The sequence below is a fragment of the Phasianus colchicus genome, chromosome 2, assembly GCF_987193195.1.
Source record: "Phasianus colchicus chromosome 2, bPhaCol1.hap1.1, whole genome shotgun sequence".
Taxonomy (NCBI): domain Eukaryota; kingdom Metazoa; phylum Chordata; class Aves; order Galliformes; family Phasianidae; genus Phasianus; species Phasianus colchicus.
This window is the reverse complement of record NC_143437.1, coordinates 63,057,747-63,201,925: the sequence shown is the minus strand read 5'-3', so window position 1 is coordinate 63,201,925 and position 144,179 is coordinate 63,057,747. Positions and strand designations below refer to the sequence as shown.

The following is a 144,179-nucleotide window of genomic DNA, read 5'->3' as shown; positions in this document are numbered from 1 at the left end:
CGTTGTGTAAGCAGGATTGAATTGAAAGGATTGTTAGAAAAAACACAACCCCCTCAAGTTCTTTTTTCCATAAATTCATATATTCTTCAGTTCTTTGTTTTGGTCCAGTTCAGAATCTCACAATTAAAGAGATTCATTTTGTTTACTTTGAGAGTTGTTTCTAGATTCCAAGAACAAAGTTAGATGTGTTCACCAAGACAGCTTGTTATGCAGGCTCTGCAGAAGAGGAAGCTAGCTGAGGACTCCCGAGCATTTCTTGCTATCATTTACAATTTTTTTAGAAATACATACTCTGTCTAAGCTATGTAAGCGAGAAACTTGGCTTGTTGGTCTATTTTCCATGCCAGCAGATTTCTCACTAGCTCTTTTGTAAAAAATAAACTCTTCCTTTGGATCTCTGTGACCACAAATTGAACTGGTACGTGGAATGCCCCAACTCTGTGTTAAACATTCTTTCTTTCCAATTGAACTGTCCAGATACATAAAAAGTTAAAAGTTGTTACACTATCTAGATTCCCAAAATTTCAGAATGAAGAGAACATAATCTCTAATTTATGCATTAGCAGCAAGAACTGCAGGTTATTTCAGTGAAATGTGCAGAAGCTAAGCTAGCAAGGAAGGCAAATGTCTCGTTTCACTAGCTAAAAGATATGTGGAGGAAGAGTGACACTCTGTGGCAAGAGGAATGCATTTATTTTTCCAAGTTGTACTTTTTTCATTTCTTCTATTTTCCTATTTGTTAGAAAGTACAGATTACTCCAAGCTTCTTTCATTTCATTACAGAATTGAGGGAAAGAGAGGGAATGTACACTGCTTCTGAGGTGTGAAATAGCATAGACACTTCAAGAGCCTCTAGTAGCATCTGATTACAATTTAAACTAGCAGTTACATTCATGAAATTGAGAACACAAGTGCTGGGACACAAACACATTCTAGTCACGGTTGGAAAATTTTCAACAAATTGTGAAAAGCTCTAAATGTTGATGAAAATATCTGTTAAACTGCTCAGGATTTGGGATTTCTTTTTCTCTTTTTTTTTTTTTTTTTCATTATTATCATTTATTTTCTATTTTCTATTTTCTTTTTCAGACTTCATTTGCTTTGGTCACAGTGTTTTGTTTTGCCCAACTGAAAAAGTTTGTTTTGAGTTTCATGTTTCACTTGACTTGAGCCTGAAAAATTCCATTTCAGTGGAGCAATCCAGTCTCTCATTTCATATTCAACATTCAAGTTCCTCCACGGAAAGGGTGTACATTGCTGCAGGTTGGCTCAGTTTACCACACAAAGAAGCAAGAGTGTGAATTCCTGCCACATCCCAATAGTATCCAATCTTACTCAATCAGCAAGTCGTATGAATTTTGCAGTACAGACACGGATTCCCATGCACAGAATTGAACTTGACTTCTTATAGGTCAGCTTTTCTTATCTTCTGCGACATACTCCTTAGGAATATGCTCAAAAAATACATAGATCTACATAGGACAAGAACCTATTTGCTCAGTGCTGCAGACAGTGAAAAATCTGTTTAAGTGGTAAAAAATACAGCAGGGCAGAGAGAACCCAAATAGAGGTAAAGAGAGAGAAAGGGAAACTTTTGGATTCTTGCTATGGTATGCACAGGTCTAACTGCATGTCACAAGAATATACCTGTAGTTGTGTAGTCTGTGCAGCTACATATCACCTATTACCAGCCCTGCTGTAGAAAGGTTAAGTGAGTGAATACTTAAGAATCAAGTGCTGCTGTGTCTCTCCACTTCATTCACTTGCCTTCTCTCAGAGCAGAACTGCTCCAACCCTGTGGGACAGGATCCAGGCAGGAAAAGTAGTGAAGGTAGGTCTACAGCATGTCTGTAACACAGTGAGTTCAGCAGCAAGCATCCCTAGGTACTCTCTCCCAATTCCTTCCAGTAAAATACAAATGGACTGCTATCCAGGCTTGGCTATAACTCTGCTTCTGTCACATGGACATTATCAGAGGTGTCTGATGGATCTTCAGGGGATGAGTTTTTGCGTGTTAAGTTGCCCCTGGGCAGTGACACCAAGCACAATAAATGGAGCAGAGCTGCAGAGCCAATCTGCCACAACAGAAGAGCAATTAAGTTGCACCACGGTAAGTTTAGGTTGGATATCAGGAAATACTTCTTTACAGGAAGGGTTGTTAAGCACTGGAGTAGGCTCCCCAGGGAGATGGTCGAGTCATCATCCCTGGATGTGTTTAAAAGCTGTTTGGATTTGGTGCTCAGGGACATGATTTAGCAGAGGGTTGTTAGAGTTAGGGTAGTATGGTTAGGTCATGGTTGGACTCGATGATCTTTAAGTTTTTTTCCAGCCTGAGTGATTCTATGACTCTATTCTATGATTCTATGATTCTAATAAAGTGCTATGCTTACTACAGAGAATGGATAGATCTTTGTTATTGTTTTCCCTGTTTTCATCAAATGAGGTCAGCAGTATCACTCCGGTAACAACAAAATTATCTGAAGAGCATTAAGAAGACAGCTCCTCATGAAGAAGGATGTGAGACAGACATCCACACACATACACACGCATGCAAAACAAGAAAACATTACTGAGCAAGGTACTTCCGTTGGGTCAGGCTGCAGCGTAAGACAACATATACAAAGGCATAGCATATATCTTCAGATGCTGCGCTTCTTTCTGGGACTTGAGTGTTTCAGAAAAACTGGGGACTGTACCTGTCCCACAGTGCAAATAGGGAGAGTGATACATGGAGTGGGCTGAAGCATTTTCCTAATTAATTGTCCTAACTAAGGACAAGACTATTTCAGACAAGTAGTGTTCTCAAAAAGTAAGGAAAGTACAAACTCTATTTCCCTATAAATCCCAGTTACCCTTTAGGCATTTGAGGAAAGCTTTTGGGTTGTTTTGATTTCAAGGCAGATGGGGCCAAGACTCCCAAATATATTAAAGTGCAGCAGAGTTGATTTTCCTCCCTATGGTATACCCCAAATTTCATCAGTTTCATGAGCAGTCAGTAAGGTAGTTAGGGTACTCAAGCACCAGATCTATGTTCAGCAACGGGATCTCCAGAATAAGGTGGAGAGGACAACTGTGAAGGTAAAGGGCAGAGGATAAATGGAAGAAAACAAGGAGAAGACAAAGTAAGATACATCCTAGTTGTGAGGCAAAATTTTCTCCTGTTACACACAGTTGAATAATTAGCATGTGCTCAGTAGTCATAGGTCCTCCATAATGTAATGTGGCCACAAGTCATCAGCAGAACTGTTACAGAAATTCCTCATTTCCTGTTCTAGAAAATGTGCCCCAAATAAAACAAGTGTATTTAATATGACCGAGTTATCTAAGAGAGCACTGAAGAGACAGATGATTTTTTTTCTTTACAATTTAACATCAGAAAGGAAAACCTGCAAAGCCACACACCCAAAACAGGAAGTAGAGATATTAACCCGGACACATTTCTTGAGCATCATCTGGTAATACAACACACACACACACACATACAGTGTGAGATGAATACTGGCTTTATAAATCAGTCTTGCTACAGAAGCACAGGCCCAGCTGTGAAATAACAAAGAATCATACTGAATAATAATAAGCTAAATCCTAATGAGTTATCTCTCTGCCTTAATTGATACAGTGAATGTTCAAGGCAAAAGCACTATTCCTGGCCTTCTTGTTCTAATATGGAAGGGACTGAGAAGGACATATCAAGATTATTAAAACAAACAGAAAATACGCTATTGGTACTCAAAGAGAAATAAAAATAAAGTACTGTCTCTTCAGCCAGATTCATAATAAATCATATCTATACTACCCTAAGAAACAGTAATTATGAGAACACTATCAGGTCAAGGGAAAAAAATGTTGCCTAAATCATACACATTTAAACATATATAATCACACATCCATGCTAACACAATTTATTTAAAATGTGGTCCAAGGCAAAAACTGCAACTGAGTCATTTTTATGCATAGTTTATCTTTCCTCAGGAAGCCAGTGAGTGAAAGCATTAAACATACATATTTCTTTTGACTCTTACAGATTCACCAGGTTTGGTCATTGGATTCTTGTGAACATCTACACAGGTTACAATTTGAGCAGAAAATTTCACTACTTCCTGACTTGCTACCCAAACATTTCTTTAACTGAGATGAGAATTATGTTCAAAACCAGAATAAAATGTGAAACAAACCTCCACATAGAGTTGTGCCAATTGTCTCCCCACCTAGAGCCAGATGGTTTTGATCTGAATAGTAGTTTTTCACCGCAACTTGTATGGCGTAGCTCGAAAATGGTTTTAGGTTGTTTATGACAGCAATAGGTTCCTGAATTTCCTGTAATTTTAAATCAGATAATAAACTTGTATTCTTGGAAAGTACTTACATGTAACACCAATCACCTGTCCATTAAATTAGTAATTAGGTGTACAATAATGTTTTGTTCAGTGACTGGTGCTTGAATAAGAAATGGCAAAGTTTAAAAAGAATTACAGAAAAAAAAAATTCCTAAGGCAAGCAGAGCTACCACAAAGTGCATAAAATCAAGATTTACTGTTGTTGAACATGCTGAAGATTTATTTAAACATTTTAAAATATATTTATTTAATAACAACTTTAACGTTGTTATTTTTTACGTCTCTTTTTTCAAGTAGAAACTGGAGATCCACTGCAACCGGATTTTAGCAAGGACAAGTTGAAACATAGATGAGTACTTGTGCAAGGAAAAGCTAAGGAATCCCCCACTTAGCAAAATACCAATCACAAACAAGAATTAGTATGGGATTTGCGGAAGTAGAAAAATTCCTTGACAGAAAGTTACAGAATGGTTTATAAAATAATTAGAAGTAATATCACATTCTGTTAGATGTGGTTGCACATGCCTTTTTTTTCCAAAATAGACATACCAAAGTTTTTTGCTGTAGAGTAGAGAAATGGTAGGTCAAGTTCTCGTGGTTGTTAGTCATTTCTCTGAAAAATACCAGATATGTTGGTGTAGGCTGGGATATTCTGGGGCATAGCTGCTGTGTTGTGACAGATGGTAAGCTTAACGTAAAACTAGTGTTTGTTGTATCAAGGATAGTAGGTTTCTCAGTGTCTAGTAATGGAGTCAGGCACCTCTTATCTAGGAAAGACATTAACAAATGAAAAAAAAAGCAGTTACTGTTGGACCAATCCAAATGTGCATGGGATTCTATCACTGTTCATCTGAGAAAATAATAATCACAAAACCTTTTCCACAAATAGAAACAGAATAGAATACCACTTGGATATAGTACATTTGTTAGTTGCATAGATTAAAATAATAGCAATTAAATGTTATCTCATTTTCTTCCAAACAGTTTTTTACTTGTAAAGTCCATGGTAACAACAGAGAATGGGGAGACAAGATTTGGAAGAGAAGTAGTAGTCTTTATGGAGAAAACAATAGAATACCTTGTAATAATATAAAAGAAGTAACAAAATAAAAACCCTTGTCACTTGATGAACTTTTAAAAAACAACTTAAAAATTTACTAAATGGACTTGCTACCAGGAAGGAAATGATGGTGCAAGAACAATTGTTTGCCCTTAGGCAAGAACAATTGACCTCATTGTCAAGACTTTTTCTCCCTGTCACTCCTACCAAAAGCAGGTTCATGCTCATAAGGGAAGGAGAATAAGAAAGACTATTTGGTAGAAATAAATGTAAGGTTCATTCTTTGACAGTGTATAGTTTCTTAGAGTAGTAAAACTCTCACGGGAAAAATCCAAGGTGGAATAAAGAACTGAGTCATTTTCATAACTGAAGATTCTGTCAGGCAATTCCATAGAAACATGCTTACACTGAGAAAAAAATTCCTTTGCTACATATTCAGTCCCCTTCCTCCTAACCCTGAAGAGAAATCATCCTCTCACAGAACCTGTGACAGGACAATAATTTTCACTGAGTGCTTCTGATGTGTTAAATGATCAACTGACATCGTGTCTCTAGATGGCAATTAAATAGGTTAGAATGAAAAGAAACTAGCTGTACTACCTGCACACATCAGTAAGGCAATAAAAAGCTTGTCAGTCAATCCAGATGGTCTTTGCAAACATCACTTTTTCAGTACCAAGTAGAAAATAAAATTGTTTTTTTCTTATTTTAAAATTTTAATTTTCTTTTCTCTTAAACTTGTGCAAATAATTCTGTCCAAAGTTTTTCTCTTATTTTGTTGCTTTGTTTGTTTGCTTTCTTCGTTAAATGCCAAATCTTTTTATTCCACTATAAATATAAATATAAATATAAATATAAATATAAATATAAATATAAATATAAATATATATATATATATATATATATTTTTTTTTTTTCAGAAGCCATCGTTAATGAGAATAACTCTGTGGAGATCTCTGGGTAGAAACAGTCCCATTGGACCAAATACCAGCTGTTCCCTTTCTGCATCAGCTAAGCCTGGATTTCTTTAAATAAGCTGTATCTCTGGTTCAGTCTGTACCAGGGCCAAGCCAGGATCCTGCATCCATGCCAAGCCCACACAGACTTCATGGGATTAAATTTGCCCAAAGTACTGATAAGAATAGCCTGGGCTCTGGTCAGAGCAGCTGTGGGCAGGAGAAACGTTGCTGGCTGCCCAGAAACAGCATGAAATGTTTCATTCTATAGAACTCCATCCCATTAAAATATCCTCTTGTATATTTGCTAATTTTTAATGTAAAAATAAATAAATTATTTTTTAATATATTAATTGCGCTAATAGCTGTTCTAAATCTTTGTACTTACAAATATAATCTCTATAGGTACCATGAATCCTGGAATTGCATTAAAAATAATTTTTCCTTCATTCATTACATTCTATCATTTTTTCTTTAAAACAAAGCAAAAAAGAAGTAGTAAGTGAAGCCTGAGTCTACTAGCATGTAAGCTGGAATTGCCTCTCAGGCATTATTTTATAAATCACTTTAATAAGCAGAGCTCTTATCCGTTCATCTTTGGAAGAACACATATTTTTTTCAGCTTTGCATACTTGTGAACAACAGCAGAATTCTGTATCGTGACAAAGATCATTACTAAACTCTTGCAGCACCTCGTGACAACTGATCATCTTCAGGACAGAATGGTTGCTCTTTTTCAGTGCTTCAGGGTTCACCACCTTTCTCAAATCTCCAGGCTCAACACAACTTTTAAAATAAGTATTTTCCTTTCATTTCTCTCCTGATCCATTAAACCACATACAATAATCACCATCATGTCCTTCCATGCAACACTTAGTTAATCCTTATTTCCATCTTTTTAAAAATACAAATACACATAGCATGATCTACATGTCAAATACATGCTCTGAAATAAACTTACTACATTTGCAGAATAACCCAAATTTTCACTACCTGGATATGATTGCATTGCTGAGCTGTAGGCTAAGATTTTCAGCTCATTATTTGCTTTCTTCTGAAGAGAGTGTCTTGTGCTTTCTTTATTTGCTAGAAAAATTTCTGTGTATTCCTTTGTTTCAATGGTCCAATATATAAATTGGTTATCTACAGTCAAGCTTCCAATTTTTGTACCTGTAGGAAAATATTGTAGTTAAGCTTCAGCATAATCCTGAGTGAATAATTTTATGAGGGCAAATGAGTACTTCTTCACAGTAAGTCAGTAAGGGTCAGTATCTCAGGCACATAGTGTCTACAAAGACTTTCCCTGGGGAGGAGATTTCTGACATCTCATTAGAATACATACTTGCATTGGTAAACACTCTCACACAGCTCTTTCTCCTGGTTTACATCAACAGGGTACACAACTGGAAGCACGAAAACACATTAGTTTTGTGTCCATCTTACCTAAAGATGAATCAATTTTATAAATAAAGTACTTCAAAAATGCTATTTTGCTGAAATGCACATTGTTGATAGTACAGATGGAACTAATCACAAACTACCTAGAAATGTAACATAGCAATCAGACCTTGAAAACTTGGTATCTTGGTAATCCTCCAGCAGTGACAACCATCCACATCTGAGGCCCATATTTCATCTCTTCCTCTGATAAACAGCAGTTGGGGCTTCTTTATGTCAGATACATCTATACTCATAGGTCTTCCTAGCTCTGCTTCTGCCACGTTACAGTTGCAGTAGTTCCTCATCTTTTCTTCTACTGATTCGTATCCCAAAATGTGGTACATGGTGTTATTCAGTATATCATAATAAAACATGCGGCTGCCACGATCAAGCTCCTCTATCCAGTACAAGCGGCTATCAAATAAAATGCATTGCTTACAACAGAAAAAAATTCAATCTGAACAGTGTCCTAAATACAGTTTTGAAAGTAACTTCAATCAGAAACCTCCCAGCCATTTAAAACAAGGTAAGTAAAGCAGCATATTTCCAGAGATAAATTTTCTGAATGGAAGGTCACAATGATGGAATACTCTGGATAAAATGGTTGCAATGATGGTATGGTAATGGTTATTCAGTGTTGACTTCCATTTGCATCATTTGAACAGAAGAGCCTATCAGGATTTAAATATCATTTGAAACTTTTACTCAAACATAGGCATCTTTTTAAGATTAGATATGTCCAAGTTCAAGTAGCACACAAGTAGAACAGCATCCAGAAATTTATGAGACATACACAGTGCAAAAACCTCGTATAAAAAGTCCTTTTGAGTCCTTATGAGTTAGTTCCTCATATAAATCTTGTTACAAGTATACTTCAAAGAAATTTTTAGGAATATGTGTCTTACCTTAAAAAAGGATATGACTGTAGAGATGATATAGTTGAATTATGTTTACTCAACTGTATGTTCAAGGCTTTTAAGGACTTCGTCCTGAGCTCCAGATCAATAAAAAATACTCGAGTTTCATTCCATGATGTTTTCAGGGCAACAAAGAGATGTCTTGCAATCCAATCTACTGTGATGGCTGTGACATTGTGAAGAAATACATCTTCGAAAAACTTAAGAAAAAATGAAATAGAATCTTAAGAGCAAAATTTTCTCACTCGATGCTAGGATACTACGAAATCAGATTGGCTTCCCAAGTCATTTCTACTTGGAAAGTAGAAGTCAAAACATAAACAGGTGGGATGAAGTTTCCAATATCTTTATACAAACAAAAACTGTTTTCTCACTAACATCAGTCATTGCTTCCACTTGAAATTAGAAAGAAATCAAATGAAATTAAACTTTGTTTGATACAAAAAAATGTATTTTATGCAACAGTGTGAATTCGAAATTAAATACTTGTTGAAATACCTTGTGAACAAAGCAGATGTTGGTAAAATCATACATGTTTAATAGGAAAAATTTACCACTGGCATACTCAGGACTCTTCCAATTGATACAGATGACAAAAAAATTGAAAGTTCCAATTTTATTTTATTATACATATTCGCATTGTATATTTAGAAATGGCCAGTTGTATCTCTTCCATAGGAGAATCTCATATGAACTGATAGTCATTAAGAAAGTTCTATCTTTACACTTCAGCCTTCCCCACTGCATTTGCAGCCCAGAAGGCCAACAGTGTCGTGGGCTGCATCGATAGTAGTGTGACCAGCAGGTCGAGGGAAGTGATTCTGCTCCGCTGCTCTCATGAGACCCCACCTGAAGTACTGCATTCAGTTCTGGGGCCTCCAACACAAGAAGGACATTGAGTTGTTGGAGCTTGTCTAGAGGAGGGCCATGAAGATGATCAGCAGGTTGGAACAAATCCCCTACAAGGACAGGCTGAGAGTTGGAGTCTTCATCCTGGAGAAAGCTCCAGGGACACCTCATAGCGGCCTTCCAGTACCTGATGGGGACCTACAGGAAAACTAAGGAGGGACTTCTTACAAGGGCATGTAGTGACAGGATGAGTGAAAGTGGCTTGAAACTGGAAGAGAGTAGATTTATACTAGATATTAGGAAGAAATTCTTTACTGTGAAGGTGGTGAGACACTGGAAGAGGTTGCCTGGCAAAGTTGTGGACACACCCTGGAGGCGTTCAAAGTCAGGCTGGATGGGGCTCTGAGCAACTTGGTCTAGAGGGAGGTGTCCCTGCCTATAACAGGGGGGTTGGAACTAGATTATCTTAAAAATCCATTCCAGCACAAACCATTCTATTCTATGATTCTAGAATTCTGCCAATAAATGTAATTTGCTATTGTGCTGCTTTTTCTTTCTGTTTTCAGCATCGTGTTTTGACTTCTTCAAAAACATGATTAGGCACAAAACAATGAAAATAATGACCACATTTTCCTAGATTATTTAAATCAACAGAAGGGACAAAGTAATACCTGAGACTCTGAAGTACTCTGTACATTCAGAAGAAAAAGAGAGTCTTCTAGGATGTAATATACTTTATCATCATTAGCGGTATAACAGATGTCCTTTATATTTGTATTTGTCAGAACTTCCCATATGGTATGATTATTGTCAATGTCAGTAAGAAACAACTTGTTGAAAGAAGAAGTTATAAGTGTTGGGACAGGGAAAAAATCTGGAAAGGAAAGGCACAGCAGAATTTACACCAAGTATTTTAGGCAACAGCAGTCATTCACAGCATATAACATAAAGCAAGTACAAAATAAAAATAGCCCTGTACAAGGTATATTTGATTATACGATGTAGTAAATAAATAAATAAATAAATAAGTGAACAAACAAATAAATAATCAGATGCACAGATTGATGTTGCATTTTTGTCATCGCATACAAACTTATAAATATTTTTCAGTGGCATTGTGGATGCTTAGCTAAGAACTTTAAGCCACATAAAAATATATTTGCTCTCTTAATTACCTTTCACAGCCCAATTAGAAATAATCTATGTTCCCTAATAGATCTCTTAACTTTCTTGGATACCTTTCACAGCCCACTTATAAACAACGTATATTACTGTAGTTTTATGCAGATAACAGATTGAAGACTACCATTCCATGCTATCCTGACACTGCTTAGAAAAATTAATCTAGCATACCTCTGAGAAAAGACTTGCAATTCCCAAAATTTAAGCTAGTGATAAGAAGTGTGTCATAATTTCCCATTAAAAGCTGCAACAACCTCCTCTGTAGTGTCTACCACAGTTTGGAACAAACGTCACCCGTGTTTAAGGGACTATTTATTATCAAATACCTGTATTGTTGAGTACACCAGCTATTACACAGAAACCATAAACCAACATCTAAGTCATCCATACCTGATGAATTCCTCTGTACTACATCAGACATACGTCCTGGGCCCACAGATGTAAAAGCTTGTACCTGTGAGACAGGAGATTGTTCTGTATGTTAAACAGAAGCATAAAATATTCCAGTATAGAATATCACAGTTGATGACAAAATGACAATCAGATCCCCTGACTGCTCAGCAAGGAGTGTATGGATGTGTTCTGCTTGACAAAGGCTGTGCTGGTCGGTTCAAAGTCTACACTGAGATTTTTACCATGACTATGTGGAAAATTTTAAGACGTGGCCTAGAGAGTGACAATTCATACTGCATTTATCAACTGGATACAAGGAAAGCCAGGCAGTCTTGTCTCCTTCCCCAGGATGAAGTGCTGTTGATATTGCAAACAACACAGCATTCTTCCCACTCAGAACCAGCTTATTACACACTTCCATGCTTCTAATTTGTCTTTCATTATGTTCTAAGCCTTTTATCATGACAGAAACATGACCTCCTAACAAGTTTTAATATGAAAATCTTTTATTATGGATATTAAGTCCTTGCATTTATAATGCAGTATTGCTTTCTAGCTTTGCAGTCTATTAAAACAAAAAAATACAATATAAGGAAAGGCTAAGCCAGCTGTTTGGGGGTGAGTCAGTGAAGCAGCAGCTTAAGCAAAAGCCACAAATTCTTGAACCAAGCCTTACACCATCTCCTAGACAGATACATCAAGATGCACTGATAACATCTGAAATAAGCTCAGTAATTTTTTCATACCTGAAACCTTACTGTAAGCCTAGGAAGCACATCTCTGATTGAAAAGAGCAATACAGTGGGTTTGACATCGCTCACATTCCACTCCGTGAGACTATCAGCAGCACCACTCTGATACAACAGTTGATAGTAAACTCTGAATTGTGTTAATACTCCATTGTCCGTTTCAGGTTTGTCCCATCTGAACTCCACAAGGACTTTCTCTTCACCTTCATGTATGTTATTATGCAACACATATATTCTAGGGTTTGCAGGGGCTGAAGGAACTGCATAAAAAATAAAAAACACAGTGAAGCACTTATATGAAAACAGAGCCTGTACATTGTAATTAACACTTCTAGTTTTGCACCTGAGCTTGACAGCCTTAATGTTGGCAGATACAGATAGTAAGTAGAGAGTTGTTAGCTAGAGTATCCAAAACTTCACAGTAATTCCTTTCTGTCTTTCATCAACAGTTATGTATCTGATAAAGATACATATAAATACAGTTCAAGATACAGGTAAATACACGCCTGCTCTCCGATTGGGAAATATCTATTTAGTAAAATCCTGTAGCATACTTTGGAGTGGCATGAATCACAATACAGAAATACAGAATGAGCCCTAATCCCTCTCTTATTCTCTTCAAAACGTACTGCACCTCATAAGGTTTCTCAGTGCACCAGTTATTCAGCATATGTTAGCTGTCTTAACTTTAACCTACATGAGAGCAAAACGCTATGCAATTAAGCAGTGCATTACATTTATTAAAAACTTAGTAAGTGGTTGATATATCACATGCAGGCTTTGCTGATCATTATAATAGATCTCAATTTCTCTGTATTACTCATAGTCATAGGGGCATATGGTGGGTATATGGCCACACTCTTGCTCTTCCAAATTCTCTTACTACAACAGATTGCATTTATGTGTGCAACAGATAATTGCCAAAGATCACAGAATCATGGAATGGCCTGGGTTATTTTAGTCCGAAGTATGTGATGGAAAACAGTTTGGCAAAATTTGCCTCTTTAAATCATAGACTGCTTTGAGATACTCAAAAATCCTGGGGTCTGGTTCAGATACTCATCTCCTCTGGACTAATCATAGAATCATAGAATGGCCTGGGCTGAAAAGGACCACAATGCTCATCTAGTTTCAACCCCCCTGCTATGTGCAGGGTCGCCAACCACCAGACCAGGCTGCCCAGAGCCACATCCAGCCTGGCCTTGAATTCGTTCAGGGATGGGGCATCCACAATCTCCCTGGACAACCTGTTCCAGTGTGTCACCACCCTCTGAGTGAAAAACTTCCCCCTAATCTAACTTAAATCTCCCCTGTCTCAGTTTAAAACCATTCCCCCTTATCCTATCACAATCCACCTATGTAAACAGCCATTCCCCCTTCTGATTTTATGCTCCCTACAAGTACTGGAAGGCCACAATGAGGTCTCCTGGAGCCTTGATTTCTCCAAGCAAAGATATTCAGGAATGTGTCCTTACAACTCTGCCTATGGCTGACTAACCCTGGGAGCTGCTCATTCCACTCTAGACATGGTTCCACATCCTGACACAAACCTTACACAGACCCACAGTTCCAGTACTCACTGTAGGTTATGGCTAGGATTTGAAATGCATATACCTCCTTCAGGGGCTCGAAGGTACACAGATGTTGTTGGTGCCTTGCCCCAGTATGTGTACGGAGTCACACTAAAATCAAAGAGTGCAAATGGTTCCAGCCAATCAACTTTGTAGGATGGAACTGTCAGGTCATGTGGATGGAGGCACCGTTCACTCTCCAAAGACTGTGAACAAGTAAAATAAAATAAAATAAAATAAAATAAAATAAAATAAAATAAAATAAAATAAAATAAAATAAAATAAAATAAAATAAAATAAATAGGATAGGATAGGATAGGATAGGATAGGATAGGATAGGATAGGATAGGATAGAATAGAATAGAATAGAATAGAATAGAATAGAATAGAATAGAATAGAATAGAATAGAATAGAATAAACAAAAAAGGTATTCTGTTTTCTAAATTCTCCTCTCCAAGTTGGTCAGCTCAACCAGGACGGAACTGCTCCTTCTGAGTGATCATTGTTTTATCAACTCTTGTCATAATGCACAGCAATCTGCTAGCAATCTGCCCTTTGAATTTAAAGTACAGCTTGCCAAATGTGCTGAAATGCAGCGTGGATGAAAGCTAGATCTCACATTCAGTCAAAGACTTTCCCACTAGCATCTTGGAGGACATTTCTGTCTTTAAGATACTGTGAAAGTTTTTCTCACACATCTTTGGGCCCGGTAACTCCTCGGCTGCCACTTCACACTCCAGCAGCTAGTCCAGAGCTACTGCTAAGCCCACGTTCCTCCAGTGCTGGCCTCAGTGGTGGAGGAACAGAACAGCTTGCTTTGTATTTGCTTTGTATTTAGTTTGGTTGCTTAATCAACTCCTAAATTCTGGAGAAAAAATAAACTGTGGACCTGTTTAAAAGTAGACAAAGCTAGAGCAAGTAATACATGTAGATAATAAGGAGGGATTGACTGAATACCCTCATTTGTAGAACATTTGATCCCACGCAGTAATAGACAGTTCCCCATTGCACATCTGTGGAGGCACTCCAAATGATGTGAAAACTTGAAGAATTTCCCTTTATCTTGAAAGAAGATTCTGGTACTGAACTTGGAATCACTTTTGGTGTAAAAGAGAAATTTCCTGCTCATGAAGAGAGGAAATAATGAAAGAAATGTAAAGAATATTATCAATAAGTAGAGTTTAAAACCAGACTTAAAACTTTAAGGTACTACAAATAAACCCATAATTTATCACCAAATAGAAAAAATAGTCTATGAATAATACCATTATGTATTCTTTTTAGCCATAGTCATAATCTTTTCTAATTGCACATTAGCCAGCTATAGCCTACTATATTTATTATCAAGTTGCTGTTGTTCTTATCTTTAGCTAAACGGATATATAATTTTAAGAGCAGGAAATGAGAGGGAATACTTTTATTGAGGGGTTTAGATTAAGAAAATGAAGTACCTGGCAGAGGTTTAAGTGATGTGTGAACAAGGGTAAAGGCTGTAAACTCAGCTGGTTCTGAAAAGTGAATACTAACACTCTGGTTGACTTCCTGAGTTGTAATGAATTTAAGCCTATTAATCCAGAACAGACGATGACTGTAGTACTGAAGTGCATTCTGAGATACTTCTGAAATACTCCATCCTGAGAATTCTGTCACTATGACATTACCACAACTGCAAAAACATATATGAAATCAGCAAACACACAGAGTAATGAGAACAGCATTTATGCAATGTTTGACAACTTAATAAATTTCTCATCATTCAATTTTTTACTACTTATGTAGGAGGCAAGAAAACAAATCAAAAACTTTTCAAGTTCTCTACAACACAACACTTTCTAGAATAGCACATTGCAGGATCACCCACAAAACAAATCTCTCATTCCTTTGATTTCATTAAAAAGCAATTCTAAAGTGGTTTAATATTCTGATACATGGATGTAGAAAATTGACTATTTCAAAAAATCAGCCCACCGTCTCTCAGCCATCCCACTTAAACCTCTTCACAGCCTGAGATTCATTCTATTGCATCAGAGCAGGTTCCCAGATGAACTTGGCCCTGTTAGTTTCCTTGATAACTTTTCATTTTTTTATTAGAGTCTATTAACATTTTCCTCCATTGATGTCACTGATAATTTAATTTTAGTTACTTTGTGCCAAAACTTACAGGTCCTTTTTGATCCCAATTTATCTTCTCAGTAAGAGATTAAATATATTGTAGGAGGTGTCATTTTACCATCTTAGAAATGTCTCTCGACTTAAACATATGCTATCCAAAGCAAATTTGGAAAATCTTTGACACACCATCAGGTCTATTAGGATGGGTTACTTCTAATCTCTCAGCTCTGGCATGCCAGAGATGATGATTCAAAACTGCCAATTTGTTCCTAGTGGAGATGCATGTTCTACTTAAAACTAATCAACACATTTTGATTCCTTCAATATTTACCATTAATGACAGTGAGTATAAAATCAGTCAGAAAATTCAGTTGATTTCACTCAAAGCCAGCTTGAAACATTACGAACATATTGTAAATGCAGCTACTATTCAATTAAATCTAAAAGGTACAATCTCCTGCTTGTTAAAAGGTAGCACTCTCCAAATGAAAAGGAGCAAAAATATGTTTTCATAAGCTACCACTAATCAACTCTGCTAAATAGTTTCTTTATGATGTGGGTGGCTCATATGTAAAAATACAATTTTTCTCAAGGTCTTATCGACACACACTTTAGTTCACATATAAACACAGTTTTTGTTCTATTTTGTCTTGTTTTTTAAACTGCCTTTCAGGAATAATGAAGTTGTTTCACATTCAGGATGATCAAGAGGAAAGCCTACTGCACACTGATTGCTCAGGAGAGAAAGTAGTGTCAATTCAAATCTTAAACTCCATGCAAGACGAACAACTGCAGCTCTAGTCACTTGCAAGCCATCAGGTGTTGTAAATGCCAAGGTAAATCTGACAATTAATACTGATTATTTCCAAAAGTTAAGTCTAAAGATCAGTGAGCAGGATCTCACTTTTGTTGAGCATCCCTATTGTGTTTCTCTTACTCTACAACTGTGTTAACAACTATCTCAACATATAGTTTTCTATTATCTGCGTGTGACCATCAGCTCTTGTTACAGTGTAATTAGAAACTAGAGCATTCAGCACTGAACAATTTTCTTTTAAAGAGAATGCTACAAAGAAAAAAAAAAGAGAGATAAAAATAAAAAATAGTTTCTCACCTGTACTATTCACTTACCTTTCTTTGCAAATAGAAATTCGGTATAGGTTTAGGCACAGACCATCTTGCACAAGCCAGTAAAGAAAACCAGAGGTGAGATCCAAAGCTAAACCAACCACCTAAGAAACAAAAAGTTCAAGGAGCAATTTGTACACACTTTCACTTCTGTGGTAGAAGCCTTTGATCATCAGTGTTGTGCTACATTCTCTGTAGCTCTTTGTTGGCAAAAATAACACTATTAGCATGAACATTTATTCTAATATGAAAAAGAGGTAACGCTAGAAAACAATCACCTCCTTTGTGGGCACTTATTTATAGCAGCTGATGATTTCTAGATTGCATTTTATGAGCATCTGTCACAGCATTCATTCCTAGAGCATTTGAGTGCTTCGGATTTATGGCAATAATGTATCAAGTGATTAGTGAAACAACCTATCAACATTTCCAAAACACCTCTGGTATTTTAATATTCTTTGTCCAAAACAGATGGTTGATATTCAGTCTGAAAATCAGAACCTCTTTTTGAAAGAAGTGTTTCAGATCTTCGTCTCTGTTTTCTGGCTTTGATTTTAGGCATAGAATATTTAATGTGTTGCACTTCTTCTGTAAAATACATGCATTTTTTAATGGCTGTATTCAGTTAAACAGGAAATTCAAATGTTTACGTTTTAGTAAATAATGTATTATTAAATAAGATTCAGGGCAAAAATTAAGCAATCCTACTATTCATTATTTCAATATTTCACCTTCATTTAAGTCAGGTGCAGGATTTTTTAAATCCATTTTAAATGGGATTTAATATTCAAAATAAAGCTTTCTAATTTTTGCAATAAAAAAAAAAAAATCAACACTATGTGCAAAATAATAGAAATCAGTCATTTAGTATTCTGTTCTGTAAGTGACAAAGAATTTGCTTCCACCAAGTCCATCTGCTACATGTTATCAAGTTCAGCCCATGCCACATCATTAGCGCAGCTTACAAGTGGTTAGAGGCCTTTCTGAGCTTGTTTTCCTGCACCCAAATTTTGCATCCAAGAACTAGTTGTAGCTCTTCTTTTATAAGGTTAGATTTTCATTATGAATGTAAATGGAGCACCTTTTTTTTTTAACTCTTCATTAATAAACCACAGAAGATGATGACAGGAAAGCAAATGCTATATCACTTCGTTGTCTGTTTGTCCTTATGTAATCACATTCTTGACACATTTCTGTTGACACTGTATGTCAAGAAATCAAGGTTTGAATGATTGCTCCTGTTGCTGTTAAAAATACCTCACAGTATGTATGTGCCCCAGTGCATATTTAACCAAGAGCGTTATATTTTATAACATATACCTATTCTTCCATCTGTGTCACTGAATTACATATTCCTGAATCTGCCACAGCTTTTGAAACATCTCAATCTTTTCTTTCTACAACTATTAGATTTTCCCACAGGCAAGACCATATTCTTTCTTCTGGTCCCAGTATCACCATTAATAAAAGGGAAATAAATATTTGTACATACTATTCATATTCAGGGGTTAGGTGGTAATTTAACACCACCTTTCCCTTCTGCTTCAAAAACAGACAGACTTTTTCCATTTCATGGGAGTTACTGGGCATGATATGTAGTTGTGACCATGCAAAGTAACTTCACAACACAAGGTGCAATATTAGTGTAGCTACTTGAAATTCCTCTTGACTAGCAACATTAAAAGGCAAGATCTAGAGGGTCCTGGCCCCTTGTGCATAAAGTGATCTTTGCTACTCCCTATGAATTTATTTTGACCCAGACATATTGTACAGTGTAAACTACTTAAGTGCTTTGAATATTCTGGGCCAGATCCTAAATAGTACCAAGCCAGAGTAGCTCTGCCAAGATCCATCAAACTATACCAATGCACACCAGATAAGCAGCAAAACTGGTTGCAAAATAAAATAATTGTCATAAAGAGATCTAGTTCTTGCCCAAGGACTTTCAAACTCTGCTTTCATACTTTTTCAGGACACCTATTCTCACCACAGTAGTGATCTTCTAGTCCCATTACTCACATTTCATGTTAAAAGAGGTGCAGCTATATTCTGCTGACAGTCCTGTACTGACCAGCTGAACAGCAATTCTTCATCAGAGAAGAAACGAGTAAATTCCAGAAACACTTATGTAGAAAGCATGCTCCAACTGTTGCATAATAGCAATTATCAGTACGCCTATGTTTTAATATTAAGAAGTTATTCTTTTGATGATAAAGGGCTCTACTGCTTCAGGAAGATACACGTTATTACTTGTAAAAACACATATTTGCATATTTATATAGGACAGTGACAACCAGCTCTGGTTGTAACTCCACCACTAAGCAATATTGTACTGCCTTTCTGATGAGCTTATTCCAGGTTTCATTTTAATAAATAATCATCCATCAGTTACAATTGGTCACTGCTCCCTTTAGATATTTTTACTTGGCATTTTTCCTGTGTGCATCACAGCAGGAGGCTGAGTTCAGGAAGTCAGTGCACAGAGTAGGGGCAGCACAGAAGCAGGAGATATTTGTTTGTAGGAGGTGTGAATAAGTGGAGGGTTGAAGGCTGGTATCACTGACACAGAGAAAGGTGCAGAAAAAAATGACAGCAACAGACAGGCAGTCTTACTGCTGCCAAGGGCTCTGAAGATGAGAACAAGAAATCTGAGGTTAGAATGAGGTGATTCAGAGAAACAGGCCATAAGTCAAAAGAGAAGGAGAGGAACATAACTTTTGTCACTTAGGCTAAAATGCAAGTTGTCACAATACATCAGCCAGAAGATACATGAGAAGTGTGCGTGTGCTATTGAGGTTGTACAACACACGTACACGAAGACAGTCCATACTAGCCAGTCTCTGTGGAGGCATCTCTCTCTACATGTGTGTTCAGATTCACACATTAATCATGTGCCACACTGGAACCATGTTTCCTCCCCCCAGCAAATGCCCTCTCACCTTGAATGCAGCAGAGACTCATGAGATCAGCTGGCCTTTCCAAGCATTAATCACCTTTCTGAGAGTAAATAAAACCTAGGTATAAGGTGTTGTGGTTTTTTGTTTTGTTTGTTTTGTTTTGTACCTGCATTGTTGTGGAGCTTTTTTTTTTTTTTTTAATTGTCTGGGGTTTTTTGTTTGTTTTTAAATCTAGGAAACACCAGTCTCTTCTCCTTTTAGACAAGGAGGTTGAAATGTTCTGGGGAATAAAACAAGGCTAGTCAGGAAACAGATCTCCAGAGTTTCAATTTCTGTTTAACAGAGAACCTGTCTTGAGGTAAAAACAGGAACAAAACGTGTTGGACAGATGAAATTTTTTTAAAAGGCTTTTTTAGCAAAAGATGTGCTTTAAAGCTTTTGCAACAATAATGGATCTGAGAAGATGTCTTCTGTAGCCCCAGTACCTTGGACAGAGTGAAAACCCCACACAGCGTGTGGTTGGAAGAGGGGATCATTCAGCTTTTCTTTGAGAGAGATTCCAAAGATTTAATGAACTGCAATAGAGAGCATGGTCACTCAGTCTGACTTCCTAGGAGATGCTCAAATGTTCAGCAAACTTTACGTGCTTCACCAATTTTGCAGTTACCATAATACTGACTCCCAGACTCCTCCTGTCCCCACTGTAGCAATAAAAGGACTTTCTGCCAGGAAACTGGGTCATCTATCACTTATATCTCAGCTACACATGGAAGAGAAGGGAAGGAATGAAAGGAAGGAAGTATATATATGCAACTGCAAAGACTCTGGCAGATCTATTCGGAAAGTAAACATTCAGTCTGAGTTTCTTGGCTGTACTGGCAGCTCTGAATCCCACCTTGCAAGAATGAGGACAAGTCCCTGGCATGGTAAATCCCACATGATGGCAGCATCAAGATGGGTCTAGAAGAAGCAAGGATGGTCTCTGAGGAACTAACAGTGAATTGAGCCCTTAAATGTCTTGATGTGACATCAGAGAAGGGTGGGTAGAGAAGAAAGATATGAAGAGCCCAGCAGGGAGACAGAAGCTGTCTGGGAAGAGCACAGAGCTCTCTCAGAGCACATCAGATGGGATCCAGTTAGGAAAGGGGGGTGTTAATAGACACCCACAATTTGCAAGGTCCTTTATGTGCTCTGAGTGTCTCTTCACTCCACCAGCTTATGCCTTCATCAAATGCATTATCCACCCTAATATAGCTAAACAACTCCCATCCTTTTCTTCACCCTTATACTAGCTTTTCTCGCTCTTATGAAAAGCCCCTTCCCTCCTCCCAGAAGAGTCACCCTCCTCTGCAATGGCCTCTTCTCAGCCACCAGGAACTTCTCAAGAGGATGCAGCAAAGGGAGGTGTGCCAGGCTGGGGCCAAGCCTGCAGCTGAGTGGGGCAAAAGGAGAAAGGGAAGACTGGGAAAAGAAAGAGAAAATGAAGATACGGGGTCTCCAAAACACAGATATTGTTCTTCTGGTCAGCAGGAGCAGTCAGGACGGGGATTGCCAGTGTGAGATTTGGCATCCTCACTGGCACAGCAGTAGTAGAATCAACAGAGTCATGACATGGGTATTACATGATGTAATTCTTACCCCACTCTCAAAATGACAAAACAATACTGCAAGAAAAACGTGATTTTCTTCTGATTTTAACATGGTGGTTGTAGCAATCGTGAACACTGACTATACTCAAGGGTAGTCACTAAAACACATTAAAAATAAAAATAAATAAATAAAGCCAGTAGTCACCTGTTTGCCAGAAAACTGTAGATGCTCTTGTAATATAAGGTACTCCTCTCCATTCAGTCTTGCACTCTCCACTGTGTATGTTGTGGCCCAATACAAATAGCCATTCACTGAATCCACCACTAGATCCTTCACTACATATACAACATGAGCCACAACATCCAAATGGCCTCCTAGCAGTGATTTTCTGTATATCTAAGGACAAAAGAATTGCTTTTAGCATCACACCTACATTATCACCCATGATCAATTCAGTGACTTTCCCAAAGCCATTTATTACAAGTTTATGCAAGCCTAAGGCTTCAAAGTCTAAGCTTTTGCGTTCAAAGTGCAAGAAGAGCAAGGTAAAATCATTAGTTAATGTTTGCCAGATATTAACAACAACAACAAAAAAAGCTGAAATATTTATACCCCTTGGCTTTCTGAGTTTCAGCAGCCTTCTGTCTGACAGAATTTCTCTCCCGCTTCTTATTCACTATTCGCGAGTGTAAATGAGGGTGCAACACAGTGTGAAATCTGGCCTTCTAGCTCCAGTATTTAAAACAGCTTCTGACTTTGCACTTAGAAGAAATGAAAGGCATAATTTGACAGCACTGCATAAATTAGCACTGCAATTTTGAAGTCAACTACCTTTTAAATAATTCACATGTCAATGTTCCTGATATGAGTGTACAAAGTGCAATTGTAATTATTTTTTAACTGCAATGTTCTGCAAAACATCACAGTACAGAAGCCTAACTTGAAAATTTTTGTGTAAACAAATCATGCCAAATTTGCTACATACATGAAGTTTAAAATAAAGTCCATTCCTCCTAGATGGGATGGACTTGGCAGCCTCCTTTTTCACTGTCTTCACTCATTTTTACAATGCTGAATCCTACAAAACTGTTGATAGCATATTTGATTTACTAATTTTGCACCAAAAATTCAGTATCCTTCATTAGTCAGTATTTTTGAACACTTTATCCCAAACTTTTTTATAACTCTGGCAAATTAACAAAGGCCTCTTTACAGTATATTACAATAGCAAATACAACTCTGATTGCAAGAGGTAAATATTGTTCTACCCAAATATTTTCCTACGATTTTAATATTGACTTCAATTTTTTATTTTTATTTTTTAAGTGCAACTCTACCCTACCGTATTTGCTTTGCCAGCCCAATACAAGCATTGTCCCAGCCAATCAAAGGCCAGCATTCTTGCATTTTTGATGTCAGGCACATAAATATTCTCAATGGTACCCTCTTTCTTATTCATCGACCAGGTCTGAACTTTCCCCATGGAATTACTCCAATATAGAGTGTCATTATACCAGTCGAGGTCTTGAAGGAAAAAGGGAAGATGTTTAGTATTTCACAAGCACATGAAATATATATATACACAGATAGGTAAAATGAAATCAGACACTCTACATTTTAAAAATGAATACAAATGAACAGTTAGGCTTAGTAAACATGAAGATAAGTACTTTCTTGTAGAAATCACAAATTTTTACATATATCATGGTGATGTTTATAGAAGCATGACATCTATCAGGATGCTGGAGGAACAACCCTTTGGTTCAGAGAGTTGATTTCAGCTCTGCTGTAACCAGGATGACATAAGTAGGGTTTCACTGAGGACTAATTTGACCCACCAAGCAGAAGAAAGAGGATGGACTCAACGGCTTGGCTCCAGTGAAGCTGTTTCACTGCACATTCATGTCTGAACTGCTGCAATGAAAACTCTTGCCTGTCAGTTCTATTGATGAAATTTATGAAGACCTTGTAACAGCAGTGTGCAGCAACACCCAGTTTGGATAGTATTTACCTGAAATATTTCTAATATCAGGATAGAGGAATTCTCCTGGCCCGTAGCTATCTAGCCGCTGCTTCCAGAGCCCTTCTGCCCCTACTGCCAATATGTATGGTTCTTCTTCAGCTTGTAAAGAAAGAAAACGGAGGTTGTACACACTAATAAACAATTATGTATACTTGTAATTTAATCATTTTAGATGGGGTTCCTATTTCTGGAAAGTTACAGAAATAAACAGTTAAAATTGTCTTGCCCTATGGAATAATGGACAAAGAAGGCAGGCATGAAAATGCAATAATTTGAGAAAGTCAGAAATTCAGGGCACTTTCAGACCCAGAACAGCAAGATATTCTGAAACCCTATTAGATACCTAACCACTACTGCAAGTTTGGATGCTTCTGACTGAAATCAAGCAATTATCATCCTAGATTTCAAATGCAGGCCCACTCCCTTAAGTTGAAATTTTTTCCACTCAGACACAGGTTTTTAGGGTGTGAACTAGATTTCAAAATACTTTCCAGAAATATACTAATCTCAGACATTATACACACATCCATTTCTCTCTGCATTAAACCCAAGAATTTTCAGCTTTTAGTGAGCCTATACTTTCCCATAAACTGTCACTAATACCTAAAAAACTGCTCAAACTACTTTACTAAGGAAAGTGTCTTACAGAGGACGGGGCACCCCTCACATAACTGTTTTTGTCTTTCCTCCATGTATCAAGAAGCATGTTCAACAGTATATTTGCATTAGTAAATATATACTTATATATAAATAAATATTACTGATAAATACATAATATGTAATCTTGTTGCAGTTTGAGAATCTTGCTATTTTAACTAAATGTGCATTTAATTATCCTATAATTTTTAATGTCTTTAAGATGGACCCTTTTTGTGCCCCTCATTTTTCAGTCTTTGCTCAAAGCCAGGGCCTCATCAGGTGAAAAGATGTACACATAGCTCATTCTTCATTCCTTCTGAATAACAATGAAATTCTCACCTTCTTCAAAGGTCATGCCTCTAAATGGCTCTGACCATGGTCCTTCACCAGCAGGAGACACAGCTCTGACTGACATCTCATACTCTGTGAAGTTGACCAGATCCTTCACGGTAAACCTGGTGTCAGTAATGTTTGAGACAACCCATTCCTCCTCAGAAGGACTTTGAGATGACACTTTCACATCATAGGTCCAGTTCTGCCAAGCAGACCAACCTGTGAGATGCAAACAGTTGTGTTTATATTTACAGAGAGAAGATACGCAGTCTCTGAGAAAACTGTACGTTGGAGACTCATTTAAAAAATGCCAGTGTCAGAGGAATTAGAAAACAAATACATTGAAAATTTATATTTTCCACTCTGTGACAAAAAATAGTGGCTCAGTTCCCCATGAAGGATGAAGTTGGAAGAACCAGAATTTTTCCAAACATGTAATTTTCTGGTGTTAACCAGGAACCAGGACAGCTCATCTACAGTAGTCAAAGGAATATTCCATAATACATTACATCACACGAAAAAAACCTGAAAAATCTGTGAGGAGTTGGCCAAGGGTGGCAGTTTCTGCCTGGTAGACTATCTGGGCATTTGTCAGTGAGTAGTGAGCAATTGCATTGTGCATCACTTGTTTTGTGTGTGCATATATATGTATTATTGTTACTATTTTTTTTTAATCTTCTTTTTCTGTCTTAATAAATAGTTTTTTATCTCAATGCATAAGTTCTACTTTGCTGTTTATTTCCCAGTTCTCTCCTCCATCCCACTGGGAGTGGGGGAGTGCGACAACAGCTGTGCAGTGCTGAGCTGCCTGCCAGATTAAACCACAGCACTGTTTAAATACACATGAACAGAGGATAGAGACCATAGCAGTGGTGAAAGCCAATGCATCACTGGCATGTGTTTCCTGTGTGATATCAACTAACATTACTGCCACTCCATATCATACTTAATATAGAACATTGCTTAAAATCCTTTGCAAGTGAAAGGACAATTATTCACCAATATAACATTTTATTAATTTATGCAGATAATTCCGTTATTTTATTGGCAAATGTTGTGTTAAATTCTTCAAATTGAGGTAAATCTACACTTCCCGGCTTTTGAAATCACTAAAGCCCAACATCAAGAACAGGAAAACCAGGAAGTTTTTTCCTCTAGAAAGAAAAGGATTGGACTTCCAGGAAATAACAGCTGAACTTACTGGTTCCAATAGCGTGTTCAGGTGGACTCCAGCTGATCACTGCTTGATCTAATCCAAATAGCACTGTGACAAGCCGAGGAAGAGTTGGTAAAGGAAAAGGCTGTGTTGATGCTGCATAGAAAAGCAAATTGCCAAAGCCAAAATACTCTGGATATTCCAAACTGCAGTCTACAACATACTCATTGAAGCTAGAACTTTCCACTTGCGAGATCTCCTCATGGAAGACTGCCCGGCCATCTGTAACAGTAAATATGTTATCCTCATAAACAAAGCTCTCCACGTCATCAAGTGGCACGTGTGATCGCAGAGTGTGAAATTCTGAACCATCAAGAAAACCCGACACAAAGGTCTGTTCTGTTTTGTTGAAGAAAATAAGTCTCTTAGACTGGAAGTTGATCATGAAGTCTCTCAAAGTGTGGGATCTCACAACTGGTGAAGCTGCTGAGGCAGTGTCAAGAAAGAGCGGAAGGTTTGCTCTGTATATACCATCCTCCAGAAGACAGAAAATATACCTGGCCGTGAAGCAAAACAGACCCAAATAACTACAGAGCAAGAGCTTTGAGATGAGCCACAAATACATTCACAGGTCAGAGATGTGTCTCTCTTTACACAGACAACAGCAAAATACTTTTGCTATATACATACATACATGCATTCTGGGAGAATTAAGCACATCATTTTTTACTTTCTGGGAATCTGGCTGGCAGACTGCTAGAGAATATTCTTTGTTAATACCTCAAGTATTAAGCATGAACATTTAAGACACAAAGAGCTTAGTATTTGTAAATGCATCAAACTTTATAAGCCTAATCTCTTTTAACAACCTAGTGAAGAAAATGCAGAAACAATACTGCATCGTGTCACTCTTGTTCCAAAAACACTCTTGTTCCAAAAAGTTTTCTAGTTTGCTATTTATTGTAATTGCACTTTTGTTTAGGTAATGGAAGAGTTTGAAACAGGAACCAAATGACTAATGAACTGAAGAAAATTAGAGGAGTTTTATAGTACTGTTGACACCAAAGGTCTCAAAGGAGGATGCTTACCCATTATAGGGATCAGCTACAATCTTCCTAGGAGATGTCACATAAAGAGGAGTGATGTCTTCAGCTGCTGTACAGTTCTCTAACTGACAAACGTGTATCTGGGGAATGAGAAGAGAAACTAGAGATGTGTAGGGCATTTGCTAATTGAGCAAACGAGCTGACTTGAGATTCTTTCAGTGACCCCAACAACAAAACACCACAAGCCTAGGTCCTTCTGAGCTTCTGTGTTGTCACCCACCAACTCACTGTTCAATGTAACAAGCTCAAAAGCACGCATGACAGCTTACCCTGAAAGCTGTCTGTCAGTCATCTTCCCAAAGGGAAAAGCCTGAATCTGGAGTACTAGAAAAACTATGCTTTAAAAATTATCTACTAGGGAAGGGAAAACAGGGAAGAAAGTGTTTTTCCAATTGTAGGAATAGGACTTCTGAAACAGGGACTTCTCTAAGCAACTTCAGAAAGCTCTGCTTTGAGTCTGCTTGTCTGCAGCTGCATTTGTGATGTTGTCCCACTATTACTCTTCCAGCTCCCCTCTCCATGAGCAGCAAGTGAAAGATTAGACAAACAAACAAACAAATAAATAAATAAAATATCCCACTGGCCACTTAGAGCAGCTTTCTAGTCCTTAGTGCAATAGAGAAACACAAAGGTACATGTAAAGTCTGGCCATTATGTAACTGATGCTTTACAAATGGGGAATCGGATGCAGGGCTGCCATCTACGCTTATCCTTCAGATTGAAGCAGTTATACCCTCAGCTATCATCAGTAATATGAAATACTTTCTCTCTTGAACTTTTTTTGCTATCTGTGAAGAGTATTATAATCTCTGAGCAGTTATCATATGCCGCCTTCCTGAGGAAGAGTGTGAACTGAACAAGGTAGATGGAGAAACAAATTACAGGAGCAAAGTCATTCATTTTGGGCACAGGCTGGGTATGAAGTCAGTCCCAAAAATAAAGCAGTTGAAATGAAAGCTTTTTCTGTCCTGAGGAGAAAGATTAGACAAGGAGTCAGAATTCTCTGCAGCTTGCTTGCTTTTAATATGACCTGATTCCTCCTTTTCTTTTCTTTTTTAAAATGTGGAATGTGTGGGTTGAAGTTTAGGATCTGTTTCTATAATTACATTTTGTGCATGATACTTATAAATCAGAATTTCTCATTTAAAATAAATTATAGGATTTGTTTCAATGAAATAAGAAATTAATAATGCCCCCAGAGCATTACCTTTTCATTCATGACAAAGTATATCTTCTGGTAAAGCCAATCTACTGAGATTGATGTAATGTTGCCCCAGCCAGTATAAAAGAGTGTTAGGTCAGATATATCAGACATATCCACTACTCCTTTCACCCAGATGGAATTCCCCGCAGAAAAATAGACAACTTGCTGATAAACATTCACAGAAATTCCTAAAAGTAAAAAGACACGCAGACACAAATAATATAAGAAATATGTTTCAATTTTTCAGTTATTTTTTCTTATCCATATTTAAAACATAAGTACTTTTCAATCTGCAGCCCAGCCATTGGAGAAAGGTTAGCTTTTTCTCTCCTCCACTCCTAGCCTTTGTTTAGACAAGAAAACTTTCTCCTCTGCTTTGTAATTCACATTATTGTGAGAAAATGACCTTCAGAAAGGTAATTCAGAATATACAGAATGCAAACTGTCTGCCTCCTCTATAAGGCAAAGAGATGCAGTTTGTATCTGCTCACAAAGCACCATACACTCTAATGTAAGTTAGACGTTATCTGTCCCGGCTCGGTACTATCAAAGAGTATTTAGTCTGGGGCAACATTCATGCTCTGGCATCTTTGTGATTCTGTGAACTGCAGAAAATAAACTCAAATTTCCTCACTGTCTCCAAGGACCACATACACACCAATGTAGATAAGAGACATTACAGTGGCAAGTAATTTGAGATAACATGGTAGTCTGGTGAATTAGGCTACTTAAATGCCTTGTTACAGAGCTCTGTGCCCCAGGATTATTGAAGCTCTAGGTTTAGCCAGTATCCTTTGCCAATTTATATTAATTCTTCAGTTTGAACCACTTTAGTTCCTCACATTGTTGACGAGAAAACACAGTCATTAATCATTGCAAAACACCTGCTTTGGTTTCATCTTCCTTCAATTTATATACCTACTGTAAAAGTCCAGCTCTGAACTAGTTGCCTAGATTCAATGGAGGAGTAACACTGGGGAAAACAATTTACTTCATCCTAAAGTGTGTCACTTTAAATAGATCAAATCACATCTTGACAGTTCCTATTTCTCACCACTGACTACAAAGGAAAGATAATGCTCTCTCAGACTGTGTTAGGTCCATTCTGCCCTCAGTGAACACAGGTATAAGTTACACTTGAGAGAGAAAGAGAGATCCTGATGATCTTTTACCTGTAATGTTGTGGTGTATTATACCATTTTGCAAACAGTGGGATGCTTCAAGGAAATGTTCCGTGTATCTTTTCCTTAAAGACTGGTTTCTGGATAGGAAGAGCCATTTTGCTTTTTCCTTAACTAACAAAGGAGAAATTTGGAATTGAGACAGAAAACTACAGCACGGAGTAATGTTAACCCAGACACATTATTAACAGACACGCATATGCATGTGCACATACATATATATACACACATATATATTCTTATGTTAGCAATGACTGACTCAAACTTTCAGTGTTGAAAGGGGATGAAGTTATTCACCATTACACCAACACTTTCTGACTGCTTGTGTAGGGTGTGAGTGCATCACCTGGATTTCACAACATTTGTTTCTTTAACAGTTGTATTCTTAGTGAAAGAACTCTGGGGCAAAGGAAGCTTTGACAATTCCCAAGAAAGTGTAGGTAGTAAGATATTCACACTGCCCTGAAATCCACTGGAAATGGGATAATTATATCACCACCACCACCAAACTTATTTGAAAACTATATACTATCATCTCACATGCTGGGAAAGAGCAAAGAAAATATGTTTATTTCATGTAATTTGTTAGGCTCACCAGTGATTTTCATCAAGGAAAAAATAATTTTCACAAGTAAAGAATGATAATGGGACAAAATTATGTTCTTCAAAGAAGATTACACACATAAATATATGATACATATACAATATTCCACATATATTATTTTCTGTATATGTATACATATATATGAAGGTAAAGAAAGAGAGTTTTGGTCACATAAACTGACTTCTTGCTTATACAGGCTGAAGTATCTAACTCTGGGGATAAAAATCTCTGCAGCAAACCTGTACCTTCTGGGTACAGGTATCTGGGCTACGTATAGCTCTGGAAAAGACTGCTTCTAAACCTTGCTTCTAAATCTCAGGTCCCTGAAAGTTAAACACATCCGCTGCTAAACTGATTTGCAAGGTAGTTGCATTCATTTTAAGAAGTAGTGTATAATTTCAAACCTGGATTTGGTTAATTTCAGTTTCCCAACAAACCTTTACTTATTTTATTACTTTCAGTTTCAAAAAAATTCCTGCTATCAGATACCATTTCCTCATAGGGTTAACACAACACTGTGATCAAATGCTGTCTTAATCCATTCCTGGATAATCCAAACAGATAGAGTTGCATGCATGTCTCACATGATGCAGATGCTATGAATCATTTTGGTGATAGTCTCACTAGCAGAATAACATAGTTCAGTTGAAAGGGAACTACAAAGACCATCAGCTTCAACTGCCTGATCCTTCCAGGGCTAACCAAAAGCTGAAGACTGTTACTGAGGGCATCGTCCAAATGCATTCTGAACTATAACAGACACAATGCTTGCTAGAGTTTGGTTAAGAATTTCCAAGCATTTGACAACTGGATTTTTTCGGAAAGTGTAGTCTTATGTTGTTGTTGGGTTTTTGTGGGTTTTTGTGTTTGTTTTTTTTCTGAAGATGCATTTTCATAGCACAGAATTTGTTCTTACTTGTGGTTTGTCTGAACACAAACTTTCCCCTGACAACTTTTTTTTTTCTTTGATTGATACCTACAGAGTATCATTACTTTTATTACTAATAAGTGAATATAGCAAAAATAAATACTGCAATACAACAATAAAAGCAACAAAAATATGTGCTTTCATATTTTTTGCATGGGGCAACTGCGAACATTTTGATAAGAGTATAATATGATATATTAAATGTTATTAAAATAAATGGTTTTTGACAAGCACTGAGATTTAATATAGAAAATAAAAATTTATCTTCTCAGACCACTTAGGTATTTTTCATCTATAATATAATTCAAGTTGAATTTGTATGGCCCTACCATCATCTCAGTTTATTACTGGGCTGTGTAGTACTGTAATGCCTACAGCCAAAGAACAGGGCTGTCTCTGATGTACTGTTGCTTCCTCTGTGTACAACTCCTTGTCATGCATTATTTACAGTCTGAGTATCCTTCTCTTCTACTGGGGACACAACAATCCAGGAAATGTGATTTTATCCCCAGGAACAAATGGTGATAAAGACTCTGCTACACCTGTACCTTTGGATTCCGGTGTTGTGATGTTGGCTTCTGCAGGGGGTCCAGCTCCAGCCTCATTAACAGCTACAATACTGAACCTTTAGTGAATCAAAGAGACAAGTTTTGATTTGGAGGTTTCTTTTGAGAGATTGCTTGAGAAACATTTTCTCAAGCAGAGCAGCTGTAACAGAAGTGCTTTCCTTTTGGAAAAGATCCACTTACATAAAATACTCTTGGAAATCTATAAGAAAAGTATAACCAATCAGAATTTTATTTCCCCAGATTTGAAAGGTGGCACAGCAAGAGAATTTTTTAAGTGTAAATTTCAAATGGGGTATTAGGCTCAGAAGATTAACTCAGTTTCTTTTCTAAAGGCCTGTATTCACTAGTGCAAGAAGAATGCAGGTTCTCGTATTTAACAAAAATGGAGGAAACTTTCTCAATGTTTAAAGAAATAGAGAGGCTGTTCTACCATTTCCTGAATACACTGAAAGCATGCTATGCAGACTAAAACAAACAAACAAACAAAACCGTAACAAAATAAACAACTAAGAAAATGCAGCCTATTGCCCTGTATCAAACTGTTTTTCCTTCCTCTCCACCTGGCTTCCATATAACTATAAGAAAGATAAGTAGCCTATCCATCAGGAATGAGTCCGTTATCAGAAGGAAAATACCAGTGTTTTTGGCAAGAGAGTAAGTAAAGAGCACTACTGCTCAGATATGGCATTTAGACACACCCCATTATACCTGAGCAAGACGTGATGTAGCACTCTTGGCTATGCTGATTATCTTTTCTTTTTGTACCTGTAAGTGCTGTTTGGGAAGGTAGAGTAGAACTGAAAGCTGTGCCCTCTTGATGCTCTCAACAGTTCATGATTCTCACTGGTCAGGACCAAGTTGTATCCAACAATCAATCCATTGGGAAAAAGTGGTGGAGACCAACTAACTTCAACAGTGTTTGGACTTGAACTCTGAATATCTTTAATGATGGGAGCTGTAGTAGGAACTGTAAAAGACAGAAATAATTTATTCTGGGATGGCATTTAAGACATGATTTTTTTTTTCATTTTTCACAAACTTTTTTAGATTTTATATCTGTTAATACTGTCTTTAGTCATATTTATTAGTATAAATTAATTAATAAATACTACATATGCTGGTGAGAAATCAGATTTTAAGACCAGGACTAAAGGATCACGAATAAAAGCTGGCCTCACTGCACACCACTGAAGATAAGTAATTTCTTATTTGTGTGTGTAACCTTCCATCTCTTCTTTCCTGTATCTCAATCTGCTCCACATGACAGTGGACATAAAAACAACAGTGTGCCCTGTGAGATGTTGTCCTCTAAATTGTTCCTCTTCAGTGTTGTATCCATATCACATTTTCACTGAAGGTCATTTGTCATCTATACAGTTCTCTTGTTGTAAAAAGAAAAAGAGGAAGCAGACCAAGCCTTACAAGGTGACTTTTAATATCTTGCATAGCTGTGATCTCCACCACAGTATACTTGGGAATCAGCTGAAAGCTAAATCTCAGTTTTCATAGACCTTTCCCTGTACTCTCTTCTCTGTTTAGATGAATTTTTCACAATCCATAAAATAGAAATCTTGAAGTTATACTTCCTTCTACTTTATATATTGAGAGTTCATTGGTTTTATTTTTCTAAACAAGAGATGCAAGATGAAAGTGAAGGAAAAAAATGTATGTCATACAGGGACATGAACAGGTACTTTAGAGTATTGTTTCAGCATTAAGCTCAGTGAAGCTGGAAAACAAAGTAATTTGATATCATGAAAACTTTTTTTTTCTGTGAGATTATATGCACTATATCATGGGATGCAAACTAAGAGTCGATGGCACCTTCCGTGATACTATATTCAAGGCTATATATAGCTTTCAGTATGAAAATCATACATCACAAAAGGAAAGGAACTGGTATTTATACAAGGATCCTGATAAAGATTTTTTATCTCAGTTCCATGAAACACTGATAACATACCATGACATCACATATTGTCTATAAGACAGTAATGTACCAGGAAGTTATATTCAAATATTACAATATTATCTGCCTTCTCATATGAATGATGTCTTAAGTTATTAAGTATTAATTATTTAAGTAATTAAAATGTACTTTCTATCTCAAAATAGTGGAGTGCAGCGAGATTCCATATATAGTGTCTGCAGATATATAGACTTTTTACATACAAGAATATAAACTGTAATGTTGTAATAAACATTTCAGCAAAAGTTTCTTTTTTAAGAAACAATAATGTCTGGGAAAATGTGTGTATTTCATTCAAAAAGTTCTCATGCATAAAATTATCCAGTGTGTCCTTACAATTTTGACTCTTCGCCTGTGCACGTTTTTAATACTGAAAGCAGGAAACAGCCTTGAATCTTGTAGCTCAAATAAAAAGATTCTGTATCATTTTTGTCCAGTCTTCTGCAGTTACCTAGCATAAAACATGAATACAATTCTTTAGGCTTAACAACCTTTTTTTTTTTTTTTTTTTTTTTCCTGTGAAAGAAGCAAAAACAAGGAAACCTAAGTGTTTATAATGCAGTCCTGAAAGACTGATAGTACAATACCTTACCTCCAGAAGCATGGGTCCGGTAACTGGGACTTGATGGAGAATGGAGCTGCAGCTGAGAGGTTATGATCCAAACTACTCGAAACTCATATTCTGTGAAGGCTTGAAGGTCCTTGACTGTATATGAAGTTTCAGATACTACCTATATCAATGCATAAACACAGTTTTCATTCTTCCTCCATCTTAAGTTACTAAATAGGTTGCTATCTGCTCAAAACATATTTCAAGATACTGGACTGCGGTATCCAAAAGTTTAAATGATAACAAACTCCAGAAGCATTTTTTGTGGCACAAAATTTGGTCTTTTTTCCTTTCAAAAATTTTTACCTCCTTTTTTATTCAGAACACACAACCAAATCTAAACAATGAATGAATGTGTGGAAGGATGGATGCAATAGTAAAATTGAAGATTAAAGTTTAAAAACTAGAATAGTAAGACATTATAGGCACTATATTTTAAAATTTTGATATAATATGCACTATAGATTTAAGATCCAGTGTCTCCTAGATACCCTAAAATATTTATGGTCTGACGTTATTGCTCCCTGTTATTCAACTTACTATTAATTCTAAAGGGCTTCCTGCTTAACAGATGGTCATCATGCCTTCTTGTACTAACTTGCCATGCTCTGTAAATTGTTTCAAGAGAGATGATGGCAAGATAACAAGTGTGCAGTTGACGCAAAATAACGTAATACAAAAATGGCCATACTGAATCAGTATGAAATCTATCTACGTAGCTAACTATTTTTTCCCCTCAGGGGAAAAAAAAATAGAAAGCTCTCAGTTATATTTCTCCAGAATAATCTCAGTCTTGACATTTTTAAAGCTATATCAGATTTATTTATTGGCAATATCAATATTTAGTAGAATTACTTTTTTTTTTTCATACAGTTTTTTTTCGACAGTTATTATTCCAATCATTTTTTTTTTAATTCTAGTGGTTTTAATATTCAGTAATTTAACATCCACATATGCAGATGAACATCTTAATTATACATGCAGTGATGAAATACCTTCATGTGCTTGTTTTGAACTTGCCTGCAATTTTCCATCAAGATTCCTTTGTTGGAGGAAAAGGAATCGTTCATTTCTCAGCTTCTCATGCTATTCATAATTCTGGAAACTTTTTTAATGTGCCTAATGTATTATCAAATGTTTTTTCTAAAACAAAGCAAAGGACAAATTATATACATAACCTGTGCCCTACAGGTTATGTATACAGTTCCCTACTAAGAATCTTTACATGCTTTACTGGTCTTAGCAAATTGCTAGAAAACAATAAAGCAATTAAAAGTAATTTACCTGTAAATTACAGCCTGTTCCAAAATCTGGCTATTACTTTCTTTCCTGACATGTTTTTTAGCTTCATTACACTCTATTAATAAACGACCTTCTTTTTTTATCCCAGAGAAGTAGGACTGGATTATAAATCCAAAGAAACGTTGCAAAGTAAAAGGAATTGCCTTTCCTTACCTCTGTGTATCTCCAATCTCCAGGGAGCTGATGGAACTTCCACTGGATAATATATTTAACCTCAGAGATATTAGCTGGCTTCCAACCCAATGTGATATGGTGGCTTCCAATGGTAGATGCAAATGGTGCCCCAGGCTTGTCCAAATAGTCTAAGGGGGAAATACAACCTAAGAGTGAGAAAAATCCCTTCGTGGCAATCTGTGGGCATATTACTTCAAACACCTGACAGCAGTGAAGCACAGAAAATAATTTATTTTAAATATTGATGAATAAATCACAAGACATTTTAAACATAGTTTGATAAGTAAGCCTGAACTGGGCCAAGCTGACTGAAAGCCAAGGTAGATACAATTCTGCACTTAGGTATATGCATTTGTAGTTACATGTACATGGTAAATGTCTGCTGAACAGAAACCTAGAGAAGGTATGGGAGACTTCCATAGAGAGGATTTTCAGGAGGTCTATTTCAACAGTGCTTACCCTAACTAGAGGATTAGCCTAACTGTAGCCATGTAAATCACAGGAGCATTTGGCAATGATTTCAACACAGAAGTCAAGTTAAGGATGAGCACTCTACAAAGTATCAACTTACATAGTTGAGATTGGATTCAAAAAGTCTCAGGTACATGAAAGGAAGGGGGAAAAGGTGTTATTTCATTTTTATAAGAAAAATAGAAGAAAATCGTTGTTTTCTGATGAAACAAAAACATAGGATCTCTCTCTTTTTTTTTTTTTTTCTTCCAAAGAAATTTAGACTGTGAAGCAAAGCAGTAATTGGAAAACTGCATTTATCAGAATGTGAATCAGACACAGGACTACATTCAGTCTTACTCTGTGCTTCAACACCATATGCATCCTCTGCACGACTACAGCCAAACTTGCAGGAAACTGTCTGTGTGGGAATACAGAACTTACTGGTTAGTTTTGTGGAAATACATACATCTCAAATACATACAAATCCTGTGGGCATTTTGAACACATAAAAATCTTGTGGAAATAATTACGTGGTTTAAAAAAAATAAAGTATCAGAACCACAATCTCATTCCGAAGAGTTTTCTGAAAGCCATTCCGTCAATTTCACTGAGTGCTGAACTGGGGCTTTCATCCTTACACACTGTCTCTTTGTGGAAAGCACAAATGTGGAGCTGTTTTAAAGCTGGAAACAGAATGCATTGATGTTAGGATATAAGGATTTTTTAACTTGCTAGTGATATATTTTACATTTTGTATTTCACTCTTTCCTGCTTCTTTTATTTTTCATCAATGAAGCACTTTCTTACAAGGAATTTTCAAAATGGTTGAAATCAATAATTTGTCAGAGCAGCCCCGGCTAATTCACACTTCCTTGATAGTATTTATGTCCTGGTTTTGACTGGGATCAAGTTAGTTTTCTTCCTTGTATCTGCTGTGGTGCTGTGTTTTGGTTTTCGTATGGAAATAATGTTAACACATGATGTTTTAGCTCTTTCTGAACAGTGTTTACACTAAGCTTCTGGTAGTGCCCTGCCAGTGAGGAGCTAGGGGTGCACAATGAGCTGGGAGGGGACAGAACCAGGACATCATATGGCATCATGCAGAACTACAAAACTGGGAGAGCTGGCTGTGGAGGCAATCCAGTTCTCAGGGTTCTTTTATCATCGTTATTAATACTATTTTCCCTCCTTGTTTTGTCCTATTAAACTATCTGTACCTCAAGTTTTATCCTTTTTCCAGTTCTCTCCCACATCCCATTGAGGATGTGAGTAAGCATACAGCTGCGTAGTGCTGAGCTGTATGACAAATTTAACCACAACCAGTTACTACTCCTCCTACAGTCATGTCCACAAACTAAAATCAAGGCATTACCCTGGAACAGTGAGTTCATCACACTCAGATCTTAAAAATAAAACTCCTAAGAGGTTTCAATTTAGGTAAGGAATCCAGTTGTAGCATTACTATGCTTTATAAGCAGAGAGCTTAAGAAGAGATAGAAACGTTTTCCAGATGCATCTCAGTAGATTAAAAATCGCTTATAAGGCAGAGTCTCTGGAAAATTCAGACCTTTTGAGAAGTGATGAGTTCAATTTTTCTAGACTGGCACTGTATTTGAATTCATTTGATTCTGCGACTTTATATAGCCCATAAATCTTGAAGTTTGTTTCATACAGCAGCCATTTTTCAAGTGATAATTAACCTTTAGATCATTCAGAAGCAATTTCTATGATTCCAGGATATTCATTTCTGGCACCTTACAGGCACTGATAAGGCATATTATTATAGACAACTCACAATTGCAGCTGAGATAGATATAAAAGCTTGTTCCGTAGTGCATCCCTACATACTATCTCACATCTAGGCAGTACGTGCCATATGCAAGCATTTAAAAAGTATTGCCAAAGTTTTCATGTTCAGAAAACAAAAAAATATTTCCAAGTGAATTATCTTGATTAATAGAGGCAAAGTTATGGATAATAGTAGACTTTAGTTATCAACTGTAAGTTGCAACTTTACAACCAAATACTGCCCAGTTTATAGGGGATCGTGCCATCAGTTTCACAAGTTGATTCATAGTGCTTTCAACTTCACTTGTCACAGACATTTTCAACCATTTGTATTTTGTATTTTTTTCCTTTCTTCTTCTGATCTTTGTCAGCACCCTAAATCCAATTTTTGCTTGATGTAAGAGGATTACTGAAGCTCCAGCTCTTAGAAATTTTGAGGGAAATTTGCCATCTGCTCTGTCTGAAAACAAGAATTTATTCTCTACCTATGGCAACTGCCCCTTCTTTGCATATTACCACTGAATTCAGTGTCATTTCTCTGTTCTTAGGTGAGAGGTAATATTCAACAGGAGTAATACTGCAATTAGTAATACCAATTGGACTTCGGTCTTGGGGTGTGATCACTTAACAGAGCTGAGTCTATGCCAAAGGAGAAGTCCCACTCTTATCCCTCCTCCTTTCTCATAGACTGCAGTGGTCTGATCCCCTGCGCGCAGTACATGGTGTTCGCCTCACTACATGAGGAGTCAAATCAGCCAGCTGATCCAGCAGAAAGATAATCCTGAAAAGCCTTTGCAGTTTGTGAATTTAACTGGCATATTGTGTGGCCAGACAAGCAAAAGCATACAAATAAACAAATCAAAAACACTCCATGCTGATGATGTCTTTCTACAGAAGTAATTTGGTTACTTATTGGACAGTTCTTATGCTCCAAAACCACCTTATTTGTAAACCACTTGGCTTATTTTTTTTTTTTTTGCAATTTCACAGATTAAAAAAGCACACTAGTACCCTCCAAAAAATCTGTCCTTCCAATTACGTTCCAGCCTTTCAGCAGGTTTATTCTCCAGCTCCTTTGCCACGTGCTTGCCTCCATCTGGATACAGCAACTGAATCATAGAATCATAGAATCTGGCCTCAGCAGTCCCAACTGCAGTCCTGCCATCATCAGTGTCACATCCCACGCTCTAAAGGACACATTCTTGAATTCGATTTTATTTAATTCATGTCCTCTATCCAGTCAGGAATGTATTTTGCCCATTCTTTCTTGTTTAGCCTCCCCTCCTCTCCAAGCTGGTGTCATTCAGACTTTAGTGAGCACTCTTACAGGTTCATCCTTGATAGTATCAATGAAAAACTGAATAGAACAGAACTCATGGGAGAGCCTAGAAAATAGCTTAAGTAGGTCTGCATTGTGTCTCATGCTGGTGGGATCAGGCGGCTTTCTTTAAAGCAATATTCCTTGTTACAGAGCAGCCTTCAATGCAAAAACATTCTTAGCAAATAAGCTGGAAAGAAGGATTGTATATTCAAATACATAACTCATTGTTCAGCTTTAGAGAACACAGAACAATTAGAACTGGATTGATAGATATGTTTGTGTATTTACATTATATTTTTTAGAAATGTATGAACATTGTAGAAGCTGAAATTATGATTATTTTAAGTTAGTGTCAATTTGATAACATTTAACTTACCTCACATTCTCTGGTGTATGTCTTGTTCTGACAAGAAACAAATAAGTGAAACAAGAAGCATAATAGTAAGTGAAACATAGGTTTAGCATAAATATAACCACAGAGTATTTTTAACAGGTACCAATTAATCAGAAATTTCTTACAGTGAAAGTACACTACAAAGTCTTTGTATTGATGAATAGTGAAAAAACAGGAAAAGACACACACACACACACACAAACCACAAACTAGGGAAGGCATGTTCTACTTTTACATCTGCACTGAACAATGAGATAGGCCCCAGCAAAGTAAAATCCTTAAAAGCGCTAATTCTTCCTCAGTGCTTGAAAACCTAGGTAAGTGGTTGAGCTTGATGAATTATAAAGTGTTCCAAATTTTTGACAAACACAATTTAAACTTTTGATGTTACAGGTAATTCCTATGCCAAGAATTCTTACTGATCCTATTGGGTCACTTCCAACTTGCAATATTCTGTGATTTGTTTCTGAACAGAGGAATTATAAATGCACTGAAAAAAAATTATAGACTTTACATCTTTTTTTAGAAATGCTGCTCTGATTAGGTTTTCTACATCTGCCATTGTCTGTATTTGATAATCAGGAGACAAGTGTTATGGAACCAACACTAAGGCAATACTCACACATTTCAGTGGGCAATTGACTTGCACTGTCGCATTCCAAAACTGACATCCTTGTGTACACTGCAACGATAGATGGTGGCTTAAAAATGACTTTGTAATCACACTTTTGATTTGAAGAGAAGGAAAACTCCAGTGCTAAAGAGTAAAATGGCTCTGAGCAACTTGTTCATGGGGAAGAAGTAACAGATAAGCATTATGCAGCATAGCCAAGGATGGTGGACTGACACTCAGAAAAAGCCTCCTGCTCTCCAACAGGAAAGACTTCAAAATTGTATGTTTTCAAAGATGCATTAAATAACATGTGATTTGAACTTGATGTTGGACGTGTCTTATTTATTGTCTCATTTATTGTCTTATTTATTGTCTCATTTTTCTTTTTAAAGGGAAGATGGAAGGGAATGACTTTAGAAGCAAGAGCCTCTGACATCATGTACTACAAAGCCTCATGAAAAAAAAAATACCAAGACTCGATAACAAAGAGCAAATAGTCAAGTCAACTGTGCTATGTATTGTCATGACAACACAGCCCTTTATAGTCCCAGTATCATAAAAGATCCAGACTTGCTAGATACCAGCTGCTGAGAAGCTGCTTCTCACTAATCTCTGTAGAAAATATTGATGACGGAATTCTCATCTAAGATATATATATGTAACTACCAACTTGACTTCTGTCAATAGGAAAATGTTGTCTTACAAGAATGCTGCTTCAGAAAGTTCATGTTAAGCTAAAGAGTCTCCTGATATCAGTACAAATCTTTGAAATCATACAGAACTCTAAATTTTAAACAGTTGAATTAGGTTTTCTCCCATTAAACCACTGAGAAAGCAAAATAAGCAAAACTGAACTGTACAAAGCTAGCTGATTAAAAGTTTTTAAAGATTTACATTTTGGGGATAACACTGGTTTTGCCCCCGTTTCTAAAGAATTATTGGTTATGAATCAGTGTGAAAATGAATTTTGTAGACAAAATCTAGATACACAAAGTCAGGCTCTATACATAGTTTTCATTAAGCAAAAAGCCTGATAGTTGCCTCTTCAATCTAAGTACACATTGCATATACATCTGGTCTTTGACAATATGGCCATTGTACTCATGTTATTCAAATAGCAGTAATGCAAACTGTCAGTAATTAACAAAGCAAACCATTACTCACTGCCACATTGATGTCACTAACATTGCAAAGGTTAGCAATTCCAAGTTCTCCTTCCTACAAGAGGAAAAAATACTTACATTTTTACAGTCAGCATGTTTCCCCCCCATTATTTTATTAAATTAAAACATCGGTTTCTTGTAAAACAAAATTTATTTCACTTGTGTTTAATCGTATGAATAAATTGATTGCTGACACACAGGTAGCTTCCCTCTTGAGACCAATTTCAGAGCACCACAAGAAAGAAGATTTGGCAAAATCAAACAGCGTTAATTTAATTATCACAGGTAGGAATTTGGCTCTCATCCCCTCATTCTGGTTCACTGAGTCAATAACAAATGCTCCATGAGTAAATATGGAATAAATGGCAAAGCCAAGTGTCTTTGACCTCTGGAGGGCAGAAAGACCTTCCTCAAAGCTAATTGCCTTTTATCTGGCCTCCTTTTGACAGACATTATGCAGCCAAATGGTGACCAGCCTTTCTCTTTGGCCAGAAGTGCTTCCCAGCCTCCAAGTGTGTAAAACCAGTCACCTCTTGTGCAGTACAAATTATTTGAGGGTGTATCTAAGAGCCTTTGAAAAGCTGAATGCTAATTCTTAAGTTTGATCCTGTGAGCAAGTAAGATCATTCTTAACAAAACAACCCTCAGGAGGAGATTTTCTGCATGCTGGGACACAGATAATGTGACAGTAAGTAGAACCCCAGACCCACGCAAAGCTGTCACGAAGTAAATGTGAACACAACAAGTAGACTGAAGAAGAAAAATAAGATTTACAGCTCTCAGATTCATCTGAGTTCCTGACACAATACATTCACCGAACATGAATGTGATTTTTCTGTCTTTCAAAGCTGATAGGAAGAGCAACTCATTTCTTATTCTGAATTAATTTAAACTTAAATGAAAGGATCCCCATTAAAGTTACCACTGCATGCTAGGCTTCCATTGGGGAAAACAATTAACTCTTTCACTGGTGCTGGAGTTAAGAAATAGTTCTAAAGGAACCGTCAGGCAAATGTATGAAACAAAATGGAGCAGGTGATAACCTTCTGCAGTAAGTTTACACAGCCAATTAGCCCAGAGGCACAAAATGTACTTTTTACAGAGCAAAGGTACATGCTCTTCTAAACACATCAATGTTTCAAGCAAATAGAAACAAGTAGGTAACTCCTGAGAGCCTGAGGTAGAATTGTTGTTTGGATTTGTGAGCTTCTGCTTATCTTTGTTGTGCATCAGTAGAAGGAAAAATACTAAATTCCCCTTGATTTAAAGGAATACTAAGAAAGGATCTAGCCACTTGCTTTACTTCTTAAAGATATACCTACTATTTAAGAGATTTAAAAATGAAACTGAAACAAATTCAGGATAATTGTGGAAGCAACAGGGTTTTTACAGTTTCTCTAGGACTACATAAGAAAAATCACAGACTAGATGGAAACCAGTAAGTAAAGAGAATAAACTGAATGGAAAAAGTTTCTCTCCTCCACACTCCAGGGTCTTTAGAATTTTTAGTAATCTAGGGATTTGCTGAAACAAAAGCATAAAATGAAAACTCAGGCAATCCAGCTAATGGGATATTTTCTTTACCAGGTTTTACAAATTCAATTGTAAAATACTAGTTCTCATACTCTGCTTTTACTCAAATATGGTACTAAAAAATTAAAACTTGATCTGTAACCGAAAATTCTTATGGTGCTAACAATCAGATGGGTTTCAAAAGATTAAGTGCAGTTTTTCAGAACTTACCAGGTTACTCGTACATAGGTCTTGACAATTTTTTGAGAAAGAACAATATGCAGCAGAAATCCAAATGAAGTAAAAAGTACCAAGTCTGTTCAGCAGCAGGTAAACGTTCCTCATAACTTGGGAAATTTCATCTGGCAGTCTGATTCCTTCCTTGACTTGGCCATACAAACTCCTTCAAGTCTAGGTGACTGTGAAATTTCTACTTTACAATTCATTAAATATTTTTAATTCTTTGTTTACTATCCATTCCTTGTATGACCTTTCTGCTTCCCGGAGCAGCTGCCTTGAAATTGCACAACATCTATTTCACAGTTTCTTATTAAACCACTGAAACAAAAGGGGTGACCAATGAAAGTCAGCGTATCTCCTTACATAAATATCATTAACGTCAAGAGGAAACTAAGCACAAAGCTTTCAGTCAGGTGCTGCAAACAACACGGAAATGGAAAGATGGAGAAAAGTGCCCTCATCTTAACTCCTACTACTGCTATATATTTTCAAATGCCTACAACTAGGCATGTTTGCTCATGCTTGTGAGTAACTTTGTTAGAATACTATAGGTCATATCAGTCGGTATAAAAATATTAATTAATTCTATTCAATATATTTACGCATGTATTATGGAAGAAAATAGAAGTGGATAGATAAATCATACATCTGATTTAGAGAGAGGTAACCTGTCCTACATCAAGTTGGACATCAGTATTAAAGAAGTCAGTGGGAATTCAGGCTTGAGATACTTGCAGCTTCCAGCCTGTGTACATCTCTATCATACTAGCAGAGCTATCCACAAAATAACTGTGAATTGGAATAAGAAATCAATCCAGCTTATGTATTTGTATGTATAAATAGATGGCTATGTTATTTCTGTACATGTGTTTTGTGTGGTTTTGTGTGCACGTATACACAAGCACAGAAGTAAGATAGCATTTTAAAGACAGTTTGAACTGTCATATCCCATTGATGTGATTATCTCGTCATACTCAAATGCTTCTCCACCTTCCCACACCCAACTCATTTGCCAAGGAAATGTTCATGCATTCATGAACCAGGCTGAGAATCTGGTTAACACTAACCCAGCAACAACAGAAATAAATTGGCTAGCATTAACCCAAAGTTGTTGTCTCTGAGTTGTGTCTCAGCACAGTTCCATGTGCTACTGTGCTCAAGTGTGTTGGATAAAAGGAGCCAACAGTGCTGAGGTAGGAGTAAGGGATAATTCAGGCTGGAGGGATCTGAGGCATATTGTCAAGCACATGGCCTAGGGAAGAAAGGGCTTCATGGAACAGGATCCTTCCTTTTCATCCATTTGCCCTGGAAAGTCCTGAGGGGCTTTCTCACTGCTGCCCAAGGGAACTGCTTGCAGACAGTAATACTGTATCCTTCCAACTATGCCAGTGGAAGGGGAGTCACTCCCTCAACATTTTGCCACCTCTCCACTCCAGACAGCTGCTGCCCCCCTCTAACCCACCAGCAAAGCTGCTCAGGAGCAAACTTCTTAGCTCCAGCCAAAATAAATGAGGTCAGTCTGATTTCTTAAAGAGTAGCTCTTTGCTAATCCAGCTCAGCCTGGTTGAAGAAGCTTTGTCAGTGCTCACAAGAACAGTATGTCTGAAGAGGGAGTTGGCAACAGGCAGTTGTAGGCTTTGATGTCTTCCAAAGGCAGAAAAGTATGTGTTCTGGGTAGAACTTCAGGGGATCCTAGGATTTTCAAGATTTGGTATTTAGGGCTAGTAGGTCTGAATGAGTAATTAAATGTACCCATGTCAGTACTCTAACATCTAGACCAGGGATAACTCTTGATAACAAAGATAACCCAAGAGTTATCACAGGATAACTCTTATTCATGCCTTAAAACTCTATCACATTCGAGAAGGGGGGTTGCCAAAACATCTGTATAGAATCACAGAATCACAGAAACACCAACATTGGAAAAGACCTACAAGATCATTCAGTCCAACCATCCACCTATCACCAATAGTACTCACTAAACCATGTCCCTCAACACAAAATCCAAACATTCCTTGAACACCTCCAGGGTCAGTGACTCTACCACCTCCCTGGGCAGCCCATTCCAGCGCCTGACCACTCTTTCAGAAAAGTAGTATTTCCTAACATCCAGCCTAAATCTCCCCTGGTGCAGTTTGAAGCCATTCCCTCTAGTCCTATCACCGGTTACACAAGAGAAGAGGCCGACCCCCAGCTCACTACAACCTCCCTTCAGGTAGTTATAGAGAGCAATAAGGTCTGCCCTGAGTCTCATCTTCTCCAGACTGAACAATCCCAGCTCCTTTAGCTGCTCCTCATAAGACCTGTGGTCCAGACCCCTCACCAGCTTTGTTGTCCTTCTTTGAACCTGCTCCAGGGCCTCAGTGTCTTTCTTTCAGAGAGGGGCCCAAAACTGAGCACAGTACTCGAGGTGCGGCCTCACCAGACCTGAGTACAGAGGGACAATCACTTCCCTGTTCCTGCTGGCAACACCGTTCCTGATGCAAGCCAAGATGTCATTGGCCTTCTTGGCCACCCGGGCACACTGCTGGCTCACATACAGCTGACCATCAATCAATACCCCCAGGTCCATTTCCTCTACACAGTCTTCCAGCTACTCTGCCACAAGCCTGTAGCATTGCTTGGGGTTGTTGTGGCCAAGGTGCAGGACCCAGCATTTGGCCTTGTTGAATCTCATCCCATTGGCCATTAGCCCTGGCATATGTGATCACAAGGATTGTCCGTGCTGCTGCTTCCCAGATTTGCTCAACAACATGTACTCCATTTACTACCCATGTCAGAGATTGGAAAAAGTCACAGCATCAGCTTACGCTGGGTTCCCACAAGGACAGCTGGTGACCATGCTTTTGAACTTCCAAGATCTGGAGGATCATATTGTCCCCATGACAGCCCCACTGATCTTAGGCCCCCACTCCATAACATAACTTGCAAAATGCAATTGATTGGCAAGGCACAGGTTACAATGAATGTGGGAGCTGAAGACATCCTATGGCACAAGCTATAGCTCCTACTACCCTGATGGAAACAAAGGTCTGACAGCAAAGGTCTGACACCTTATTAGGCTCTTTACAGATCTGAGGTTGTTGATGTCCAGGATACCAGGGACCTGAAGTGGATGCAGGTGAGGCTGGGCAATGTATGTGGTGGAAGCTTGGCTGATGGGAAGAACTAGTTTGAGGCACTGGAGGATCTGTCTTTGGTCTTGTTTGGGTCTGTATAAGGAGGAGCAGTGGGAGGTAGAAGGAATGTTCAAGTTAAGATCCTGGTTAGTAATAAAGGTGCATCTGAAAAAAAAAAAAAAGAAGTTGCTGGCATCTGACTCTTGGGGCAAGGAAATATGGTTATTATCAATTGTATGTGACATTTTCCCTGTAACTAAAAAGATTTGTGCTTACTGATGCTGATAGTTCTTGTAAGTGAGCATTTGCACATCTTCATATGTACATGCATGCCCTGTGCAAACCGGCTCCAACCATAACTGCAATATAGTTTAAAAAATCTATGTTAAATACCTTTCAGATTATCTGCTCGTTTTAAGAACCAGATTTTTCTTAGACTTCCAATACTTTTCCACCAGGTGTCACTGCAACATGCCATAAACAAGGACCTTCCGGGTGAAAAAAATAGCTCTGAAATCTCTCCTTTCTTGTTTACTTTCCTTCTAATGCACTGATCAAATACTAGCAGTCATTTGAGCCTCCGGATTTTTCACCTAAATATCAAGAAAATGCCTCCAGTGAGAGAGTGTTTATGGGTTTTAGAAGCCAAGACTTAAAACGAAGGTTTATAAAATCTTTAAATGATGGAATATTAACTGTTATTTTTAAGCATACCTCTTCCATAGAGCTGCATTCTGGCACACAACTAGAGATCCAAAATCTGTGAGAATACATTAATAAAACTTGTCACTTTTCATTCTAGTTCTTCTTACTGTACACCGTTTCCTTCACCACAAAGATCAGAAAAGGGAAAACAAGTTTTACAGTCTGCAAAAGAGAGCAGTATGGATAAGCAGTAAAATAAGTGTAGCAAATAAAAGAGAAAAACAAACTCTCATTACAATTCCACATTTGTACAGAAGTGAATATATCAGAGTACCTCTCTAAATGAGGATTCACCTTTTAAACTCCATTGGAATTGATAGAAATACATACAGATGAATGATCGGCCTTGATATAATGAACAAGGGCTTGAGAAAAATACATATTATTATTGCCAGCAAGAGAAAAAACATCTTATTTATACTTGGAATGACCATGATAAGACAAATCCTTCCTACATGTGAGCATGAACATGTTTGTATGCATACATAGACAGTATAATATATGCAGGGTAGTGATCTAAGAGTTTTAGGAATCCCATGCACTTACAGGAAGACTTACAGAAGACTGAAATTGTTTGCTTCACTGCTTCAGTTGGGTTGGCAGTCTCCCCTACTCTAACTCCCATATATAGATACAAGGTTTTACCCTCACAGTCAAGGCAATCAGTTGGAAAGTATCTTGCAGATTACCAAAGGAAACAGCCCAATACATTAACAAAAGCTGATGCCACATTCAGATATCCAGATATCTGAGTGAATATCCTCCATTAAAAAGGCAGGACAGCCAGCTCAAGGTAATACCCACTAGATATCTAATTGTAATCTGCTCCCAAAGATGAGGCAGGCTAAAATCTAAAATGATCTAAAATCTCATCAAAGGAAACAGCCGTGACCACCATTTAAACATGCCTACACTTGGTTTCACAGAACTACAGTGCACAGCAGCAATTGGAAGGACCACAAAAACAGAAAAGGGGTTGACCGAGGAGGCACTCCAAAGTCCCCAAACATCTGTGTCAAGTCTGGAGGGGGATTCCCAAGTATATAATAATGAAAATTCCCAGAAACTGGTATCACATTCGTGGGTCCGATCTTGGTAAGGAGGTGAGATGGGAGAAGTGAGAAAGGAGAGACTGTCATTCCCAGAGCCAGTTGGCTTACAGGGAAGGGAAATAAAAATAAATTATCAGTTTTGCTTGTCAGTGTCTAACCCCTTTTTCTGATGGGAATAGCCTAGAAAAGATATGCAGATGTGAAGCCCTCTCTAATGGTGACTGATCTTCACTCTATTCCAAATATCACAGATTATTCTCATTTTGCCCCCAGCAATGGGACCTCATTAGCTTTTGAATTTCTCTGCAGAATAAGTGAATAAGGACCCTGAGGGCAAAGAGCTCCCTCTGCTGCCCCTGCCTTCCTCCTCTTCTGTTTGTTAATGCAACTGCTCAGGCAGCTGTTTGTCTGGCAGTTACAGACAGTCCTTTGCACAAACAGAGGGAAAATCATACAAGAGAAGCCCCTTGGAGTCTGGCTGAAGATTTGTATCTGTCTCTGCAGATTAGGGAAGAGAGGAAAAAAAAAAAAAAAGCAGACTATTAAACTGGATCAAATTGGAAAGACAGTCATGCGTGTGATACTTACCTAAACCAGTCAGGAGACAGGGATTTGTTTCTATCAATTTGCAGTAATGATGACTGGAGAAATGTCTCATTAAACGAAGCACAAAGATGGATTTCAGACTAGGCAAGTTTGAGCTGCAGGGATTAACTATAGTGAGAGATCTGAAAGCTAGGCCAGGGCAGAAAATATAAGGGATGCTAAAGAACAACATGGATCTATGACAAGAGTATATTATGGTTAATCACAAACAAAATCAGCCTTAAAAAATGCTCTTGCTTGCTAAAAGAAAACCAACAAAACAATATATCAAAGCTTACTAAGCTGTGTTTTTGTAATAACCCTATACAACATCAGGGAGAAAAAGAGCTAACACAAAGTGAGAATAAAAACCTTGCTGCTAAGTAGATAAAATTTGCATTTCGTTTAGTATTGCTAAGTAGGATAGGCTGGCAATGTATTTACAGAATTCTTCAGTGTTTTGTTCAGCTGTATTATCTACTAGGTACCTTCTGATTGTTAATTATAACTTTGAAATTATAATATTTCAACACAAACAAGCAGCACACAAGGCAGCAGGGCAAGTGTAAGATGGATACATGCAGCATGTCTGAGGGGGCTGCATGGGAAAGACTTGTGAAGTTTTTTTGAAGAGGAACAGAATGAAAAGAAGATTGTGTACTACAGAGGGGGTGACTTACTACTATGGATCAGCGCATGAGAAGGTATAAAGCCAAGATTAGGAGAAAAAGGCAAAAGAAACAGCAGCAGTAGTATGGATTACATGATCTTTGTACAGATTCTTGGAGCAGTCTTCACAAACATCTTCCACAGAAGGCTTTACCTCTAGCACTGCCTGTTTCCATGGTGCTCCAAAATACCTGAATATTTGATCTCCCAGTAATTTTGTGAAAAGAAACCGCTCCACCAGGAGTCTAGAAGTGAGTGTGGAGACTGTGACAGCCTGAGAAACAGCAGAACACACTTATGGAAAATGAACAAGGTTGTGTTTGACCATCCCTCTCACTTGCCTGAGGAAGGGTCTGGATACACTACACTAACCTGTCCATCTAGGGTTTCAAACTAAATGCACTGTGGGGAAAATGTTCAATAGAGAAAAACTTCCTGATCCTACTAACACGAGGAATGCTGGGAATGGTAACCCAGGACGTAAGGTTCAAAGATGTTAGCAGGTTGGAAGAGAAATGCAATGGGAAAGCCATCATTTTGCCTTGACTTGCTAACATGTGCTAACATCACAGACAGCCAAGTTGACTCTTAAGGATTTATCCTCTAAAGGTTCAAAGCCCATCTGGAGAATCACCAGTTGCCATGGCTGAAGAGGCTCTATCTCCCCAGGTCAAAGCTGTCATGATCCTGGGGACTGCTACCCACATCCACATGCAGTGAGAAAGGAATGGGTGCATATCTGTCAGCCCCAGACTTGGGTCAGTGCTGGGAGATAGCCATACAATGTCAGTTCCAGCACCCACTGGTTCTCAAGGTCCCTGTCTAGGCAGTGAGGACTGAGGCAGGAGCCCAGAGAGATTCTGCTCATCCACAAGAGGTTGAGGTGATTTAAGGCTCTGTGAAAGAGTGTAACCCTGCTCCTCAAGTTTTCTCATCCTACTTCTACCTCACCATGTTCTCAAACTTCACTTGCCCAGCCCTAACTGTGCACTTGTTTGCCCTTATACGAGCTCTGGTTCTTACTTAATCCTACACTGGGATAATTCATGCTCCTGATAAAGCAGAAAACCATTCACCTTGTTGTCAAGAAAAAATTCTGCCTTTCAGCAAGTTGAATTGACTCAACACAAGTGAGTGAGTACCAGGAAGAAGGGAAGTAAGGCCAAGAAAGGGAACCTTCATTATAGCAGCTGCTATTGTTAGCTAAATTTAAATTTAAGACTACATCACTCTCCCTGAATAGAGAGAAGCCTGGCGAGCAGGGTCTGCTGCTTGATGTATTTGAATGTGATCTTGCACAATAGAGCTTTGACCTCCTCTTTGCGTTACACTAATACAGATTATAAGGACTGGCCTTTAACTGTGACCACATCTGGACTCCCAAATGATTTGCAAAAGAATGACAAATATTATGTCAAGGTAAAGCAGGATAAGAGAGAGGAAGCACTAAACAAGGGATGCCACACCTGTTCATTAGTTAATGCTCCGAAGACTAAAGATATAAACTACCTTGTGAAAAGTATTTCATTTTTCCAGTATTACATGCGCAAACACATATACACATACCTCTCTTGATGCTGAAAAGAGTCAAAGAAGAAAGTAGTACAGGAGGAAGAGAAAATCTCTAGATCATATCAGATATAACAGAATTGCTTATTTCACACTGAGTGATACTGCAGTAACCATTCCTGAGGAGATTCTACTTCGTTTTCTTTTCTTTTATAGCTATGTGTAGGATATGGACTAAATTGCAAACCAGAGAAGGACTATTATGTTCGAAAAGCTAATGCATCCTTTGGAAATCTACAGTAGAGACTGCTGGAGACCACATCTTAGGCCTCCAGAGCCACCAGTGTTCACAGTCCTGCTGCTGCTGCACACCTACCATAACAGCAATTTAAGTGAATGTAAAATAAGTGAGGTGCAGGTATGTGCTCTTCTCTGCTAGTCTGCAAGCTACAGAAGCTAAGCAAAGCAGAGCAGAGAGATACAGGCACAGTAATATATGAATCACTATACCAAGAGACATCAGAACCCAAAAAAGTGAGGTGCTGATGTCAGCATAGACATCCTGCTATCTTTGGGATGCTTTGGATTAGGCTGAAAAACTAAGCTGAAGGTAAAGACTCTGACAAGGAATTATTCTGAAGGAGAGAAGCTTCCTTAGATAGAGTTTTTAGGTTCCGAAAGAGTATTCAGGCACATATTGCTTTTTTTTCCACATGCTTTTCAGATAAAGATGATACAGATGAGAAATATCCTATGTGTATATTTCTATAAAAACTGTAAAATAAAATAGCTTTACATTCTTTTCTCGTGCAGCAACAAGTTAACCTTCACTTGGTAGAGCAATTGTCTGCAAATGTTATCACTATTTTTTGATTGTGGTATCTCTGACATGATGTTTTTCTTTCTTTTGCTTCAGTGTTTGCTATTTTATCGCATTAATGTAATTCCACAAATCAAAACAAAGAAGTCTCCAAGACAAGGAACATCAAGGAATTTTTAAGAAGCAGGGAAATAAGTGAAAGTTCATGGTCCACAAAAGCCAGCCTCTGCATCCAGGGAAACCAGTGTGGGATGACCTACCAACAGCGGTTTGTAGTTAAGGAGAAGCTGAGGAGCAGTCTGGCTTCCTACTCCTGTATATTGAGAGGTACAAAGGGAAATGGTTTTAAGTTGAGGGGGGGGAGATTTAGGTCGGACGTCAGGGGGAAATTCTTTACAGAGAGAGTGGTAAGGTGCTGGAACAGGCTGCCCAGAGAGGTTGTGGATGCCCCGTCCCCGGAGGTGTTCAAGTACAGAGTGGATGGGGACCTGGGCAACCTGGTCTAGCATTAAATGAGGAGATTGTTGGCCCTGCGTGTGGCAGGGGGGTTGGAGATTCATGATCCTTGAGGTCCCTTCCAACCCTGGCCATTCTGTGATTCTGTGATTTGACCATTAATTATACTGGCTTTGTCACACACTTAATCCTTAGATGGTGGGATATCAGTAGGACTGTGGGAGAGGAACAAGCTTACACCATGAGAATGAATCAAAATCTATTTGATCTCTTTTTTTTCTAAGTAAAATCTTGGATTCTGTTTGACCCAGTGAAAACCTGGCCCTGGCCCTAGTTCTGCCATTAGTGTAGGTGGGCAATCCATGGGAGAGGAACTGCCAGGTTGAGTCCATGTAAGGCAGTGGACCTGACCCCTCCACCCTGCAACTAAAATCATGATGGGGAAGTGCTACAGTGGATGTGGAACAGTAATAAAATATAGGCTGAATTCAAGCATAAGAAGCCAATTTAACTGGATCACATCTTCAGATATCACATTCTGGAAATCCACCACATCCTTTAAGACCAGTAGAGAACCCTCAGGCCAAAAAAACCACCAGTACGCATGTCTTGCATGACTGAGAGTACAATATCTTTAATGAAAAGAAGACAAAAGTTCTTACTTTGAGAAGGCCTGTTTGAGAAATTATAATGTCCACATAAAGCTATCTTCACATCATAAAAAATCTCAAATTCTTGATCACTTATTATTCTATGAGGAATTAAGCTTTAAAATTGATCTGACTACTGATAGTTTTCCATTGTATAGTTGTCTTTGTTGAGGAAACCAGGGTGACACTCTCTCTCTTTTTCTTGTTTTTCACAGTCACAATAATGCTTTGCATACTGTAAAATATGAGAAAATACCCCAACCCCTATTTTTTAAAAAATTACTTTAGAAATGGACACAATGACAAGCCTTTATAATGACGGATAACATTTTATCTTTTTTTTTTTTTAACATTTAATAAATAGCCTGGCCTTAAAGGCAATTGACAGTGAACCCTTAACCTATATATACAGTTGTAATCCACAGCTGTGGCAGTTGTGAATTACAAGAATTTGACCTTGTAATTCATTGGTGTAATGTCCCAATGCTATGTGGAAAAGTTGCACAAGAAGCTTTTTCTCCTCACATAATGATTATTGCAGATTTATGACCCATGCCTCCACTATGCATAACTGGCTTACTTCTGTGAAGCTCCTGAGGAATGCCGACTTCCATAGGATCTGAAGTCAGCTCGAGGAGGAAACACAGACCCACCCATCACTAATGACTGAATTAATCCCTCTCTCAGGGAAATAAAGTACATGAAGATAAGGGGGGGTCTCTGGACTTACTTTTCAACCTGTGAGACTTTCTGCCCAAGATTACAACACACCTTGAAAAATAATTAAAAAAAAAACAACAATGTATCATGAATACTTGAAATTAGGAAGCAGGGCTAGATCTGGTGTAAAACATGTAATTTCAGTCAAATTAGTTAATCATTTAGGTCACTCCCTCATTTGCCTTAAGTCTCTAAGCTCTGACTTCTATAGCTGGAGATATAGTGCTCAGTAAAACAAAATGTAAACTGCCCTTTCTGGTATGCGTGACAGTAAGCACTGTGCACACAGCATCAAAAGGTGTAAACCCTGCTTACTTGCACTCACCTTCCAATACTCCACACTTTCACTTGGAAGAATGTAACTAGACTAATTACCGCTTTTATTAATAAAAAAGCATGTGACTCAAGCATAATTGGTTATTGCCAATGTTTGGCAAAAGCAATTTCTTAGCCCTTGCTTTGTTGCAGCTTCATAAAAGATGTGTAAACGATTAAGACTATCTGCTGTTCATGGAAAAAAGTGCAGTGTGCAAATCCAGCCATGAACTCCCCCCTCAAAATCATGCTACAGTTAAAGATTACATACTACCTGTGCACTAAAGGGGAAACATTATATATATATATTTAAATGTGTGAGAGCTACTACCTTACAGAGACAGGAAATTTTTTAAAAACATCTATAAAAAGCAAGGAGAGCTTTGTCACTGACAAATTGATTGAGGATACTGCCAGCTAGCAAGTTATAAAATAGTAGGCTCTGTTTTGACAAAGAATGTCATGAATCTTTAGATCATAATATTTTTCAAGGCAACCCTAAAACAATATGTTTAAATGAAAAGGAACATTCTGCCCCATATTTCTTGACAGAATTAAAAACGACAGCATGGCACGTTTGGTTGATCATCTCCAAAACCAAGATGATTAGAAACTTGATTTCTTTCCATGTGGAAGTAAGAAAAATGATGACACCAGGCTACCCAGCAGCTGTGAGAAACTGCAGAATGTGTGGCAGTGAGACAAGTGATCAGTCTTGAGCTGGATCACATAATTACACCATAAAAAGTGACAAGATTGGATAGGTTACAGTAATTAAAGTGATGAAGGGTGCTCATTCATCCCCTACATGGCTCCCAGTAGAGTCACACCCAAGTGCTGTTGTTGCAGTGAATGAGGCCCCGTGTCTTCTTCAGAGTCTGAATGTCTCGTGCTTGTCCCATGCTGGTGCTGCCAAGAGCTCTGTTGCTCCACCCACTCAGATGAGGTCTCTGCTGCTGAAAATAAGGATGGAAGTCTCAAAGCCTGCTGGAGGCTGTTGCTTGCACTTATTACCCATGGTTTGTCTCCTATGTTTTTACTGTCAAGGACTGTTCATGCTTCCCCCTCGTGCAGAGACCTGTGCTCATCATTGCACAGTGCCACTGCCACAGTGTCAGACCAGCCAGGGTATAGGCAGCAGAGTGAGTAGTTAAGCTGCTTATTCTCTCTGATTTTTTTTTTTTTCCTATTTTATTTTTACTTTATGTTTCCCTTGAAGTAATGAAACACACCTTCTAAAGTTATTGCATCCTCTGAGTAACTTGCTCAGAAACACCTGAAAAAAATTTTCCAAAACATCCTTGCTCCTGCACAGGTTTGCATTTTCACTCCTGGAAAGGGTTGCTTGCAGTAAGCAAGAAGGGGATTCTAGCACAAGCTTCAGCTGAACCAAGGCTTGGGCAGACACTGAGTCTTTTCTTTTTGTGAATTCTCAGAAGCTGCCAGGAGCCCTAGAAATCAGTCTGTCTCCAGCAGGTTCAGTGGTATGCAGACATTAATAGAAGATGGTGTTGTATAGGCTGAAATGTCTTTGTGCAGTATACTGTGTCCATTAAGTGCTCTCCATGATCAGAATAATCCGGTTGTGCCTCAAGGAACTTGCTGGACTTCCTAAGCCATGCCGTAGCTATGCAGCAGCACTGACTTTTCATCAGGGGAGGCTCCCCATAAGCTTCAACGCGGGAGAATCCCCAAAGTTATACACAGTGGTTGAATCCAGCCACATCTCAGGCTTCTATCTGTCTGTCTTCTTTTCTGATTTTGCATGCAGCCATCAGGCACCCTTCTGGTAGAAGGCAGCACCTGGAAGCACAGGGATCAGTGCCTGGCATCTCTTGTTCTTGGTTTTATCCTGCATGTATATGATATGATACTATGTGCCTCACACCAAAGCAAATGCAAAATGTGTGCCCCCATACAGAGACTGCTGGGAGGCTGCTGCATCTACAAGCCATCCTGCTAAATTACGAGATTAACATACCTCTCAAAGCCTAGAACTGTTCTTGCGCTTTGCGATTTGTGACCTCGGGTCCTCTCCCCTTCACTATGCCTTGTGACTCCCTGCACATTCTCCTACACAGGCAAAGAAAGTGCTTCAAGCTCCTGAAGAACAGGAACCTTTCTGTTAGCTGTACAAAAGCAAGGCTGCTCCACTAAGCTCAAATTTAAACCTCTCAGTGTAAATTTGGGTTCTTTCTTCTTTTTTTTTAATCCCTAGAACAAATGTATAAAACAAGATGCTTTTGAAAGACAATGTGTATACAGAGTCATGATTGCAAGATAAATTTACAGAAGCTCTCTGTGTCCCTTCTTCCTCTGGCCCCTCCCCCAAAGCAACCCACCAGCTTCACTCCAGCCCAGAGTACACATGAGGTCTGATCATGCCTCAAGTGTGCTTAGAAGCAGCTTTTTCAGTGTGTTAGCTACAAGTATTTAACAATATATAACAAGTAAAGGTAAGAAAGTCAGTATGTGAAGCTGTGGATTGTAAAAGTGTATGAATTTAACTTATGCATGTCCCTATCATACTGACCAGCTTCCTTCTGGGTGTTTTGAGCTGATTTTCTCTTAAAGTCCCATGTGATCCATCTTGAGGCTGGATATCTGAGGGTGCTCATTTACGGGTGACCACATGCTGAAGTTGTACAGACTATGAGTGAGTACTATGTAATATGATTTACAGTAATCACCCAAAAAAACTCATACATTCAGAAAAGTAAATGGAAAGGCATGTGCTCATGCTAATAAGTAATCTGCCTACATCACTGGGTGAATCTCTCCCAGATTATCCCAGTGTTAATGACAAAAATGAGCTGCATTAAGCTCTCAGAAATGATCTGCCAGGGAGTTTTCATGTTGTGAAATACCATTTAGTGGCATCCTCACAAAGGGTTGCTTTGGCTTTACTTTTATCTTCTTTCTGAATAGCAAGGAGTTATTTCTCTGCAGCTGTAGGACTACACATGCCATTGTTGGACCTCATGAAGTATCTCTCTGCCAAGCTCACCAGCCTTCTGGTTTGTCAGCCACTCCTCCTAGCTTTGTATCATCAGCAAATTTGCTGAAGGTGGACTCTAACCCTTATCCAGGTCATTGCTTTGCTGTAGCCTGTTTATTTAAAAGCTGGGCTTTGTTCTCCTTCTTACAAAGGAAGATTTGGAAAAGTATACATAAACCAACAGTTTAATGATGTGGTGGGAGTTACACAAGTCCTTGAATAATAGCTTTGAGAGCTGTGGACCACTTAATTCATCTTAATGATTATTTAATCTTAGGAGCTGACAGTAAGTTCCTTGCCTATAGCACTCTGAGAACTGACAGAGAGAGGGTATGATAAAGTAGTGTGAATTTAATAGCAAAATAAATAATACAGAAGCTTCTTCAATGATTGCATAATCCATTATCCTCCTGAAGTTGATAGGAAACTCAGGGACAGTTGGAAGGGCTTCCAACACCTTCTGGAAGAGGTGCAGAGTTTCCACCCGAGCACTTTACCCACTTGCTGCAGGCACCATGTGCCCATGGAGCCCAGGGCCACGAGAAGACTGAGCAGACAGGCTGTATCACCACAGCACAGCAATCTCCTTCCGCAGTCAGAAAGGAAAGCAAACATCTCTCCCAGGCATTTTACAGCCCCACATGACCAATTGTTTTACTTGAAATTGCTGAAATAAAAATAGCCATGAAGCAAATTGTCCCTGGCTGTTTGTTCCACAGGGTACTGCAGGACTTCAGCTTCCAGGAAGGAGTGGTACCTCCCTGGGAGTCTTCTGGAGGCCTGCGATGGGTGTGAGCCTCTTTAGCCTTCAAAGGGTCTCCCCTGACTGCTCCAATTCCCCCAGCTCTGCTGAGAGATCAGTACCAGCACTGTTATTCGCAAACACGGTGGCTGAGATTTGTGCCTGGTAAAACTGCACAAAATTACCAGACCTGGTGTATGGCAGTGCTGCATCCAGAAGGTGACTGGCATTGGCCTGCAGGACTTCTTTGCCCAATATTTATCATTATCTTTATGAAATACAATTGAAACTAAAACGTGGACATATGATTAAGGAATATATTCCATTCCTCAGCCAGTTGGTGCAAAGCGGAGTGATTCCCACTGCCAACCCGTGCAGGGCTGCCCGGCACCCACTGAACCAATACAAAACAGCCATTATACTGCTACATAGCTTTTCAATAACTACAACTCTTTCAAAAGTGATACATTTTGCAACACCTCAATTGTGCCCTTTCTTTTCCTCTGTAGGTTCTGAAACATCTGCTGTTAGGGAATGTATTTTCTATGAACATTTTTTTCTTTTAACCAATTCTGTGTTGTTTTTAATTCAGTCTGGAAGCTGTTGCTGAGTTCGACTTTCTCCCCTCTTCCTCTCCATGATCCGCTCCATTCCTGGCAGTCTGTGAGGCACTCCCAAAGACGGGCATCCTGAAACGCCGCCTAATAACCGCGGCTTGTCTCTGGGACTCACGAGCTAATCACGCGCTCTGATTTACCACGCCAGTGACCCACCCAGCGCTGTGCATCCCCGGACCCACGGCGCAGAGCCTGAATTATCCCGGGCTGGCCGCTCGGAGCGCTGGCACCCCTCGGCGCACGGATCCCCCCGCACACCCTTGCGCCGACCCCGAGGTCCCGGCTCGGCGTTACCCGGCGCTGCCGGAGCTGAGCTGGGAGCGGCGGGCCGGGAGGGGGTGGCGGGAGGAGGAGGCGCCGGGCGCAGCAGCCCAATGGGAGCGGCGGCGCTTCCAGTCCTCCCGCTTCCTCTCCCCACCCCCGGGCCGGGCGGGCGGCAGCGCTGCACCCGACGGGCAGAGCGCGGCCCCTTCTCCGCCTCCGCGGCAACACCTGCGGGGAGGGGGATGCAGTCGAGCGGCCGCCCCCCTGGGCTGGCAGGCGGGCCGGGCCCGGGGCCGCCCCTTCGAGGGCGAGAGGAAGAGAAAGGAGCGGGAGGAAAGCGGGGAAGTTGTGTCTCGCCGGGAGTCGGAGCCATGAGCCCCGCCGGGGGGGCGCGGGCCGCCCCCTCGCTGCTGTTCTCGCTGCTGTTGGCGGCCTCAGCCCCGCTCTCGCTGCGGGCGGAGAAGATGGGTGAGTGCGGGCGGAGCGGGCGGACGGCTTGGGGGAGCCCCCGTGACCGCGGCTCGGAGCTCGAGCTGCGCCGGGGCTGCGTGGAGCCGACCTGGCTAATCCCCGACGGGTTTATCCGCGTGTCTGAGTAGCTGCGGGATTACAGCGGTACCCAGCCTTACGATGAGCGTATCCCACTGCTTTCTTAATCTTTAGTTAATTAGGGCGGTGGGGTCGCTTGGTTGGTTTGAAGTCACGCGAGTGGAGGAAAGTCCCCGGCAAGTTGTAAGCGCGGGGCTGGAAACGGCTCTTGCCGACACCTGGGCGCCCTCTGCCGCCCCGGCCCCGCTCCGCCCCGCCCCGCACCGGTCGGCGGTGTGTGGCCGCGGGGTGTGCGGGGCGGTCGCCCCTTCCCGCAGCTGGATGCAGGCAGCGCCGCTCAATGCTGCCCCGCTGAGAGCAGCAGCCCGCTCCGGCCGAAACGGAGTTTCATAGGAGTTTTAGGGGGACCTTACCATCTCTTGCGGCGCTGCAGTTTGGTGAAACGAGGGTCTGGGCACTGTGCTGCTTAGCCTGTGTTTTTATGCATCTCGCTGTTAAGCTTTCCGTATGAATTACAGCTGACTTCTGCTGAGGAATTGCGGTCTTATGGCTGTGGAATTGCCCAGCCTAATGCATCCATCCTAAAGGAGTTTACTGACAGCTTCTGCTAATGTAGTGCTGGAAGCTGGGCACCGTGTTGGTCTTGAAGTGCCTTTCAGGTCAATGGATAGTTCCCATATCAATGTTCCTGCTGGGCTGCAAGTTCTCAACCCCAACACTGTGGGTTAGTGTCATAGCCAGGCAGAAGTACTTTGGCAGATTTATAATCATCCTTTTCATAACCTCGTAGTAATGAAAATTTGTGGTGTGGGTCTCCATTGAGGGGAAGATTTGGTATGAGTTGTATTTGAGATTTGGTATGGCCTAAAAGCAGCTTCATTCAAGAGCTTTTCTTTCCTTTTTCTTGAAACTTTGCTTTTCTCTCTCCTTCATGTTTCCTAGTTTTGAAACTCCAACCTGATGTGCTCCATGGAAAAGATGAAACATTATTTCGTTCGAATCCCCTCTTTGCATCAATGTCTATTTATTTTGTCACTTTTTTTTTCACCAACGTTTTGTTGTCATGATCTCACAAAGTTGATGGAAGTAGTGACTTGTGCAGGGATTTCTGCGTGTTTCAATGCATGCAGTGGTGCTAAATTTTAATTAAACATGACTCCAATTCCTTGTCTGTACTCCAAAACTGAGTGCTAATGGCACTTATGTTGTATTTACATTCTTCCATCAAGGAAACAGCACAGAAGCATGAAGAAGTAATATATTTTCCTTGTCTTTGAGACAAATTCAAATTCACAGAAAAGTCAGCCCAGTATTTAGAAAGGGAAAGACTTGGTTGAAATCTCTTCCCTTCTTCCCCAGGGGGCAGTTATTCTATTTGTTTGTTTATTGATATTGTCCCATAAATTCAGAGCTAAGTGTCCTGCAGGACACAGGAACTGGTGGATAAAGGAGATAAGGGTAAGTAGATACAAACTTCCTGTCACATGAGCTTCTTGACTTAAAAGTTGTGATGGAATGAGAAGTGATGGAGTGAATTGGGCTCAAGCTGCTGCTAATTCTGAGTCTTGTCACCACTGGCATGTTCCACCAGCTGGCTCACAGGAAGATGGACAGGTTTAAATACACTGATTTAAAAATACTCTTAAAAAAAAAAAAAAAAGTGTGGCTTTCTGTCTTCTTATGAGCTGGCTGGCTGTGCAGTCTGCTTTTCTCATGACCAGCTTGCCTTCTTTTTCAGCCTATCTTAAGGGATGCTACAGAACAAGGATGAAGCTGCCATTGTATCATCTATCAAATCAGGGAAAGGTCATTTTTCCACTGTGCTGTTGAGTCATAGCATAGCTTGTATTGAGGTGACTGTGCAGAGCCTGGGTAGCAGCTCTTGTAAGTCTGTTGAGGATGTGTTGTCTGAGGGCATCTATGAAACATGGCATTTTGTCGCTCATCAAATGATGACAAGGAAGTCTGAATGGTTGGGGAACTGATTTAAATCAAAACACATAATAAGCTTAGTGGCTTCTCCTAGGGACAAATACCACATCTGTGACTGTGCTCTGAATGATAAATAACCTGGAGATGTATATTAAAAGGGAAAAGAAGAACCTTTTAATTCTGCTGTATGCTTAACTCCTCTTGTAATTTCAGTGGCCAGTTCTGGGCTGACTGCTGAAGCATAGCCCTCATCCCCCACCTGCCCAGCCTAACACAGCCTTGCCTGTCCTGGTGGTCTTTCCCAAGGTGTCTTTCCAGCAGGTCACAGCCAAGGCAGATCTGAATGCATTACCTCTGCTTCTCACCATTCTTCAGTTCTTCTTCTAGTTTCACTGAGCAGGACACTGAGCAATGTAATTTTGGACAGTGGATATCTAAATCAGTGTTGAATCTGAGTCTTCCTTCTTCAGGGTTTTGAGTAACCTTCCATTGCTTTTCTTAAACCGGGTTCTGGCCAGTAGGACTTCAGTCTGTGTGTTGGTTGTTTGTAGGAAGAAGTATGAGGAATGGGGATTTCACCCTATTAAGTGCGAGACTGAATTTGCCACTCTCGCTAGAACTCATTTTCTTTTCACTTCAAATAAAGCACAGCAGTGAAAAAATTAGATTTGCAGATCAGCATCCAAATGTGAACTTTGCCTGCGTTATATCTGGGTCTGGTGACAGTTGCACCTAACATCCAGATTTTTCTCTTAAGTAGGAAGAATTTATGAGCAGTAGACCCTTAAACATTTTGGGGGAAGGCTGTTGTTTAGTGTGATAACAGCATATGCAGTAATTATGAGAGAATGTGCCTGTTCTCAGGGGCTTGCACGGAACACATACTAGGGAATATTGGTGTGATAATGCTAATCCAGCCTGTGTACCCAATCCCAGCAGTTTGCAATGCAGATAGAGATGAATCTTGCACGCACACTCCACATCCTCCACAGTTTCTGAATATAACCAATTGGTAGTTTTTTCAGTTTGTTTGCATTTTGTCCTTATGTCTACTTCCTTCCTTGGCTCCCTTAGCGTTGTGTTGTGAGTTGCTGACTGGAATTGCTAAAGACAGAGGCAACAGTTTTCCAGTTGCACTTGATAAGCACAGTGTATACCCACCACATGAGAACTGCCATGTTTTCAGTTGCACAGACTTCGCTATAAATAGCTCTAAGCCCTTTATATGTACTTCTCTTTAGGTTAGCAGAGGACGTATTTCAAATGAAATCAGTGACAGGGAGGCTGCTGGGAGCCTCACTGACAAAGGAGGGAGAAAATATGCCTTGGGAAAGCTCTTTCTTGAGTTATCTGCACATGCATGTAATATGAATGATATTTCATACAAATTATTTGTTGATTTGCTTATGTAAAAATACATTCACTTACATTTGTCCGAACCTTGTCACCCTTGGTCTATTGTATTACACATAGAAATACCTAAAATGCCCTCTGAAAGCTGTTTTTGGTACCAGAAGTGCTACAGCATGGAAGGCCCATCTGAGATATCCCACTGTGCAGAGAAGTGTGATCCTGAGCAATGGTGTGTGCTGAGCTCCTCGGCACAGGCAGAGCCGAGGTGTGGGGCTGGCTGTGCCGTATCCGAGGCGTGCTCCTGTGGCATGTACTCATCAGCACATGGGTTTTCACCATCTGTTAAGAATAAAACAAGCCAGATAGGATCAAAATAAAATCCTTCTGACTGGATTTGGTGGGATGGTCTTGTATCCCAACTATCTGCATTAAAAAAAAAAAAAAAAAGTGAACATCAGTGCATAGGAATAACCACACGGCTTCCCCAGGAGGTTTAATTAGCGTTACCACAGCGATTAGGGATCTCTAAACTGAGAAAATATACTGGTGAAGTTAAATAATAATAAGGAAAACAGTGTCTTGACTAGTTTTAAGAGTATATAGGTATCTCTGGTTTTGCTTTCAGAATAAATTATGAACTAATTAAATTTCATTTTGTCTGTGAGAGCTGAAGCTGTGTTTCTGAAGTTGGCTGGATGTAAGGAGGCTGCTGCTAGTTATGGATATTTTTACACTGTCTAGTTAAGCCTAGGGGCTGAGAGCATTATACGAAAGAAATATTTTGGTCCTCTGTTCCCTCTCTGCCCATCAGTTCTTTGGGCAGAACCAGGACGTGTCTCTCAGGAGTTCCCCTTCAGGAGGTAGAGGCTTAGTTTAGTGATGGTGGGGCTTTCTCCATGAGCAGCGTTTCCAGCCTCAGCATCCTTGCTCATTATTTCCATTTCCCTGTTGGGCCGTGGTTGCTGCCAGTGCAGTCCACGATATCTTTCAGCATGGAAGGGAATGGACGATTGCATTCAGCCCATCCTCTCTTTGCTCGTCTCCACGGGGCTCTGGTAAAGGTGTTTTTGAACCTGAAGAATGACAGAAGAAAAAATGGAGAAGGCGCAGGGCAAGGGAAGAAACACCGATCTATAAGCAGGAGCTTCTTTTATTTCCTGTCATGTTTGGGCTCAAGCTGCTACTATGGTGCAATGATTTCATCGTGCAGTTACAGGTTTGGTGTGCTATTCCTTTACCTCAGGTTTAGAAGAGCTCCAAACCATTGTTTCTTCCCTCAGCTACTGCTGCAGAAACTTTGTTTCCATCACAGCTTTGATCTGTGATGTTCAAGTTTCTGGCGCTCCCACCACAAACGTTCAACAGTATTGGATTTCAGTCTAACACTTTGACATTAAAGCTGAAGTCATGTTGATGTCATCTTCCAGATGTTCATGTCTACTGAATTAAAATTGTGCTTGTTTGTTTTATTTCATATTACAAAAACACGTGGGAAGTTCTGGATGCAATCCCTCTTGCCATACAAAGGCCTGTGTGTCCTGTGAGAAATCAAACAACTCTTTTCTTCACAGTGCCATGAGGAGAAGCCTAAAAACACTGGAAACATAGGTGGGCTTCTTCACCTCTCCAAACAGAATGGCTTTGTTATGCAGCTGAGCCTTGTTGTTGCAGCTGGGGTAGCTGTGCAGAATAGGGGTGTGCAACCTCTCCTTGAAAAAGATTACATCTATTTTACTCTGGTGCATTCCCTTTCTGTGTTGGTGGATTGCTTTCACTTAACAGTCAGCTATGCTTCCTGTGCAAAATGAGATTGGAACGTAAATAAGTCCACTGTATCCTCCCACTATGGGAAAATATTTTAACCTGTGATGTACATTCAAAGATTCTGAGAGTTCTCCTCCACTGGGAAGACTTGGCTGCAAGGTCCTTGGCTAACACCAAGTCATTGCCCTCCTTGCCATCTCAGCTTGTTCCCAAAGCCGGGGTTTTGTTTTATCCTGGGTTTCCTGTGTCAGGGAAGGGGAAATTGCAGTTGAAATGCTTGGGAGACAAAGGCTTTATGCTCCTGCTGAAGGCTTTAAAACAGAATTTCAGCAGATAAGCTGTAACGCAAAGTGTTGTCACATGCAATGAGAACCTGGGTGGTAATAATGTTTTCCAGCCTGAGTGAGTAATCAGAACTTGCTGATCAATTAGCATTTTATCACGGGTGGAAGAAGCTTAGTTAAACATGTATCTGAGAATATACTGATTTTTCAAGAAGTGCTAATGCTTGTGCTTTGAAAGTAAATCTACTTGGTTTTCAGGAGAAATTCACTCTTTGCATTCTCTAGGTAGAAAGTACAATTATATTGTATCAAAACAAATTAGTGGCTGAACAGCCGTGCTGAAGAATTTACTCTCTTAAGATGAGTGAAAAACTATGCAGACCTTTCCACCATACCGTGTTTCAAAACATGAGAACAAGATTGCTATTAATGAAAAATCCAGTAAAATAAAAGGAAAATGTGGGTTTGCAGTATAAGTAGTGTACATGGGGTGATATTTATGCATTGCTTTTCACTTCTATTTGCAAACACATTTTACACAGACTCATAATATCATATCACAGAAGATATGAAAGAGGTAGAAACAATGCTGTGGTTCATAGTCAGCATCACAACCAATCGGGTAGTACTTAAGTTAAATTGTGGCTGATTACGTTTTTATTTTTTGATTTGAAATATCTCTCCCACTAGCTAGGTGTAGCCACAGTAAACCACAGCGACCATAATATTTCGTGTTTTTCTGAGACTCTGTGCATATCTCTCTGGTCAGTGCTGTGGTAATGAGTACCAGGCAGGCTGATGGCATGGGAATACTGAAGGAAGGCTTTTTTTTTTTTTTTTTAACCTTTGGTGCTCCAGATTAGAAGCCTGGTGGTGTGCATCTTTGACTGCATGGGTATCTCTTAGTTCAGTTCATTTTTGCTTCCATTACTATTGGAAGCATAGAGAACTGCTTGTTGCTAAGACTGCAGTATTTATGATAGAAAGTGCTGGTTTCCTAGAAGTTAGAGTCAAAAAGCAGGACAGAAAATTGAGTCTTGTGAATTAATGACAATTAGTGTTTCCTTCGGGAAAACAATTTTCTCATGAAATATTTAACTTATGGATAACGTAGGGCTTGCATAATTTGCTTCAACAAAAAGGGTGTTTTCTGTTGTCCGTTCAGTTACATCTCACAACAAATCACATACTCAATCCAGTCATATGGGGATGGGGGAAAAAAAAAAGCGAATGTGTGATTTGCTGGTAAGCCAGGACAGATTTGATTTCAAGAAAAGAGACCAGCCTTAACTGTTGGTAATTGACAGTCTTTTCTGGCTTATATCACACTAACGAGGGAATTACATGGTAAAAACACAAGGCAAGGGGGTTCATTCTATTGTGTTCAGACATTTCCCAAATTAAAGCTGTTTTGAAATCTTGCCTTCCCACCTGCTACCTTAACAGGAACTGCTTCAGCCTCTCCTTAAACTTAAGTCTCCAAATTTCCTGTCCTTGTGGGTTTGCCAATCCTTTCCATGGCTGTGAATATTCCTATTCCTGTGCCACCCAGTAATCGAGTTTGGCCCTGAGCTTGCAGCATATGTTTCCCACACAGTGCTGGTTCAGTGCAAAATACTGTAAGTTAATCTCCAGTAAAGCACTGCGAAGAGAAAACCTGGGGAGGAAAAAAAAAAAAAAAAAAAAAAAAAACAGATGGAGAAAGTAGAGCAAGCAATTTGCATATATATGATATGTCTCTCAGTTAAGATTAGCATTTTCTACTTCGCCTGAAAAGCTCTTGATAGAAATGCCACTACGTGTTTGTCCCAAATAAGGGGAACTGTTGGAGGTGCCCTAATAGAAGAACGAGCCATCAAGCTCATGAGGCTCCATTTCACATTGCTGAGATGCTCTGGACAGGACACTCTCACCATCACCTTTATGGCACTGGAGCTCCAATAAGGTCTTCCCAGTAGCATGACCCCCTTCCCCTTACTAACTGCCCTCCAGGGTTCTTCCCAAGGATGCAGCTACAGCCAGCACACCAAGTGCTTGTGCATACACAGCACTTTCTCAACACCTCTGCAATGGAGGATGTACAACTTGATGTGGATTTGAAAGGAGGCAGGTATCTGATGAGGGAAAACAAATTCAACCTCCATTTTTGCAGAATGGGGACGTTATACTTACAGTTCCTCTGGAATATCTGCGTATTTCTAAATCCATTCTCACATTTGTTCCCAAAACCATGCAGGCTAATAAATGTTGAGGTGACAAGTCACAGCAATATGTCACATTGTAAAAGAATGGCATTGATAAATATTAAATGCTGCTACAGAGTGAATAAATAAATAAGTAAATTCTTTATTGTTGTAGCAGTTAGAAAGGCATAGAGAAGTTTTCTCACACCCACAGCCTCAAGATTGCTGTATTTAGAATGCTGAAAAGCAAATTCCAGTGCTGAAGCTCGCTTCTCTGTAGGACTACATTTGGATATTCTGCCTAAGTCCTGGAAGCAGTGCCTCAAGCCTGCTTATTTTTGACATGTACTCCAGTACTGCCTGTCTTTCACACAGATTGTGATGAAACCAGATAGCTATCATGAAAAGATAAACTTAGTTTGCTACTACTTCTGATATTTAACAGAAGCAAAGTGAGAGAACTATGTGATGCTATTTAAAGTCTTGTATATAGCTTGCCCCTTACATGTTGCAGGATCTTGTTCTTTCCAGAATTCAGCAACTTCTTAATTCTGTGCCCTCATAAATAATTCAGAGGAAAGGGACTACCAAGGCTGTACCTGCTGTTCTCTTTCTGGCTCTGTGATTTCTATGGCAATCTGAATGGTCTTGTCACTTGTTCTCATACTGATGTACTCAGGTGTTGCTAGGCTTCATCGTGACACCAGTCCCCAAGATATGTGTACAGAGGAGATGGCTGGTCTCTGGAAGGTTAAATGATGGATTAGCAAAATTAATCAAATCTGTATAGACACAGAGAAACTGGAAGAGTTTCTGTGTGATGTTCTGGTTCACGTTTGTGCTACTTTAATTGAGACTTATTCTACTCCTTTTTAAGTTCGTAAGCCTGAATGCAGAGTGTAAAGTTGATTCTTCAGTGAAACATAGATTTCTGTTGGTGGAAGAAGTTGCTCAATGGGAGATTTCTGCTTTCTTTTTTACATTTTAGCATTTAAATAAATGAGAAATCCTATGAGATTTGTCTTTGTAAACTTTGGCAAAAGTGCAGTAAAGGCTTCCAGGGTTGTTTGTGGAAGTCCAGTGAAGTAACTGCCTTTGAGGTCAGTGCAGTTATAAGGATTTCCCTAGCTGCTGCCATATATATGCATCTCTTAAGTATTGCTAAAGACCTCTTTGATTTTGAAAAATGGTAATATGATTGAAAGCTATTTTGCTAGGTAAGGAACATAAAAAGAACTGTGTGTGTTAGTTTGTTGTTTTTTTTTTAAATACGTATACTTGATGGTGGAAACTCTACTGGTTACCACAGTGCTCAAGGCAGGACATCCCTAGAGGCTGTTGCAGGCAAGCCCTGGGGAAAGCCAACCCCCAGCCATGCCAAATGGCTGGGGAGGTGGTCACAGCTGAGCATGGGGTAGGAATCTGTGATTTATAGAATCTCTGTGGAACCAGTTTTAGATCATTTTCTGCATTCTCATTGCTACTTTAAAAGAGACATTACAGTAAATAATGTTTATGAGGAAGAGGAAAAAAACACAGTTTGGCCTCCTACTTCTTTTGCGTCCCTTTGAAGTTGATAAGTAAATAATTTGGGCTACGAAATCAGCACTCTACAATGTCTCTTTGTTTCTTTCACTTCTCTACCTTCCCTTCTTACCCTCTGCCCCCTCCCAGCACTCCCCACCTCCTGCATGTTTGGCTTTGGCAGCAAATCAGGTGTCGTGGGGGACGGCTGCAGTGCAGGCATTAAAATGTTTCCTGGGGACCCTGTGGAGTCAAACAAATGAGAGTTCAATTCAAAGAAAAAAGTTTATATCATCATCATTTATCTTTTCATTTGCAGTAGGGCATACTGCAAAGTGGGGGCTTGTTTCCTTGAAAGTGTGTTAATACTAATTTAGAAAGATTGCAATCTTTTTTTTTTTGTATTTTGGATTGTAGACTTGCATTAATTTCCAATAGTTTCATCATTTGAAAATACTCTTTGTTGCGGCCTGGTCAGGTGCTCAGCTAATGTGAACAGCATTTGGGCACCAACACCACCAGGAGGTGGAGGACTGGTTTGACACTGCCCTTCATTTTTATTAACCACTTGAGCCCATTGTTAGGAAAAGCAAAGAGATTTGGTCATGCTCTGGAAAAGTGACAGTTTTAGGTCCTGATCGCTTGGTGACTTCTCTCTTTCATGACAGTGGTGCAGCAAAGACCTAGTGCTCCTGACCAGGTTAGCTGGTGGAGAGGTTAGAGGTGAACCTCTGAACGCTGAGTTTTAATCACTCACAAAGCAGTGGAAGCACAAACCCACTTAGTGTGCAGCATGCATTCTTCTGTTGGTAACAAAGGTCATAGAAACTGTATGAAGACCTAAATTTACAGTTGTCAGACTACAACAGTGGATTTGGATGGAGCCTGGAAAAAACATCCTGGTTTTCCCAGGTCTTTTGTCCTATCCCATGTGATCAAGGAAGGCACAGGTCTGATTGAAAAAGTCTAATTTCTTTTTTTGGTACTCATCTGCTTTTATGCTTAACTCCTTCAGAAATGAGTGCAGAGCCCTTTCGCAGCAGTTATTACTGTATCTTTGAGCTGGAGTTATTACTTTGGTGGAGAGACATGGATGATGAGATAAATTCATACTTTTGCTGGGGATTATTGGCAAAACTTTTTGCTCAATCCAGTGGCGTTTTCTTTGCTTTGTCCACAACCTCCTGTAGGTGTAGCTCTTCAGAAAACACTGACTTCTGGCTGAATCCAGAATCTGACAGATGAACTCTGTGCTCTCAGTAGCAGGAGGAGAGCAGGCTGGCAGCTCTCTGCTCAGGCCTCTGTGTGGGCAGAAAAATGTTGGGGGATAGTGGTCACCTTGTCCCAGTTATCGCCATGCAGGCAGACTGGCATCCAGACAGGACGAATGGGGCAGAGAAGGAAATATGGTGCTGGGGGGCTTCATGGTTTGGGAGGGCAGCTGTGGCTGAGTGGCAGCAGGAGCTGGTAACCAGCTGAGAAATGCTCGCACCCAGAGGATGGTGGAGTGTGCGGGACCGGCTGTGTGCCCGAGCATGCTTGGTTATAACACATATTTAGCGCTGGAGTGAGGCCAAGCCTAATATTAATTGCTTAGTGAACGTGAGTCAGAAGGATGAAAAGGCAGCTGCTTTCTGCCAGGATATTGTAGCAGAGCTTTTGAAAGCACACTTTGATATCATGCCTTGTAACCGTTTTGTAGTTGGCAATATAAACATTGTTCACTAAAAGCTGCAGTACGTGAGAGATTCTGTAGCAGTTACAGGAGAACAACCTCTTCCCTAGGGCAGAGTACTGCTGTATAGCCAGGGGTGGGCAAGCCCAGGGGTGCGAGCCTGGGGCTCAGTCTTTGAGCTGGCTGTGGGAGGAGGCAGGAGCAATGAGGCAGCCACCCAGGTAGTACTGGATGGCAGGAGGGCACTGTGAGGAACTGGAGCTATTTCCAGAGAGATTCAACTCTGCTGCTTCTGAGACCACTGTTGTTTTGTGAAAGCTGTCCCCTTCCAAGCCACAGTATGTGTGTGCGGGGATATTCCTGTGGGCAGCTCATGTGCTTGCTTGTCGGGGCAGTTTTTATCACTTACATTCCTCCGTGTGCCAGCCAGTGTGTCCAGGCCAAGTCCAGACATGGCTGCCTGGGATTAATACCTTTACTTTGACCCGCACACCTTACCCACGCAGGCATCCAAGTGGTGGCACTGGCACCACACACCGTGTGCCCTTGCCCTCTCCGCAGGGGCAGTAGCATGGTCCATGTCCTGATGTCCTCTGGTGAGACCCAGGCTGAATGTATGCATCACCCTCAGCAAAGACAAGGGGCAAGCAGGGAGCTCAGCTTCTGCAGCAGCAGGAGCTGGTTATGGCTCAGTCCAGATATTTCCATCCTCTCCCACAGGAAACTATTTTTATCTTTGTGGTAAACAACCTTATTTCCAGTGTCGTGTGATCTCCCATGCAACCTGAGTATAGGCCCTCAATGCAGTGGTTGCAATCTTGATCTTCATTCAAATGCCCATGAGAATGCAGTTTCTAAAGCATGTGCTTTTTTAAGGATGTGCTTTTAGTAACTGCTGGTGCTGAGGGGAGATTTTATGAAATGTGTGTTTTGGTTTTCTGGCTGGTGAACACCTTCTGCTTAAATATTTTGCTTAGCTTCAGTCCAGTGGGAAGCCATGAAACTGGGATGTCTGTGGCAAAGCCATTAACTGCTTCCCAATAGGGTGCTAGAAAGCAGCTCCTAAAAGCAATGCTAAATAAAAACTTAGAGTTAGCAAGAAACCCTGCATTGAACTGACTGGTTAAATACACCTATTTCCATTCACAAGAGCTGTGCCTATAGGAAAGAAGAATTTGATATGAGGAATTTAAACCACTGCATGTAAGACTCAATGTATTTGAGGTTTGGTCAGTGCATTTCTACTGAAAAACAAAATTTAATGTAGAAAATAACAATAAAACCTAAACTAATATAATAGACTTGTTCACATTTTTTTATTCGAAAAGATGAAGAAAGGATATATTTTCAACTCCTTTCAATTTCCTCAATTTTTGAGCCTTTGATAAACAGTAAGTTATATTTATGATTTTTTTTTTTTCCTAAATGTAGTCATTAAATGTCTTCGAATGAATTATCTGAACCAGAGTTTTATTCTGCCTTCCTTCTGTGACTTCAGACTCCTTCCCTAGTGTGCATTTTGAGGCATATTTCAGTGTAACATTTTCCTTTGCTCTGGTAATCCTGCTGAGAAAGTCAAAATGTAGAGCTGGAGTTGGAAGCAATAGTTACTTGGGCTTGTCCTGACTTGGGGCATTGCTTCAGCTCCTGCAGCAGATGCGCTTTTGCCCTGACCTTTTCCTTTGAGACAGACAGGCAGAGCAGGGGCAGTGGGGGGCTTCACAGGTTCAGGATAATGCTCTGCTTTCCTCTCATCAGCTATAGTGCCTGAATGATTGTCCTTCCCACATTACACAATTGAAAACCTGGAAAATAGCACTTACACTATCTTTGTTCTAAAAATGTTCTGGACTTATTACATTTCAGTGCTGCCTTAAAGATTTTTAAAAAAGGAGTTTCCCTGGGGACAAGACCTTGTATAACCTGCAAAGAGGAGGACAGGGGCTGAGGTGTCTGCAGTTTTCCTTGTACACTTTCTGCAGAAATGTGCTCTGTGACCTGTACGGTTGTCAGCATCTCACTGTGATAACGATGTCTTTTCAGCACCTTGAGAAGACTTGTACCACTTAGAATCCTTGAGGTTTTACTGAGGTGGCGCAGGCCAGAACAAACCCACTGAGTTGAAAGCCAGGCAAACATTGGACTTTTGGTTTTAAGGAGTTCATCCCCATGATGTCTTGTTGTGGCTGTGTAACTTTTCCCTTTATTTTCCCTTTTCGCTCTCCAATGAGGACAAGTTGCAAATCAAACTTCAGACTGTGGTCACTTGGTTTTCAGCAGCTCAACTAAAATAAATGTTTTCTGGTAGAAGCATAAGGATTAAATAAGGACCATAGGTAGCTCTTTCTTACTACACAGACCTCGGGATTGTCCCATATCCTGCTGGAAGCAATCAGATTTCACACTGTTTGCATCTCCCTGGGTCAAGAAAGCTGACAGCATATGTACTGTCTCTCTCCTTATACTTTACTTCCACTGAGGAAAGTTTCCATTAAAAGGATGATTTTTCTCAAGGGACTGATTTGCCTTTTGTTTTTAGCATTTTCCTATGCATCTTAAAATCAAAGGGGCTAGGAAAACAACTTCTGATGACAGGTATTTTTTAAAATGTATCAACAAAGAGGTCTGAGAAACCATTTTTAGTGTGTTTCTTGGTGATGTGATTTTGGAGTAATGTCTCTCATTCACCTCTATTCCGAGCATGAACTTGTGACAGAATTAAATAACAGGCAACAAAGCCAGAAGTAATGATAATGCATCAAAATAAATGTTGTTGACTGTGAATAAGCAGTTGAGTGAGATTCATGAAATGGCAGTGTAATTATATAGTTGCAAGGCAACATTTGATACGTTGGATCTTACCTTTGCACAGCGTGCCACCTTCACCCCAGCTCCCAGAATGCTACACATTTTTATCAGTAAGTCTTTTCTAGCTTTTCACATTTCAACACTTTTATCAAATCTGAAGCTTGTTCTTTTGAGTGTTTGTGAAAGAAAACTCAGGTAGTAATTAAAACAGCCAGATCAAAACGACTTAACCAAAACATCTCCAAAAGTGAAATTCTAAGTAAAAATGAATTCCCAGCTTTTCCAGATTCTGTTCCATTAACAGCTCTAGAATTAGTTTTGGTTTTGTAGTGGTAAAGGGCAACAGTGTTCAAGATCCCTACAGAAAGAGTTGCTGTGTTCCTGTTGACCTAACGCTGAGGGCTGCTACGCATACACAGATGTGGCACCAGTTTCACTAATGTTATAGTTTCCATTTTTTCAAGCTTCAGCATAATGAAATAAGTTAGGCTTTAACACATAAATTATACATTACTGGTACACTTTTAAATAGTTCACTAAGAATTTCTTCCTCTAGTAGCCAAGGTCTCCTATCTGTCACCTGCTTCCTTCCTCTCTGTAGACGCATCCTGTTTTCCATGTCAGTCCCCACGTCCCCCCTGTATTTTCATGGACCTTTTCCTGTTGTCCTATGCTTCTGCAGCTGCTCCAAACCTGAGCTCACCCCTTGCCATGAAAATCCACTTTGCCGCAGTACCAATTCCCTGCCCATGCTGGGGTGGGCTGGGCGAACACCTCTCCCTGCTACCAGTGAAAAGCAGCGCTGGTTGCTCTGGGAACTCTGCCGTGAAGTAGCCTGTGCATTTTGCTGAGGACACCCATCCCACCATTTATGTTTACCTTGTCCCCAGTGCTTTTTGCATTGTACAAGCAGAGCGAGAAAACCAACAGGAAAGTAAGGTGAGTCAGGTCTGTGACAGTACGCGGTTAGGTCATGTCTGTGCTTTCATGCATGATTCAGTTGCTCTCTGCCTGATGGCTCCTTACACGGAAATAGTGTGGAATGATAATTGGGAGAAAACTGTTTGAGGAAGGATCCTACCTATTACATGTGAAATTGCATCCTTAAGGTTTCAGTAGGGTTTGGCTGTAAATCAAAACCAGAGTCTCTGTTTATACAGAACTGTCAAATACTCTAATTCGTGTTTCCAACCCTTTTTGCTACTGATTTGCAAGATAAACATGACTCCATTTATTTTAATTACCTGTTTTCCAACAACTGTAAAACTGAGGTGGAGAATTACAAAATACTTTTTAAGAAGGTGGAATGCATTTGAGATGGTTTTGTGGTCAGCATCTTCTTTTTTTTTTTTTTTTATTGAGGAATATGTTTTGTTTTTCTTCCTTGGTTCTCCTTCTACTGCAGGAGATGGATGTGGGCATGTGGTGATGTATCAGGACAGTGGGACCCTGGCTTCCAAGAACTATCCTGGGACATATCCAAACTACACACTTTGTGAAAAGAAAATCCAAGTACCTCAGGGAAAACGCCTGATCTTAAAAATTGGAGACCTGGATATTGAGTCACAGAAGTGTGAATCCAGCTACCTTACCATCCTGAGTTCTTCAACAATGCATGGTAAGTCAAAGCGAGTCATCTCTCCTGTATCTATTTCATAATTAGTCAAGGTTTCAGATGAGATAACCTCTGCAATTGCTACCTGTTTGTCACCGATAGCCTTTCCTAACATACAGTCTTTAATACTTCAGATATTAAATGTGTGCAGCCAGGCTGCACTTGAATAAGCAATTTACAGAAAAGGATAAGTGTATAAACATGCTATAACTGTGCACTTAAAACAAGAGAACAACAAAGTCAAGAGGTCCTGAGGCTCTCCTCAAATCAGTTTTCCCAGCCAGCTGCTGCTGGAGCTTTTGATCTGTTCTGTAAAAGAGTCAAACTGATGTTCAAGTCAGTGAGCCCTTTTTCTGACATCAGATTGAAATCCAGGCAAAGATGTGGAGCTGTGAGGAGTGCCATAATGATGGAAGAAAGTCGTGAATTGCAAGTCCATAAGATTTTGCCAGCTGGGTGCAGGCTATAGCCCTTCAGGCAGCTGAGGTTGAATGTACTATACTGGACATTACAGGCAAAGCAGATTCAGAGGAAAAAGAAAACGAAGAGGCAAGCCACAACAAGCTGTCAAGGTGACCCAGCTCATTGCTTGTCTCAGTGCAGTATGTGGTTCACCCAAGCTCAGGTCTCATAATAGTAAAGAGGAATGATTGCCTTTAATTCATGAACATTGTAGGCCTATAATTCATCTGGTAAGATAAGATCAGGTGAAGTATTAAAGCCTCTCTCACAAATGAAGGTAAAGGTAATTATTGCTCATCACAAGGGATGTATTACATTTTGAAGCAGCCTTCAACAAGAGTGAACACTGACGTGTTCATATCTAAGCCTTGCATATAGCTTTATCTGAGGTATAAGGAATGTTTCTGTTTGTACACTTGGATTTATTTATTTATGTTTACATTCATATACCTGTAAGAAAGGAATTCTGTTCACTTGAAGCACACTGTCTGTACTTGGCAGTAGTGATACGGGTTTAATAGCATTATCATAACTTTGAATGATTTTTACTGATATTACTTTAACATTTCAAATCAAAGGCTTATCTAAGAAACAAGAATAAATCAGTGTATTGTTTTTTGAAGTAAAAAATGAAGTTTGAATTCTAATTCACATTTTGGCTCCTTACACAACAGCCCCAAGGCGTCTTCACATAGTTCAGTCTTGCAGCTATTCAGCCTACAAATACAGAATGCTGGTGTATTATGCAATCAAGCCCATGTAATGAATTTTTTAAAGTGTTCCCACACCCATTTTCATACCTGATTAGTAATATCTGATGCATGTGGACTATAATTTCCATCCTTTGTAACAAACTGCACAATTAGCAGATTTTGCTTCTATCTGATTAAACAGGTTTTACAGCTTAAGCAGACATGCTATTTGTAATGTTTTTTGTGACCTACAGCTTGCTGTAGACTTTCCTATATACGGAGTCTTTTCTTTACGTTCAGGTAGATCCATGCAGTGAGGAAATAGCACTATATGCAAAAATTCACATTGTGTTTTAAAAGACTGGAATTCACAGATGAGATTAAGACTTTTCTAAGTGTGTTGTTTCAACAGTTTTGCTATAGCTCGAGAGTTCACTAAGTGTTTTTGTAAGCAACAGGAGCCCTCTGGGCACTGCTAAGACACATTTGGGTCCTGTGAGGAGTCCTTTCAGATGGCTGCTTCTCAGCCAAGGTTTCCTTTCTAAAGCTCTCCTCTCTTCCATGAAGCAGGTTGGTATCTTCATTCAGGAAGATATTGACCTTTGCCATTGAATTTTTTAATAAGATGATGGAGATCTGAAAATACCTTGAAGGCATTGGAACTTCTAGAAGTTAAAAATTAATGTTTGACTGTTTGGGGATGTCTGTACCTGATCAGGGCTTAAAAAGGAAAATCTAAAAAGCAGAGTGTGAAACCCAGCAGTGTGAACATTATTCATACTTCATATTAGCCAGACAGCCTCTGCTCTTTGCAATTATCAGGAAATAAGGTCCAAAGGGAAATATGTTTTAAATACTACTCTGATCTCTTCAATTCCACAGAATACGAGACAGTCAATATCAGTATGCATGCAACATTTTATTGAGGAGTGCATCTGAAGCCTAGAAAATTGATCAGAGACAAAACACCACACCATGTGCATGTAAATACATTAGTGTAAGCAAGTCTTCTGATGACAAAGTATTCTGTCCTTTCAGTTTGTCCCACAGGTCTTTATATATAACTGTGATTCATTCATTATAATAACCTCCTGCCGGAATTCATGGAATACACAAGGAGTAACTCAGTTCATGTCTGGGGTATTTGCGTCCCATGCACCAAAGGGAAACTGTTACAAACAAGTGGATTTATGTTAGCCAGGTGATTTCTTTGCTTTAGCAAGCCCATGACTATGGATTAGGCAAAAGAACACTGATATGTGAGATGTGTTTAAGTTCAGGGCATTCATCCCATCTTGCACGCCTACCCAGGAATACTCTGGATTTAATTCCTTCCTAGAATGACATGTAGCACTGAGTATGCTGATCTACTAATCCTCCCCACTCATATGGAACACAAACTTTACAGTACAGTTCTCACTTTTGATACTTCTCAGCTTTGATGAACCTATGAAGGCAGCCATTGCATTTACACTTCCACAATATTGCCATCAAAAGATGGTCATTAAATAATCTTAATGATGCTCTAAAACTGGAGCCATAAAGAGGCTGAACATTCTGTCTCAGGGTTATTATTCTTCGAGGTTAACAGGAGGAATGACACTGTAGTAAGCCTTTTCTTCCAACTTCTGGCTTTCCATCCAGACTTAGATGTGAAAACATTCACCATCAGTCAGTAGAGGTAGAGTAACACCAGTTTTACTGAAACTGAGTCACCTGTGTCTGGTAAATCTTTAAATGTTAACACAACTCTGCACATGGTGTCTCTGGGAGAAATAAAGTGTCCCTTTTCAAAGGCACAGCTTTGCACTGAGCAAAAACAGGGTGGATTCTTTCTGTTTGCTTCTTTTATTTTCCACACAGAAGGGATCTAGAATAGAAAATAACATTAAGCACGTTTCATAGTGTGGACAGGGTGCAGCCTTCTCTGAAATGCTTTTCTTCTAGAGTTAATTGCATTAGCTGAGCATATTAAAAATACCGAGCTCTGAAAACAGCTTCTGATTTTTTAATTAGTTAAAGGGATATGTGAAAACAAGATTAACCATGTGGTCCCTGTAGTTCTTAGGAACACAACAGCCATTGCTACACCACTTATGAACATATTAACAAAAATGTTTTTAAGGTTTGACAGAAATGGCTTTTGCTCAGCTTCTTTTCATGACTATCGAATTTCTGTATCTCTTTTGACCCTTTTTGCTTGCCTTTTTCACTCTTTTCTCAACTAATGGCTTAGTGTTTTTTCCCTTAATTTTTGTGAGACGATCATAAGTCTTTGACTGGAGAGAGAATAAAGAACAGATAAGTGCCTACTTCCATTCACTTGCAGTCAGTAGGAGGTTGATGTGTTCCTCTGGGGTGGATGTCAGATCTGCTGAGTGACTAGTAATAATTTGGAGAGTTAACGCATTTAACTTCTTGCATAATTTGCACTCAGTAACTAGTGTGAAATAGCAAAAGAGGTTATTGGAAATGCTCTTTTCTCCCTGCAGCCATTCACTGATGTTTGTTAGGAAAACTGAGCACTCACTGACGTGTGAGTGCCTGGTGGCTGCTGGGAGTGAGCGTGCATTGTGTGTGTGTGCAGGAGAACCAAATGCCTTCAAGTGCCTCACACCTGTCATCACGGTGAGAGGGGATTCATCGAACCACCCTTCTTACTACAGATTGTAATATGCATCTTTCTTGAACAGAGGGTGCGCCCAGGCTTCTTTTTCACTCCTCAAAGGAAACTTGTTATTGCAGTATTGTTTCTGGTATTTCAGGAAATCCAGCGAAATGCCCGGACAAGTTCTCATTGAAGATGAAGCCGAGCGATTTCTTAACAGTCAAAACTCTGTTAACAGTTGGGTTTCGCCTGAATGGTTACAGCAGCTTTCAAAAGATTTAGCTGTAAAACGACTGACTTTGCTTTTCTTTTATCAAATGACCTCGTATTCATTTGAGATTCATAAACTATATTGTGCTTTTTTTGAGTTATTTTGTTAAACAGGTACATCTCTTTGCTAAAGATTCTTAAACTGTAGCTGGGCTTCTGTCCTTGGGTTTAGCTAATACCACAGGCACAGTGTTAGGTGAGGTCAGGCAGGCAGACCTACAGCCTGGAGGACAGGTGGCCCGGGCTCTCTGTTTATAAACTGTAATTAATTACTACTTTTACCTGACTGCTTCCTAAAACAAGTAACTCTTAGACTTATTCTGAAGTCAGACTGTGTTGTGCAGAGTTAAATGCTGAATAATCAGACTGTCTCACCCTGAGTAATAGATGTGACTTCCCTGTCAACTCATATCTTCTGAGCATTAAACACCACTTTATTCTGCCCCGCACAGTAGAGTCTTCTCTTCTCTTTTTCTTGGTAGCAGGAGAAGAGTTATCAGCTATGCTCAGTCATTGTGTATAAAAGTGAAGCATATGTATGAATGTGGGATGGAGACAAATTTCAAAAATGCACATCTTCACACAAGCAATCCTTGTAGTTTTTGTGAGCTGTTTGTGCAAATCTTTTACAAACTGGCTGAGATTTTAGCTCTGAAATGATGCAGGCATAATCCATGTTCATCATATCCCCTGTCCTTCTCCAGCTATTGAGGTACTTCAAAACCTGCAGAAACAAACAGTATGTAGGCCTTGCTGCTTGGTATGAGAGAAGTGAGCCCTCTGGCAGAGCACTTCTTAAGGGAAGTAGAAAGAATAAAGGAGCACAACTCTACAAAATGACCTCAGGAAATGTTCCAGAGTCTGGCTGACAGTAGAAGTAAACTAGACTTCATAAAAACAGACAACGTTGTAAAGATCATCAGATTTGCAAAACAATGCTATTATCAAAAAGACAAAAGTGGTAGACTATTGCTAACATTTTAAAAACAAACAAAGCATAAAATAACTTCTTTGGTCTCTAGAGGAGGCAGCCAAAGGATATACATGAGACCATTCACCGTGTATTTCCCAGGACATTAATACTGCTTGGAGACAATAATTTCAAAATAAGAGTATTTCATTTGAGCCACCTAAACCATATCAACAGATTAGGAGTTCTAGAAGAAAAGCATTAACTATTAATTTAATTTTAGAGAATATTAAATTAGGAACATTCAAGATCCATAAGCCCCTAATAGCTCTCCTGCAGAATTTAAAAAATACATCTCTATTAATGAATCTGGAGCGAACAGACGGAACCACAGTTATGTCAGCTCTTCAGCAAGATGCCAAAAAAAGAAAGGCCCTGATATGTAGATATACTAATACTGAAGTATGGGGAACGCCTACTCAATTTCATGACATATAACACATCTGTTTATTAAGTCAAAACCTTTCCTTTGTTCTTAGTAAACAAACCAAACAACCCTGCCTCCTCCTTACCCTAGCAGACATCCAGCAGAGTCGCTGGAAGAGGAAGCGAGGAGAGAGATCAACATTCATGACTTGTTTTTCAAGCTGAATATGCAAAGCGACCCACCTCACAACTAACTTTAGAAGATGAAAAACTGATAAAGTGATTTGGCAGTTTTCAAAAGGAATCTTAAAAACTTTTGGCATAGTCCCAAGTATAAAAATTAAATGCTTCTCCAGAGTCAAGTCCAAATGCTGCAATAAAAGTTAACAAGACCTTTAAATGAGTTTCTCCCTTTCAAACTGGGCACAAATCAAAGTTTTCTCCTTCATCCCTCTTCTCCACCGAGGTTGCTCAGTATTCATGTAGACAGGCTGTCAACAGACTCTATATGCAATACTCAGAGAAAAGAGGGAGCGTATGTGAATCTTAGAAGTAGATGATAAAGATCCGTGATCTTGTCACCTCAATTGCAAGTGGAAAATACTGCTTAGGAAATACAGTTTCAGTTTAAGTAGAATTGCTACAGGTGCTGATGGGTTTTAATCTATTAATGTGTATAAAATCTCCTAATCTGTGTATTTAAAGGGACACTAGGTATGTCAGTGGAGAGCAAATATGCTGGGTGCTACTGTGTGTAGAGAAAGTGCATCTCACTCAGGCACAGCATGAACCAAAATCTCAGAAGTCTGGGAGAGTTTGATTTCTCGGGCTCTATAATATTTAAACAAATGGAGAGCGGCTGTGCTGCAAGTGCATAGGAAAGAGTACATGTAGTTAAAAACAGTCTCATTATTTTTCTGAAGGAAATTGGAAGACAGAAACAAAATTCTCCAAACTGAGAATTCAGTTCAAACTGACCCTAAAGAACTGCCTTGACCCCAAATCCATTTTATTTAGTAAGAATTACCAGTTTCATATGGGGAATTTCTTGAAAGACTGTTGGTGTAAAATGAATTGATTGAGGGGGAAAATGAGAATCAGAGGTCAAAAGGTCACTGCAAAAACTGGGCAAAATGGAGAGATTAGCTGCTAAACAGAAAGCTATGTTATTCAGTAAATTAGATGTGCTTGCATTGCTCACTATTAAGAACTGGAGAGGACACTTTTTCAAAAAACTGGCTGCATGCCTGTAGTTCTTTCACATAATGAAACCAACAGTATCTCCAAGAACAGAAGAGGGATGTGAGGTGGTGCTTAAACCCTTTTCTAAACCATAGTTCTCAGTGCAAATTTCTGTATTTGATATCATACATGCAATTAAACTTTACTAGATATTATGGATATTTGATGACCTGGCTGTGTATTGCTGATGTTACCGGAATTACTGGGAAGTACTGTGTTGAAATACTTTTCAAAGCTTCATCTGTTTGCAATGAGAGAACAAGTGAGGTGATTCATACAATTTTGGAAAGTATTAATTTCTTCAGTGGTTACTGTTTCTTGCTTTTATATCCTTTATGATAACCTAAGTTGATCCTAGATCTTCTTATTTTAGAGCCACACACTTGTCTCTGGGTACACCAGAACCACCCTTGACAGAACTAGGAGATAACCATAGATTTGTAACCCTTATTAGATTTATTACTTAACAGTATAAACTTGTCTTCAGGCATTGCATGCTGATTTCTTAATCTGTTTCTGAATTATTGGCTTTCATATTATACAACTCTATGAGCCTAGACCTTCTTATTTTATCATTTTTACTTATGATATGTGATTTGTTTGTATAATTACCTGGAACACATGTAGACTTGCTACTGGAGGAGACAGCTAATCCTGACCCAGCTGGTGTGTGGTTGAGTGAGTCAGCCATCAAAATTATACCTACAGAGTAGATATGTCACTGCTAATCGCTGTTAGGGAAAAAGGAAAAGAGCATTGGTGAGAAAATGTATAGTCAGTCCTTGAGACAAGAAAAGGACTAATGCTTTCTCAGGTGTTTCATTTTGAAGAAGCACAACGCCTTCCTGTCTTCTTCCCTTTCTCTCTTTCTCTCTTCCTATACTTTGGAAGAAAAATAAAGTTCTAAGTTAGCACTTCTCCCACTGCATTCTGACACAAAAGACCTTCTCAAATAAAACACTTGTGCAATTGTCTGGTATGACACAGTGTCAAATGCTCCCTTTTTGATAAGTTCATTTCCTAAGCAATTTGTTTAACCCTTTTTATAGATATTGTTTTCTCTAACTAAATCGTGACTCATTTTTGACACAGTCGTACTCGAGGGAAATGTCACAATTGTCACTTGTTTCTCTGCCTGCCTGGCTTTGTTATAATTTTATAAGCCAAAAGACAGAATCTGTCCCTTAATTTGTCCCCTTCAGCTGACAGCTGGCTGTCATTGCCTCTGACTGGGCTACTCTACAGGATGATCTCCTAGCTGCTATAAGGCTGATTAAGTATTTGGGAAAGACAGTATCAAACAAAATGAAGAGACTTTTAGACACCTGTTCAGAAGGCTATTCAATTTTGTGCTGTACTTTGATTGCGATTTCTTGTACTCTCAGTTCTAAGGTACCATAAAGTATCCACTACCAAGAAAATGAGACTGTCCTGAAAAAAAGTCAAAGGGATCATTTTCCATCCCAAGGCCTTGCTTTAGTATACAAAAGCTGTTATAGTTCTCAACAGAATGGGTGGGTCTGATGGCTTCTAAGTAGGAAAGTGTTTGCCATTTTACAAAACCTCTTATTAGCACTTTATACTGTAAACATCCCCTTAAATTCAAAATGTATCCAAAGTGCTTTTGATTTCCTGTGTCCTCTGTGCTTGAGGGCAGCCAGAGACAAATGTTTGCACCCTGGTACGGTGATGGGAGGCAAGACTGTGGCAATTTCAAAAGAAAGCTCCCCTCAGGAAGTGTCTTCTGAAGAAGCAAATGTAATTGTGAGAGCTGGTACAAGAAAGGAGTGTCCTGTCCTGTGAGTGCTCCAAGATACTGCAGTTGGTAGCTATAAAACCATTATTTAATTCAGTGTAGGCACAAGACTCGTGTCTCCTTTTCCTACTCCCTTCCTGTCCCTCTTTACTTTGTCTTAAGCTCAGGAAATCTAAACTATATATTTCAATGGTCTGGTGATGTTTTTAAAATGCCAGTAAATGCAGAAATTTTCTAAACAGTTTCTGCTCATAAACTTGACACATGGCACACACATCCTTTAAGACCAGGTGTGCTGTTTGTGTTCCTAAGCTTTTCAGAATAGCTGCTCTGCTGAAGCAGCTATAGCAGATCCTCTGTAGATTCCTTGGATTGCCTTTCAACGTTCATTCCATTATTTTCTCTCTTGAGTTAGTGCTGTATTTAAGAACGCTCTACTTCAAAGGTGGAAGAGTATTAATCATTTTCTTGAGGCTTATGTGATGAGAGATGTTAATGCTAGAATTTATGCTGTGAAGGGACAATTGGATTCTTGCCATTCTTTGTCAAGGTAACTTTGAAGCTCATACCCATAAAGGACTGAAGCTAAAGCCCTTTTGTCAACATGTTGATTGGTTCTGAAGGAGAATGAGCATGTCATGAAATTCCTTATTTATCATGAGAATATTCCAGCCTAACTATCTCATCTAAACTCTGAAATCTTCGTTCTGTCTGTAGGACCCTACTGTGGTAATATGATGCCTGTCCCCAAAGAAATCATTCTGGACAGCAATGAAGCAACTATCCACTTTGAGAGTGGATCCCATATATCAGGACGAGGCTTTCTGTTATCTTATGCCAGCAGTGATCATCCAGGTAAAGCACTTTTTCTAAAGAACGAGCAGCATAGTCCTCCCTACTTCGTTATCTTCTCTACCACAGACTTTGACCTATATGTTTGGTCCTAAATATTTTCAGGTGTCTTGTTGGCATGAAATATCATCTTTTTGACAGCATGTGTACGAGAGGCAACAGTAACATTAAGCAGATAAAAAAGCTGCTGAAATCTTACCTAGACAATTTGCAGAACAGGTCCAGTGAAACAGAAAATGAGAAGCCTCTGTATTCAGGGCTTTTACCACACAGTGATAGGATGAAGCGATTGGAGAGGTGAAGAGACAAAATCTACATTTAATATTCTGGGGAGTGTTCCTATGAATCTTTGTTGAAGGTATGTAAAACATGAGTAGAAGTGGGAGATGAAAAGGATGAGGGAAAACCATAGCTGTTATTTTATCTCTAAGTATTATACAGAGAAGTCTCCAAATGCAATTTCATGTTTAGCCAAACATTTTTCTGTGTTTCTATGTCTTGCAACTTGGATTGACATTTGTAAACATTCCACAGATCTAATCACATGTCTGGAACGAGCAAACCACTACACAAAGACTGAATACAGGTAAAGAAGGTTTATATCTTTCTTCACTGTTTCTTACTTTTCGGTGTCACCTGGTCAAATTGCTGTAAAATGTCACATAAGACGTGAACAGTCTTAGTTTTCTGCAAAAGTGAATGTTTTTGAGCTACAATACTGCAGTAATGTCAGGCCTCGTGTGAAGCACTAGTGCAGAATGGAAATCTGCAGCCCAGGAAAACAAGAGAATATTGTTACAAAGCTCTCAGCAATCCTCATTTGGGAATGCATGCATATGGTATATGTAAAAAGAATTTCCACTTTGAAATTCAAAGTAGCCTTGAATACCATGGCATCTCCTGAGAGCAGATCATGCCTCAGCTGATAAAAGATCATCTGAGGACAAGCTATAATTTCTGGGCTCCTTGATAGGATTTGAAATGGTAATTAATTGTACTTTGCTGGTTACTTGCCTGGATGTGCATGCAGACTTCTTATCTGGGCTGAAAGCTTGAGTAATAACATTCCTAGAACAACAGGATTGAACAAAATGCACTTGAAGAACTGTTATTGTAGTTCTTTGTGTGCTGCTATGTGCAGTCCACTCAAGGGCACTTCTATTTACCTTCTGTAATCACTAATGAACAGTCAACCAGAACATATTGCTGAAGTATCTATGGGTCTGAGAGCATTTCTTTTGCATGGGTTTGTTTCTGTGTGTCATCATGACAGTTCAGGTTTTAAATAAGCCTTATTCTTTTACTACAGCAGATACTGTCCTGCTGGCTGCAGAGACATAGCAGGTGACATTTCTGGGAATATAGAAGAAGGATACAGAGATGTAAGTACCCAATATAAAGAGGGGAGCTTAATAAGAACAGAAAAGACAATCCATTGCTCTGTTACATTTGGTTTCACAATTTGGTTTCAGTTTTCGCTGCACTTCTTTTGTAAATAGTTCTTCCCAGCTGTGTTACATTCTACTATCAGTATATTAGTATGTTATCAGTGTACATTGAGCACATACTGAAATACTTTTCAAACAGACTAATCAATTGTGTGAGAATAAAGTCCACTGATTGCCAAGCTAACATACTAACTCCAGGTTTCTGGCCTTTAGGATGTATGGGGTTTTTCCTTCTTGAGGCAGTGTTCTTTGATGTCCTAAGTACTCCTATGAATTTACTTTATACTTGTTTAAAATCCATGTGCATTTCTTTTCTGATGTTATCTCTCAGAGGAATAAAATGCATTTCCATTACTTGAAGGTTTTTTTTTAAGATTCAGCCTTCAGTATTGCAGGAACATGCTCTGAGATGAAATTAACTTTATACACTGTCCAATCACATACCACCATAACTAAAACCATTTTGGATCTGTTTTTATTAACTGTTCACTATTTAAAGCAAAGCTGCCTGAGTGGTTACATTTATCCCCAGTTCCTATCATGCACTGCTCTGCCTGTCCTGTGCCCCTCAGTGTCCTGTATGCCTCTGAAATCCCGACATCTTTCTGAGTGGAGTTAAGATTAATCCTACCACTGAAGTAAAACCCCACCATATCACAAACAAAGCAGTTGCTGAGTCTCCAGACAGTCCATGCATAACCTGTTCATCCAGTTACTCAAGCACACCATCCCATCCAGGAGAATGGCAGAGCTGAAAAAACAAAGAAATGCCACATTACATTCTAATTAGCTGGAGTTATTCCTGCTGTCTAGGGTGACTGGGAAAGAAAAGCAGCACATGACATGACCTCATGCAGATGTTATCTAGGCGGAGGAGTTTTTGAAGGAAATTCTCCCTCCGCCATTAACACAGATTCAGCTTTTCTGATGAGAAAGACCTCCAGGATTCCGTGGAGCCTTACTACCCCAGTGTCCCAGCACACCAGCCCTCCCTGGAAGGGGCAGGCAGACAGCCCTTCTTGCCAGGTGCTAGAGGTGCCCAAGCTGGCTTCATGTGAATGACACACAGCCACATTTCCCAATGCATGCCATGCCTCAAATCTTAAGGCACTATGCAGTAACAGGTAGGTCTGGCTGCAGGTCAGTCCGCAAAAGCCATTATTGTTTTCTCTTTGCAGTGAAGAGTGGTTGCTTTGCCTTTGACTTTGTTTTCCTGAAGTGGGCCAAATATTTATCAGGTCAAAACTTCACCACATTTTCCTAGAACCAGATGATTACATTCTTCATTTGAGAAAAACTTGACTTTTGGAAGCATGTATTTTTTTCAAAGATGAATGTTCTTTCTTTTTAAGTCTGTCCCTATTGCTCTCATTCCTTTGCAGGACTTTATGAGCTCTTAACACTTCCACAGCTGTGGCTTGGAAGTGAGAGCACTGCCACTTTGTCAGATCTGCCCTCTCAATTTGGGGTTTTGATGGCTTCTACTTTTCAGACCTCACTGCTGTGCAAGTCGGCGATACATGCAGGTGTTATTGCAGATGAACTGGGCGGTCAGATCAGTGTCACCCAGCAGAAGGGCATCAGCCGCTATGAAGGCGTTGTCGCCAATGGTATCTCCTCACATGAGTGAGTATTTCTGGGGCACAGGGTGTTGGGAAGGAACTTAACTTACCCACCACTGGTTCTGGGAGCAGTCCCAGACCCCAGTGTACTGGCCAGGTCATCAAATGGAGGGGAGACACCGCACCAATGCTTTTTGGGGAAAGAGATGTCAGCTGCTGGTTTTGGGGGGCTTGTGGGTTTGTCTCTATGGCTTTATTAACATGGTGTTGGCAGAGATTGTAGGAAAATGTTTCAAGTTTATGTGGCTTTATAAAGTTTAGGGCTGTATCTTCTCTCTCTTTTTTTCCTTTCCTTCCAAAATACATTTGCAAATTAGTTTTTTAGCAGATAAGTGAAGGTATGATGTTCTGTAACAAACATCTTTAATAGATGTACTAATAAGTCATGCTAAATTCATGTTAAAGTGGAAAAAAAGAACCACCTAGGAATAATAAATAAATAGAAAGTGCCGTTGAGCCACGGGGGATTTAATGAATACCTTCTTAAACATTGTGCTTTTGACGTGTTCAGAATTTTTCTCTTTTAGAATATTTATAGCAAGGGTGTTATATTTACCACTTATCTTCTGACTTATAATTGCACTGTTGTTGAAGTAGAAATAAATCCTCTAATCTCTATCCAGTACAGTAAGCCCTTCCAGCAACTGCCTCTGTCATCTCCGTTGGTTCATATTTTGAATTTTTAAATGTTATCTGGGTTTTGCAATAAGCATTTTTTCTTATGGGAAGGAAAATCTCCTCAGCCCCATAGACTACAAGAGCCAAGGGAATATGACTTTTCATTTTTTTCCTATTTCCCCTATGTTTGCTCCACATCCTCCCAACAATTTAACAATCATTGTTTTGTTTGTTAAAAAAAAAAAAAAAAAAAAAAGGATCAAGAAGAAATTCTACAGAACCATATCAGCCGTTCAGTAAACATTTGGCTTCTCCCTTCTCTCAGTGAAGCAAAAAAGGCAGACCAATTATGAAATCACTATGAAACATGCTGGTACTGAAATCAAAGCTAATTTTAAGCTATCTGTATATGCATCTCACTCCTGCATGTGATAAGTAAATTATGTAATCAAATGTTTAATTTTTAAGCCTTGTTCCCACTGACCTTGGCCACATTCACATTGTGAACCCAACAGAAGACATGGGCATTCATTCTGTCTATTGCTTTGCTTAACCTTAGGTGCAGGTGGAAAGTCTTTGTATATTGGTACTGTGATTAGCTGAATACAAAGTGAGTAGCATGTAGACAACTAGCAGAAGGCCTCTAAGGCCTAAATATTTTCTATTTTCTTTAAGTATGTTGCTTCACAGCTAAAATAAATGGAAAAATGATACGATCTTGTATCAAGGAAAGCAGGACTGAGGGCTCAGCTCAGCAGTGAGCCTTTCCATAAAGCAAGCAATACAAATTATTTCCATCACACATGCCAGCTTTATGAAATCGTAGGAAATTAAATATTTTGTGCCTTAATTACAGAGGTTGTAGAACCATTTACATACATTTGTATGTGTGTGATCCTTGAGAATCCCAGGAGTAACTCAGACAGTAGCACATAAAATGGTATAATGAAAGACAGCTGGGATTCCCACTTGCATTTTTTCACAGTACAAGAGTTAGTGAGCAACGAATGAAGCATAGAAGATAGCAAATGTAGACGTGCTGGGGAAAAACACAGTTTGCATAATTAACCCATGAACTTCACTGCCAAGCATCCTTTTATTGTTGCTGCTCAAAATGAGTTATCCACTTCACGTGAGTAATGAAAGTGCCTGCAGAGAGGAAAACAGCTGTTACATCGAGTGATAGAAGTCCCACTAACTCAAACAAGAGCAGAGATGTGTACTCTTGTGCTGAAACAGGCCTCCCGGCTTGGATTCATCCCAGTTAGTGTGAGGCACCCCAGAGAGCATCCCAGTGAGGAGTGCCATCACCTCCTGCACACTGGGGTAGGCAGAGGTATTCCTCAAGGACAGTGCTCTCCCAAAGGAATGGTTTTGCCCTGAGGGATCAACCAATGCTTTCTGCAGATCATACAGAGAGACAAAGCTACATGGGCTCCTAGCATGTCAGATGCCTACAAGTGAGATGCGTGATTTGTAGAAATGCTGGAGGGTGAGAACAGCGATTCTTGGAATGCTTCTGCTGCCCCTGGTGGCTGGGACAGTCCCAGGAGCAGATGAAACACTGCTGTGACCTCATTGTACCAAGGGAGGTAAACTGGGGGGTGCAGGGAGATCATTTTATCTCAAAACATGGAAATGTGTTCCTGGAAGCAGATGGCCTATTTACTATGAAAAATTAAAAAGTGCATCATGCTTTAAAAAAGTTTTTTATAATATGTATTCCCAAAGCTGCCCAGCTTCCCTGTCCTTGGGACACCTCCGCACTGCAATACATTCCCTTGAATGTTTTTTCCTTGCAAGCACCAGCAAGGAAAAACAAGTGCGAGGATAGCATTGTTGTACCAGCTTTTTGTCCTGCCTTAAATGAAAGCTTACTTGAGTTTTTAAAGATCTCATTTATAGCGGATTTCAGTATTAAAGATTTAAATTATTTAGTGACTTGAGCTGAAACTGACCTCGTCAAAGCTGCTGCTTGTGTGCACCGAGCTGTTAAATATCTGTGTTATAAAGTACCAGCAGAGCTATGAATCGTTCACTTGCCAGCCCTTAAGACCTGACCTTGGCCTCCCTGATTCCATTTTTCAACGAGCTTGTTATGCTCAGTTATCTATGAGATTTCCAACTCTCATGCCCCGTGTGCAGACCTGAACCCACAAATGATATAATGAATATCAAGTGGCAGGATTTATTGAGCATTTCTGCTACCCAAGGACAAATATACGGGGCTTAAGTTTGTAATGTGAGCTGCCTGTGGAGGCCTGTAACTGTAACATCTGCACATGTGAAGTCATTTGCCTGTGAAAATGGATGAGCCCGCATGCCTGTGAACTATGAATATGAGATTTGGGTTAACCTGTGCTGCTTATAAAAAGCTTCCTTGGGACAGATGCTGGCATAAAGGATTTGAGGTTTACACAAACTTATAATGTGAAGCAGCATTCTTTTTTTTTTTTTTCTTTTTTCTCAGAGGCACCAGCACAGGTCTGCCATGCAGTCCTGACAGCGGTGCTGCTGGCTAAGCAGGAAAACAAAGAGCATGGGATGATGCCATCCCTCAAAGGACAAAGTGAAATCTGTATGACAAATGCCACTTGTCACATTATGAAACTGATGAATCGCCACTTACTGAATTAGTTTGTCTTCTTCTGTGACTTGCAGAATTATAGCAGAAATATTTCAGCCCAATTTTATAGCTTTACAGGTATTAGGAGTGCTAACTTCCTCCCTTTGGTTGCTAAAATTGCAGTCTTGTAGTTTGAAAGGGAGCTCAGTGACTTTTTTTATTACATAGGGATAGCACATAAATACATATTTGAGAAATGCTGCTGTTTTCAGTAGGTTTTACTGATCGCAGTCAGTTCTTCTTTTCTTCTCTTGAACTGGATTGTTTTGTATTCCCTAAGAAAACAAAAATGGTTTTGGCTGCGGTTCTGAGCTGGCTGGAAGTAAGCAGAACACATCTGATGGCCCACGAGGATCGCCTGGGGAATGATGTGGGAGGGAGGGACTGAATTTCTCATTCTAGTGACTCCACTGCCTACGTGCCCAAATAGATCTGCTCCCTCCCAGTACTCTCCCCCACCCCATAGGGCCTCTTTTGCCTGCAGGCATTGGCTTTTCCTCAGTGACAAAAAGAAGCAGTGTTCTTATTGACCTTGACACCAGACCGCTTTCCACTTCCTGATTTGCAGCACTTAAAAACCATATGGCTGTGTGCACTGCTGTCAGGCTGTAGGTTGTTAAACTGTATAGGTAACCTCTGAGGAAATCATAGAATTGTTTGAGTTGGAAGGGACCCTGAAAGGCCATCTAGTCCAGCTCCCCCGCAATGAACAGGGACATCTACAGCTAGATCAGGCTGCTCAGAGCCTTAGCCAGCCTGGCCTCAAATGTCTCCGTGGACAGGACACCTACCACCTCCCTGGGCAACCTGAAGTGTTCCTGGCTGGCAGCAAAAGGCAGTCTAATGGAGCTGGCTCAGTGCTGGAGTACTCCACTCAGTCACACTGGCCAAGAGCTTTCAGAGGGGCACCTGATGCATGAGGCCACACAGAGCAGCACAGAAAGGGCCACATTTTCAGGAAATCTGAATTTCATGTTGAAACCCAAGCTTTTATTTTTATTGTGAAGACAACTGAAGGAATCATTTTGGGATCGCAGTGAGAATCAGAAGGAAAAGTGGCTCCATGGCGAGGCTGAGAGCACAGTTTTCCATGTTATAGTCATTGGGTGATGTTCTGTGTTTTGCACAGTTGTGGAGGGTGGCCCGAGAAATGGCTTTTCTCCAGAAGTGAAGTAGCTTACGGTGTAGGGAAGAACAGGGAAACCACAGATCCGTTAACAGAACAAAAAGAAGAACTCCTACGAAGAGCTGCTGAATGTGGCTATAACAGAACCAAACTGTTAATCTGAATGTAATCTGTTTAATCTGAGCCAGATTAAAGCAATGGGCAGTTTTCATTGCCTGACTGAGGCAAAAGGAATGGCTCGAGCTAATATGCATTAGTCATAGTCAGGCATAACTCTTTCACTGGTCCTAAGGCAATTTTCTTACACCAATGTGGCCTTACACCAGTGTGGACTTACACCATTAAAAATTCACAGATTTCAGTAAAGTTCCTCTAATTTAATCTGATGTGAGAAGAGAACCCTTCCTCATGCTAAAGCAGTGCTTTCCTGGCTTCTTCAGCGTGCTTTGATTTTGCTGGTCTGAGGATTAGGGGATGGAAGATTTTGCAGCAGTGATTAAGATCCTGTGCAGAAGAGTGAAGCAAAAGTGCACAGAAAGAGTAACAGGGTGGGGAGAGGGCAGTCATCCTAGAGCAGAGCAAATACTGAAAGCTAGAACTGTGTTGGATTCTGTACAGCATGGGATGCATGAGAGCATTCTGAAGGGGTAGATAGTCAAGAGCACTGCAAACAGTTGCCTGACCAGAGATACTTTGCTGGATAAAAAGTTATTCTGTGTAGCGCCAAAGCCACCTATTTCTTATCATTCCTATGGCTGTTTCCTCAAAGAGTGAATTACCTTTTTCTCTTACAGTGGCTCGCTGTCAGATAAGCGGTTTATGTTTACTTCAAATGGTAAGAATAATGGCCTTATTTTTACCTTTTTATTTAAGTATTTCCTCAAAAGTTTTGGAAAGTAATCGGAAGAATGTTAGGCTGTGTCTAGAAATGGTATTTTAGGATGGTTATTTTTTAAAAAATTGGCAGGTTGAATAAAAAATAGAAGTGAGGTGAAGTGAGCTGGAAAAAAAAAAAAAAACAGAATAGGAATAAGTCATCTGCACATAAATGAGAAAAAGGAATAGCATTCTGATATTACATTTCGGGTGCTAGCATATGAAAAATGGCAATCAGATAATTCCGTTTTTATGTACTTTAGGTGGCAGAAAATGAAAGCAGTTTTTCTTCAGACACTTATTAGTTCCATCTTCATTATACAAGAACTAAAACATACAGAGGGATGGAAATATATTTACATTGAACTTATACAGAACTAGCTTTTGTTTATGACTTTCAAAGATGCAAAATATCTTTAATCTGTCGAGCTGTTAATTTGCATAAAACATAGAAAAGCAGGGGGAAAAGTTCGTGCTCATTCATTTGAATTATATTTCAGTCATCTTAGATAAAATCATTTACTATTCCAGTGAAAACTTCAGAACATGTATAGGCCTTTGTAATTGTCAGGAAATTATTTTTAACTCATTGAAACCATATTGCACTGGCCTGTTCTCTCTGAAGAACCTTGATGTGCAGATATTTTGTGGGTTCTTTGGTGGATTTTATAATGCTTACCTGAAACTATTATCTTCATGATATCACCTCTTGGCAGCAGTAACAAGGAACTTCATTAATGAGGAACTTTCCTAGCCCTAATTGCAGGTGAAAAACATGAAATATTTACAGTAAAGCGTTCCTTTCAGTAAAGTGCCTTCATTTTAGAAATGTTTTGTACAGCAAAATTAGTTAATGCCAAACTCTAAACATAAATATTATGATTCAGAAAGAGAAAAATAAAATATAAGAAGTCTTCACATAAACAAAACAAGACTGCAGAGATTAAAAACCAAAATGACAAAGAAAAAATAACAGATTCAGTAGTCAGAAAGTGTGTATGTAGGAGCCAACTGGTAAAGGAGAGGGACTGCAACATTCTGATACTGGATTATCCACTACAAACTGACTGACAAACACTAATGGATAGCATCAGGTTAGCACCACATTAGGCAATGTCTGCCTTAGCTGTTGTGAATGGTCTTCATATGTTGTCTGCCTAATATGAAAATAGACTGTTAAAATGCAAAATAACTGCTTATGCCTGTCTGTGTTGGGTCTCCTAGGCTGCAATAGGTCTCTCAGTCTGGAAGAGGGATTCCTCTCCAAGAGCCAGATCACTGCATCTTCCTACTGGGAGGAGACCAACGAATTTGGACAGCTATTCCAGTGGTCTCCTGACAAGGCCTGGCTTCAAGTCCTGGGACTGGCTTGGGCTTCTAACCACAGCAGTAGTCGTGAATGGTTGGAGATAGACTTGGGAGAGAAGAAGAGAATAACAGGTAGTCACTCTGATTATTAGCAACTGGGTTTTCCACTGGAGAAAGAAATGAAACATGGTTGAAAATTTAATAATGCACTAATTAAATCTTTGTTTCATTGAATGTAAGTAAATATTCTGTATTGAGAAATTTTGTTTTCATATATTTTCCAACTGTGGATATGAACCATAATATTAAAAAGCAGTTACCATTTCTGGAGTCATTAACTTAGGCTCTGATTGAAGATCTTTGAAATTCACAGCTTAATGCTGATTTCTATTCTTGACCCAACCTTTAAACTCAGTGGCCACTGAATTCCATACGTGGTTTGAAAAATAAATTAAGGCTTCAAACATAAAGGTCTTTGAATTGGTTGTGCTGTGTGTTTGCATTTGAAAATCTTGCCTTGAAAAAGAAACCTAACATGAAAATATATTCTGTATTTCATTCAAAGGGATCAAAACCACTGGTTCCGGACCCACTATGCAGAATTTTAATTTCTATGTAAAGACATTTATATTGAACTACAGAAATAACAACTCAAAATGGAGAACTTACAGAGGAATTCTAAGCAATGAAGAAAAGGTAAGAGAAAGTGGAAGCAAAGCACAGAGAAAAATATCTTTGCACTGCCTTGACACTGAAGGACAGACTTTCACAAGAAAGTTCAGGAGCTTCAGACTTGTCCAGACTTGGGTCGTCTTCACCAGCGTAGTTTACAGCTGCGGCGTAGATAGCAAGCTTGTTGAAGCAAGGGAGATATCCAGGGCTTTCTGAAGTTGTGAGATATACATACAGAGGCTTGTGCATGTGCATATACTGTTTGTATTAAGAAGGGTGATTAAAGCTGTACAAGAGGCTATTTGGAGACGTATTTAGCTCAGCTAAATATCTGTGCTATTGTCTATGTTTGCAGACTGAGCTCCTCTTTGGACAGTGTTCTAGGGACTGCACCACTTCCAACCCTGGCCTGACTCTTCTAACAGCTCAAGTCTGTTAGGAATCAATGTATCTGCACTTAAACTAAATGCTCTTAAACAAACAAAAGAAATCCCACAACTGTCCACACAACAGCTGTCAGAGACTCTGGATGAATTCAACAACAATCTGATAAAAGCAGCGCAGCTTGCTCCTGCAGGCAAAGGGTGTGATGAACAAGTGCATGTGCTAATATTTTTCTGGGAGAAATTCCTGTTTCCTTTGAAACAAAAATACAGAAGCCTTTTTGCTCCCACAGCGTTCTTAGTCAGATCATCTTCACTAATCCTTTATGAGGGAGCTTGGTAACGCTCTACCCGATGCTCAGTCTTGACTATGGTTTTAAAAACTTGTTAGACTTGTGGAAAGATTTCCTTCTAGCTATGAATTCCATTTCCTCAGCTTGTACAGAAAGGAATTTCACTGCACAGTGTTAATTGCTTTACGATTTTTTAGGGGATGTTGGCCCAAGAAGTAAAAAATCAGTCTCGTAACAGGTGAATTTTGTGAAGGCTAGCCACTTAGAATCTTCTGGTTTGCAGTTTTCCACAGTTATTTGTTATTTACAAATAATCCTATGAAAATATTATTAGATATAATCTATTTCAACCAAAAAAACATGACAAAACTTGTCCTATCTGAATTCTGTATAGCTTGGTGTCTTATCTCAGATATGCTGAGCTCACTTTCTTATCTGATTGGGCTCATACATTCTCCTAGGCCATGCTGAAGCATCTCCAAGAACTAATATTGCAAGGATTACTTGTTCTGTACACAGGCTGAACTGATCCCAGGAAAGAAGTACAGAGCAAAGGACATACAGCTACAGGGTTAATGATCATTTTTTGGCCTTGGTACAGAAAGATGACGATTTTCTGAAATGTTGGAAATATTTCACTTTAAATAAATAGGTATTCCCTGATGCACAAGTGAGGGCCCCACAGCAGTATTAAATCAAAAATGTTGCATTATACCAGTGTACATTAACTAGAAATCACAGAGAATGGAAACAGAAGGATAATCTCTAAGCTAACAGTGAAAAGTGATTGTCTACCAGAATTAAAAAGACTGATTCTTTTCAGAGCTCCCATTTCCAAAAATCTTGTGGCTATGTCCCAGATGACTGATACATTAGTTTTAGGATAACAAAAATATTTGAAGTTGGAAGTCAGGAGCATTTTTGAGAAGCAGATTTTTGAAACACAGCAAATAACACGCTTACATTTTGTTGCAGGTATTCCAAGGCAACTCTGACTCTGGTGACATTGTACGTAATAATTTCATTCCCCCAATCGTGGCCCGTTATGTGCGGATTATTCCTCAGTCTTGGAACCAACGGATAGCATTGAAGCTTGAGCTGATTGGTTGTCGAATAATGCAAGGTATGGGGTAAACAGTGCTTCCAAGGCGCAGTGCTCCAAAGGAGTGCTGTGTTACCACAGAATAACTCATTCCCTGCTCTTTTTTGCAGTGAATAGTTCATTTACACATTCGATGTGGCAAAAAACAAGTCAGAGCACAGAAACCTCCCTTGGAAAAGAAGACAGAACCGTTACAGAGCCCATCCCATCAGAAGAAACCAATTTAGGTAACAGAGATGATCACTGATTTTTTTCTATGATACGTCATGTCTTCACCCCAGCCTGGGTAAACTTTCTCACAAGTCAAAACTTTTGTTTTCCCTTCAGACATTTTTAAAGGTTAACTATAGAGAGAGGAGGGAGGAGCTTGGCTTCTTCTTGTCTTGAGGCACAGAAAGAAATTGAAAGCTTTAATTTTTCTTGATGCGTGTAACAGCAGGCTTTCTCTTCCCTGACATATTGATTATTTGCCATGCTTTGTAGGTTCAATGGACCGCCCCAAGCATCAGTAGCATTTTTGGAGGAGCTCTTGTCTTCCTCACCCTCTATTTTCTAACTTTTGTTATATGTGGAGCAGTGGTCTTACAAAAACATTACCTTCTCTCTAAGCAGCCACAAGTCCTCTCAGAGCAGATCCCCAGCACTAAGCAATATACTGTAGTGCACGATTGTGTAATTAAACGTTTTTTTCATAATGCTTACGTTCATGGGGGTTCAGGCAACATTAATTCTCATACTTCTCCCTCAGTGCCTTAATTTGCAATCTTCATCCTTTAAGTAGAGGTAAATTCTTAGATCTTAAAAAAGTGAACAAATAAAATTTGTAGTACATACTGGCTGACTGGTGGATCCATAGCCAGGCAGGAATTAAGGACCCAGCGTACCAAACACTGCTACCTGTTGGGTAGCTGATAGTTGTAGCACTGTCTCTGTGAACAAAGAATTTCTAAGAAGTGATCGTTACTAAAAAAAAAAAAAAAAAAAAAAATTATTCTGAAACTGCATTGCTCTTGCCAAGAGCAAACTCTGTTCATCTGCAGTGGTATGGGTAAATTGTATCCATCTTCACTGAAAATGAAATATTTTGAAACTTTGTCTGCTAAATTGTAAATATCCCATGGACATGTGCACTACCTTACTCTCAAAGTGTCTGCAGGAATAGTGAAATGCATGCTCCTGACACAAAAGCCACCTCACGGCTAATTTCCAAATCCCTGTTCTAAATCATTTTTAACACAGGCAAAACATTTTTCCCTATCTCAAATCTTGGAAATCTTTGAATTATTTTGACTGAAATGTTTCAGCCAGATCAGCAGGAGCCAGATACTCAGCATGGAAAATTGCAGCTTCATTTAGCAGCTTTAAAAGTAACTGAAAACAGCATTGCTGTAAGTGGCTTTTTATAAAAAGTTATCCAGTATGTAATAAGAAAACTGCTCAGTGTAAGGATGCTTACAGATATTGTGCCAAGTGTCTGCCCAGAGACTGAGAGTTCAATGTATTTCTCAACACCGTTCCACTCGTGTACATGGCAGGCAGCTACATATGGCTGAGGAGCAGTTCTGCTGTTCTAGAGTTTTACATTTACATGCTCCCCCACGAGGAGTGTTCCTGCAAGATTATCTGTAGGAATAGATATCCATCTTCAGAGTAATCTGCCTTTTTAACTTTTATCCATTTATTTTTTCCATGCAGGCTTAAAGCTTACAGCTATAATTGTCCCAGTCCTCATAGTGCTGTGTCTGTTCCTGTTCTCTGGAATTTGTATCTGTGCAGCCCTACGAAAGTAAGATACTGTCTTTTGTCATGGGAGATATTTGTGGCATCCTAGCTGGCACAATCAAATATGTGCTCTCTTTCCAGAGAAACCAGGAAACTGGAAATAGATTATCTTTTTTTAAGTCTTCCTTCCAAATAGAATTCATGCTGCTGTAAATTGTTTTTTTTTAATCATCCCCTAGTTAGAGGAAAACAAGGATGAAGCAGGTTCAGAACTACACACCCCAATTTACAGTCCAATGCAACCGGCTGCTCTGTTCAGCCTACACATACCCACAAATGTGAAAATGTAATGCAGTTGAAGATGGAACAGTTTGCACACCAAAGCTGAGCAAAAATTCAGGGAATTCATTTGAGCTATCTGAAGCATTTTATTTCATTTTCCTCCTCTTGTTCTTTCTGCTTCCTCATCATGTAAGGCAATTAAAGACATGGGCCAAAGTCACAGCTGATCTCTAAGGAATGGCACACATACACTGTTAAGCAGATAAAACTAAGCCACTCTATATCACAAGTCAGAATTGGAAGAAGCATTGCTAACTTTGGGTCGAATTAAGTGTCCATTCCTGTGAACTTGCCCTTGAATGTAGAACAGGCAAATGCATCTATGAACATCCAGGCATTTGGAAGCATAAACAAAGCTCTGGTGATCTTGTTTCATCATGAGCAGTACTTGGATCTGCCCTGGATTTCCAGTAAAATCAATAAATGTTCAGAAGAACAGACCCAAAACATTAGCTAGAGTGACATGTAACGACATGCACACATCCAGTCCATGAAGGAATTCCTTCAGACAGAAGGAATTTGCACAGCGGCACTCAGAACATGCACACAGATGGGGGAAACAACCAAGTGTGGAAATATGGGTTTGTGTGCCTTACAATCTGATAAATGCCTCCTCCAGGAACTAAAAGAGAACAGTTGTTTTCAGCTGCTAAACACACAGACTCTCTGCTGAAGTGAAGGAGTGAAGAAGATGAAATGCTATGAGAGCAGAAGTTTATAAATGCTTTCCTTTCCTCACAGGCAAGAAGCCAAAGGACTTTCTTATGGATTATCCAATGCTCAGAAATCAGGTTAGTGAAGAATGGTGGGCTTTGTCCTGTCCTGTTCTGTCACCTTGGCCAATGGGAAGGATTTTATGCACTATGGTGAGATGCTTCTGAAAGAGCAGCCATGTTTTCCTCATTCAAATTCGCTATTTCATAGAAGGGAAATGGCAAATGATAGTCCCACTTGTGTCATCCCAGAACAGTGCCCAGAGAAACAAAGTAATTTGGTTTCTATGACAGAAAGGCAATTAGCAAAAGATCTATTACACAGAATTCATAAATGATCATGTAAGAGTGCTCCCAGGTGCCTTTCTTTTCCTTCCCTCCTCCAAAACACCTATTTTGCAGAAAATTGCTACTTTCCTTTTTTTTCTCCCACAGCAGAGGGATTGCCATTCTCCAAGACAGCAAGTGCTAACTATTTTTTTATGGCGTCAGTGTTTCCATTTTGCTGCCCTCCCTAATTGAGACTATCTTAATGAAGCCTAACAAAACTGAATTGTATTTCACATTTAAAATCACAATAGAGGATTGTTTTGAGGTTTCTGCTGCAGAAGATGCCTGCAAACCCTTGTGCAATAACATACCTTGTTGTGCTTAATTATGCTTTCTAGAGCAGCCTCCTCTCAGCCTGGAAGGTGTAGCTCAGCTGCTTTTTCCTGGCTTGCTAACTCTGCAGAGGAATATCCTTCTGAAACTCAGCTTTCCATTAAAAAGAAATCACTATGTAATTCACATCTCTTGCAACAGCTCAGCTCCAAAATTTCATCTCTCAGCAGGTGCTGGCATTAGGGAAAGGAACTTTGTTACCCATTTCAACTCACCCTCATTAGAAAACTAATTTGTACTTAACATCATATTTGCTAATATGATTTTTCAAGGTCACATCAAAATCCTTTCTCACTTGCTAATGAGGACAAATCCCATGAAATCGGAGATAGCCTCTTATCCACTCCATTCATTTGTAGTGTATGCTTCACAAATTAAGCTTCTAAACACTGTGAACCCTCAATACGTTTGCAAATGACACCAAGTTGGGAAGAAGTGCCAGCATGCTTGAAAGTAGGAAGGCTCTACAGGGGGATCTGGACTGGATTGGTGGGTCAAGGCCAATTGCATAAGCTTCTGCAAGACCCAGGGAGGTGGAGAAGTCACTGTCCCTGGAGGTGTTCAGGAAACGTGCAGATGTGGCATTTAAGGGCATGGTGGGGATGGGCTGACAGTTGGACTGTGTGATCTTAGTAGACTTTTCCATCCTTAATGACTCTGAATCTAACCAGGTTTGGGACTTAGCACACTGGGAGTTGAACCCACCTTTCAACAGACCACATGTTACAGGTGCCAGACAAGGAACAGACACTGGATTTTCTCTCTTCTGTCTCACAGTGATGTTGTGAGAACAAATAAGTGCAGGTGCTGAGATACCAAGGACATGGAAGCTATATTCAGCTACTGAAAATTTAAAAAAAAAGAAATTGCAAACATTATTATTGCTACATAAGTGGTGGCAAAATTTGTTGCTGACTTAAAGCTTATATTTTACCTATAGGCCTTAAGATATAACTTAAGTCATTCTTGCCAAGAAAGACAAAGTTCTCTCTGTGGCTTAGTTTCTACATGGAGAATCTCAGAGGTTCTTTGTTTTTATGGGTTTCACTGTTTTTTTAGTTTTTTTTTAAACAGCCTGTTTTAATCTTGCTTTGTAAGTAGTTAAGTATATTGACAGCAATCAGTACACTAAAAATTTAACATTCTGATAAGCCTTCTAATTTTAAGCATTTAACTTTCTGACATTTTCTATTTTTATTTCTTTATCGTAGGTTGTTGGAAACAGATCAAGCAGCCCTTCACCAGACATCAGTCAACTGAATTTACCATTAGCTATAATAATGAGAAGGAGACACCACAAAAACTAGATCTGGTCACAAGCGACATGGCAGGTAACAATTGCTCCCTCTCTGATGCACTCATTTTATTCTGTGCAGAAAGTAGTTAGCAGGAGGAAGGACAGGCCAGCAATATTAGAAGCTCCAGCTCTCGTGAAAAGCTCAGGCCCAAGGACAGATTTATCTGTGTTCATCCCAGATGTACTGGGGGGACAAAAACACTAGATGAACCTTCATTTATATATATATATATATATATATTTATATATATATATATATATATTTTTTTTTATTATTATTATTTTTTTCTGGAGTTATTGGGCAAGATTTTCTCCTTGCTCTGAACTAGTTACCATTGAAGATAAGCACAGAATGCACTCAGACAAAGGATGCAGCACAAGAACTCAGAACAGACTGCCCTGCCCAGGGAAGTGGTAGAGTCACTGTCCCTGGAGGTATTTAAGGAAAAGGTAGATGTAGTAGTAGCTAAGGACATGGCTTAGTGGGCAATATTGGTGGTAGGTGGACAGTTGGACCAGATTTCTTAAAAATCTTCTCCAACCTTAATGATTCTGTGATTCTTCTGTAATTCTATGAACGTACCTAAGGTATTGCTGACATATTTTTATATTTTTATTTTAATTCAAATGTCTCTGGCACTGGAACAAAATATGATGTTCCTTGCTGCTGATCAAATAGAAAAATTGCTTATTCAGTTTGTGGTTGGATTCCATACCAGCTGGAAGTCATGCTGAGATCTGTATACAGTATTCCTGGTGCCTTGAACTGTCCTGGAGATGAGGTCTCCTGAAGTGACAGATGAGGGAAAAGAGAAAAAAAAACACCTCAATGCATCTCTTCTGTGCTATCTTGGCTTCAGGTCACTGTCTGGAGAGAGCAAATCCCTGCATCAGTACTGCTTGTATTCCAAAGGGATGTTTTTTTAATTCATCCTCTTAGTGCATCTTATCCCTGCCTGGTTTTCTCTGTCTGGAAAGGCCAGACAGAGCAGCCATTTTATGAAATCAGTGATCAGCAACCTTCCAGAAAAAATTTATTTGCCCTTCCCAGGCTTCAAACCTTAGAAATTCCTAAAGATTTATCCAATACATTTGTTAGAGAAATACACTTTAAAAGTCTGTCGGAGATGGCTTCACTGCTTTACAAAAACTTAAAATATAAATATGCAGTTTTTGAATATAAAGCAGTTTTATTTCATGAAGGAAAGCGAGCCAGTATAGGTCCCTTACCACTGTGGTTACCCAGCTACCCTGGCTGTGTGCAGGGGCCTCTGCTCTGCCTATCCTCTCCTCCTGCAGTGTATGAGAATATATACCTCTCATCCTGGCCCGAGAGCTCCCAAAGTTTGCCTTTCACCTGCAATCTCCCAGTCTCCTTAAAAATAAGAAATACGAAATAAAAACTGGGACTGCAGCCAAGAAATGTGCAGCAAATGACATTACATAATTAAACTGTGGTGGGCATGCAACTTGCATATAGGTTACCATACTACATGAAATTCTTCCCCTTTGAATTCCTCGCTACTTGCTGGTTCTCATGGCAGCCCCCAGAGCAAGTGGAGAGACTTCTTTCGGAGCAAGTGAGATTCCTCAGTGTAGCAGCAGCAGTGCTGGTGAGAGCTGCATCACTTATGACATATCATAACACCTTCACCCTGCATGCTACATTTGGGAAGTAGCCAGGAACTGCCAGAAAGATTCACAGGACATATGGGATTGAATTCCAAGCTCATGTCAGATGAACTACAGTGCTAAAACAGAATCTGAGCTAACTTCTTCAAGCCTGTGCCAGAATACAGTGTTTTATCAGTGTCATTTACTAGAGCTGTTCAGGTCACCATGTATATCAACAAGCAATTTTCACAAGCACCAAAGTAAAAAAGTTAAAATGCCGAATTTCAGCATGGTAATTTTCTGGAATTTTTGAAAACCCCGTTAGTTCAGATTGCTTTCTAATACAGCAGCCAGGCATCCTCTCTGACTAGAACTGCAAATATCCACTTTGTGAGGCTGTGTCCCCTGGATCTTACCTCGTGCTCCTGCTGGGATCATATCTCCCTTCCCAATTCAGCTCCTGCCCCCTCCTCCATGGGGTGAACTGTTCTCCGCAGCACCACTCCTGCTGCTCGCCTTATGGCTCGTCCCCCTCGCACACACGCTTCAGTTGGAAGCTGACTTCACACATCTCACACTTCCCTTGACTCTCTTGGCTGCCTTTCTGCCTAACTTTATCCTCCTGTCAGTCAGCCACTGAGATTCCTTTTAAATAGAGCCGGCACTTGGGCTCGTTAAGAATCCTTCAGGCATCTTAATTATTGCAAAAGTGGAACGCTTGTTTTGAGAACTTTTTTCCTTTGTGGAACTTCATTTGAAGTCCCCTCTCGGGTTTATTGCTTATATTTTGTTGTCCTCCCTCTTTTTATTTTCATAGGGTTTGGGGGTATTCTCCAGAAATGATGTTAATGCACTTGGGTATGTAGGCAGAGAAAGGCAGGGAGGGAGGGAGGAAAGAGATGACAGATTGAAGCTCCTCTGCAGAGCAGCTCTGCCAAGCTCTGCAGCACCTGGGCAATGAAGGAGGATATGGAATTGGAGACAGGGCAGTGTTTCCTGACATCCCTGATAATCACAGGTTTGCTATAATAAGCAAATCATTTTCTGCCACTTACTACATAAAACAATGTGGCTATGTGTTGTTGAGCAGTTGGTACTTCCTTTTAGATTATCAGCAGCCTCTCATGATCGGAACTGGGACAGTAACGCGGAAAGGATCTACTTTCAGACCCATGGACACAGAAGGAGAGGGAAGAAGGGGGAGTGCAGAGTTTGAAAACCACTACCACTGCCCACACAGAGCCAACCGGCACGAGTACGCTCTGCCCCTGACCAGCCAGGAGCCTGAATATGCCACCCCCATCATCGAGCGGCACGTCACCAGAGAAAATAACTTTCCCTCTGAAAATGGCTACAACATACCCGTAATCTCCTCACAGAAACATTCCCTTTCTGCCGGCAGTTTCTCTGGCTCATGCAAGACTGATACCAGGAATGGAGACTATCAGACACCCCAGAGCGTAATAAACTACGACAAACCTAAAGCCAACGGTATTCTGACCTCTCTGAGCTACAGTACGGACTACCAGAAACCTCAGGCGAACGCGCTAGGGAGTGAGGGTTACTCAACACCCAGAGACTGCCTGAACCCAATAAGCCAGACAGCAATGACAGCTCTCTTGTGATCCGCTAAGCAAGAGAGACGTGGTGCACAGGAATGTCGCTGCGCAGCTTTCAAAGTGAAAACAGAGTTTTAAAGGATTCTGCTGCAGAAGGCAGAAGGCAAACAAACCCTGTGTACATAATATTGCAGTCTTGCTGGGTTCTGACATCTGAAGAAAGCATATGCTGTTTATCACTGTTTATATCAAAAGAGATGTTATCAGTGAAGACTGTATATCTTATTTCTGTAACTGATCTCAGTGCTCCGTTTGCAACGTGTGCAATTTGTACATAGCTTTTATTTAAGGAGAGTTTCTTAAGTTTCCTTTTCACCTGTGGAATTGAAAGGACACAAAAAAAACCAACAAACCAGCTTCTGCAGAAATAGCTCTCTCTCTATTTCACCTCTGTTGTACTGCAGCTGTAAATTGTGTATTTTACAGCTGATGTGGTTCAGTTCCTTTCCTCTGAAAACTGAAGATCATCATTATGGTTCCTCTTGGGAGGGCAGAAGTAAAACTGCTTGAAGCGTGAAGTGCACAAGAGAAGGCAGCTGAGTATTTAAATACCACGCTCCATCTCACCTGCCCAGCTGCCTTTTAGCAGCAATCTGTATATGCTTGAATTTGATCTAGTGTATGAGCTGAGCCTAACTTGCTATTCATATCAAGTACAGGTAGAAAAGATGGAACAAGCTTTGGATTCAAGCCATAGCAATCACCTTGCAGACACATCTGCAATAAAAACATGCCAATCTGCTTTTTCGTTAAATGTGTGTGGAACTATAATGTGAATTTACAGCTAAGAATTGAATCTTGTTCAGGCCCTACCTGATGCTGTTAATGCTAAACTGTAAGGAAATTTGTTCCTTGACACAAAGCAGCTCTTCATTGCTCCAGTGGGTATTTTTCTGTCTGACTAAATATTTCAAATGGAAATACTACACTAAATTTGTAAAACTAAAAGACAACATGGGTATGGTTCAGTGTTGCATTTAAATGCAAGACAGTGGATCAGCACAGTTGTGCTCGAATAGTTTTTCTTTTTCAGCAGATGTTACTCAATTCTAGTTTTGGACAAACTTGAAAAAGCTTGGGGTGGGCTGCAATGCACAGCTGTTGGCTCCTCTTTCAGCAAAGGTGTCATTGAAGCCACACAGCTTCAGGTTGGGACTGCAACCATCCTTTGCCCTGCTACCTGCAGCACTTGGAGCCTTACCTTGAATTCGAATGTGTGTCTCAGAATATCAAAAAGTTATGTTCTTCCAAGAGAGAAGAATGGTGCTACTTTTAAGGCACAAGGTTGAAATTAGCCTGGTAAAATGTGAGCTCTTGGAAAGTCAGTATTTCAAGGCCTTGTGTGTTTCCTTTTGTGTAAGCTGGGGATCATTTGCAAAGGACGCAGCAAAGATTTCTTGTTTGTTCACAAAGTGCTTTCGAATTGTGGAGTGGAAAGTGCTTTAAGAGTACAGAACAGCTGTAGTGATACTAGGTACAAATATTGCTAACTCGAGCCATATCTGACCTTAAGAACAGCTCTTAGTGGGTTCTTCGCATTTACTTGTTTTGTGGCCTCAGTGGTGCCATTCTGTCACGCCGATGCACAGTGCATGCAACTTCTGTGCAAAGAAGAAAGAGTTGAGCTAACCTTGTAGTCCTCCCGTGTTTGCTGTCAATACAGTTTCTGTGAATTGTATTAAACACCTCAGGTTCTGAAGTGAAGCAGCAGCAGCCTGTTTGTTAGACCGAGCTGGGTGGTGTTGTTTACCTTCTGTTGTTTACATGTCTATGTAAATAAAGAACACTGGTATTTGTAAATCAGTCACACAGGCCTGGTACTTAACTTGGTGACTTTATCATCGCTGCACACCCACTCTTGTCACATATCCCGCAGAGTGAGAAGTAACTGTTCCTTATTCCGCGCAAAAGTGTCAGTTCCGCGGCTGCAATTTACACTCTCTGTATGACAGGCTAAAAAAAGCTTATCCCAGTGCCCCACTTAGCCTGGCTTCTGTGTCCGTAATCTCTAGAGAAGAAACGCCCACGAACAAACTTCTGCGCCCAGCTCTGCTGCTGGATGCACATAATTGAGGGGAGGATGAGGCTACCCCCCTGGTGAGACTGAATCCAATACTCCACCCACACAGCTAATTAGCTTGACTTGTCACTTTGCAAACAAGCGGAGCTCAGTAATCAGAGCTATTCCCCACAAAGATAATGCAGCACGGCAACAGCAGCAGGCAGCTGATGACATGGCTTGTGTTATAACAACCTTTTGGCATGCCTCAGCCACACGCTTTTTGCATCTGCAGTGTCAAACTGTTCTTCATTGCACATGCCCATTTTTGCTGCCATTCAAACCCATCTCAGAACAGCTATTTTAGCTGAAAAAGATGCTGGGTTTCAAATTGCAACTTGCCTTCATCCTCCGCTTCTCAAAAAGAACCCAAAAAACTGTAAAAAGATGGCTTGGAATCAATCCCCAGATGTCTTCATTATTTCTGAGTTACAGTGGTGGCTCTGTCATCACACACATTGCCGGCCGCTGCACAGAGCTTCATGGCTCGAGTTTGAATGAATGCTGAGGGCAGCTGACACAAACAGCGTGGGGCTTCTTCCCCTCAGCCTGGGGAACATGGAGTTCTTAGCGACCTAGCAGCAGATATGCAGAGGAACTTCTAGTCTCTATAGTAGTGTCTCCATCCTGACGGTAGCAGAGATACTAAGCCCTGATGTAGGAAGGAAAAGGGATGCTTGATCTTCCCGCAGGTGGGGATTCATCCTTACACTTCTCCTCACAATGGTTTCTCACAGGCTGCTGTACTTCATTAGCTTCAGTCTAATTTCCACAGTGAAAACCAGTTGCAGGTGTAACAGTCAGACTCAGCAAACATGTTGTATTCAAAAATCTTCCTACAAAGATTCAAACAACAAAGATTCAAACAGGCCCTGCTTCAAAACACTAACACACTTAAGAGGGCTGCATTTGCACTGGATCTCCCTCCAGTATGTCCTGAGATTATGGCAGAACAGAGCCTAAAATCTTTAGCAGACTGACCATCTGGTTAACAGAGACTTTCAATAGCAATTCAGTATCAAGCTTCTTCCCTGAGCAGGCACTCCTAGTAGTCTGAAACAGTATAAATGCTGCAAAGTTCAGAAGGTTGAATATTAACTGGTCACAGCCCTAAGGGTCTACCTGTTCCAGCTGCAGTTGATGGCAAGCCTCTGACAGTGCTGTGAATGGGGTTACACACTGTAAACTATGCACCTCTAACCAAATGAATTGTAGAAAATACAGTGCCTTCTATTAAACAAACAAACAAAAAAAAAAAAAAGGGAAAAAAACAACAACACAAAAACCCACAAAAAAATCCTTCCCACCCACCACCAAAAGGGTTTCCCAAGCACCACAACAAAAACACAAATGTTCATCACTTTCATCTCCTTAGACTGGAAAAGACAGCAAATTCCCCAAAAGAGAAGAGATTTAGGTTAGGAGGAAATTCTTTACTTAGGGGCCGTGAGGCACTGGCACAGCTGCCCAAAGAAACTGTGGGTGCCCCAAGGCCAAGTTGGAGGGGGTCCTGGGTGGCCCTGCCAATAGTAGAGGTTGGGACTGGGTGGGCTTTAAGGTCTCTGCCAACCCAAACTGTTCTGAGATTCTACAATATCCTTTGACCTTAAAACAGTAGCACTGCATTGCAGCAATGCCTTCAGAACTGTGCATACAAAGTCACCACTAAGGTGGCTATTAAACAAAATGCAGTTATTTGTCTGCACTTCAGCTTTACCCAAAGCTAGCCATTTACTTTTATTTTTTTCTTTTGCCAAAGCCAATCATTTTTCTCCAGGCAGTTCCAATTCATTTCAGGAGGGTAAGTAAAAAAAAAAACAATTAGCTATGAACAGGAGTTTTGTGATCTTTATGAGACCACTGATACACTCCTTAGAAGACAGGCATTCTCTGAAAATAAACCTTGTAAAAATATGTCAGTATTTCATTCACTCTCTCCAAAACCAGGTTCAATTTGCTTAATGTGCATGTGTCCTAAAGTTTCCCTTTAGCCTGTAATCAGTCTGGACTCTAGAAATGACAAGGTTATATTACTGCATTCATTTTTTCTTTATTATTTTCTATAATAGAAGTTCCATACAAGTCTCTTCTTTCCAATGTCAGTGATGACGTAAAGCTTGTACTGACCTCCAACCTCCCTCACAGTAGCAAAGCATGGGGCAAACAAGCAGAATTTATCTTTTCTTTTGAATCTCACCAGTGTTGTTGAACATGACATCTAAACTGAAAATTATCCTACTGTAGCTGTGTGGGGCTAACAAGACTAACAACATTATAAATGAATAGCAGCAACGCCTACAAATCATTGAAGACTAAGTTTCAAAGAATGAGTTTATTTAAAGTTAAGGTACCACTTCTGCATGATCACTTAGGGAGTCCAAATAGAAACCTCTCCAGATAAAGTATTTCTAAACTAGATAAAGACAAGAAGGAAGACATCCTTACTTGGGAAAAACTCATTTTATAAAAGATAAGGAGGATGCCTAATATCTGTTGTTCTATGTTATCTCATTGTATAGTCAGAACACAAGAATTTGAAGGCTTTTTCACTCTAACTTCACCGTATTTATTTAAACTTGGCCTCACATTATGCAGCTCTAGGGCCTGATAAACTTTTGCATCTATTGTATGCAGAGGTTATTCATACGTCTTAAGCAGTGTCAACCATCATTTATTTTGACACAATTACAGAGCAGGCATGCAACATCTGTGAGATTATCATCTCATTTAGTTTTTCACAGCTATAGGTATCGGGAGGAATCCAAGAAGGAGACAACTTGGTAAATGTATAGCACATCATTTTTCAGCATAGCAAAATATATAAGCCAATACATGTGACACTGCTGTAACAAAGGTTCTTGTATCCTGATCACCATCCGAAACTGAGCTCAGAAATTCATCATTTTGGGTAGACACAAAATTTTTAACAGACCTGATTTAAAAAGCTACCTTAAAGATCCACATTATATCTTCACCCGAAGAGGAACAATAACACTGAATATCCAACACTTCCTATCATGAATCTGAGCCAGTAAAAGGAGAGAGAAAACTTGCAAAATAACACATTAGTCAAAACTGCCGTGTTCTATCAGTCAGATCAGGTAACAACAAACAATAACAGACTTTTAAAAATACACACATTGTTTAGAAGGAAGCAAAAAATTAATGCCAAAATTTAGCCTTCAAGAACACCCAAAATAAATTAACACAAACAATACAGAAACAAACAGAAGTGGCTGAAGACTGACATGCTTCAGGGAGCTTATCAGAAGCCTCCCAAAGAGCTACACGAGGACTGCCAGGGAGCAGAGATGATGGTGATACTGGCCATGAAGGAAGGGGAACATATACTGTAGAAAGATAGTAAGTTATGTTGGCTACTACTGAACTGTCAGTCTGAATGATTTGTTACCTTGACATGCAAGAGAAGCCATTGCCTTTAGAAATGTATTTTACACATCTTAGCTTCTGTGGCCCAGGCAACCATTTCATAGATGGACAAAATGAGAGAGACAAAAGTTGTCGTTTGACCGGAGTTGTTTCAACAAATCAAACCCAACTAAAAATGTAAAGGCTTTGAGAAGTCACAAACCTGTGAAAAATTTCTGTCATGCAGGGAGAGAAGACATAGGTGATAAAGACTAAGATGTGCTAACAGGCCTCACTTGAAAAGGCAGGTTTTCTTCACATCTATGGCTAAGCTTTTTATCCTTAAGTGACACCATCTGTTCTGACAGACAGTTTTATAAAATTTGAATAAGGTGACCTCGATAGAGGATTTTTGTGATGTGGAAGAATGAGAGCCATACGTGGATGTGAAAAGGTTGTGCACAGTTCATGTAATTTCTCTTCCATGGGTACCTAAACGCATACAGCGCTGTCATAAAAGACAGAACTCATCCCTTCTGACACTCACAACACATAGTCACCCATGATTTCTGTAACAATGCTGCCATAACTTTTCTACTATCTTATAAATGCCTGGCATATGGCATTCAGAAAAATGCCCCTTTAGAGTCTGTAGTTTATTTATATAGTTAACTTCTGGCAGATTAGCATATAGTATCCCCTCTGATTATAGCACAGTCACATCACTGTATGAGGATCAGCATCAAGGACACAAATGTTTTATGTAACAGAACATTCAGCTGATAAGGTCACTGATCACCTGGTTAATGACAACAGACACCATTTGGCAAACATCGGAAACAACAGCATTAGGAAAAAGATTACAGAAGGTCAGTGTGTGAACTGATCTTCCTCTTTCCCTCTGACCAAAAGCCTTTAGTATGAAACTAGACAAGAACAAAATGTTATGTTCATTGCTTTCTTTTTCTTTTCTTTTCTTTTTTTTTTTTTTGCTACTCATCATCAAATCTCAACACAGTTGGACATGATGGGCAGCCTCAGTTCCAGCAAAAATGTCAGGAACTTCACAAGGCCAGTTGTAGAGCATGATTGAAGGGCACTCACAAAACGTAAGCAGAGGAGTCTGCAAACCTACCCAATAACTCATTTTGTGTTTTATCAGTGCTCTAGACCATTCTTTCAGAAGCACTTAATCCGCCCATGGAGATCAAAACTTGTACCATGAGCATGTAAGAGAACACTCATTTTTTAAAGTAACTGACAGAGAAATAAAAGCATTCTTTAAGAAGTCGTGATTCATGTGTGTGTGTGTTCATGTGTTCCTGTATGTATGCTGCACAGAAACAGAGAACAATGTTTGGTTTACGTTATTTCACTGGGAAAGCACTTGCTAGAGGACACTAATTAGACTGAATGTTTGTTCTTTTGAGAGTAAACATGACTAGAAATAGTTTTAAAAAAACAAAGTTTGTCTATTTTTAAAGTTTTTTAAGCACACACACACACACAAAGCCAACAACAACAAAAAGAATCCACAAACAGCAAAGAATAGGACCTGCCGAAGATTTGAAAGAAGCTGCTGCCCCCTTTTGGCTCTAAATACAAATGCAAATATCATGCACTAAAAAAAATTAAGATTCTGATTACAAATCAGATTCACCAAGAAATAGAAAAGTTTTGGATTTGTAAATAGCATAAATCTGAGGTAGCACAAATTAAACTGGACTACTTAATAAGGTCACTCGAGACGTGTACTTTAACTTACTATAACACTAAAGCTACTAAGACAAAGAATGTATGAAACCTAATGAGCAGCCTGATACATAACACATCTCACAAGCCATCTTAGTATTCCTTGCTTTAATAGGAAAAAGATCAGGTTACTTTTTTTTTCTCAAGAAAAATACAATTTAATAACGAAACAAATTCATCATATACAACATCATAGCCTAATGGCTTTTGAGTAATATTCCCTTAGGGATACTACTGTGAAAGAAGTGACTCCCATGTCCTCCCATGTCCCAGCTTGTTTGCTCCAGAGATCTTGCCTTTGTCAGCCAGCATGCAGACCCACCCGAATTCAGAAACTTCAGAAGGCTAGCAGCTCATGTGACCACCAGGTAGAGCAGGAAGAACTCAGAATGAAGCCTGGGAGAACCCAAAAGTTTTAACTGCCTCTTAGCAAAACAAAGGTTAACAGCAGCACTCACCACAGGTTGGTCCCAAAGGGAGTGAATTGTGACATTCCACTTCTTGTTGGAAGGGAAAGCATCCAGGGCAAACACATCTCCAGAGTGTAAACTCAGTACAGAGGACAAGGAACTGCTCTGGTCCAGCAGCCTGAACATTAATGCTTCCATTCCCCTAAATAAATTAACAAGAAATACTTGGACAATAACAAACACCATTAGATAAAATTATCATCATGTCATTCTGTTCTACTCCATTTTACAGAAGCATTACTCATTCAGGCATTAAGACAGTTAATAGGAAAATTGGGATTTCATCAACAGAACTGTAGTAAACAATTTGATGACATAAAACTTAACTGAAAAATTACTAGATGTCTATCAAGCATCCCTGATTTATGACATTTTCTTATTGATAATCAAAACATGTCTGTTAATGCCTCTCATTTAGCTCTGCTTGTTTTTACATCTTCCTAATCTTCTATTTGAGCCTAAGCCATTGAAAACCACTCAGTGAAGAGCTGATCGCTACGCTGCTGGTGGAGGGAAATGCTTGGGAGACAGAATAGGCTGTGTTTCAGGGGATGAAGGCAGCAAAGATCAGGAACATTGCTTTTTGCATTTCAAAAAGAGAACATGAAAAAAAAGGGAAGACAGCAAGACCTGTGAATGAGAAAGACATGACCATAATTTCCAGTATAAAGTGAAAAGCAAATAAACAAAGAAATAAAAAAAATCCCACCTTTAAACAAAGCAACAAAACATACAATTTTAACCATCTTCCCTGGATTATTTTTTAGGGACCAATGCATTCCTAATAGAGATCCCAAGGGAGATGAGGACAGCAGCATCCTGCTAAAGAGCCTTCAGAACACCAGCAGTTCTACTGCTTCTCGTCAGCACAGCTGTGCAAAACAAGACACAGGGCACTAAGCATAAAGCTATGCCTAGTGGCACCAAATAGCATCCACAGCTGATGTGGGGGGGAGAAATTGTGTGAAAAATTTACTCAGGTTAATGAAGTTTTCCATTACAAAGGGAGATTTCGCAAAAAATATTCCTTGGACTTATTCAGGCATCTGGCCTCAAAGCCCAATTCGTGACCAGCACACCACAGGCATGGGCATCAAAAGCAGACACCAAGCTACTCCTGCAGCAGAGTACACAAGCAGATACAGGTAAGGCAAGGCTACTCTTAAGCACATGAAACAACAACAGCCCTGCCTCGGGGCGGGGGGGGAGAATATTTTTCCTTCAAACTTTTCCACTTCTTAATACCTGGAATCCACTCAAAACATGAATGATGTAGTTTAAAAAGAACTGGAAACAAAACTACTTTAGAGAAGACACATTCTGGACAACAGGTAAGTAGGCAAGTAATTTGCTCTTTGAGTCACTGGGCTGAGGTTCTACACAACAAAATTGACTTCATAGTTGAATCCAACATCCGGATGATCATCTCTTCTGCTACATAGCAATCTCTGGTAAAAAAATACAGAGAAACTATTCAGTGACTACAGGCCCAGGCAGCAGTCTCTGAAGTCATTTGGCTGAGCACCGAGACACCATGAAAGTTTGCACAAACCTTCTTGATCCTAGCTGGCATAAAGAAGGTTATTTTACTCCTTTTACCATCTGTTTCAATCTTCATTCTCAAGGAGGTTGTGGATGCCCCATCCCTGGAGGCATTCAAGGCCAGGCTGGATGTGGCTCTGGGCAGCCTGGTCTGGTGGTTGGCAACCCTACACATAGCAGGGGAATTGAAACTAGATGATCATTGTGGTCCTTTTCAACCCAGGCCATTCTATGATTCTATGATTACCATTAATTCTCTTACTGTTTTATTACACCTCAGCCACATGAAAGTTTTCTCTCCTTGCTCTAATTTTTCCATCTACTTGTTCCCCATGTATAAACCCTTCTAAAAATTACAGAGGTAAAAAAAATGAATAGTACAGTTCTAGCCCTCACCAACTGAGGGCTAGAAACATCTTTTCATCCAACATGACTCAGCCTTGTCTATTCATAGAGTTCCTACGCCTGCAACCATTGTGTACTCACATACACTCAAGAAATCTGTAAGCACTACCACTAGTAAAAAATTACTTACCACAATTACTATACCATTACTTTTATCTGAGCTCTCTGTATGGCATCCAGTTCTGGGTGAACTTGCTGCTCTAGGGAGGGAAGACCACTTAAATATAAGTCGGAGATTTAAAAAAAAAAAAAAGCACATTGTTAATCTGAACAAACAATACAAAAAAAGCATTTTTGTTTTAAGCTACGGAATATTTATGGTATTATTGTACAGACAGAGTAACATTACAAATTTTGCCCTTTTTTCTTCTACTGAAAAAAATTCTGCAGGAAATGCTTCTTAAGTAAAGATATTTGAGACATTCTCTTTAAAAATGTAATCTGCTATCAACTATTGCTAGCCAAGACTAGATTCTCATCAAAATTCACACTATGCAGTTTTGTTTTTCCTCACAATAATCAGCTTTTTACCTGGGTGTTGATTACATGTTTAAAAAAAAAAATCACACACAGGAGTAGGCATCTATATTTTATATATAAAAAACAGAAGAAAATGAAATATCAGTCTGAATTAGGTACAGAAATCACTGAAGTACAGAAGAGTATTTACAGGCTAATAAAAATATATTCGGCTTAACTAGATATGATACATTTGTTGTTAAATGTTGTACCTCCTATAGGAATGACTTTATAGATATTTGGACACGTACAATAAATACTTGGATTTCATTTGATATAATGGTTGATTAACATATATTGAGGTGGATACAAACCATCTTCACTGCCACAAATACACTTCTACAAAGGAAACACTACATAGTCTTTGATCAGAGTTAAATTTATTGCCATTTAGCACTTTCCTTAACTAACATGCTCTTAATTAACATTGGTCCCAGATGCCAACAAGCACTGTCTACCTTTAGCTTAAAATACAGTTGTCTCAATTAAGTGTTTGTTTTTTTTTAATAGGCAAGGAATTATTTACTAGAAAAAAATGCAGTTTTCTTTAGAATACTATTTTATTCTTGAAGTAAAAATATATATACATGCCAGTAAACGGTTTTACACTTTGAAAAATAAAAATGAAGTCTGAATACTGCCTTTCCTTGGAAATTCTTCCAAGTCTATTTTTTTCAACCTCTGGGGATCAGCAGGACTGAGTCTTCCAGTTACTGACAAAGGAAAAAATACACATTTGTCTACTGCATCTGGAAATCTCAACTTGCAAACCTTTTCTCAATTTAAATATTAATCTCAAAGCATATCCGTATGACTACGGCACACAAGTATGTTAAATCAGCTGGTACTAAGTATGGAGTACAGTCTCACGCTGTAGTGTCTGTGCAAATTTCTCCCATTCAGGGCTTTCTAAACAAAGATGATAAAAACTGCAGGGAAAGAAACACAGTGATGATTTACTGATACCTGATTTGTCTGCTCTTAGTCATTCTCCTCAGCTATTTTCCTTCTGTTGATCTCATACATAGATTAAAAATAGACAAAATAACAGAGAAAGGGTCCAGCAACTTCCAGATGATAAAGAAAAGTGTACAGCATCATAACAGGTGGACAAGGAATGTTAGGAAAATAACTCCAGAAGTATTCTCCCACCTCAGGCTGGAATGGATCAATGGACTAAATGGAAAATGAGCTACGCCAGAAAGTAAGGAAGACCAAATAAATAAAAAATTTAATATTTCCCTCAGATACAGGGAAAATGTGCAGGCAAATTCAGTGCTTTTAAAAAGCTATTAGACTAGTTGGACCAGCCTCACTTCTTACAACTGCAGCAAAATTTTATACCGCTATGATTTTCAAAGACACTAAAATTACTACTTGGCTTTAAATTACACTCTCTACCAGAGAGCATAGAGTGTTCTAGGCCACTGACCATTTCAGAGTGCATTCTACTAACTGTGAGGAAAAAAAAAATAAAGAATAAAAAATAAAAATTAAAAAAATAATTTAAAAAACCCCACAGCAATCTGAATGTGAAGTTATAGCAGTGGATTTATCTGCTAATTTGTACCCAACATGCCTGTAATTTCTGAAGCATCAGAAAAAGAAACATGTCTGGTGACCTGTTTGTGACCTGTTTCTTCTTTACACAGATTCATTTTTAAATACTAGTGCCTGTGTGGTGAAAACTGTACAACTTTGACTATTCTAAAAGCTTCAAACAGTATGCCATATGAGAAGGGCTATTACAAAAAATGAACCAAATAAGTCCATTGAGTGAATGGAACTCATGCGTAAAAGCACACACACAACAATCTTGTAAATAGCAAAGTTAAGGGATTTATAAATAGAAAAATCTTTGAATAAAGTATATACATTTTTAGGATTTTTCTATTAACATATATATAGTGCTCCTAGGAGAAACAAGCAACCGTGTTCTACATCACAATTTTGAAGGTAAAATTAATTGATGTTACTCTAAAGGCCATCCAGGTTTTTTTTTTTAGGTACGTAATATCCTACATATTAACACTTGCAAAAATGTCTTTTCACATTAGTTCCACTGTCACATAATAAAATCTTTTCACATTACAGTCCAACAGCCTGCAAAGCAGTGAATAGAAAAGCTATCTTAGCCGGGTGAAATAATAAATGTGATTACAAAGAGAGTCTGTGTATGGAAAAAAGTTGCATTTCACCTAAAGATTTACAAGGTCATGGCGAAGAAGCCATCCTCAACATTTCCATTTGCAACCATGCCATGGGCTTTTAGATGTACAACACTTAAAAGCCAGTTTCAGATACACTGCTGTTACAAAAACAGTATCTTTTCTCTTTCAACAGTAAGACAATTACAGGTTAATACAATTGCCCAAAAGTAACAGATAGGGCCAGACACTGTACAATTCTGAGCACCTCCTATAAAGTACTATGCACTTTATTTTCACTTCTCTATTTTGATCTGAAATATGTTCAGTACCTATTGAGAGTACTCAGCATTTCATAAGCTCAAGCTAAAAATGACCAACTCAGACAACTCCACACGGGTAGTAACCACATCCATTCAAGAAAGCACACTGAACTGATGATGTTCAGAAAAGAATACCAAAGGGCACATATAACTGTGGATGTTTTTTTAAACTAATTTTGTTTGTAAAACCTCTTAATACCCTGTTTAAATATGCTCGGAGCAATTTTCATATGGAACAATTAGCAGTGAATTAAAAGAATAATATCAAAGAGCTCACCCATGAAATTGTCATGGGCCATAACTAACAAGTACTCCATTGTTGCATTTGGGTTTTGATGGCCTTGCTTAAGTAAGAAAGTTTTGCTATTCTGAGAAAACAAAACAAAACAAAAAAACCCACGTTATTTTTGAAAGTTACAAATCAAAAACAACAAATGGAAAATTTAGGTATGCAACAATACAATTCCCCCTCACCTTCCAGAGTAAAAGTTTGTTTCGCAACAAACTGAAAAATGGTTGTCCCTTTACAACATCAAGGAGTGAAAATAAAGCTGGTCACATCTTATTTTCCTTCCTTAGGGATATAGAAGAAATTAAAAGCTGAAGGTATTGAGGTTATCTTTTTTAGAAATCCATGCTTTGGTGCTTATTATTAAAAGGAAATTAATTTCACATGCTATGTGTTAAGTAGCCATTGTGTGTCAAGCAAAAGACAGTTTTCCACACTTAGAATTGCTCACAATGAAGCCCTGAGGTAACTGCCTTTTTTCCAGGCAACAGTAACAGTTCCCTTTGACTTTTAATTACCATTTTACAACCTACATTTGTATATGCAAACTCGTAGCAGTCAATATTGATTATCAATTGTTCCCAAAGATGGGATCTGTCCAGTTGTTTTTGTTTGTTTCTTTCTTTGTTTCTTTAGGATAAAGACTCAGCAGAACGGGTTAATTTGGGTGCAGCATCTTCTAATGAAGCTTCAACTGAATTTCCCAGGTCTCCATTTTCATGTCTATCAATACTTGGTTTCTTATCAAACACTGCAAGAAAAAAGAAATTTTATATAAGGAGGAGAAGTAATCTTGGTAATCGTATATTAGTGAGATTTATTTCAGAAACTAGAAAATGTCCTGAAAAGACTGCTAAAAATACAAGCTAATGTTTTCAGTAAAACACTATGGAAGGAAAACATGAACTCTTGACACGCACCTCTGATCTAAAAAACATACTTGAAAAAGTGAACAAAATAAAATAATGGCTTACAGGGAATTAACTACACCTTGACTAGTCAGGAAAAAATAAGACCAATTGGGAAAAAGTGATCAGGAAAAAAAACAATACACAAAAAACACAAAAATTAGTTCAGTTAATTCAGTTCTAAGTAAACCAGCCAATGAGTAAGGGACCAACCAGAAGAGCTTACAACTTACTAGTAAGTTAACTGAAGTAACACAAAATAAACGTTACAATTAATAAAAGAACAGTGTCCTCCAGAAACTGGTCAGCACACTGAGACCACAGAATTAAATACAACACTTTTGAGAAAGGTTACCTTGTGACGGTTTGACATCCACATTCACTTCTTTCCTATTAGAACCTGAATTTGCCCCTTCTTCCAATTCATCAAGATATAAACGATAACGATGTCCACTCTCATCCTCATATTCTACGTTTTCATCATCTGAATCAACTTCTGGAGCAACATACACTACTTCAAATTCAATCTCGCCTCTCTAGAATAAAACCAAAATAGGAATAAATTCAAGGGGACATACAAATTGTCTGAAAAGGAGAAGCAATGCAGCAACAAGATTCTAGACCACAAAAGAAACATTGTTTAGTTGGGGCTGTCCACTCATAAAATAATAAAACAGTCATCACTAAATAATTATTTCTATGGGGAAATTTAACAAAAAGATTTCCATCAGCCTTACTAAAGAATCATTGGCCAAGACAAAGGTTTAACTGAAGCAGTATCGGCCCAGCCTTTTTCTCATAAATTGTTAGACACAATAGGACTCAGTGTAAGGTGATGGAGCTTCAGGAATTACCATAGCTAAGCATAATACTCCGTTTGACTGAAAACAGTAAAAGTCAAGGTAATTCAACAGGCAGAATAAAGGAAGTACGTAAATTTGCCTGTTGTTAACAGGTCCCAACTGACCTGTTGGGAGAGGATAGTTACAGCTTCTTTATGTTTTGCATCTCTTAGATTAACTCCATTTACTGCCAGAATAGCATCACCAACATGTAGTCCTCCACATCGATCAGCAGGTTGCCCAGGATGAATTTCAGAGATCAGTATTGGAACACCATGCTCCTTCCCACCCTACAGAAAACGAGAATTTTAATCAGCTGAAATGTGCATTGGCAGAAAATCAGCATTCTAGTAGCTGCTCTTAATATGCTTATTTCAACTTTTATTATAGAAAATAAGAAAGAATGTTTTGGACAAAAAGAATCTTAAGTAGATGGTATGAGACGTTTCTCTTAATTCTTCTCCCCTAAGAACGACCAAATTTCAAACTTAGGGCCTAAGCCCAAAACAAACATTGAACATCTAAGTTTTAGATAAACTTAAGGATTTTACTATCTATCAAAATGAGTTGGATTCTTCAAGTCACACAACTATAGCTACAAATTTACATAATGCAACCTTTTTGATTGCTGTGCTCTAATGATATATTCACTGTTCCATATTTTATGAAGTACAAATTTAAATCACTTCTTCTTTGTAATGGAAAATAAAGCATTTACTGTGATTGAAATTCCTAGTCCTTCATGGTCTTCTTTAACTAGCAAAACTTTTCTGATTGGACCAACACCTTGACTCTTCTTTAAGGCATCTGGATCCTAGTTTGATATAAAAAACAAAACAAAACACACAAAAATTCAATAAACTGTAGATACAAACACCAAAAAGTGATGCATTCCTGATTTTTTTTTTAATTATTTGTAGAAGGACAGTATATCAGCAACAGACAGCACCAGGCATGTCAATCCTGAGTGTCTCCTTACAGATAGGCTATGAAATCAGAAAAGGTTTCTCATTATGCACTTCTGACAAGAATAATTATTTCAATTATTTCAGCGATGAGTGTTGTAAATACATGTAACTTCCAAAAGCAGGAAAAGCAGCCTTTAAAAATATAAAGGGACTACATAAAAGAATGCTGACTGCTGTTGGAATGTTGTACGACAAATTGTAACTTAAAGCTAATCAAATGATAGATGTAATACAGTCCCAGGAAAGGGTTTATTTTTGTTATACTAAAAACAAACTACATCATAAGCCATTCAACTCAAGACTAGAAAAGAAGCTAAATTAATCCACATATTTAATTTGCTGTTTATGCATATCCTTAAAATCATACACACACACAAAGCATTTTCTTAATGGCATATTGAATATAAGTAGTAAGATCCATCTGAATAACAAAGATATTTAAAACAGGTCAATCAAAGTAATGCCCTTTCCTGAAAGTGTTTGGTTTCATGCACTGAATGCTGGGGATTATTAACAGTTCATGTGCTAGGCTAGGTAAGACAATGTCTACCAAGGCTACACATGTTAAATTCATATTACTACACACAGCAGAGACTCAATTTTCAAAAGGACTGAGTATTCCTAGGTAAGGCAGCAGAATTGTCTTTCACATGATCACTTCTGAAGAGATGCTATTCAGGATGGATCTGTCCTTTAAGATATCCAGCTCTGGGTTCCCCAGAATAACAGAGATATGGACCTGTCAAGAGTGAGTCAAAAGAAGGGCCATAAAAATTATCACAGGGCTGAAACACCTCTCCTGTAAAGAAAGGCTGAGAGCATTGGGGTTATTTATCCTAGAGAAGAAACAGGTATGGGAACAGATGATCTTTAACAGTCCCTTCTAACACAAACCACTTTACGATATTATTACATATATATATAAAAGTGACAGTTAAAAGTGAAGTGAAAATAAGCACAAAAATCAAAGAAGTAACTCCTATCTTTTTTTCCTCAATTATCAGAAATTACAGAGGAATGAGTCACTCTTTCAACTTACATGTCCTGGTGGTGCTTGCATTGGTCGTTTTAGATCATTCCTACCTCGACAAGCTCTAATAACAGTTTTGTGACGATGAAGGTGTATTTCTGCTTCAAGCTGATTCCAGAGCTTGTCATGAGCAGGTCCCTTCATATCTCGACCCAGCAACTGAATCTGTTGAACTCTACAAATGATAAAGAGAATAACAACACACCATAAAACAACTTAAAATCAGTGCACTGTACAACTTATACTCCATTAAACTACAGCATGCAGTCATGCAGTGACTAGTGTAAATGCAGCAAACTGCAAGAAGCTGTGACAGTGACGAGCATGTTAAACTTAAACAGCCGTGCATATATACAATTCTTCATAAGCTTAAAGAGCTTGTAAATAGCTCATCTACCCCACAAAATCCAGAAAACTTTATATAAAAAAAACCAACAAGAACACAAGAGCCGTATGGCTTTTCTTTGTAATGTGAAGCATTTTTTGATTCTTCCTTGTGTAATTAACTGCAAATATGAGACTTTTCCTACTAACTCTTAACTTTGGACCTGCCTTCAAGGATGCAAAGGAAGAGAATAAACAGAAGTGACCATTTGTGTGACTAGCACAACCTGTTAAACACAAAGTACACACAAAGTTGCAAAAAACAGAAGTGGCTGGGCTTTGCCTGTGATCAGAGGGTCCAAAAACTGTCCTCAGAAGCCTCATGCAGCTATCTTGTTTTTCAATTAAAAAAAAAAAGAAAAGAAAAGAAAGAAAAAAAAACCCATAATAGATGGAATAAGTAATGTAAATTTTAAAGAGGAAATTTAAATCTAGCTGTAAGGGCAGCAGACCCACAAAAAAAGATTCAAACTGCCAGCTCAGTACAATGTATTTAATAGTGCTTATGGCGAGATAAGAATTAATATATTGCTGACTCACTACACAAATATAACAAGCAAATTAATGGGCAATTAGATGGACAATGTAAGAACATAGCAGTTAAGATAGATGTCGAACAGAGATAAAGCGACTGATCAATTTCAGTCAGATCATAACTGCCTCATCACGAACCATCTCTGTCACCATAAAATAAGGAAGTACAGAAGGCAATTTCTGTACTGCTCTCTGTGGCACTTCTGCAGGGATAAAAAGACAACTTAGATGCAACAGAGTCGGATGAATAAAACAAGATCAATGCTGCAAAGCCGGGTGTCTGAGAATAACGATACCTCCAGCCCACTTCAACACACCGGCCTGGGCACCCCAAGCCCTAAGTGTGGGCTCTAAGGATCTTTGCAGACCTTAACGGGACTGGAGAGCTCAAGAATATGAGCATAATTGTAACACCATGCTGCTAACATAGATGAGAATTGTATGCATCTAAGTTTACCATAGTTATCTACTGCCAGTTATTGCAGTTATGTTGCAGAAATATCACACTCATATGCTGCCAAATTTAAACCAGCATAACTGACATTACTTTATCTGCATTGCCATGTTTGAGCTATCACAGTTATAGAGACCACTACATGTATACTTTAGATAGACATGTCACAGAATCTTTTCTTGCAAGAGCATACCTCTGCACTTATCTTTCTTGCTAACAATTTTAAAAGTTAAGGAAACAGAAGTTTATAAATACACCAAGAATAACTCATTCTTAAAAATGTACTCATGAAGGCTGTGTAACACAGTGATTTACCCAAAAAGGAAAACTTATATCTTTTAAATTAAATTTCTGGAGTACAATATGATTCTTGACTGGCTTCATTATGGTCATTCTCCCTAATACTTATGAACACAGTACAAAATCTAGGAAAAGAGAAACCAAAGAATACTGTTAGAAAACACTTACTGGTTGCAGATGAGAAGGTAGCAAACAAGGAAAAGTCTGATTTGATAATAGAATAATAGAAGGTCAAAAAACCTACAGTGTTTATTTATGTCTCTCTAACCCTTTAAAAACTGTGACTTTATATACATTTGTTGATGTTATGATGTTAATGGTGTTATGTTATGATGTCACGGTGTTAAGAAATGCCAGGCACATATCAAGTTCATTGTGCTATATGCTCTCCAGTATTAAACAAAAGTCTTGTAACAACAACAACTAAAACTCATGCTAAGAACATGGATTGGTATTACATGCCTTCCAGCTAGTTCCTTATCTAAGTACTTGGCTGCCAATCTTGCTCCATACACCTCAGCCTGAAGAACAGCAATGTGTCGACGAAGAGCTTCATTCTCCTTCCTCAGCAACTTCACCTCAGCTTCCAACTGAGCTTCCTTCACTTTTTCCTTCTTGTTAGCTTCAAGTTCTCTCTCCTTAAAAGATAAAAATAATAATAAAAGAAGTCAGCAAGCTTTTATCAAAGTTAATAATAAAAGAGCACTTAGTATTTCTGTGTGAAATAATTCTATTTCTAGGACATGCAGGAAACAAAAGTGACTCACTGCAGCTACTGCAGCTACATCTGAGGAGAGGTGGCCTTGAACTCAACTTTGCGCTCCCAACATTATTGTTATCCTGCTTACAACATTATGCATATACTATCTTAAAGTCCAAGGCCTGAAATAAGCAATAGCACTTCTCCTTGCCACTCTCTGTAGAGAGTCTGAGTATCATTATTGCTTTTTTTTGTGTTAAGATGGAAGATTCATCCAATGAGAGGAAACAGATTATTTTTAAAATAAAAAAAGTTAATACAAAAAAAAAAAAAAAAACACAAATTATTTCAAATGGGTAATATTCTTTAAGTATTTTAATGTGCTTTTAATATGCTTAAATGTTCTTAAAATGACCGTTATTATCATGCAAACAACCAAGAAATGTCCAGCCAGGGATATTTCCAAGTTAGACTCCTAAGACCACAAAAATAAGACTAGAGATTTTATATATGATGGTACCCACCCTGACAAAATTAAAGAGATATAAGTACAAATTAACTTCATTACAAAAAAAGAAAGGAAGAAAGAAAGAAAGAAATCTACTGTCCTTCACTACCTTTTCCCTCCCTATGAGAAAAGAATTATGGAAATAAGAATTACTTCCATAATGCCCCACCACAAACGTACAGATAATGCACAGCCATCATCTTTTCTAAAACCCAGATCACTGGAACTACAAAGAATTAGCATACTCAACTGAACTCATTATCCTACTAAATTAGCTACAGGAGGAGTACATTTGATTACTTGTATCTCTTGTATCTTGTTTTATATCTCTTTTACAAAGCAGCGAGAAAAAACTCAGCAAACAGCAAACCATGAAAACAGTAGAAACAGAGGATTTATTACTGTTCCATTTTAACTATGGTTACCAACTGGAAAAAGCAATAAGAACTAAGTTCACTAAAATGCATTTTAGAAGACATTTAGAGTACCTAAAAAGTGTTTACTGTACTTGTATCAACTACACTATTAAACAAATAAAACCATGAGGCGCTACTAAAGAAGCAGCAGGACAGAAACAAAATTTTCAGAACTGGCAAGACAAATCTTTTAAGAAATGGTGAATATATTTATTCATTATTCCAAGTGTGGATAACAAAACAACAGATATGGATTGCATTAATACATTTTGAACAATTAAGCTAGGTTGCTAGATAGAAACCAAAAAGAAGTATTTTCACAACACGTATGTAGGTATTTATAGCCCTTTGCCAGAAAGACAACTGTGGATTTGGTCGACTCTACTTCTCTCTCATCTGTTAAACACCTGTACTCAATTCATCTAACTAGATACATTACACATCTCTATGTATTGGCCAAGAACTGCCTAGCACATTGCTCAGAAAGAGTGAAACAGAGATTGCTTGCAAGTGCAGTAATTCTTATACTGACCCAGTTTCACATCCGGTTTGACTTGATATATACATTAGAAAACTTGCCACACAAAGACACATTTGGTCTCTGTCTTGGGTTTGGAGTTGTCTTGTGAGATGACTCCAACTACTTTCCAACAAATCTCTTTATGACCTGCAGAATACACTCATAAATCAAGAATTCTGGCTAATCTACACTTGAAGAACAGTAGTTTTAAAAACTATTCCAGTTCTCTCTGCTGTAATGATGGTTCTGGGCTATTTTTATATATGTCTACTGCCAGCAGCTGGAGGGCAATTACAGAAATTCAAGGGTGCCAAAACACTGTGTTGCATCTGACACATACTTCAGCTGTAAGAAATGTTGCAGTGCAGACACAATACTCATTTTACAGTAGTTGGAGAGTCTGTCTGCAGCTAGCATTTATTTTAGTTATATACATATTGCCAAGAGTACATCAAGGTGCTGGAACAGTACAGGCCCACTGTGTGTGTAAGCATTCTCTTTTAGGACTCCTTTTATTTGAAAATTTGAGAAAGGACTAGAATTTGAAGCAGGCATATGAATGTACAGTATTTATACACACAAAACTTTCTCATTAGATATCATAAAGTAGTCAGTTTAAAAACTGAGTTTTTTCACTGATTTTTTTTTCTGAATTTGATTCATTATCTAAATTAAATTTGAAAGAAAATCATCTGTTATTTTTCTATGTGGAACAATTTTTAATTGTGCATTTTAAATGGTGTATCTAAAATAGGATGAACAAGGTAATCCCAGTTTTCTACCTATTTTTTCCATTATTGTGATTGCTGCTCTGTGACCCAGAAGCCACTGGACTCTCTCCAGTTGATCACCACACGAAGAAAAGTTGAAGGTCTGCAGTACAGAATCACTGAGGAAGTAGTGAAAGGATACGTCTTGCTCTGAGCAACTAATGTGAAATGTGATAAAGACTCCAAATACGTTTTTTTTTTTTAAATGAGCGTGTTAAAGAATCATGTTTCTTGCTTTCTGGTGCTCATTGCATTACAGAGTTTTAGTAAATATAAAGAGCCATATTTTCTGTTGCTAATACAACAAGTATGAAAGCAAAAATGCAACTGCCATGTTGAGAATCAAAGCTTACATCTATCAGATGCCCAGTAGCTTTCCAAAAAAAAAAAAAAAACCAAAAAAGGAGCAATAATATTGAGATTGAGGTATACAGTTAATAAAAGTGAAAAAGCTTTTTGAAAAATCTCAAGTCTATCACTGGGAAAGACTGAAAAGGAGAAGTGAGCTTTGCATCACTTTTTCTTTCTATCTACAGGCTGTTAAAGAGGGAGGTATATGATGTACATTAAATCACTGTACATTAATCACATTAAAGAACTGGAAAAAGAGAAAATAAGGAAGTACTATCAGAACTTTTTTGAAAAATATCCTATATAAAACACAGTACATCACATGATACCTCATGCTTAGCTTTAGAAATTGTATAACATCTAAAGACTTTTGGACACGTTGCCAAAATAATTTGTCAAAATACCACACTACGAGATGTCAGCTTAAATTACCTGTGAAAATAATAAATATATACATACAGACTTAGGAAATTTGTACCAAAGTTAGAAAAGACAAACTAAAAATGCAAATAAAGTTCTTCATGCAGCACTTTGCCAAGTGACAGGAAGATGGAACAAGACAGATCTGCCTTGCCAGTTTCTGAGGCCAATATATACAAGTTGTCACACAAAACCAAAGCACTTCATTTAAAAAAGGGGGAGGGAGCAATCAGTATACTTACCAATTCATCCACAGAAAGGACAGACTTAAGACAGAAGAAAAGAGTTCCATAATTAGAGAAACAGGTAATTGGAACTTTAAGAAAGTGCATTAAAGTAAAAGACCTATTTCAAAAGAAATTTACCAGTAGGTAAATTTTATTACAGGGAATTTTAAAAACCAAACTGCTGTAATTGTTTTTAGTAGCAATTTCGGTATTTAATTGTGATTATCATTAAAAACACTCTAACTTTATTATAGTATTGAAAACAACACTTTCTCGTAAAATACCAAGAATTATAAAGAACAGCACAATAACATGAAAAGCACTGTAATATTTGAAAGGAAAAAGCAGAAGAAGGTAATTTACTTCCTGTCTGTTTTGACATTTAAGAAGCCATTTAACTATAGGTAAATAAGCTATATGGCAGTTTTCTGAATGTATCACAGAAAAATATGTCTTCTATAATACAATATTTGATACTGACAATGGATTCTTTCATTTCAGAAAGCATAACAAAAGATATTTTATAAAAGTGACTTACAGGATGGTGAAAGATAACAAAAAAAGATACATGAATTGCTATGCACAAGAAAATAAATCTATTATGCAACTCCATTCTCATACTAAAAACGTTCTCATGCTTAGACGAAGCAAATACATCACCCCTAAAAGTTACAGCTTATAGTGCCCATATTTATACTAAGAATCTACATACAAAAGAAGAGTGGTTGTAGTTAATAAAGAAAGCAGTAAATTAACTGCTACAAAAGTTTATTCTCACACCACATACACAGTTGACACAGTCTCTCTTTGGCATAGGGACTTCTAACTGCCAGAAGGTCAGCATCACAGTTTTTATTTACCTAAAACTCAGACTTCTCATCTTTATTGTCATTTAAGAAAGTTCCATTTTGCTTGCTCATGCTATATGAAGCTTCACAGTTTTCTATATCTACAAGAATTTAAAAGTGAGCTTCTCTCCAGTGTAACTATAGAATCCCTAAGTAAAGTAAAAAAACCTCAAAAGACTAGCCCCCAAGACTATAAAAAAAGAAGGAACTACATGGAAATAAGGAGAGAATATCAGCTTGGACTGTTAGCAAATTCAACTTCAACATGGATAAAATCTGAAGCAATACAAGAAAAAATGTATTTTTGTTAGCTGTCTGAAACAGGCTGAGGTCACTTGCACAGAGATTTAATATATCTTTACAAATTGCTTCTCACAAAATAAGGAGAAAGAAATATGTTAGAAGTATGACTGTGTCACTCAGCAGTTAAGTCTCACTAATAAAATTTAGGAATGAAAATCACAGGTGCTAAAAATTGGTTGGCTAAACATTTTGCTTCATGCAAACCTGAAGCCTAACACTTAGAATATGTGGGTGGTATTTAACTAATTCTTATTTATGTGTCCAGTTAATAATGGCTCTAAAAAACCTTTATCATACATAAGCTATAATTCAATACAGACTAAATTATGTCTGGATAATCCAGAAAATGTTATTCTTTATACTGAACATGCAAATATGTAGATGTAAGAATATAGCTGTAATTCAGTTACACCCTTTGGATGTGAAACTGAAAGAATTTGGGATAGTCTTATTTAGAGAACAGCCTAGATGGCCTCTGAGCCTGAGAGCCTATTGCTGTGTTTTATTTTACATTAATTAACAGGACAAAATAGCAGAGACTAATTTAACATCTCACAGATGGTGAGACTTGCTATTTGGAAGGAACTTGTGAAGCAGTTTTAAAAACAGCTAGATGGGTAATCTTTGAATTATGCAAAGAGTTAGAAACCAGAACCTAGTCAGCATTACACCACTTCCTAATTTTAAAGTATCAGTATTAGAGTACGAATCTGTGCTGCAGATAGTAACAATGCATACTATACTCTGGATATCAGTCAATGCTAACAAGTTCAACAGTTAAATTACTGTTATCTTCTGGTACACATTTGAAAGCTCTAAGTTTCTCAAAATCATATTTCACAAAATTATCAGTTGTCTGTTGGTCTTTTTATAACAGTATGTTGTATGCTGAACAATGGAGAGCATCTGTAGCATTCTGAAAGAAAAAGTACAACGGAGAGAACTGTGATGTCATCTGCCACCTCCTTCTATGACAAAACACCCCATTCCTGTTCTTATACTCTTGATACAGCAAGAACAGATTTTTTTCTTCTAGACTGTTTCATAACAAGTAAAGATTGGTTGTGTTTTTACATTGGAAGCTACCACCTTTCACTACTTCTGCTGCCATAAAAGCATTATAATTCATCACAATATTTTCATAGAATCATAGAATCACAAGGTTGGAAACGGCCTGCAAGATCATCTAGTCTAACCACCTTCTCATTACCACTGCTACCACAAACTAAACCATATCTCATAGCTCCTCATATCACAATATTTTCTTACTTTGCTTTAATAAACTGCTCAGAAAAGTTCTACGTAAAATTTACTTACATTCTTATTATTTTTAATGGTTCCTAACCACTAATAATAAATTTTATTTAAAAATGAAAAAAAGTTAATTCTCTCCAACATCTTTAGCATGAAAATTTATAATCAGCTTATTCATAACTTGCAAGAAAGAGCTGCACATAGAAAAGGGGAAAGTACAATCCTCCATTCAAGCCACCATACTCACCAGCTTTGCCTTAATAGCCCCCGAATCCACATTCTGACCAGTTTTGGCATGTAGCTGAAGTTGGACAGCATGAAGCTGCAAAAGCTGATCGTGGACTTCCTTTTCCAATACTGCTTTCTCTGCCTGGGTTTCTGTCAGTTCAGACTTCAGATCAACTAACTGTGCCTGGAAGATAGAAACCATTGTAGTAATTAGAAAAATGATTATATCAGAACTGCCATGCACGAATATATCTTTTGCTGGCACATTTTACAGCTAAATGCTGTAATACAAATAACAGTACACACTGCCATGCGTTCCTCTGTAGCCCTTCTCAAGCACTCCATCATTTTCACGCTTTTTTCTCTGCAGTTTCCACTGCATCCATTCATCCATAGATCAAGCATTAAACCACTGCACTTGCGAAAATCACAGGAGCTGGATTTTTCTGACAGAGGCCATGGCATCTGATGCTGATGTCTACTTTGACATAGGATACTGTCATTAAAACTACAATAGGATTTACAATCATAGCAACATTCATCAAAGCACTATTCATATTTTAATACGACTACATCCTACCACAAAAAAATATATTGACCAATGTATTAATGCAAATACGAAAGCAGTGCCAAAATCAAAGAACCCAATTCACAACTGACCTATTATCAACAACTGAAACAGCCAATCAAGTAGGCAAACCAGAAGCCATGAATTAATATGTCCCTAAAATGTTTGTAGAAAATCACAGTCATGAACTCTAACACAAAAACAAAGAAAATTTTGAAACATTAAAGTACAGTCTACATGCACACTTGTAACAGGAATAACAGAACAAATACATATTTTTACCAGGCTACCTGCTATCCACAAGTTCAAGTAGATTTTTATAAGATAACCTCAATTTTTATAAGCTTTAAAGCTATTACATACCCATGAAAACACAGCAGACGCCAGGGGAGAATTTTGATCATGTTTTGTATTTTAAAGGTAAATTCAGATTCTATTTTTACTTCTAAAAATCTGGAACTTAAAAGCAAAATGGAAAAGTCACCAATTCTTAAAAAAAAATCTCATATTAATGCAAAGTATTTTAGATATTTAATAACACTATCCTGATGTTCAAATTCACACTGAATACCAAGTCAACACTCATCCAATCCAATTACCTAAGCTGCTTTAAAAGGTCCGTATCAGTTTTAAAAAGCAGAGTATCGGTACTTACTGGATCTAATTAAGGTATCTAATTTATATGGACAGCCTCCGTAAGTTTCCAGCATAATTATCAGACATAAGTAGGCTCTTCCAGAGGTGATTCAGAGCACTTCAATTACACAGCAACTTGATGAGACAGGTCAAGTCAACCTCCAGCATACCGCTATGAAGAACAACGTCCCTGGCTACTCTGCCATGCTCAGCGTCTTGGGGACAAAAGGGTGGGAGAAGCTCTGTCAATGAGCTCTGCTGACTTCTGAGTGAACTCCTCAGAAGAGCACAACAGCACTATCTCTGACCACTTCCATGGAGCCCTACAGATCAGGTTTAGTTTTTGTGTTTAAGAAACTGGCTGTGCACACTTTTACTTTCTAACCTTTGGAACGATTAGAAACCTGAATAATTTGTAAACCTTTACAGAATTCCAAGGCAGAAATTGCCTTCCACAGTGAGATTTGGTCAGGATGAGCAGAAGGGAGGAAAGTCTGACAATCGGAAAGGGAGTGCCAGGTGACCTAGCAAGGCCTTTATCTGCTCTCCCTCAGCAGAAATGATAACAGAATAGCAAACAGTCTTCTGGGGAATGTAGTAATTCTTCTCTTCCAGGACAGGAGCCCGGACCTGGAGCAATAACTCTTTAACTCCCAGTGCACTACATGATGTTATGATGTGGAATACCAATAGCCCAAAATCATAAAACCATGACAAAGGCCTTCAACATGACTCTCGCTAGCACTGGTTTTTAATCCTCACTTCCTTCAGTTTATGCTATACAGGAAAGCCCACTGGAAAGCCAGCAGTTCTGTATTAACTTTTGAAAGATGCTCAGTAAAACAGGAGAGAAGTCAGAGGCAGAAAACGAAGCAAAGAGCACAAACAAGATTCACTGATGTGGACACTCATTCTGAGAGCACCACTCACTGCATGAGACTGCAGTACTGCACAGGAACACAATATCAGACCCTACAAAGATTGTGTTTCAACCCGCACAAGCAAAACAAGGATAAACTTAAGCTGCACAGGCAACTGTACCTCCTTTTTAGATGTGCTCTCCAACAAGACCACTGAAGGTGAGATGTCATGCATCTCCACACACATCTCAATATACCTATAAATGTACTGCACATAGAGCAGGTCACTGGTGACTGCTCTAGCATTTGCTGAGAAGCCAGCTGGGGGCAAAAGTAACACACATCCATAGGAGACCATTTAGTTTCATGGCTACGAGCATTTAGGAGAAGTCACCAAACAGTAAAGAGAGAACAGAAACTTCATTCGCAAACAGTAATTAATGGACAGAGGTTGAAGGGAAGGCTGTCTGTTTAACATCCTTACATCCTTTAACACTAACTTGCTGATTCAGTCAGAAGAGGAAATAGGGGAAAAAAGCTTTTGAACAGAAGAACATTCCTTTCAACTTTCAAATATTTACTTTACTTGACATACAAACCCAGCAGAACTAAATTATAATTACAGTCATTTTACACACCCAAAATACCATTAGAAGCTGTAGCCACATCATATTTATATAAACTCTCAATCCATAACTAAGGATTGTCACTAAAACACATGTTCAGTAAGTTCTAAAAACTACCTTGCTGTTCATTTTCTATCTGCATTATTAACAAAATAACTGCTTTTGTTGTTAAAATATTTCTAGATTGACACTGGGGGATTAAACACATCTCTTCCTCTAATGTTAACATTACACAGCTTCAAATCAGAGAATTTCCATAAAGCTTGCAATATAAGATAACCTAAATGTGAATATGTAGTCAAAGACAGAAAGCACATTATTTTCATTTAAAACAAACAAAAATAACAACAACAAAAAACAACATAGCAAAGATGATGTATCATCATTAATCTTGTGTGTGACCATATGTACAAAGTATGTACCCCTAACAGTTAATAAATGTGGTGTCACTGTAATGCCCAACAAGTTAACTTGAAGACACAAAAATTATTACATGGGAATTATTTTCATATGTTCTAAAATGCTACATGTTTTTCAAGACCAGATGCTTTAATTGTTAGAAGGTCCCAAGACAGCAGCAAGAATCACATGTAATTTAATTCAAAAGCTCAAAAACTTAAAAGTCTTCGAATTGATCTAGCAAAATTACTACATTTCTAATATTACACATAAAATGTTAAACTTTAATCCCATTTTAACTAGAAGAGATGCTGGAGTCCTCTACTACTAATCCAATAGAATGAATATAAATAGTAAATATACACCAAAAATATGAACAAAAAACCATTATGACACTGTCACAGCTAATGCAAAGGCAGAAGATGTCCTTCCTTTTGAGTTCCACCAGTACTGAAGGAGAGGACAAACAGAGAAGGAGAATTAATCTGTAGCAAACAAAGTTTCAAAAATTACAGTAACTGCTCATATTCATGGGCAGGAAATATCAGATCATTTATCCTCTTCCACTAAGGCACAAAATCTTCTTTATTTAACATGGTATACAGTGGTGCTGATTAGCAATTATTACACAGTATTGTATTGATTTATAAGCAGAATAACACTTTAGTTTCTCTTCTAACTCATTTGTGAGTCCATACATTTGTGAGTCCATACACTAGGCAACATGCTAGCCAGCAGCAGGACTGAACTGCAGCTCAGGGAGGTATGATTCCACCAGGGAAAACTTCTCATAGCAATACAGCGCAGTGAGAAGAGAATTGAACACAAGACACTGTATTGGCACAACTCTTCTTTTATCCTTTTATTCTCACAGGTGTTGGCAAGGTCAATGCCTTTTGGGATATTTTCATTTCTGTCTCTGACTTGATGAAGTCTTGGATACTCTTCTTACACCAAGATCCAAAACTGGAATTAAGTGCCAATGGCAATGAAAAGTACCTGGTTTGGGGCCTTAAAATACAAAGCCAAAACTTACTGAAGTCAATTAAAAAACATTTAAGTTTCTTCTACATGAAAGGGAATCAGGCCATTTGTTTCAATGCTTTACTTTTCCCATTACTTTTGTCTGTGGACAATATATAGCTTTATGAAATGTTCAGAGATCCCTAAATGTATCAGTTCAGTAATGACTTCTAACCAAAAGCACTGAGAAGTGACATAAATTGAGTCAGTATGGAAAAGACTTGAAGCACTGTCCTAAAGCACAATCACTGATTTCTCAATGTATACTACAGAAGTGCCTGCTAATTTCTTTGTATTCACTATTCCAAATGCAAACTGTTCCACTCATTTACACTAATTACAATGTCAGCTGTACAAGACCTACTCCTTGGTTTCTTACCTTTTTCTCCTCATTATTAAAGGTAAATCCACATGTTTTTGTTTTGTTTTGTTCTAGCTCCAAGTACCAGAAAACACATGCTATTTCAGAAAGAGCAATTGTTTCATGTTACCTTCACATTGGCATATAATCAATCTACTTTTAAAGTCTAAAAGATAAGTTCATGATTCAAGTAAATTGCAGATTTGGGTCAAATTAATTAAACAGTAAAGTAGTATATTTGTCTTCTAAACAATCTAAAGCTCACAGATTGTAATCATGTTTTGTATCTCACTGAGATCTTACACCTATGAAAACTGAAACCGGGTATAAAGTGAAATCACTCAAGAATTTATAAATGACTTTTTTTCCCCCATAGGAAATGAAATAAATCATAGCACTAAGTAACAAACAAGTACTTATTTCACAGATCATTCAAAAATATTACTGCAAAAATTTTTTAAAAAAACCAACACAACAAAACAAAAACAAACCTCTCAACAAAACACTGCATACATAATGACCTTCTTTTTTAGCAGTTCACATTTCTTCTTCAAGTAGCTGCAAGTTATGGTCCTATATGTTGCTATCAATATAATTGCTCATTTTAATTGAATTTACCTGCATTTACAGTCATGGAGTTGTTCATGTCTTACCTGGTGTTCTTCATTGGGAGGGAGAGGACAGTCTTAAAAGTAAAATAAATATCACTGAGGTCTCATTATTTCATACCATACTTTGTAATTTCTTCAGATGTTGGTCAGAAAAGAAATATATATATATATCTACTTGTACTTTTTTTTTTTTTAAACAGAAGGTGTTTGAATAATTAACTCAAAATCTTATCTTTATTTCTGTAAGATCTCAGAACTGTATTCAAAGAGCAATGCAAACTTCTGAACATAAAAGAATAAAAGTGTGGACTTTGCCCTGGGCAACATACAAAGTAAATATAGGAAGGAAACAGTGAATAAATGTAAAATGAAAAGGAAGTACAGAAACATTTGTGTATAGAAGGGCAGAACAGGAAGCAGACAGATGGCATACTAAAACCACAAGTTACCAGCTTGCACCGCCAGCACAGCTTCTGAATGAGGAATCAGAAGATGGCAATATCATGGGCTCCTAGACCCAAAGCTTCAGCGGGAGCAAGCCCAGAATAACAAAATTGTGGATAGTGGGATGATGGCAATTAACATCTCACATTAACAAGAAGCAATCTGCTTCCCATTTCTGAAAGGGAAAGCAGTTGCAGAGGGGGGCAAGCAGAGAGCTGACAGAAGAAATCAAGTAATGGTTTTAGTTTTGGGAAAATGTCTTTCACTTTCTGAGCAGAATAAGTAACAGTTGCATTTGATTTAATGGATATGAAAAAATAATTTAATACTTGGCCATTGCCAACACGGGAACTGAAACCACAGCTGAAAGCATAGCTGAATTGGAAACAGAGCTTACAGGTCTGAATGTTATTTGTGCAAGGCAATGGCATTACTCACCACAACAAATAGAAACAACAAAAAAACCTTAATTCTCTCCACATTAAATTGTAGCAAGTGATTTTTGAGGCTTGTAATGACACGCTTTTCGGTATCTCAATTTCTAGCTTACATTAAGAACCTTTTAAGTATTGTACAAATGATGAGGCATTACAGACACATTAGAAAACACAGATTTCCAGCAAAGGAAAGCTAAGTACATTAAAAAAAACTTCCACTGTAGTAATATTGCCAGTGAGTAAAAGCCATAAGCCAAGCAGTCATTAAATGTCTTTAACGTAACAAATATTCTTTAAAGATTTTTTAAATTTGCCTTTAATCAAAGGCCTAGCAAAAAGAAAGACAAAAACCAGGATCATTTCTTAACTCCCTACACAAGGCAGCCTTTTGCAACCATTTTATCTGTATAACTGCATCTCACTATTTCACCTTTCTTCCCTGCTAATTGGAGTTGAATCGCTGTTTGAGTTTCAAACAGGCTCATTACAGGGGTAAAGCTGCAAACCACGCTGCCTAACTCTGCTCCAACCTACCAACCAAAACCATGCATGGACAAAAAGGCAAAGAATGCCATGGTGTGGAAACATCACAGGAGAGAAGCAGGGGTGACCAAATCAGATGGTCTTAGTGAGTTAGGAGGATACTCAATATTTGCATTAGAAAAAAAAACAAAACAAAAACAAACACCTTTCCTGACAAATGAGTCAGAAGTGAGATTTCACTAGTTCCATTGATTCTGTTACTAATAAAACACTTTGTGTGTGCAACTTTGACAACAGATAAGATTATGAGAAAGGTCCCTGTCGGTGGACAGATAAAGCCTAAGAGGTACTTTTATTTTTTCAGCAATGTGTGCTCATTTGGTTTATACCAGACTCCAGAAAGTTTAACAAATGTATTTATGCATTTAAACATTTGCTCCTGATCAGGATCATGAAGCAAACACTGCACCTACTCTTTGCGTACTGCTTCAGTATACGCACAAAAAAAGCAACATGAGTATCAAGAAATAATGTTCACATTCTTTAGGGGCATTTTTTTTTTTTTTAAGAGAAAAATGTTGCATAAAGGCAAAAATAGGTTAAAAAACTGATTATATTTTACAAACAGTGAAATCATTATTTCTAAGCATTCCATAATATTACACAACTGTGAGACAGAAAACAATTTTTCAAGAGCTGACAGATGCAACCACTGCAGCTTGTTGCCCAAACACACACGGATGCAGACACATATGAGGAGGTTTGGCAGCAGCAGAGATGAGGAACACACTTAGGAAATGCGTGGCCAACATACTAATCAGTTTTCTTGGGAACTGCTGGACTGTGGCATCAACCAAAGATATTAACAATCAAGCAAAGTATTATGCTTCTCTAATAGCTGGAAAAAAAAATAATAATTGTGCAGTATACCATCTGTGTCTCTTCATCACTGAACCACACTTAGGCTACAGCTCCCTGAAGGGCAGGACTATTCCACCCCTCCCTCAGCCCTGACTTATCTGCTCCTTCCTTCAGACTGAGCAATGCTTGCTGCAACTACTTCTCACAACTCTACAAAGTTTGTAGGACTTGTTCAAAACGGAAACCATGACATAGCACACAGCTTTATTCATTTCACTGTGCTCTTTGCAAAGCTGAAGTGACAGCACTGTACAAAATACGTGTTTCTGAATAAATCATACACCTTGGAATCATAACCCTGGATGATAAAAAAAAAAACATTGCCTTTAACAAAAGCACAGAATGCTTGCCACTTATCTGTGACAAAAATGAGTAGCTCGTTTCAAATTATTTCAAAAGGCTGAATTTGCAAATTTGTAATGAAATTGTTTATTTCATTATTTTCAGGACCCCAAAACAAGGGTTTACAGAGGTGAATACTGTACTTCCACTGCCTGAACATCTGCGATCTAATCAAATTCTAGGAGCTGTATCACATCTCATTCCAGATAAACCACATTCCATCCAGTACCAACAGTTTTCAATTTGAAAAGAGAAAAAAAGATTCAGAGGTAGAAGTGTAGATAAAGGACACTTCAGTACAAGATGAACAATTTAAACACATTTGAAAAAATAAACCAACTTCCTTTTCTTACTAGAACTATGCTCCCAGGCACATCTGTCATAGGGCAAAGAAATATCTTGGTTGTACGTAAGTGCATTTCACCTTACAAGTCAAAGGAGAAAGGGGATTAAAAACAAACCAAAGGATATTTGTAATAAAGTGTATGGTCCAGTCTTGGTTAAAAAGTACTCTTCTTCAATAAAGAAGTTTTGCAGCATGCTCCATAAGATGGACTCAAATTATGTGAAAAAACACCATACATATAAAGCCACCTACAGTTGGCTTTTTTTGGGTATTGAGTTTTTTTTAAATAGGGATCTTCATGTTACCCACACACACTACACATGCTTTAGCTGATATAGCACGTTACTTAAAGAAATAAAAATTCAGCTTAAAGGAAGTTCCTCTTTTAAATCTATTAACTGATTTCCAGTTCAACAGTAACAAAAATACATAGGCAAATAACCTCTTAGACATTTGCTTAAATGCTTTCCTAAACTCTAGCCTGCAGTTAGCTTAATTCTACTGCTAAGACATAGGGTGTGCTCTACCAGACATTCCATTCCAGTTTGTTCATTTAAAATTACAGAATTAGGCTGGCAGTCAAAGTGGCAGAGCCAAGCTCAGTTTTCACCAGCACGTTAAGCTACTACTTTTACTTTCACTGAATTTTATTTTTTTTTTAAATGAACATTTAAACAGTGTCAGTCAGCATCATATAATTTTTTTCAGCTCAAATAATACCTGAACAGGAAAGATAAATCCTATGAACTTCCTCTCACTTAGAAATCTGGTATCTCATACAGTGGCTGTTAGCTTGCATCTGCTGATTGTAACGCTGAGAGACAGAGCCCAAGAAAAATCTCTTTTAAAATGGCTGTCATCTCCTTTTGTTCTAACAGCCTGAGGCCCTCACTGTCCTCCATTATGATACATTCCTACACTTGTTTAGCACACTGTATGCTATGCTGGTCAAGTCAAGCTTATCTCAGAAAAAGACAATGGCTTCCATCACCTAACAATTTTTTCTTCTTCAATAAGCTACTCTGTTCAAATCTGTGACCAGCAGGAAAAATATGAAAATAAATCCTCCTTTCTTTTAGTTTAATTTAGGTTCATAAATTTTATCAGTATAATTACAACCTTTCATCACTCTAAAGCCCTTACCTGCATACATCTGCTGTGCATCTGCATACCTTCAGGCTCCTTCTGAAAATAACCAACATCTCAAGTAATTGTATATCCATTCCTTTACAGAAACCAGTGTTGTCCTCACATACTTTTTCACTGTTCTGAAATATCCCCCACACAATATTTTACCTAAATTCATCTCTGGCAGTATGTACACACCAAAAGTGTATACAAAAGTGCCAAAACACTTTTCCATGAAACTTCTACAGAAGGAGCTTCTATTCGCCAAAACCAGCCAAGGTGTGTCTTAAAAGCAATTACACCAATTCCAGAACAGATATTAAGCTGATAAAGCACATCCTGAACTGTGGTTCTCTTTGCTTGTCTGTAAAACTGGACACGGGTTTGAAACCTAACACTATTATCAGAAATAAAAACATGTCACAAAATCAAATGTTATTTTATTCACTAGCTCTAGATTTTTAGTATCAATTAGTTCTCACTCTAGACACACTAATAGTTACATGATTAAAGCTATGAACTGTGATCCTTTGCTCTTCAACTCATTCAAGATTAAAGTACACACTGTCATTATTTAGGTTTCCAAGCCACGGATGATTTTAATTAAATACCAAAATACAAGGGTTGCTTCAAAAGTAATGTCTCCTACTTTATTATGTTGGCCAACAACATCAGAGGTGATGCTGGTGTTATGGCAGTAGAGGTTGAATCTTCCCACCAACATTCCATTACATTTTATCACTGTGTGACAGATAGCAGCAGAGGGGCAGTCTGATAGAATGGTGTCTGACACAGAAGTGTAGAGGAAGCAAAGGTGTGGAACTGAATTCCTCCATGCAGAAAAATGGCAACCACTGACATTCATCAACACTTAACTGAACTCTGATGGAGAGCAAACAGTGGATGTGAGCATAGTGATGTGGTGGTGGGTGGTACATTTCAGCAGCAGCAACAGTGTGTCACCTTCACTGGCGTACATTTTTACAAGGTGTGGCATGCAGGCTCTTGTTTATCACTGGCAAAAATGTGCAGCTAACCGTGTTGAATGTGCTGAAAAATAGTGGTTTGTAGTTGAAAATTTGCTCTTAAAAAGTGTTATTGTGCTCTTTGTATCTGTGCCAGTTTCCGTGGAAATAAAAGGGAGGCGTTACTTTCAGAGCAACCTACAATCTTTCAGGATCTAACCTTTATAATTTCCTTTCAAAATATTTAAGCATGAAACAACTTTTCAAAGACATATTTACCAAGCATTAACTCATTCTCTTAAACTGATCTGAAAAGTCATCTGTTTTACACGTCAGTACACCCACCAGTCTTGTGCAATATGCAATAAATGCTGATAGTCTACTATAAACTCATAAATCTTATTTTATTATGCCTATACAATTAAGTTTGCTGTATAGCTTGACAGCATGCATGCAAACTGTGTACTAAAGTGTATTCAAGTCTATAGCAACATAAATATGAAGAATATCGTAAACATCACTACAGTGAGCACTGTGGTGAAATAAAGACTGCAATGAGCAAAACCTCCTTAAAGAGGTATTTATTCTACTGTGAAATAACCCAATTCTCAGCTAAGCTTTACTGGTATTTTGCATAACAAGGTTTTCATACCAGGAAGAGATCAAATTAAAACCAAAGCCAATTTATTTCATTTCCTACTGCAAGGAAACCCTTCAGAAGAGCAAGTTACTCTCAGAAGATTCTTCAATTCCTTCATTGCAATAAGCAAAATACAAAAGACTGAAAGAACCAACACCTCTGGACTGTCCACTAAAGCTCCTGCAAAGCACTTATCTACCTGGCTTCTAAGCAGATCTCCTAGTTCCCATATATTTCAAAGCTACTGGAACAAACAATACAAATCAAAAAGCCTGGTCTATAAGAGATACTGAAGAAGCTAGCAATTTTTAGCCTAGGGAGAAGATAACTGAATGAAGACTTCTCAGCAGTCCTGCAGCACAAAGACTAGTCTTGTCACAGAAAGACAAGAAGGCATCTAACATCGACACTCTTTAATGACAGGCCAAATGACATCCAAATATACTACAAAAAGAAGCCTCAAGTTGGCATGCAGCTATGAAACAGAAGAACGTAAAATTCCCCAGATTCTCCCTCCGGAGCACTCCAGCTGTTGCATAAATCACAGGACCCCATGGCCCTACCTCTTGAATAACATCAGCACCAGCCAACTCAGCTCCAGCAGATGCTTCTTCCTTCTCACCCTTACTGAAATGCCGGTTTAGTCATGAAGAATTCATCATCCTTGAGGTCCCTTCCAACCCATTCTGTGATTCCTGTGAACAGTTACTCTCCTCACAGATCGTGAGATCTCCATTATGAGTTCGACTGAGTTCAGCAGGGGGCAATCTGATCTGTATGAAGAAGGGACGAGAGGATCTGCCTGGCCTACCCCCAGTCCTTTTGTTTGTTTGTTTTGTTCCATTCGCTTGCAGACAGGAATAACATTCTAACAGTTGCCTGTAAGCTTGAAGATTCTTGATGCCTTTGTCCCATTTTGTAAAGGCTACCAAACTTCCTAGAGACATAATGCAAATACAATGCCAGCCAGTGGCATCTGCTGTTCAAGACGCTTCTTTCATCACCAAAGACAACTTTTTGTCACCGTGAGCAACTCTGTAACAGCCGGGGATCCGCCGGGCCGGGCCGGGCCAAGCCGGGCTCCCGTGGGACAGCCGCTGTCAAGCAGCTCCGGGCCCGAGTGCCGAACGGTCCGGCTGCTGCTCACGACACGCCTCACCCTGCCGGGATCGGGCTGCCCCAACCCTGCCGGCCCCTCAGCACCCCGCCGCCGCGCCCTCACCTCCAGCTTGTGGTTGATCTGGGACACGGTCTGCGCCTTGTGGCAGAGCTGAGCGAAGCAGGAGCTCAGGCTGGTCATCTTCTGCCGCCCCTCGTAGGTGATGTCCGCCTGGTCGGGGTCGATCTCGCCCAGCAGCAGGTCCACGTCCACGAAGGCCTTGTCGAACTCCTTCTCCAGCACCTCCAGCCAGCGGAACATGGACACCCCGCCGCCCGGCGCCGAGGCCGCGCCGCCCACCCCTCCGCCGCAGGCCGCGCCGCCCGGCCCGCAGGAGCCAACGCCGCCCGCGGCCGACATCCCGCCGGCTACCGCCTGGCCCGGCCTCGCCTCGCACAGGGCCCGCCTCGCGCCCCCACCCGCCTCGGCCGCCCCCCTGCGCCCTCGCGGCGGTCCCGGCGCTCCCGGCGCGGCCACGCAGCCAGGCGAGCGGAACGTGCCCGCGCGCATGCGCGACGCCGCTGACAGACGGCCTCGGGGGCGGCTGGCGCTGCCTGCCACAACTCCGGGCGGCTCCCAGGCAGCAACGGCTGAGCTCCGAGACCGCGATCGCGGCCGCTGCGCTCCCGTCCCGGCCGGTGCCGGCAGGGGGCGGCGGGGGTGTCCGTGAGCGCCGTGCCCGAGGCTCGGAGGGGAGCTGAGGGGTCCCGCCCGTAGCCGCAGGTTGGAGCCTTCCCCGTGTCTGCTGCTGAAAAGGAGGCGGAAGGTGCACTTAAACGTGGCAGCGGTCTCCTTGTCCCAGCAGCCTGTTCCGATGTCTCACTACCCTTTCAATGACGAAATTTTTCCTAACATCCAAACCAAACCTCCCCTGGCGCAATTTAAGGCTGTTTCCTATTGTCCTGTCACTTGGTGCTTGAGAGAAGAGGCTAACTCCAACTCACTACAACCTCATTTGAGGTAGTTGAAGGGAACAATAAAGTCTTCTCTAAGCCTTTTTTTCTCCAGGATAAATGTAGAATCATAGAATCGTTTAGGTTGGAAAAGGCATCTAAGATCATCGTTTCCCTAGTCATTTGGGAAGGGGAGAGAAAAGAATTCTTTCTTTTCTGCTGTACTCACAAACACCATCAGGAGGGGCTAGTTTTGCAGTTACTTCTGTGTAACTGTTCAGGCTCTGCAAAGAGGCAAAGATGCAAACTTGAAAGTGTTGCATAAAAACGACTGTTCTGGACACCCATGCATCTATAGATACACTGGCAAATGTAATTACACCAATCAAAAAGGTTGCACTTCCTAGCTCATTTTGGTACTGAAAAAAAAGAAAAAAACCACAGGAAATAAGCTATTTCTACATGATTATCATGGTTCTTTCTCCAAGGTCTTCACCTTAGGGTCACCTCATTTCCTTGAAATGTTCTGATTGATTCTGATGTTGATTTCAGTAGGAGATTTATTAGCAGGTCTTGTAGAGGTCTCATGCAACATGGCTTTATGGCACCAAAGCACTAACTCTACCTCAAAAGAGAAAAAAATATCACTTGAACCCAGATCAGGGCCCTAATCCTGCCTACAACAGAGTCCCAGAAACTCCTGTGCCAGCACAGCACAGTGAGCACGGAGCCCTAGAGAGAGCACAGCAGTGGGACTGCCCCCAGCAGCAGCAAATAGCAAGATGATGGCACCTACGTGCCCTGCCTCTGGGCTGCAAGGTGTCCTGCAGTGAGTTTCTCTCATGGCTCTGCTTCACATAAATAATTAATTGGGATACAGAGAGACAATTTACAGCTCAATGGTTAGACCGCTCACCTGGAATGTGAAGAGAGCTGTTAAAGCGGGAAAGGATTGCAATTCTATCAGTCTGTGCTTTCAGGAGAAAAGGGTAAAAGCAAACTTCACCACTAGCAGTAGTTTCATGTTTCCTCTGGGATCTGATATCACAGGCTTGACAAGAATCTTACAGATTGTTATTACAAACCTGTTCTTTTGCCCTTTACTGTTCAGATTGTCTGCACTGTAAGTTGAGGCAGGTAGTAACAAACTGGAAACATAATAGAGGTGCTTTTACTGTTAAGGCCAACAAAAGCTGCAAATATTTTTATACGGACCCATAAAAAGAAATCTGGCTCAGTAAAGTAGGGTATCCTGATAGTGTCTGAGCAAAGGGTATAAGTGTCTAAACTTCAGACAGTTGCACAAATGCTTCTAAATGAGCCAAGTTTAACAGAGCAATTGTTTAAGCTTCATTCTAATGTTTGTTCTCCACAGCCATTATACCAACAAGGTCTGATGGGAAATCAAAGTATTTTCTGTATCAAAAGCTAAACTAACATTATTGTTTAAAGTAGTTCTGTTGAACAATAACATTGCTTCAGGATTAACAGTTTTATTTGCTTACTTTAATTTTTATTCTAGTAGATATTACGCTGGTGAAACACATAGAATTATATTAATTTTCTTTTTTTCTAATGGAACAGTAATCTAACTTACAGCTAAGCATTACAATTTTCTGCTAATGTATCTCAATCTTGCACTTAAATGCCATCTGCTTATCTTGAGAAGGAAATGTCCCATAGTTACTACATAACATACCTATACCAAACACTACCTTCAGAAATTGTATTTGATGTAATTTATGTAAGGCTTTTTCAAATAATCACATAACTTTTTTTTTTTTTTTTTTTTTTTTTAAGTATTGGTCCTATCTTAAATTGTATTTATCTACAGTGGCATCAGAGTTTTGTGGTCACTAATTTAACTTTCGTCCCTCATCAATGCTACCTTTGTTTTGTAAGTTCTTACATTTTACAAATCAAACAAGGGTTTGTCTCTGCTTCTTCCACTCAAAGATTAGCTTCTCAAATACAATTTCTTTAGAAACCTATCTATAGGATAATAGCTGTCTAACATTTGCTGGACTATGTAAAAATGAGAAAGAATATTCTATATTATTAAGAAAAGTTGCACTTGTGACATGAAATCATAGTAAATGCTAAGTTATCATTAGGAAATATTCACATTCCTCACCAGCAATTCTGGGTGAAAATTTTAATAATTATTATTATTTAATTAAAATAATTAGTTATGAGTTGAATCATTTCAACTATTCATTGAAATTAGAAGTAGATATCATTGGCATAAGGATATACACAAGAACAGTTTAATTATCTCAAAACTCTACTTACAAGAGCCCTGGAAAATTCTGATCAATCCCAATCATCCTTAAAATGCCTGCCAAAAGCACCCAGACAAGTTTAACTCTGTTCTGTAAGCAAGCAGTGCAGTCAATATATAATCAAACCTAAGAAAGCTTAGTAGTTTTGGTCTTTAATTAGCTTAAAGTGATTTTAAGTAAGCTGTAGTGTATTCCACCCTGATAACATCAACAAATAATTGAAGAATATTTTAAAAACAGAGGTAGTTTGAGTAAACTGATCTAGAGGAATGCACGATGCATGGACACAGTGTGGCTACACCCAAGGAATACTTCTAAGTAACAAATAGTTCCAGAAAATTATCTCAAGAAAAAGATGTTAATTGAATATTTTTAATGTCAAAAGGACTTCACTGACAGTTTCCTAGTCTGCTCATTTGACCACTCCTATTTGCTTTACGTATAATTTATGCACATAATATCCATCATTACTGTCTAGAGAATGTGAAGCATCTGTGCTACTTTACTGTTAGGTACCTTTGAGTATATACTGTATTTAATAAATTTAAACCTATTTATTTTGACTGATCACTGGAGTACCTAATTAACTACCTGAAAAATTACTTTGTGCTAAAAGAGTAAATGACCTGAAGTGTGAGGAAGACACATCTTCATACAAAACAGAACAATATAATACCCTAATCAAAAGGAAAAAAATACTCTTGCTAACTTCTTCCTTGCTGTATATTTGATACCCAGTACCCATGCCAAGACTGGGAAAAGGTTGTGTGAGATACTCTACAAACCCTGAGTTAGACCTATCCCCGTAACAAAAAATTTACAACATAAACTCACGTGTTTGCACATGAGGGTCAGCTCACCTGTGAAACTCTGTAATTGCAGCTGCCCAGCTGTGCACACCATGTGCACATGTCAAGGCCATCTTTTGTGTGGTTGAGTGGTTTGATTGTCCAGCTGGGTGTACAGCCAGAGACAGAGGCAGCAAAGGGGAAATGCAGAATGTTTTGCAGTATCAAAATATGGGAGAATTTTTGAGATGATAAAGCAAGAATTTCATGTCCTAAAATGGAGTTGTAGATGACTGTAATATGCTTTCCGAAAGTATGCTGGAGAGGAGGAAGTTATCCACCCCTACTGAAACTTAAAGGGAGATGGATTTTTAGTTGTCATTAGAGAAAATTTCTGCTAACAACACTGAAACCTTTTACATGTTTAATTTTAGATTATTCCTTCTTTGCAGGCTCAGGGGGGCTGCCTTCTACAGTCAGCTCAGTGACTCCATGGGACCTATGAATCACTCACCCCTATCCTGAGGGAGCATTCATTCTTTAGTGACCTCTTTACACAATGCAACTTCTACAGGTCACTTCTTTGGTTCATCTTTTCTTTTTTATAGCTCTTACTGCAGTCTTCTTCCCATGTTTATTCCTACATATCCACTTAATCTCATTATTATTTTCCTTTTTTTACTTTTAAAAATCTGTAAAGCATGTGTTAAAAATATTTGGCTTTTATAGCTTGGCAGAATGAAACCATCTTTTTGTGCACATTGTGGATACAGTTTGGGAAAATTTCAGACTC

The 144,179-nt window shown here is 39.0% G+C and overlaps 3 protein-coding genes across 4 annotated transcripts in view; 1 reads left to right on the top strand and 2 right to left on the bottom strand.

The window, feature by feature from the left end:
* The window catches only part of ROS1 (ROS proto-oncogene 1, receptor tyrosine kinase), a 71,133-nt gene extending 28,564 nt beyond the window's left edge, over positions 1 to 42,569 (bottom strand). The window contains exons 1-29 of the mRNA XM_031611160.2: positions 42,456 to 42,569; positions 40,714 to 40,767; positions 39,559 to 39,618; positions 38,919 to 38,945; positions 35,791 to 35,851; positions 34,960 to 35,108; positions 33,487 to 33,625; positions 31,691 to 31,892; positions 30,905 to 30,981; positions 28,816 to 28,938; positions 27,647 to 27,831; positions 26,422 to 26,519; positions 25,379 to 25,890; positions 24,184 to 24,396; positions 23,194 to 23,304; positions 22,525 to 22,706; positions 21,387 to 21,578; positions 16,699 to 16,799; positions 14,907 to 15,121; positions 14,413 to 14,576; positions 13,498 to 13,660; positions 11,881 to 12,143; positions 11,132 to 11,195; positions 10,231 to 10,433; positions 8,699 to 8,910; positions 7,921 to 8,207; positions 7,347 to 7,523; positions 4,887 to 5,104; positions 4,176 to 4,317 (exon numbers count right to left, since the gene is read on the bottom strand). Coding sequence (XP_031467020.2) covers positions 4,176 to 4,317; positions 4,887 to 5,104; positions 7,347 to 7,523; positions 7,921 to 8,207; positions 8,699 to 8,910; positions 10,231 to 10,433; positions 11,132 to 11,195; positions 11,881 to 12,143; positions 13,498 to 13,660; positions 14,413 to 14,576; positions 14,907 to 15,121; positions 16,699 to 16,799; positions 21,387 to 21,578; positions 22,525 to 22,706; positions 23,194 to 23,304; positions 24,184 to 24,396; positions 25,379 to 25,890; positions 26,422 to 26,519; positions 27,647 to 27,831; positions 28,816 to 28,938; positions 30,905 to 30,981; positions 31,691 to 31,892; positions 33,487 to 33,625; positions 34,960 to 35,108; positions 35,791 to 35,851; positions 38,919 to 38,945; positions 39,559 to 39,618; positions 40,714 to 40,767; positions 42,456 to 42,569 — 4,708 coding nt within the window. The remainder of the gene's footprint in view (positions 1 to 4,175; positions 4,318 to 4,886; positions 5,105 to 7,346; positions 7,524 to 7,920; positions 8,208 to 8,698; positions 8,911 to 10,230; positions 10,434 to 11,131; positions 11,196 to 11,880; positions 12,144 to 13,497; positions 13,661 to 14,412; positions 14,577 to 14,906; positions 15,122 to 16,698; positions 16,800 to 21,386; positions 21,579 to 22,524; positions 22,707 to 23,193; positions 23,305 to 24,183; positions 24,397 to 25,378; positions 25,891 to 26,421; positions 26,520 to 27,646; positions 27,832 to 28,815; positions 28,939 to 30,904; positions 30,982 to 31,690; positions 31,893 to 33,486; positions 33,626 to 34,959; positions 35,109 to 35,790; positions 35,852 to 38,918; positions 38,946 to 39,558; positions 39,619 to 40,713; positions 40,768 to 42,455) is intronic.
* Positions 42,570 to 57,710: 15,141 nt separating this feature from the next.
* Positions 57,711 to 105,198, top strand: DCBLD1 (discoidin, CUB and LCCL domain containing 1). Its single transcript, XM_031610872.2, has 15 exons — positions 57,711 to 58,153; positions 73,163 to 73,375; positions 82,456 to 82,593; positions 83,125 to 83,176; positions 83,900 to 83,972; positions 85,531 to 85,664; positions 90,825 to 90,865; positions 92,131 to 92,346; positions 92,780 to 92,910; positions 94,538 to 94,685; positions 94,775 to 94,891; positions 96,360 to 96,450; positions 97,470 to 97,519; positions 99,316 to 99,435; positions 102,123 to 105,198. The coding sequence occupies exons 1-15, from the start codon at positions 57,796 to 57,798 to the stop codon at positions 102,638 to 102,640; spliced, it is 2,400 nt and encodes a 799-aa protein (XP_031466732.2). The 5' UTR covers positions 57,711 to 57,795; the 3' UTR covers positions 102,641 to 105,198.
* A 7,915-nt stretch (positions 105,199 to 113,113) lies between these two features.
* GOPC (golgi associated PDZ and coiled-coil motif containing) lies at positions 113,114 to 139,948 on the bottom strand. 2 transcript variants are annotated; one of them, XM_090135853.1, is made up of 9 exons: positions 139,487 to 139,948; positions 127,494 to 127,658; positions 124,857 to 124,880; positions 121,392 to 121,567; positions 119,267 to 119,432; positions 117,978 to 118,073; positions 117,385 to 117,549; positions 116,773 to 116,953; positions 113,114 to 116,260 (listed from the first exon to the last, which is right to left on the bottom strand). In XM_090135853.1, exons 1-9 carry the CDS (start codon positions 139,931 to 139,933, stop codon positions 116,142 to 116,144), a joined length of 1,539 nt encoding a protein of 512 aa, XP_089991979.1. In that variant the 5' UTR covers positions 139,934 to 139,948; the 3' UTR covers positions 113,114 to 116,141. The 2 variants fall into 2 exon arrangements, with proteins under 2 accessions (XP_089991979.1, XP_031466654.1); XM_031610794.2 differs by lacking the exon at positions 124,857 to 124,880.
* Positions 139,949 to 144,179: the final 4,231 nt, after the last annotated feature.

Excerpts from the sequence above, each read along its gene's own strand:
- GOPC (XM_090135853.1), bottom strand. The coding sequence starts at position 139,933 with ATGCGCGCGGGCACGTTCCGCTCGCCTGGCTGCGTGGCCGCGCCGGGA. Across the intron at positions 117,550-117,977 it reads GACTAGGAATTTCAATCACA|GGTGGGAAGGAGCATGGTGT; the intron begins GTAAATGCTTTA and ends CGTTTTCTGTAG. Across the intron at positions 116,954-117,384 it reads TAACTATCCTCTCCCAACAG|AGAGGCGAGATTGAATTTGA; the intron begins GTCAGTTGGGAC and ends GTTTTATTCTAG.
- DCBLD1 (XM_031610872.2), top strand. The coding sequence starts at position 57,796 with ATGGGAGCGGCGGCGCTTCCAGTCCTCCCGCTTCCTCTCCCCACCCCC. Across the intron at positions 58,154-73,162 it reads GCTGCGGGCGGAGAAGATGG|GAGATGGATGTGGGCATGTG; the intron begins GTGAGTGCGGGC and ends CTTCTACTGCAG. Across the intron at positions 92,347-92,779 it reads AGAGAAGAAGAGAATAACAG|GGATCAAAACCACTGGTTCC; the intron begins GTAGTCACTCTG and ends TTTCATTCAAAG.